A 108,873-nucleotide genomic window follows, 5' to 3' on the forward strand; every position below is an offset into this window, starting at 1 on the left:
TTAGTGATAAGTAACAACAATAATATGGTATGTAGGTCTAGATTCTTGGCTAACATAGCGCAATTATGGAAAACTAGGAAAAATAATTGAAAAGCAGAAAATTAAGGATGTATGAAATCTTAGACTTTTTTTTTTTTCCTACATTTTTTTCCCTAGTAACACCAAAACGCTTCAGGCCGAATAATTTAATACGTGATCTGCAAACGCCTTTGCTGATGCATCCCCAGTCTGGCATTACCTTTTGCGTCTGTCTTTAGGTGCATGCTCCTTCCACAGATGCCAAGGCATAACACGGGGAAGCAGCAGAGACCACAGAGGAGGATTTAAATTCTCTTCGACTGGCATTGTCCTGCTCTCATTCTTTTTGTTTTACAGCTGTACCACATCAGAAATGCTGGTTTCCTACTGATGCCCTAGTGATAATAGGGCAACCATGAAGGTTAAAGGAAATTGAAAACAAGCATAAAAAAGCAGCGTCAAGAGATGGAAAATAGAGGCAGATTTTTTTATGATCAATGCATACACAAACTTGCAATAAGTAATTTCCTTTTTATATTAAAAAAAACTCCTCTTCCCTATTTGCATTTTTCATGTTTGTACCAAGTACATTAAAAATTACCACCACAGTTCACCAGCTCACAGACGGAAGCTCAGCACCTGCCACCAGTGTTTTCTCACCACGCAATCATCGATTTGCTTCTGGCTATAGTCTCTGTGGCTGCTGCGAAAACCCACTTGTAGGAAAGGCAATACCATTTTCTTACTATTCAGGCTTTTTTTTTTGGCACAGTTGGCTACTCTTCCATAATTTTTATTTTCCTGTTTCCTCCAGGAGAAATACTTGAGGAGGAAATGAAGAAGAGAAGATTTGGGCATTCTACCACCGTTAGTGAGCTTTCAACCCAGTACAATAATAGGAAATGGAAATAAGGCAGCAAATAAAAATCACAGAATCTAGACGTCTGATTTCCCCAAATGGCATGTAAACCTACAGCTTCGCCTGCATGAATGAAGCCATACTGATTTATGCCAGCTCTTCACAGCTTCTACATTTTCTTGATGACTCTGCCACTGTTAAATGAGCAGAGAGGAATCAATAACACCGGCAAAAGCTAAACAAAAGAAGGCAAGACAGAAAAAGTGGAGCTGTAGTGAACATAGCATAACATTCTGTTGTTTTTGTTTTTTGTTTTTTTTTTCTTCCTGCTAGATAGCAAAACCCATGTTTAGTAACTTTTAAAAAATTGATGTAATAGCATTTTTCCCCAAAAACTTTTGCTTGCCCAGTTGAGATTACAGGTATTACACCAGAAACCTTTGTCAGAATTTGTTATTCAAAGCGTAGCAATTGTTGTAGATAGGCACCTGGCTTAGAGAAAACAAGTGCCAACATCAGTACAGCAGCACACACAAACTGTAATTTGCATGTCTAGACTTTATTATTACAGTATTTCAGTTGCAACCTACCCTAGACATACAGGTCAACATAATTTTACACTTCATTATGTCTGCTGCTTTTTTTTCCCAAGGAAAATCAGCATTTAAAAAGAACTGCAGCATTTCAGCACTGGCACGTCCTGTCACTTCCAGAGCTTTTTAGCAATCTGTAGAGCAAATCCATTTTTTCCTTCTCCCACCAGTCATTGTACATTCATAGCAGGTTTTACGCTTTTTTTCCAATTCATAAAACACAGACTTACAAGATGCATTTTTAATGTTTTTGAGAAAGATTAATTATTCAAGAGGGAGGCTCTGATCCTGTAGAGATAAACCAGTTACAAAAAGGAACAGTGGAAAAGCAATGCAAAAATTCATCTGGTTTGGTGCATGACCTGGCCCTTGACCTTCTTGCTCTAGATTTCCCATAATATATTTAATCACCCTATTACATTATTTCCCCTCCAGGTCCATGAGGAGAGGCTAGAGCAGGTCAGGAAGGTAGTCCTTACTACGTGCTTCATCCACAGCTTTGAAAATTGCTGACGTTTCTGATACAGCCAGCTCGACACAGGGGAACCTTTTGAAATCACCACATACCGTCCACCTATCTACACTTCCCATCACTGTGACCTTCAAAGTCACAATTGTTTGCGTAAAACTTGTCCCTACTGGTCCAGTCTTCTGAAGACCGTGGCGGATTACCCAGGGCGGCTCACAGACAGCTTCACGGCATGCACAGGCTGTTTTTCCTCTTTGGAGCAGGGTTCCCTCCCCTCAGATAAGACTTCTGCATCATGAAGGACGAAGCATCTTTACACCAGAACCTTTGCAATCACAAGGCCAGTTCAGCTGGGTGGCTGAATAATATAATTGTGCTACTACAGCAGGCCAGGAGAATAAGGGAATGAAAAAAATTAATATGGTGTTTACTAATTCATGTGCAATAGCAAAAAAAAAAAACAACATTTTGGTCCCCTGATGGAAATGCACCTTCTGCTAGGACCTGTTGCAATGTCTGAATGCTTAGAAAGACGTGTAAGATGCAGTCCGGAGAAAACACCATGCCAGTCATTTTCAAACGGGTCCTTCCATAAATTACTTTATTTCTCATTAAATGAGCACAGAGTCATAACCATATTAATAACAGATATGTTTATTATTACATATCCATCAGTGCGGCTTTCAATACCACTTGAAACATGCATATCGTCCTAAGGACGATTCAGTTTTCCAGTGCTTCTTATTTAATACACAACTGCAAAGCCATTATAAATTACTGAGGAGGTATTTGGTTAAGAAATAAAATAAAATAAAACCATACTGCCCATACCATGAATGTATTCCTGCTACAAAGCAAGAAAGTCTGACAGCATTTACTGAAATTCCTGAATTACCTGGAGCTTGTGTTATATGCTTTTTTTTTTCTTTTTGCATTGCCTACACATTTCTTGCCTTACAAACCAGAACCAGTCCCTTTGTAAGAGGAATTCTCGTTCAAAGACTGTATTTAATTTAGAAAATTCATCTAGCGTCTACAATACTTAAACCAATTAAAGTTCAGTAAAAGCCACTGATATACAATAGTTTTGCTTTTTTTTTCCTTTTTTTGAGGTTTCCTTTGTTTACTTTTACATTTCTACATTTACTGACATGGCAATAATACAATTATCTCAAATTAAGGCACTAAAAGGACAACGTAAAACTCAGTAAAAGTGTTCTAAGAATAATTTACATTTCAAACAGTGCATATATGTTTGTTAACTTAATGTATGTTATCACTTAAAAATTGTAAGGCAATACATTACACAGTTATAGAAATGATGTACCCCAAAATATGCTTCCAAACTCGGTTCTCCTTACTGTTAGTTCCTAATGCCTCTAATAGTAAAAGAATTCAGTATGGCTTGGCAAAAATGCATAGATTAAAGGCAATTACTTGTTTTCCCCCCCCCCGCCCCCTTTACAAACCTGCTGAATCGGTATTTTGTAAAGCATAATGCAAAATATTTAACACTTCGATCCATTCCATAGTGGGTGATTAGCATTAAGGCTGTTAAGAACTCTGCAGTGAAGGCACTGAAGTTCAAGTGATAAGGCTTCATTTTTAAGCTAGTTCTGCAGTCTTCAAGAGCACAACTTTGAGTCTTGAAAGCAATTGCAGTCCTTCTCATTGAGAAACCTTCCTCCTCTACTCCGTTTCATATGCTCATCTTGACATAAATATTCCCCTCACAGGGTAAACAGTCTTCTTCTTTCACTGATACGCAGAAAGTTGGCTGTATTTCATCATGATTGACAGGCTTGCTTTTTTTTTTTTAATCCAAAAAGGCAGCACCTTTTTTTTTTTTTTTGTACACCTAGCTAAGCTTTATTTGCTTTAACTTGCATTACATAGTAATAATTAATCTAATCTACCTTTAGGCAAACCCGCAATTAAACACCCTCAGCGTGCTTTTGTGCCAAAGCAAGGAGGAGACAGTAATAGCAATCTTAACCCTGAAGCCTGTGATAGTTATGTTGAAAAGAACAACAGCCTGTCTGCACTGCTCGGTGTGGTTAAAAAAGCCCTGTTTTTCAGACCGCATCCCAGGAGATTCCATTAAGCACTGTACATGTGGTTAGCTGGAACAAAGAAGAAAACAGACAATTAATACTAAATGCAAAAATTAGTTTCATAATATTGGGGCATTATGTTAAGAGCCTCACCATAGAAAATACCTCAGTTAAATTATTTTTCAATTGACATCTGTAACACTAAACACATCTTCCACAACGCGTTCTTAATTTCTGACAACATTACATTTACACAGAGATCAGGCAGACGATAACGTTAATCATTTACCAGTAAAACTGCAGTAAGAGTAAACAATCATGAGTGTATTTATGGCAAGCGTAAGGTGACCCTCTTTCAATTGCAGGACAAGAAAAGGCTTTTGTCGGGCTAAGAGCGCACACATGCAGTTGCCAGAGCTCATCTGATACACAGGAGTTTTGTTTTAAACATGCATTAACTTGATCGGGTGCCCAAGTCCAAATACATTAAAACAAAGCACCTCAACTGTGCTGATACAAAGAGCATAAATTAGCATGCTATAAACTAGGAAGCAATTGCTAGCAAGTTCATTACGAAGGTCTAATTCATATTTATTAGTGGTAAGGCATTAAAATGAGGAGGAAGACTTAAAATGAACTCATATTTGAGGTTCGTTTTAATGGGTCTGATACAAGTCCCATAAAGTCAATAGAGCACTGCCTATCAACTGCAAAGAAAGCCAGATCAGATCTAGATGAAACATAATAAAAAATGTATTAAAGAGTGTGTTAAAGTCTGTATCCGTTCAATAAGATACAGAATGCCTGCTCACAAGGTAGGACTTCATGAGACTGGACTGTGCTATTCTGTCTGACAAGACAACAATTTCCAGATACTTGGTAACAGCTAAGATAAAAGTGCATCCCATAAAAAACACCACTGCTTCTCTTACTCCTTTCCTCTTACTCCTTAAGTACAGAGGTCAGGATGAGAACTGCAGGGTGCAGCGACTTGAGTTCCGGGAGGCCAATCTAACAACTCCCTGATACCTGAAAGGAAAAGGGTTCCTCCTCCACTTATCTTCCCAGTCCCAGCGGAGCAGCCTCCTACCTACCTTTCCTCAGCTTCGGCAGTCACCACACTTCTCAGTGTGCTGATCCCACCCACCAAATAAATGTAGCGTTCTTTTTGACAGGCAGGAAACTGAGTTGTGGACCTTTATGAAAGGGACCAAAACGCTCAGCTCACGTACCTACCCAGGAGCAAGCGACAGAAGAGCAGGGAAGGAAGACAAAACGAGAATCCTCCCCTCAGAGTGGAAATCAGCAGTCAGATCAGCTCAGCTACTGTCCAATCACCAGTGAAGTGCTCAGTGTAAAAGATTTGCTGTAAATTTATTTAATAATCTAAACATCTGGTACATTAGAAGTGACTTCTCCTGCTGGAAGGCTGATGCCCCTTCCCTTCCTGGGCATACAGAACAGAACAGCTTGAAAGAAGTTCCTACCCAATCTTTTTTTTTCCTGATACTTTTAAGCTTGGTGTAACTCCAAATCCTTCCATCATTCACTCACATCGCCTGCAAGTGCCACGCAAGCCCCGTTACGCTGCAGTTAGCCCAGCGTCAGCTGTCTCCCCTCTACACAGCGGGGCTGGAGCGTGCACAAAGCGTGCACAAAGCTGCCCAGTAGCTCCTCGAGCGTCGGTGCCGTGTGCGGGCTCCCCACCTGCCTCCTGCATGCAGCACAACGGGCTGGCAGCACGCACATACCTAGCGCTCTCGCTGGTCAAGAGCTGTGCCTCTCTAAATTGTTTATGCTCAACATGCTTCTTCCTCCACACTCGGTGCCTACAATATGCAGCAGTAAAACAGTTTGCCGTAAATTAATTATGTGTTCTAAGAAACTACGTCAATATTAAACATTGTTAAGAAACAAGATTTCTAAGGTCAAATACTAACTATGTCACCAAGTTCACTAATGGATACAGGCCAACTCTAGGAAGAGCTGGGAGAGAGAGAAGGGATGTAAGGGTTTCTTTCTTGTCGTGCTTCCTCCTGATGTTTTTTCTCGATTGAAAACATTCCTGGATTAATTCTCTGCCAGAAATAGATACGTTTACTGAGGTAATCTGTGAAGCTCATAGAAGATAAAGCAGGAGCGTGCAGCTCTCCTCCTTTTAGTGCTAGTGAGCTATTAGGATTGTTGTATCTCTTGTGTCTTAGCCAATGATCTTTAAAATACTGTTTTCTCATTCAAATGAAAGATCCTGTTCACTACCTCCACGTTTCTATGATTCTGTACCATCCTAACAAGACAAGTGTCCACAGGATTAATTACAGGAATTGTGTAACTGATCTCCCCAAACAGACCCATTCTTTTAAGAGCTACTGTAAAGTTTCACATACACAACTGTTCACCCTGTAAGGAATTAGCTGTAAATTTGGGTCGTGCTGAAGACCACCATGAACAGCATCTCCATTAAGACAGAATGAAAAAGAACTAATGAATTGATTTAAAAAATCAATCACTACTTTTGCTGTTCCTTACTTATCAACTCCCTGTATGACTGTAGTTGGTAATAGGGCAGGTGACAAGAATCCCAGTCTTGCAGCATCACGTTAGCTGCTGGTGGATGGCAAAGGTGACCCTCCGCACCTTACACTTGGGTAACTATCAATTTAAACTATGAAATGTATGCTGTGTTGGGCTTGTATCCTGTCTGTTTTTAAAGACAGACCTTTTAAGGTCTGCTTTTAGTAACCTGTTTCTAGAATCCTCTGATTATTTTTCTATCACATGATATATAAAAATCACTTGGTATTTTTTTTTCCCAGTCACAGACCAAGAGTATTTCAACAGTTCTATTGTAAATAAAGATGTTAAATAACAACTATTAATGATGCATATTTTAAATCAGCAGATGCAACTTAGAGACAAATTTTTTAAAAGATATGGCTAATCTTGGTGGGGAGAGAGGTAACATTTTTTAATAAATCCCTGAAAGTTGAGGACTGAAGGAAAATTAAGTTTGGAAACACTGAAGTATTATGAAGCTTATGGAAGTTGGGAGAAGTGGACATTCTGTAGACAAGAAGATTTAACAAGATTTCACATCTAACTGTCCACCTATTCAGTTATTTGGGGGGAAAGGAACATGCGTACTGTCAGAAAGCAAGTTAAAAATCAGTACGATGTCCTCGCATTAAAAAAGAAATATATTTTAAATCTGGCCCTGGTTAATGCACAGGGTCACAAATAGCTCTACCAAACAACTGATGAGATAAGAGAAGACAGAGAATGAGTGAGCAAGGAGAAGGGATAGAATCATCATTTAACCTGCCTGACACTAACAGAAATAGCATAAACAGCCCGAGAATCCAGAAGTTTCTTGGTGGCTTCTGACACAAACCCATCAATGGGTTGATGAGAAGCTCAGCATGAGTCAGCAATGTACATTTGCAGCCCAGAAAGCCAACCATATCCCAGGCTGCATCAAAAGCAGCATGGCCAGCAGGTCGAGGGGGGGGATTCTCCCTCTCTGCTCTGCTCTTATGAGACCGCACCTGGAGCGCTGCTTTCAGCTCTGGGGCCCCCAGCATAAAGACATGGACCTGTTGCAGTGAGCTCAGAGGAGGGCCACGAGGATGATCAGAGGGCTGGAGCACCTCTCCTATGAGGACAGGCTGAGAGAGCTGGGGTTGTTCAGCCTGGAGACAAGAAGGCTCTGGGAAGGCCTTCTGGGAAAGCTCTTATAGTGGCCTTCCAGTACTTAAACGGGGCCTCCAGGAAAGCTGGGGAGGGACTCTTTGTCAGGGAGTGTAGTGATAGGACACGGGGGAATGGCTTTAAGCTAAAAGAAGGGAGATTTAGATTAGACATTAAAAAGAAATTCTTCACTCATTGGGAAGTGAGATACAGCAACAGGTTGCCCAGAGAAGCTGTGACTGTCCCATCCCTGGAGGTGCTCAAGGCCAAGCTGGATGGGGCTTTGAGCAACCTGGTCTGGTGGGAGGTGTCCCTGTTCATATTTTCCATATGTGAACTGGTAAATATACAAATGGCAGGAAAATTCTGTCTATTCCCCCTTTCAGGATTTAAGCAGAGATTTAGACCACCAATTCAACAGCATTAACAATAGAGTTATTTCACAGTTTCCTGTTAAATAAGACTTAAAGAGCTTTTTGTTTTGTTTGTTTGTTTGTTTTTGAAGTTAAAAAGATCCATAGCTTTTGGAGTTTATTTCTCACCTAGTTTTTCCAGAAGTATTTTTAACAGCTTTTCGGAATGACTGATTTGCTGAGGATCTTGTAGACATAGTTCTAGGAGACGCTCGAACGAAAGTAGATGGCGGGTTCTTGGGGATCTTCTTTACTAAATGAGTCACCCACTTCTTCTGTTCATCTTGACAGGATGCCAGTAGCAACATGTCTCTTGCTGAAGTTACATCGTAACTCACTGTACATAAAAGGTAGAAGATGAATCAGGGAAAATTTGGATTTTTTTATCAGAACAACAAATTATGACGTACCAGTTGCACCACTGGAAAAAAGAACAGCATCTCTATACGTACTTGTATCTGAACATTTTATTTTTAGAAGGCAATAAACAGCAGGAGAAATTATAAATACTGTTGTGTTTTTTTTTTCAATAGTTGTCTCTCTTCATTAAAATTCTTGATTCTAACTCAAGAAATGAGACATTTTACACTCATTTCAGTCTTATGCTGGAAAAGTTGAGTGGGTACCTCATGACTGACTTCCAGAGTACATACTCCAAGTGCTTCATTTCACAGGAGCACAGAAAAGAAACCTTCACTCCAATCCACGAAGTGGCTGACGAACCTTCAAAGGTCTTAGCATGGACTGGTGATGTGGCTACTGTATTGTCACTAACTGGGACTATGCACAAGGACAGAAAGAATGGTCTGGGAACCAAGCAGTTGACCAGTACCTGGGCAAAAACCCCCAGGGACCCTTGTGCTCTCCAGGTCCTCAGCAGAGCCACAACAGTTACACCACAAAAGGCCTCCCTACGCAGGCTTTCCACAGCTGCCTGTCCATAACCAGCATTAACGGTATTAGTGTAACAGTATCTTTCATATCTAAAACATAAAACTAAAGAGTACAACACTTAAAGTGCTTTTATTTTCATCCCTTAGGTCAGGAGCTCTGGCTAAAAATGCAGAGAAGATGGAATGCTACAAAAAGCATGAGTGTACCTTTGCATGGTGCAATTAATTCCTCCTTTCTATCCAAGTGGTCCCTGTGGCACTTCACATGGCATCTTCGACATTCCAGGGCAGCAGGGGGTTTAAAGACGTGCCAAAGAGGTTTGGCACAGGCCTCACAGTTGGCTGGGAAGTGGTATATCGTTGGAATAAATTCATGGCCTTTGTGATTTAGAAAATTTGTCTTCTCTGCCGGCTGTACTGGTTCTACCTCCAAATCCTTCCTGCATTCTCCCTCATTAGCATACAGAATCTAAAAAAAAAAAGGGAATACCAGCATGTTACTGCTGAAGCACCACATATTTTGTATGTTTTTCTAAAGACAACTCTGAACTTTTTGAAGGGAATTAGAAATGACAATTCCCTTCTTTTTTACCTGGAATATTTTAGGAATTTCTTCAGTTTCTGCTCTATATACATCTCCTTGAGTTACAGGTCGGACGTGGAACAGCTTACTAGATTAAAAGAAACATAAATCAGAAAAGGCTAAAAGGTTACTGTCAAATTACTTTGAAGTTCTTATAAATCCTGTTTATGCAAACAAAATTATATACTCCAAGGCTGTAGTATGGTTTCAGGAATTCACTAAAATCATACAGATCTTGTCTATCCAGGTAAAACCAAAAGTTTGGAAAGAGGATGATCTTAAAATGGATTAAAGATCCACCCTGGCAAATTTACCTGTGAAAAAAGCTTTCAAAATCTTCCTTAGAACAGTGGGTCTGATTATTGCTAGAAAAGCATATTTACAGCCCTAGAAGTAACCATATCAAGCACAGCAATATTCTTTTTCACTAAATCATGTGATTAACTGAGAATCAATCAATGCAAGAAGATCACAAAAGGCAATCTGGGGCACTAGGTGCTGAAAATGCTGTTAAAATTGGAACAAACATCATCCTGCACTGGGGTAAAGGCTACAAGTCCATCCAGCCCAATGCTCTCTTTTCAACAGTAGCCATAACAGATGTTTATGAAAAGAGAGTAAGAAAAAGCTCGAAGAGAAAATAATGCTTTTCCTACTTATAAGCAATTGGCAGCTTAAGTGCTTCCTGAGTTTGTGATTACTTCCAGACCACTACATTTGTTATGTTAGTCACTGGCAGACCTATTCATAAATTTTGAAGCCTTTTTCCACTTACTACTCTATGACATCCCATAACGCTGGTCAGCTGTTCAAACATCACCATAATGTAACAGCAATGGGCTTCAGTCGTATTTGACACATTTTTCCTTTATGTATCACCAATGCAGAGGGAACACAACTTATTTTTTCACTTGAAATACATAGAAACCATCTGGAAAATTTAAAAATGCTTTGGGCTTGGTTAATACTGAGCCCTTCTCAGATTGCCAGAAAAAGGTGTGAGGCAAAGGGATGAGGATCTAAAAACAGAGTTTATACCTCGTTTTTGTGTGCCTCACAGCTATCATGACCTGAAAATTCGAAGTTATTTATGGACTGTTGAATCCAAGTGCCTAGGTTTGTTATCAGTGATCTCAGACACCGCTCTTTTGCCTATCTTTATGCAAAGTCAACGATAACTTCACTTACTCTATGTCTAGTACCATGGATGGGTTAGACTGGTCCTTGTCCTTTTCATCGTTATAGAACAGTATCTTTTTACTGCTCACCACGACATACTGGGGAAAGAAAGAATAAAACAAGTTAAAACTGCATTTAAAAAAAAAAAAAACAAAAAAAAAACAACATTTAAAAGCACATAAAAGCCTGAGTAAAGTAAGGTTTTTAAACTAATATCAGCAAATACTTGTATCATTATCCAGCCAGCTATACTACTGACAGCTGTGCAACATTACAGCCACAGTGATTGTGTAGTGTCACTGGAGAACTCTAAAATGCCCACAACAACTCTGTAAGTCTATCTGTATACAAAACTCAAACTTCAGTTGCTACAGGGATGTTACTATGAAAGTTACTCCATCCCTGAGCAGCTCCTGGAATGCAGAGTCTGTCACTTACTGATAAGCTGAAAACACCTCCCTTAGTCTAGAGACCTGCAGGACTCACCGGTACTTTGCACCAAACAAGTGGGAGCCTTTCCTACAATTTCTCTTTAATGGACCAGTGTAATAAAAAGCAAAAGCAAAGCAGCAGTAAGAGCAAACAAGTCACACTCTGGTATATCTTTCAGATGCAGGAATAAACTGAGACAGCAGAGTAAATGTTTGCAGATGAAGAAAAAAAGAAATGGACATTCTTTTGCTGCATGCCACTTTAAAGGTCAAACCACAAAAGTACTTTCCAGAATTGTAAAGATGCTAAGAAACAGAAATATTAAGTAATGTGATTAGTTTATTTTTTTCCTTAGTATTTTAAAGCTCTTGCTAAGAACCTACATATTAACATAACTATCCCATGCTACTGAAAAAATAGAGTACTTGAGAGTGCATGGGATTCTGAGGAATATGGAAGAGCTATTGGGAAGGCACCGAGAGTTTTAGAGCAGGAGTGGGTTTCAGGCTCCAATTCCAAGAAAATACCCAAATGTTGAGTATGCCTGCAGCATCTGCCCTCCTGTCCCCAAAAGAGCAAAGATATAGTCCTCAACCTAAAGCATGCAGACACCTTTCCAGTGCTGCTCATAATCACACAACTATAAATGTTTCACAGAATGCTTTGGGTTGGAAGGGATCTTAAAGACTACCTAGTTCCAACCCCCTGTCATGGGCAGGGACACCTCCCACCAGACCAGGTTGCTCAAAGCCCCATCCAGCCTGGCCTTGAACACCTCCAGGGATGGGACATCCACAGCTTCTCTGGGCAGCCTATGCCAGGGCTTCACTGCCCTCTGAGTGAAGAATTTCTTCCCAATGTCTAATCAAAATCTCCCCTCTTTTAATTTTAAGCCATTACCCATTGTGCTATCGCTATACCCCCTGACAGTGTCCCCTCTCCAGCTTTCTGGTAGGCCCCCTTTAGGTACCGGAAGGAAAAACATGTTCATATGACGTGAGAAACAAAGCAAGCTGTTCAGACAGAAGAAGAGTTTTGTAACCCACAAGCAAGTTTAAAGATTAAACATCTTTAACCTAAGCACTTCCCAGTGAATTCAGACCTTTAGCACTTGCTGCTTGATGCTCTTCAGTAGGACCTACCAGTCCAATGCCTTTGCTACAACTGTCCATAAGCATAAGCTCATTGACAGCTGTGGCAGTTCCCTCCCTGCAGTTTCAAGTGTTTTAGAAACAAGGTTTTAAATAAGTCTGACCTCACAATCCAAGTACACAAGTTACCTCAATAAGTTTACAGAAAAGTGCTTTTAGAACGTGTTGCTCAAGCTGCATGCTACAGCTGTACACAAACTACTGAACTGCATCTAAACCCACAAAAGGCGTTGCAGGGTTGTTTTTTCTTTGCCCCCCCGACAAAAAGGGCTTTCACCTCCTCAGTCAGGATTCTTTAATACAAAGTCCGATCAACTTGAATAAGTACCAAGTAGTAGTGGTGTGAGTCTGTGATTTTCTCCACTGAAGAAAGAGAGTCTGAGCATGTATTCCTTTGATCTGATTCAACAGAGAGCTGATGCCTTCTCTGCCTTTGAAGTACACACCTCTGCCTTTCACAGATAAGAGTAAGGCCTTAAAATGACTACTACTAACAAATGCAAATTCTGACTGCAATTGAACTCAGTTTTCACTCTGCATACAAGTGTTGGTGAAAGAACAATTCAACCTCACAGAAAAGTTAACTAATAAGGCATGCAACAGCTTCAACATCCTGTTATGACCATGCAAAAAAGTATTTTTATCATCTCAACTTGGGATGAAGTTCCAAATAAAAATATGGCTAACCCATTTTAATGATAGCTTGACCTCTAAGCTCAAGTCTTTCTCCTCAAATGAATCTTTTCCACACCCAAAACTTTCTAACTTGAGCCAAATGACTGAGGGCATGGGACAGAAATCAGAGCCACTGACATCTGAGTCAGAAATGTGGCAATTCAATTTCTAACAACTCAGACATCAACCCAATTATTCTGCTAATACGGTTCGCAGTTACAGCTGCTGCTAATACAGTTACAGCTTTCTCTTTAACTTAACCTGGACGTGGCTATATTTGAGGTTCCACACCTCCCACTAACCCCCAAACTGAAAGCTAATTAGAGCAGGAGCACATGAAGAGGTTAAGTACAAGCCAACTTGTTTCAGATGCAGCATAGTTCAGCCAACAGCACACACACCCAAGTTAATGTGGTCCCTCACTACTGGGTCTGTGGTTTGAATCTCAGCTAGCTTAAGGATCTTGTCAGCATGATTCATTTTATGACAGAGGCATCTATTTGTAGCTCAAATTCCTTCCAAGTGCAGGAATTATTATTTAAAATAGCAAAGTATGAAATATCTTGAAGGATCTAAGCATGCCTGAAGAAGCTCAGATAGCCTTTCGGTGGAGAAGCTGCATTTATCACAAGTTTACAAAATTTAATCATCACAGAGTGAATAAATATTCTCCATTTCTAGAAGACAAGTACATAAAGCTGCCAGATGTATTCTGATGGAAAAAGGATGCAATATTTTAGATAATCTAGAGCAGAATAAAGCTACATGATTTGTGGCAGAGGCACTGCCAAAAGTCTGACAGCAAGCTGGATAAATCAATCGTGAAACAACAGAAGTCAAACAGCCTTAGCTATCAAACAATTTTTGATACATGTTGCACATCCATTACATCAATCCTGGAATAAATTTACAAATAGGTGTATTTCCTGAGGCACCTGAAGAACATTCTAACACTATTGTCATTTGACTCAAATATAGCACCAAGAAAATCCTTGATCTCATCCTTTAAATTCCATCCAGTTCTGCTAATACAGAGGCATTGAAAGACACAGCAACTAGAAGCCAACTGAAAAGCACTTAAAGTATCTGTTAACAAACCTAAGGTTCCAAACTGCAGTAATCAAGCAGTTTTAGTATGGTACTTGATTGCACTGACTCTCATCTGAGGGTCTGGGGGAAATACTTTAAGTGGTTGTTAGTTGAAATAATGTAGAGCTTAACCCTCACTCTTCACAAAATATTACTGGTAGTAGTCTGACAGACACACCACCTTCTACAGAGGAAAAAAGATAATACTACTTTCTTTAGAGTGGGAATTCCATCAGAGAGGCCCAGTTTCTGAGATTAAGCCAGTCTCTTCAAGAAACTAACCACTTTAAAATAAGGGAAAAGGAAATGTCATTGAAAATTATCCATGACAATTTATAACGAGAATGAAGACCAAGGCAAAGTAGAATCCAAACAAGAATCATGGTTCTAAGATGCTCATTGTAAAGCATTTCCTCAACCACCTGTTAAAAATCTGTACAACATTATTATCACACTGAACTTGTTTTTCTTTTTTCCTTAATAATGTCTAGGCACTAAATAACTCCAATAATTTTGTTTAAGAAAGATGAGTTGTAAAGCAAATTCCATCATTACTCTATGCCTAAAAAGCTTTTCAAAGGAGTTAGGGAAGAAAAAATCAATTTGTACCTGTTTCTTCCAGCCATACCGCTTTATATTTCCTTTGTTTGGTATTGAAAGCCAACCTTCAAGTCTTGATTCTAGTTCAAAAGAAAAAAAAATAAATAAAATTATATATTTAATGATAATAAAAAACAACACAAAGCAAACTACTACTAGAAAGGAAAATGTACTACATGCAGTAATAGGCAATTACCTATTTAGCAAAGCAGAATAAAAAGCACAGCTGAATAAAATGAAGATAAGCATTTATTTCATGCTCCGTCACAAGCTAACACTATTATATAGTTACTGTAGAATAAAGTGAAACTGTTTTCCTTGATGCCAACATCTGAACATAAATGGTTTGCAAAGGGTCAGGCACAGGGAGACTGCTTTGAAAATGTGTTACAGCTTAAATAGAGGACTATTAAGTGCTTTTCAATGTAAATATCATTTACACTCATAAGGGCTACATGAAAATATTCAGCAGGAAGATGCAGCAAATAAACCAGAACCACATTTTCCAAGGGAAACAAAAAAGGAGAGCGCACAAGAGCAAGCAAAGCTACACAGGTGTTCCATTACTCACAGAAGATAAGCATAGGAGATAAATAAATAAGGAATGCAGGAAGAATCAACTGGATATAAAGAATAAGAAACAGGCATTTTATTCACATTTTCAGTGGACAGTTTTCCAAAGATTAATGTAATAACTTGTTTTGCTATCACAAAACCACTAATTTAACAATTATACAAAGAAGGGTCACAAGAAAAATTAAGTCTGCCTAATGTGAATCGTGGTCTTAAAACTTCCTCCAGCTGATACTGTCAGTTTATTTTTACTTTTTGATAGATATTATTAAAATTAAGTAGTCAGATAACAGAATCAAGAAGCCATGCTGACTATCTTGACTCCACTAATCAAAACTGACAGAGGTCTCAGAGTTTTGTAAATGGAAGAATGAAGTAATGAAAACGAATTTTTTCATTCCAGAACTACAAATTAACCTCTATTTTTAAAAAATCATGTAATATTCTAATGATTATAAAAGTGTAATTCTGTAAAATAAAGCATCAGTACAGAAAAATAGCTGATAATTATAAAAGAACGCATACATTAGTTAACTTGAACAGCAGCACTAAAAACTTAAAGACATCACATTAAAATTTGCTGAAACATTCTCCACAAATATTTGTGTAAGAATGAGCTACTGGTTCCCTTTATAATCCCATGATAATTCCGTGAGGTTCATCTCAGTAAGCCCAGTAATGCAGATATTGTCTATACGCTTTGTTTTGTAAAATTACAAGAAGACTGACAGTCCAGCCTTTTACAAGACATTAAAATTAGGCTTGGGAAAATAAATAAAAATAAAAATAAAAATAAAAATAAAAATAAAAATAAAAATAAATAAAAAATAAAAAAATAAAAAATAAAAAATAAAAAATAAACCTTTCCAACATCAGCCATACAGCACACAATATTTGAAAGTAGAATATACTTTAAAAAATAGAATCACCTCTTAACATTTCTCCACATACTACAGAAAATCCTCAAAATACTTGGGGGGGGGCGGGGGCACTGAACTACCAAAATTACAGCTGGGAGAAAAGCGTGTCAACAGAACTCCTTCCAACATGAAACCTGCCTGGAAAAAAAGAGAAATGTACTTCTTCCCTGCCTCTCAAATTTGTGTAAGAATTGCAGGGGGTTGGGAGGCTGCCTCTCCTCCTCCCAGCTCTTGATACTTGGGGGCTTTGGAGAAGGAAACATATTTCCTTCATGTTCGCAGGCATCACAGCTAGTTCTTACCTTATTTTGAATATTTGTTCCTTATGATCAATTTTACATCAAGAGAAGATTCTTTCATTTTTAGACATTTTAGAAATATCCCAAAGCTCTAGTCCTCTGTTGCAAAACGAAGTGATTTGTTTTGAAGAACATACTACAGACTACTGAGATTCAAAAGGAACACTACACATCTGGGGAAAGAGTGGCACAGGGCAATTTGAAGAGAGATCTACTAACAACACATTTTTAAGATGCACCAGGTACTATGATGCCTATACAGACAGCACGAGGAGGAGTATTTATCTGAGTTCACTTTATTTCAGTATGTTTTGGAAGAAATTTCAAAGGAAGTGGAAAGTGGATGAGCTGTTAAAAGTGAATTGGTTGACATTCCTTTCTGTTCACTACAAGTCTATTTTAGTGATCAAATACTATTTGAATGAGGAATAATTTCTGAGCTGTGAATAATGTCTTGCAGTTGAAAATATTTTCTGAATGTACTCCTTTTCAGCAAAGCCAACATTTGTCTGGAACTAGATGTACTCTTGAAAGGGCAGATGAGCCCTTTCGTTCCAGCCATGCCACAAAGGTTTGTCTTGAGTACTATTTGCAGTGCATTTTGATTTCCCTTGACCAAGTTAGCAAACAACTGCAAATGCTCATCTGGATGTTTCACAAATATCTGATCCAGAAGAAGAATATTTATGAGAGTTCTGATTAAGTAGTTAGGAAAATGTGGGCTACCTAGACTATAAAAAAAGAATCTTCCAGCTTTGTCTTTAAAAGTAGGCTGAAACCTATTGCCTGACAACTTCCCCGTATTTTGGAAAGAATACCAGAACCTAAATGTAGTATTCCCAACCCAGAAAAAACAAGATAGGCCTGAAAAATATGTTATGGCTAGCTGGATTCAAACAGTATATGAAGAAAAAAATATCTGTGAAAGGTACAGTTATTATAATTATCTGCCAGAATATATTAGAACAGGGATTTGCGTTCTAAATATCTTCATGGCTGTTATTCATATTGCCATCACTGTAATTCAGTACATTAAACAGGAGTTCTAACAGTATGCCTTCAATAAAATTACAAAAGACAACCATTACTGTATTGATTTATGAGACTACTTGTTGTTTTGGAGCTGAGGTGCCCTTATAATCAATACACTATGTTCTCTGTTTTCAGGAATCCCTGCTCCTCAGGCTCTTCCCATAATGATAGAAAAAAACAGGGATTACTACCTCACTAACTTCTTCCAGTCCACATTCCAAAAAATCATTCACCTAGATGGTCCACATTCATTATTCTATCCTGCCCACGTAAGACATTACTTAATAACATACACTGTAAACTACTCTGTCTTCCATTTAAAACTGCAGGGCAACTCAATTGTTTAAATTACCTTGCAAATCAGATTAAAAGAACTAATTCACAACAGGTTACGTGCTGTACAAGGATCAGAAAAAAAACCCTTGAAGATCATGATTAAGTTTTGTCTTCACAAAGAACAATTCTGCTAGCAAGTCTTAATACTTAAATGATTGTAAAATCTAGCCAGAAGGAAGAGGCTTTCTAAAGGCATCATAAAAAATGTCGTATTTCAGCTGTTTCAGCAAGAACTCTAATGTGAGATATCAACTGAGACAATAGCTACTGTCCGAATTGATGATAAAAAGTGAGAATTATGGGAATTGCTTAGAAGTGAATGTAAGAAAGACTTTCCTCTGTCTTTCTCATCAGGAGAAGAAAAATCCTAAAACCAGCCTGGATCACCTGAATAACCTGATCCTAATCTTGGGATTAAGTAAATTGTCCTGGAGGTACCATAACTTGAGGGCAGGGGTATTTAGTTCCATGACACACAGACCACCTCCAAGTGAGATGTAGCTGTGAAGAATACATTTTAGTATTACCTTGAGCTTATTCTAAGAATTTATCCAAGGTCTTCTGACACCAAAATTTCACAAGATGCTCTTCCTGTAAATTATGAATTCTCTTCCTGTAGCCTCTCTGGTGACTAGCACCATAAGCTCCCTGAATAGAAAAGAGATCCAATAGCCTGATCCCTCCACCTCTGGCATGCAAGATAGTGGAAAATGCCTACGAATCACGGGCTTCTTTGGAATGCTGCCAACATTACTATTGCACCATTTCATACCAAGCTTTTTTTTTCCCCCTCAATTAAACCAGAAACTGCCCATCATCAGAATTGAAACCATGGAGTCGTTCTATGTTTACATTATTTTGTGTTTTCATTTTTTCCCTGGTGATTTTTTTTTTCTTTTTTTTACTAAGAAAACAGGAAACTGAATAAATCATACTGTATTTATTTAGTAATTCTACTGTTTGCATTAAATATTCTAAGGAATGTCTTTCCCTTAAAAGCAGATGCATCAGCTAGAGAATCTTGTTGACTACCCATCAGATCCACGTCTTAAACACGAAGCTATTTGTGCTCTGAAGAAACGTCTGTGTATGAGTTCCTCACCAAAAACTGACCAAATACTTCAGAAAACATCTGAGAACAAGAATGGAAATGCTACAGAAGTGATGGGAAACTAGCACACAGTTGAAGACAAACAAAGTTCACGCTACTAAATTGTAACAGATGAACTTCTGTGGCATGCCACCTTCTGTTTTGAAGAATAATTATTTGGCTTGCAGAAAAATAACTACGTGCTAGATAATTTGGATGGACAGAAAGGTAACCTGGAAGGAATAGAGACATTGTCTAAGTTAGATTGCAAGTTAGGAAAGCTAAACTACTGATAGAATTCAATCTGGCCAAAGTCATCAAGGACAAGAAGGGCTTCTACAGGTTCCGCAGTGACCAAAGGAAGACTAGGGAAAATGCAGGCCCTGAAGGAAACAGGAGACTTGTCTACCTTGAACAGTGAGAAGCCTGAGGTAGTGAGTACCTTCTTTGCCTCAGTCTTTACCAGCAAGACCGGCCTTCAGAAATCCCAGGTCCCAAAGACCAGACTGAAAGGCTGAAGCAGAGAAGATGTATCCAGCTCTTCTTTGGTGGAAGACGATCAGGTCAGGGAATGCCTGAGCAAACTGGACATGCACAGGTCCATGGACCCAGACATAGTCCTGAGCAACCTGCTTGAGCAGTTGGTTTGGACCATATGACCTCCAGAGGTTCCTTCTGACCATTCTATGATTCTGTCAACATCCTTTTTCTATGGCATGGGATACTTAGACCTTGAAGACTGGCTTTCTCTTCCTGCTTATAATGCTAGTGCACTCCTGTGCTCTCTACTTACCTAACACTGTGTTAAACATGACTATACATGTATTAATGTCATGATTTCTCTCAATTACCTAAATTGCTTCTTATTCAGATTCTAGTTAATTCAATCTTGCTCAAAAAACTTACAGTGTATAGAGACATAATCTAAATTTATTATTAAGTAATTATACATCAGAGGCCATAACATGTATTAGACCTGTAGGACACTAACACCAGCAACAAAACTGCAGTAAAAAACAGAGACATGAAAGAAAAAAGTGCCAAAAATGAGGGAGAGGGGTGAAAGGGTGGTAAAACAGAAATGGAGGGGTGATGAGTATAGAAGACAAAGGGAAAGACTGTAAGAATTTCTGGTAATTATGATATTCTAATTAACAATGAAAAGGCTGCTGACCTGTAAACATTTGGCATACACAGAAATTTCTGCCTCAAAAATCAAAGTGGAGGGTTAGACAGACAGAAGCCTGTAGCATGGTCCAGAAAAGGGCCATGAAGATGATCAGGAGGCTGAAGCGCCTCTGATCTAGTGAGTGTCACTACAAAGAGAAAGGCTGAGAGAGCTGGGGATTTCCAGCCCATAGAAGAAAAGGCTCTGGGGAGACCTCATGGCAGCTTTTCAATACTTAAAAGGGGCTTATAAAAAAGACATCAACTTTTTACTTGGGCAGATAATAACAGGACAAGGAAGAACGGTTTTAAACTAAAAGAGGGGAGATTTAAATTAGAGGTTAGGAGAAATTCTTCACTCAGAGGGTGGTGAGGCACTGGCACAGGCTGCCCAGAGAAGCTGTGGATGCCCCATCCCTGGAGGTGTTCAAGGCCAGGCCAGACAAGGCCCTAGGAAACCTGATCCAGTGGGTGTCATGCCTGCCTGTGGTAAGTGGGTTTAACTAGCTAATCTTTAAGGTCCCTTCCAATCCAAGCCATTCTGTGACTCTATGAAGCCTATGCACATCTCCAAAGGGAAAACTAGATACCTCATGAACACCTCATGAATCACACAAAGAAACAGCATACTCCTACAGACTTTGCATGATCTAAGAGACAACAGCATCACATTGACATGTTATTAATCTTAAGAAGAAAATAAGGAAGCTGCTACCAGATGGAGGCAAGTGGTGTTTTCTTCAGTGCAATACACAAGTGCCAGTTTGATGAAAATGGCTGAGAAGCAAAGTAAGCAAGTTTAATGCTACCCTTTTATGTTAAATAAATCTAGTCCATTTTCTTGTAGAGAAATGTAGGCTTTCTATTTACAGGAATTCAGAAATTCTCAGAAAAAAAAAAAAAAAGAAACTACAGACTTCTTCATTTAGGAAATGCTATCAAGCATAAGAGACATTTCCAAATAGTAATTTGAGGTGGAAAAAAATGTTTTAACAGAAGTTAAACATAAAAACCTCTGATTCCTTTTTGGCCCTAATTAAACAGAAACCACCGAGAATTAGTATCAAACGAGAAGCTCATGAGAAGTGCTCCTGAAAAGGATTGAAAGTTCAGGAATACCTAAGGGGGTAAAAAAGGGAGTTCCTAGCAGGTGACAGACAGCTAAGAAAATTACTTCATCTATCTAATAGCTCTAAGAATCCCCAACATTGAGTTTTAGTGGAAGTTTGGCTACAGAAGACATTTCTAAAACAAATAAAATTATATTTACATTACAATATGGCAATATCCTGAGGGTTTTTACAGATGGAATTGTCAGAATGCAAAAGGCTTCTTGGAAAGAGTGGAAGTTGCAAAGAACAGACCACATGATTATCTGAATAGAAATTCATTCTAAAACACAACGGATTTCAAAATGAACATCTGAAAATATACTAGGGGAAGACAGGATACAAAAATAGACACAGAAAAGAATAACTACATAAAAATATACTGCAAGTTCCACAACCTACCTGAAATTTAAATCATTTTACGACCCTTGGAAAAGTTCTAGAATGTAGCAATCTGTGCAACATGAAGTGCATACACAGGAAAAGAGACACCTAAAATATTTCTATCTACTTTTATCCAATTACTTATCCACTGAGGTCTTAAAACACCTAATATAGTATTTTATTTTCACATTTTTGAATCTGTTTTTCTACAGTGAAATGAGAATGTAAATTTGTAAGACTAGCATTTATAAAGAATTTTTTAAAAAATATGTAACTGTACACAGAAAATAAGCCTCACTCCAAAATATGGAAATTGTAAAGCACTGATTATTGCTAAATATTTTCTCCCATATCTACAAATACAGCAATGTGAATATGCTAACTATACTTTTCAAATATTGGAGGGTGGAAAATCACTAACCAGTGTAACAGTGGGTCTCAAAATACAGTGCCTGTAACAAACTATATGGAAATGGTTAGCTACGATTTGTCCGGTACTATTTGTTCTTCTTTTATTCTGTTGAATCAGAGTACCACACTCTGCTATGTATTATTTAAATTTCAACTGTTATTTTTCCACACAGGCAGTTATTACCACTTTTCATAAAGGTGTTACATTACTGTGACCAACAGACAAGATTAAGGCAATTTTGGGTTCAAGATATAAGATACAATCAAGATGTTATGTAAATTCTGGCCCTTTACTGTATTCATTGTACATTGCACACTACAGTCATTATATTCAAACAGTAATAATTACAGCTGTAAAGATATTCTTCTCACAAAAGTGGATAAAAATTATGGTAATACCATGCCATAAAGTACTAGGAATGATGTGAGAAGTTAAGACTCAAGTATGAGCACTTTAGCCGTAGCTGCTCATACAATACCTTCCTAAACTACACATACGAGCGAAATCAAGTACTTAAATGAGCTTTTCTCTTACCTGAAAGATTTCCATCTGTTTCATCTGTCTGGAGACTAGCAACACTGGTGGAATCCATTCCTTGCTGGAGGTCCAAAATTTTCCTTCGTAGTTGTTCTATATCACTCTCTTTGCTATCCAGCTGCATCTGTAGCTCGTTCCTGTATGTAGATTCTTCTGCTAGTTGCTGTATTTATATACACACACATAGTTACCTTGATACCAAAAATACGGTAGCAAAGTATTTTAAAAACAAAACTCTTTAGACTTTGAAAAAAATGTAGTAAACACTTCTGATAGAATTAATATAAATTATTGTAATAGAAATGTTCCTGAAGTCTAGGAAAAATGTTAAATATCAAAGACATAGATGAAGTAGAAAATTTTAATAGAAATTTTAGTAGAATTTGTTACTTTTTTTTTTGAGAAGACCACTGCCTACCAGAGAAAAACTATGTATAAATTGTATACTATACAATATTCAGTTTTCGTAATGTACCAGCAGTTTCCACGCTTAAGAATTTACGAAGAGGAAATGAATGAGAACAAGGACAGCTACACACTTTCCAAGTTCTCCTCCTCACTAAAGCTCTGTAGGCTAGTACATCTGGAAAAAAAAAATCCTTTTCTCACGTGGACTAGGAGCTTAACATTTTTCCTGTGCAGAGAACTTCATAATGTGACCAAAATTAAGATTATTTTACCGCTTGCATTTCATTGAGCTCCCTTTGGTATTTCACTACCATCTGATTGAATTTCTCTTTTTCTTGATTAAGCTCTAACTGTAGCTTTCGGTTTTCCTTATCTTTCTTCCTCAAATCTTGCGTGCTTGCTTTCTTTCTGTCTATTTTAAAATCTTTCCGATTCATTATCTCAGCCAGCTTATTGACAGCCTGTAAACAAAAACAGAAGATCAGTAAGAAAAATTATATATGCAAGCAAGTTTCATACAAAGCTTCTAAGTTCATCTTGTTAGAGGTTTAGATCGAAGACTTGCATATTTTTGCTAAGAATGGGGGAGTTACACTTGAGTAAATCATTATGATCAATTCCAAAACCAAAAATGTGTCCTCATGGATACGCTAAAATGTGTAACTCAGTTACTGAATTTATCAAACTGATGCCCATTTCAAACAGCAAAAACACAAACAAGGGCTGAAAAACCCCCCTCCTTCTCTTCAAATCCAACTTCTCCAGTCACCTCCATCTGTCTTTATAAAGGTTTCCCAAAATTACAGAAACACAGTCAAGTACAGCAAAATTTTTCTGTTGCCCCCACAAAACACGTCACCAAATTAAATGGTCCTTACTCATGTTAGGAGTAATACTGAGAAGTACTCAGCATCAACTTTCTTTCAACTGTAAATACCAATACATATTATACATCATGATTAATATAAATTTAATCTCAAGCTCTAGGAGTTAGTGGCACGAAAAATGAATGGGAATATATTGGATATGCAATGTCTTATTAATTTATTCAACTATATAGAAAGAAATACCTGGGTCTTCAGAGTTCTCTCAGTGTTGATACTCTTCTCATAATGCATTCGAATATTATTGATTTCCTCCTCCTTTTTTATTTTGTATTCTGTTAAAGTAATAATCAACTTTGAGATTTTAGGACAAGGTAAGAAATCCTAAACTTAATCAATTCTGTAATTGTACCATTCTATTTCTCCGTATTCCTATTATGTTATTTAAAGTGCAAAATACAGTTTGCAATGATAGATATTACTGCCTTACTGCTACTGTAGAAAATTACAAGAAGAACATCTTAGAAAGGCACCAAGATGAACTACTGCAAACAACATGCATGTGTGTGTTTCCTACTAAGTCTGTTGCTCCACTCCCTTGGTGTTTGCTCTGTCAAAAATGTTTCTGCCATACCAAAAACCTTGAGTAAATAGCCACACAGAATAGGACTGATATACCTGGACCCACTGAGAGCACAGATTCTGAAGCAAGGCATAAAGAAAGTATGGAGGAAAAGACTTTTTTTTAAGAAAAGAATGACTTTGTTATGTTTCCTCCTCTCCAACCCATCCACCCACACCAGTTACTCAATTCTATCAGTCTTTGTATCACACCTCCAGTCTCCTGATTTGTTTCCAAAATTTCTGTAAGTACGCATTTCACTGATAAGGATTTCTCCACAAAAACTACAAACTACAAATTATTAAAGAATAATTTTCAAATACTTATTAAGTTAGAAACTTTGTAAACTAAAAAACACCAAGCAACTAAAAACTGCTTTCTCGCCCTATCTCTGGCAAATCCCTGCTATTACCAAAATGCAGAACAAAGGAAAAACATTCTTGTATGCAGTCCTTCCCACATAAATTTGCAACAACACTGGCAATACTACTGATAAGGCCTTTCCTCTCATAGTCAACATACATTAAAATATGCAGTCTGATTATATATTTATAGACTCTTGTTATAAATGGCTCAGTCTTCAAAATAGGATTATAATCAAAGATCAAAGTTTACAATTTATTAAAGGAATAGAGGTAAGCAAACAGCGCTGGGTGCGCCAGGAGTCTCTGCTCCACCAGCGCTGTTTGCTTACCTCTATTCCTTTAATAAATTGTAAACTTTGATCTTTGATTATAATCCTATTTTGAAGACTGAGCCATTTATAACAATCTGGGGGCTCGTCCGGGATAAGCTTCTACCCACTGTGTTAAATGATCTACTATTACCAATAGATATTTTATCCTCTCTACTTTGGGCAATTCAGTGAAATCAACTTATACTTTCTCAAAAGGCCTATAAGCTGTTTTGTTTTGTTTCTCCCTCCCGTGGCTGCTTCGTGAAACTCTTTCTTATTTATCTTCTGATAAGTTATGCAATGTTGTGTAATTTGCTTTGCTATTTCAAAAAAAAAAAAAAAAAAGTGCAACCAAATTGTTTTAGTAAATGATCATTTAACGCCTTTGTACCCCAATGTGTTTGTGCACGCAAACGTCCCAATATTTGCTTCGCATAAGCTTTTGGCAATGTCTCTCTCCGTTCTGCTTTTATAATCAGTCAGCCCCCTTCCCCCCCCACCAGTACTTGGGAAACTGACCACACACCGCAGCAAATACACCAACACTTCTCAACTGTTAGTTACTTAGATAATGCTCCCACCTTTTTCTTTTCACACTCAAAGCATTTAAGAGCAAAAATAGGCTCACAAGATACACTGCCAGGCCCGTATATTGGGCACCACCACTCAAAACTTGGATAAAACAGCACTTCTTTTCAGTCTGTCACGCGCTTCATTCATCTCCACCCACTCCCCTCATGGAGAACACGGCACCGCGGATTGGAACTCCGCGCTTGCTTTGCAGGGACGCTGCGTCTCACTCACACAGCACGATCGCGCAATCACACAGAGAGGCCTCTAACACATCTCATTCATACCACAAGAAAATAATTTAACCAACCAAACAAGTATTGTCTCTGACTGTGTTCTTCATGGTGTGACTCCACTGTGTTTCAAATCCTTACACTTACACAAATACTTTCAACACAAAATACCTGGACATACAATTATTAACACTCCAGTTAGCATCCCTCCAGCAGCTGAAAACATACCGTTTGTCCGCAGCTTCAGGAGATGTTTGCTCCTGCGGTGAGCAGCTGAGAGTGGAGTCCCCTCCGAGCAAAACACTCAGGGTGCACCTAGGGGCATCTGCTCCGCAGCCAATCCCGCAGCCGAGCAGAGTGTCTCCTGCCTGGCTCACCAAAATGACTCACAGAAAGCTGACTCCACAATCAGTAAGATTGTAAAGTAGGTATGTTTACTCAGTTCTGGGCAGCACGGGGCAGGTAGTCCCACCGAAGTCATGCACGCCTAATGTGACAGCTTGTTCTGGTTATATCTAGTAAAAAGTTACATATACATGAAGTTTCCCAACATTCCTATACATATGCATAACCTGTCCCTTTGTGAACAGTCCTCCTTATCTCATACCCCTCAATTAAAGTCCGAACCATGAGGTTGTTTTTGATCTGGTTCTTGGGGTCCGAGAGGCTCCTGTTATCTGGAGGTATAAGTGCAGCACAGGCACATCACAAATGTAGCACATATTCACTCTTAATCAATTGCTCTCTAATTTCTAATTCCAATGTTTCAGCTACAGCATACTTGCTCTCTTCCAGATCCACGGGTATTCTACTATTAACATTAATGTTCAAAGCCTGACAGACCCCGTCCTCCATGGACCCAAATATCAATCAAAATACATGGGGTCTTAAGGGTTCTTTTGGTCATTCTATCATATAATACTGGACCATTTTTAATTTACTCTTTAATTTTCTGGGGCCCCTATTGTTCCAATTTCTAATCATTATTCCTAATGGACTTTCTGGTAATTTGCTCCCTTTCTTCTGGTCCTTGGTCATCAATTCTGTCTGACCCATCTAGGAATTTTACTATAGCAATTCCCCACAGCCCTTGGTTACCTTAGTAAGAGTGTCTTGCAGGGGGTTTAGGACCTATCACCCACCCACAAATCCATGAATCCTATAGGAACCACTCTATAGGAATCACTTCCTTCACCAGCCAAGTCCCTCACAGGAGATTGGAACCACGGTTAGAAGACCTCCACGCTGACTTTGGAAGTCTCAGTTACACTCTTACACACACATACAGGCAACCGGATCCCACCCAGCCGAACAGTATACTCCTTAAACACTTACGACTCCGTCATCTTCGTTTGGATCTTCGCGCACAGAATTACGAGCAAAATACAGTGCTGCAGCCGGCAAGGGAGCTCATAAAAAAATCAAATTCTTTGCCTACCTTTATTCAGGTTCAAGATGGCATTAGTCCCAACCTGACTCAAACAGGAGCCACCAAATGGTGGGGTGCCTCTCCTAGATCAAATCAGAATTCAGGAACCAAAGCCATCCCGGACGAGCCCCCAAATTGCTATAAATGGCTCAGTCTTCAAAATAGGATTATAATCAAAGATCAAAGTTTACAATTTATTAAACGAATAGAGGTAAGCAAACAGCGCTGGGTGCGTCCTGGTGGAGCAGAGACTCCCGGTGCACCCAGCACTGTTTGCTTACCTCTATTCCTTTAATAAATTGTAAACTTTGATCTTTGATTATAATCCTATTTTGAAGACTGAGCCATTTATAACAAGAGTATATAGTCCAAATGCACAAAATTAAAATGCAAATCCACTGATATGAACGAGGTGGTAATTCTGAACTCAAGTGACATCTTAAGGGAGCTGAAATATCAATGCAGCCTTACTGTACATACTGGAGATGGAAACAATGGAAACAAACACTTCATTAAGTACATTTTATGCGATATGAAATGAGTCCTTAACAACTTTCATGCACTCAAGTGCATGGCTGGCAGAAAGGGTTAGACAGACAGCATGCGGAAGAGCTGTACTGAACAGGCATTCCTGCAACACCTGCAGGAACTTATGTGCTAACTTGCTTTAAAAACTGAGGGAAGCAAGCCGTGAAGATCACTTTTTCCTGCCCGCCAAAGCTGTGATTTTAATCATTTGCCAACAGTAAAGGTAGCACATGGGAATAGGATGTAAAAATAGTGGCAATTCACATGGAATTTCAAGATGAAAGCAGTGACTTATTTTTCCACCAAGCTATTTCACCACTATGGAAGACATACAGGACCGTCCTTTCAAATTTCCCACTTGCATTTTGCCACATGCTTCCAGTTCATTTGTGCTCCATAACAAGTGATTTAAAACTCCAAATATGACATACCTTCCTCCTGCTTCCTAATTTTTTCACTGATCTCTGAATTTTCTTTTGTTATTAAATCAACGTCCTTGGTTAATGTGTTATTAGTTTCTTCGAGCTAGATGAAAAACAAGCACATTTTAAAATAAAGAACTTTCCATAAATAAGAAAAATATTTATAATGCTATTATTTTAAATACACTTAATCTGTAACAGTCTTTTACTTGGAATGTCTTCCTCTGAGTACATCCAAAAAAATCTGCTTATCGTTCAAAACTGAATTTAAAAAAAAACTTCTAATCTGTCTTGATTTACCAGAAGGATAAAAATATCACTGTCCCAGAAAACATTTTTAAAATGATCTTTGCAGAACTGACAACACTGTAGTATATAATCATAAATCCAAGCAAAGTTAGATAGATTGCAGTTATTGAATGTGACAGTTCAAGATTTTGTGGCACTTTGCAAAAAATAGTACCAGGGGTTCTTTTAAGGAAATAGTTTATTAATGGGGAAAACCTCAAGACTTCCAAGTACTGGTGGTTTTTTTTGTTTGTTTGTTTGTTTTAAGGACTAAATGTTGCAATAAGATTCTGTAACACTACACAAATTTACAAGACTTGAAAAATAAATTGGGCAATTACAAGAAATGACTGGAAAAGGCTTAATAACTAATTACAGACATTGGCTTGATTTACAGTCTGACTTCACCTCAGATTTTCATCTGAGTCTACACTTGTTTGAGAGTTCAGATGGTGGACACTTAAAAAACAGTTAAATCCCAACTGAGTTCAAACCTAGGATACTGGAATCATCAGTTGTGCCCACAAGACCTTACAAATTAAAAGATACATTATATACATATACATGTATATCCTCCAGCTGGAGGATATATAGAGATATTAATTAGAGCAGAATAATTTACCCTTCTTATGATGCTGTCCTTATCAGTCATTTCTTGCCTATGTCTTGATGCTGCTTTTTTGCTTTCCTGACTCAGTTCAAAATACTGTTCTTCAAGGAGAGCTCGTGCCAACTGTTCCGACTCAGCTTTGGTTTCAGCTAAATCCAGCTGTGTAGTGAGTGTTTCTCTGTAAAAAGAATAAGATTTTGCTTTTCCTATGCAAAATATTCCATATTTTCAAGACAAAGTGAACAAACCCAGATTATATCATCCAGTTAGCTGTTATTATCTTAGTTTCCTAAGAAGAACAAGATTAAGACCACAAGCTGTTTTTGTTATATTTTGATGGACTACACAATCTACAACAGTAAGTTTACTATAATTCAATTCAAATTTATATCATCCATGAAACACCAACCCTTCAGAAACCGAGTGTCAAGTTCTCCTGCCTTTAAGGAATAAAAAAGGCAAACTGGGTAAAGTTTGTGAACATATATAGTGGTTCTATGTCGAATTTGCAACTCTTTCTGCAAAGAGTTGCAAATTCTATCTAGAGCTTGAGAGGCAGTTCAGCACACAAGCCAAATTTTCTTGCTCTTGTTTGGAGTAAAGTCCTATATTCGCTTGCAATGAAACCCACATAAAGCACAGTGGCCAGTCTAGCACCCATGAGTCAAATTCACCCATCAACATGCGACTTGGCTCACAGCATGGGGAAGGAAATAAAGGTGGAGTATTACTGGAGTATGGACATTACTGGAGTATGGGCTCATAAGACCTTCCTGAACTGCAAAACAAAATGTGTTTTATGCCATGAAGTATGTATTGCCATGGAATTGATTGATTTGATACATCTGTAGCATATAAAGGCTCTAGAAAGATACAAAATATTTACCAGGATGGCACAATCAAATCAAAAAAGACGTGTTTGTTTTTTTCAAGCAAAAGGACGACTACCACAGACTGGAATATTTTCAAAATTTTTACAACTTCCACATACGAATCAAGTTCAAGCAAATATGAATAGCCATATTCGTCTCTGTCAGCACAGGTAACATGCTGTGTATTTGCCATTTTATAAGGTGTTACAGAAGAGTTTTGAGGCCTGTTTGAGGTTGAAAGAATTTAACATTTTACATCCGATACAAAATCTTCATGAGTGAGACCACTATATGTAAAACTTATGCCTATTTAACAAACACAATGAGCATACTTTTCATTTTGCAATTCCTGCATTTTTCTTTGAGTTTCTTTATTCTTTTCATCAATCTCCTCTTTCAGTTCCTTAACCTGAGTTTTGTAAAGTGTCTGCAAAAGAAAGCAGAAAAAGAGAGAATCATTACTCAAGTTCCATACAAAAATTTATGGGTTTGGTGCTTGGTTGGTTTTAATCTGTCAAATCAATGTATGCCAGTACTACCTTTAATGGAATTTCCTGCTCCTTGCCTGCCCAATATACTCTTTCCCAGTAGCCTTTGCGTTGGGACCTGATCTGACCAGGTTAGTTTTCAGTTTTCTTGTCTGGCTTTCTACACAATTATACAAACACAGCTACCCACAAAAGGGAAGGAAGGTACCCGGAGAACAAGTGAGTGGGTCTCTTGGAAACAACAGGATCCAACTGCATCATCTTTTAGATTTTGAGATAGGGATGCTAAGTCAAACTAAAGCTTAGTACTGTTCTATGCTTCCATCTGTTGCATTTTTTTTGTATCTATGCATCTTTTCTCTTAGACTGAAAGAATTTCTTGTGTACAGATTAGCTTTGTATTAATAAGTGATTCAACAAAAGTCTTATCAATATGAATAACTTGTGTTCCTATTCACTGTATTAACACCACCACCAATTCTGTACATTCAAATTTGATCTTCTACAATAATGTACTTTTATTGGATTATGAATGCCTCTTGTTTAGACCACATGCTTGTGAAAAAAAACTGAGAATGACACAACACACTGGATATCCTTGTCGGAAGACTTACAGAGAAATGCACAAAAACCTTAAACACACAAAAAAATTATAATTACATGCAGTGTAGTAAATGCATTTTTTTTTCCTCTCTCTTTACCTCCAAGGAAGAACTGAATTTAAAGAGTACTTCCCAAAGTGCAATGTATCTGTGTGTATTCACAAATGTATTTAAAGTTCAGGCCTTATAGAGGATCTCGTGCTATTTTTCTATTCAGAGAAATAGAACACATCACACTAATTCCATAAAATACACATCTTGGCTACACGGGATACAGAATAAGGCTCTTCTGTACTCTTCAGGGACTTGGGTGCAGAAAATCTTTTTAGAAGGATGAGGAGTAAGTGCAGAATGCTACTGGATCTACGGTTCTTAAATAGGTAGATCAATCATATGGAATATATTCCAGTATGTATGGAGATTTTGAACTCTACCAAGTTTGCACTTATGTCAGGAAAAGAACTCTTTTCAAAGGTTAAGGTACCAACTATTCTAATAAATAGATGATTGAGCTATTCATCTTAACATACTGAATTTGGCAATCAAGCAACTAAAAGGCATCATATCAAACAGACTGTCTGTAACATTATATTTATGTTCTCTAATTTATTGTTTGGTTTTTGTCTCAAGCATGATTTTGTGAATTGATGGCTTACGCCAGATTAATTCGACTTACATTTAAAAAACGTAAATATGCAAAACTATTCAACTGTTCAATGACTCCATGTCAAAATGTAACATTCAAGATTCTTAGTGATCCTTACCGAAAAATACTGCTCAGCTTCAAGCTGATCCTGAAGCTCACGCATTTGACCTTCATTTCCTCTGTACTGTCTTTGAAAGAATAAAAAAGTGTAAAAAGTCAGCTACAAACAAACGACAAAAGCTGTTTCTAACCAAAACAGCATCCCACAATGATTTTATATTTGTGCACGCATTATTTCCAAGACCTACAGTTTGCTTTATCCTAAAATTCTGATTTAATTATGTTCTTCATTCTACCCTGATGATTGTTTTAATTATGTAAGCTAGAAGAAAAGTAGTACTTTAAATGGAGAAATGCTGAGTTATATTTTCACCTGAAGGAAGCTATGATAGAAGCATGATTAATGAAAAATGTCATTCAAATTCAGAAGAATAATCAGGTAGTTAACGAGGATAAGGCTGTTGACTCCCACACAGTAAAACCACAAGTCCCAGATGATACCAGTAAGTAGCATCACATTCAATCCACAAGGAAGACAAATTTCAAACAAAGTGGCATCTATGCTGTGATGTAAACAATAAGCCAGGGACTGTTCCAAAGAATAGCTCAAGACTTCTACTTACTTCGCAAGTTGAGCCAACTCAACTTCCAGTAATCTCTTTGCTTCCAGTAACGTATTGATTTCCTGTTTCAGTTGCTTCTCAGAACCCTTCAAGTTATCTGCTTCAAAAGCTTGTGCCTTTAATTCGTTCTGTGCCATTATTCTCTTATTTGTCTCTTGCTCTAGCTGCAATGTCAGATTCTTTACCTAAATGAGAAGTTATTTCAGTGTAGGAGCATTTGCTGAATAGCTAATTGCATTCAGACGAAAGTTTCATTTAGGGATTACTTGTTAAACACTGTTGCCTAGATGCTACATATTGTATAATGTATGAAAATATTCTTAAATCTCCAAACATTTTGGTACAACAAGCTTACAGAAAGCTTCTGTACAGAATGTAATGGTACACCACCACATGATAAATCTTGCCTATACTTTGTTTATTTCAAAGGCCCAAATGTATTTTATTGATCTTATCTGAAAAGCAACAATGGAAGAAACCCAAGTTATCTGCTGAAATGTCCTGTAAACCACCCTGTGGACTTCAGATCTTAAAAATTTCTCACCCTAGGAAACACCGCAGCCTACCAGCTAGCTATATGAAAACTCATTTACATGAGTCATAAAGAAAAGTGTTACCACACCCCTTCACAGTGGTCTGTAAAGAAAAGTAGGGATCAAACTCTTACTAATATTACCTAGTTTTCACGTTCACTGATCTAATTGACCTTCCCTGAACAAATACTTTTCTGGGGAATGCAAACCCAGAACCATCCAAAGCCAGCCAAACTACATAGTCAAAAATCAAAAGAGCAGCCAAGAACAGAAATTACCTACCACCCAACTACAGTCTTCGGTGCTACCAATACACGTAATAGAAAGAAGCTCAGTGTAAGTGAATTTTATTTTCTATTTCTTAATGCAACTATCTTTTCTTATTTATACAGAGATTTCATGGTGAAAATTCTACTTACTTCCTCTTCTAGTCTTTCCTTTTGCTCAAGAAGGTGTTCCAGTTTCTGCTGAGATTGCTTCAGGTCAAAGTCTAGCATGGAACACTGTTTTTCAGCCTGAACTATTCGATTCTCTGCCTTTTCTCTTGCTGCCCTTTCTTCCTTTACTTTTTTTTCCATTTCTAAATGGGATTAAGGGAAGAAAAACAACGAAAAAGAATATGTAGCATGTGCAAGAATCTCTTTATAAACAGTCTTACATTTATATTTATAAACAGTCTTACACCCTAACATTTTTCTGACCTTCTTGTTCAGCTATTTAAGTTCTTCAGCTGTTAGATGAACTGACTACTGAATAAAAGTTTCCTGGCATTGCTGCAAGAAACGTTTTAAAAGAAATATTAATTCCAATTTGCATTCAATGCATTGGAATATTATGACAAATGAAAAATAAACAGTGAAAAAAAATGCAAAATTCAGTTTCTTGAAGCAATCCCTACAAAATGTTATAGACAAAGTTTCATTCCAATGAATGGATAGTGGAGGGAAAGAAAAGACAGGCTATCTTCTCAGCTTTCTGAAAAGTTATGAACTCCACATGCAGATACCAATGACCTTCACAAATAAAACCTGATATATTCAACTGAGCTACCATGACACTTCCTTGATTCATGGATGTTTATCTATAAAAGAAACTTCACCATTTCAGACAACCCTTGGAGAAAGTCAGTATTTTTAATGCCATTACATAGTTGTGAATGTCCCAAGACATCTCTGTCTTGATAACACATTCTTTCAATTCCATTTAGCATTAGCCAGAATTATAGGACTCAATAACATTTTAGAAGCCAATGAAGGTTCTGAATTGCAAAAGCAGTAAGCTATTTTGATTTGAAACGTATTTTCTTTATATTAGGAATCAAACACTTGTGTAAGAGTATCACATCATTAGATCATGGGTTTAAGGTATCATAATTAAAATACTGTTTATTGTGTATTTATCCAAAACTTACTGGAAATACTTACCACACATTGCAACTGATTTTGCCTCTTCTATTGACTGATGTTTGTCAGTTAACCGAGCTTTAGTCACTTTGTGTTCATTTACTTCCTGTTCTAACCGGTCTTGTAATGACTTGAGTTTGTAGTTCAAATCTATCTCTAAATTATTCTTTTCCTAAAGATAAGAAAAAAAAATTACCAGGTTCCTATAATAATTTTGTAATATCTGAAGGAATACTTCCCCCCTTTCCTTATTTAGTGTTAACTTCTTGTTATGAAGAAATTCTAGATGTTATTTTCCACTTTTATAAAGAAGGCTAAGAGGCAAAATCTGTATTCAGTGCCCTGGAGAAAACTTCACTAGCTTTTATTTCTATTTTATAAATTCAGAAGATAATGAAATCTTCTCAATTTGTGTAATTAGTAGTCAGCTAAATTGGAAACATAACTATGCCATTAACAACACTAGAGCACAAAGGAATGTTTATTATCGTCACCTGGATGCAATTACGTTATTTCATTGGTGGTAGCCCCAGCCATTAACAGTAATTCACAAAACTAGCACAACAGATGAGCACTGAGAGACAGGACTTGCCTTTGGATCACCACTTCATATATTTCCAAATGAGAAAAATAACTTCTTGCACCTTCCCTAACCTTCTGGAGGTGATCGTCTCTCTCTGGTTTATTTGGATAGTACACATAACACGGAAAATCTTTACCTGACCTCAAAACACAGAGCTATGCAAGTCCATCTGGAAAAAACAGTGCAGGATTTCCTTTTATTTGTTTTTACCTGAATCTCTATCTTGGGGCAGAGACCATAGATATTAGGGGAACATGCTGCTGCCATTCTTTAGGAAAGTAAAAAATTTAAATGGCTCAGCTCCACAGTTGATAAAAAAAGGTCTGACAGTGACCCAGCCAAATATAAATCAAGCAAAAAACAGAAAGCTTTTGTTTTGTTTTTAATTTCAATTCATAGATTTTTAGGAAGCAAGTTTAGGCAGCAGTGGTCAGACAGGGAGAACAAAAATTACTTGTTACTTGCAAAGGTCTGGAACCTTGACTACATAGTTAATGACAAACATGAATTTTACTCCCAAAGCTACAAGAACCAACTGAGAAGCTACGAGACCTTACCATCCTGATGAGATCATAAATCAGTTAGCACTATATAGTTCATCATTTTAACACAGAACTGATTTGGAACCCAGGACATAAACCTAGCAACGTTTATTATTACCATTTGAAAATGCAGTCAAAACTGCCAACGAACATTAGCCTTATCATTATCTTACCATACCTTTTCTGAATGATTAAGCAGATCCTGTGCTTGTTTTCTTTCTGCTTCCACTCTTTCAAGATTATTTTTAAGGTTTTTTACTTCTTCTTGTAAAGTTGTAATCCGAACTGTCAAAAAATGAAATATCATTCAGTATTTATTACTAGACTTAAATCAATATTTCTTTCCACAACCTTTATTGATTTCTGGGACTGTAAAATATTCTCGCCTTCAGATTTTTCATATATGCAAATGCTACACATTGTAAAGCAAACTGATCTTTTTAGCTACACCATTAGAAATGGTTCAGAGAAAACAAAACATATGCAAAACCTGGAACCTGCCTCCCGTCACTCCCAATATCCAGTATGAAAATTTCTTTCCATTAATGCAAATTCTGCTGTGCTATGCAGCCAACACCTTTTCTAATGTTAACTCCACTAATGTGTAAAATAAAATGCATTACACAGAGGCAATCTCAAATGGATATACAGGTGTTAATGAAATACATATTCACTTAACTGACTTGAGCATTCTTCCCTGAATAGATCAACTAATTAATCTCCCACCACCTACCAAGAGACCCTGTCAGGTATCAGATGTTTATATTAAACACTAAGTAAGGGTATGCATTTCTAGAGTGAAAAGTCTGTACCAAATCCTTTAAAACAAAGAAAAACTTACAAAAATATTTTGATTATATTACACTCAATACCTTAGACACAGTAACTATAGTGTACAAGAATATACCTATCAATTCATTTATGTCTGTCTAAATTACAGAATGCTTCAATTAATTTTTTTAAGTATAAAGAGATACTCTGGCAATACAAAAGAAACTGCAGGACAGGGAAGAAGAAAAAGTCTTCCTGAATCTTAGTCTTTCTGCATTCATTTGAGATGTGCTGTTAAAATCAGCTGTATGAGTGTTTGAAATACATAAAGCTATTCATGTGTATACCAGCAAAGTACCTTACTTCGATGCCTTTCAGAAGAACCTCCCTTTTGGGAGGACTGTTGAGTTGAATGTGGTCAAAAATACACATTTCAAAGTGCACAGAAGTCTTCTCATGCAATTTTGTACCTCCTGCTTGCATTTAACAACAGACTGGACTAAACTACACTCCATGTCAGTGAAACAATACACTGACTAAACTGAAATTATTTTACTATACTTAAAGCATAGTGAACAGGCAACTTGATTCTTGATAGTTCTTACCTTGTGCCATAGAACGTAAAGATGACCTTAAAAAACAAACACACCCAAAAGCCCTCAACACCTCTCTCCAGTCTATACCAATAAGCATAAGATAGTGCCTCATGGGCAGTGATTCTCAGTACTGCTGACAGATGATTTAGAACAGCAAGTTAAGGTGCAGTATCCCTTAGCATAGTCATAAACTAACATATCTAAATAGTTTCTACTGCTAAGAATCATAAGTATAAATGATAACGTTCTCCAAGTATCCAGATCTGTATCCCTTATTGTGCTTTTCATGTTCTAAAATCACTTAGAAGCATCATAGAAAGAAAACAAATGCAATTTAAGAACAAGGTAGCATTCTCCAAAAATACAAGAGGAGACAGAGCAGGGTTACATCAACTTGGCTGCATAAAGGTTGGTAAAACACAGTGTTGGGTGTTCTCTAGCACTACTACCAGCTTCTCATATTATTGTACCATACATTTCAGACTTTCAGATAGGTCAGATTTTGAGATTTTGATACTCCTTCTTCCAAGAGCCATTTGGACACGACTACTTCATGAATTATTTTACTAATTTATACTCATTTTGCAAATTGACTTTTCCTTTCTTCACGTCTTTTATAAATAGGCTTACTTTTTTTTTAAAAAAAAAAAAAAAAAAAAGCAAAGTATAAAAAGAGAAAATTTACCCTGTAGCTCTCCAATCATTTCAGATCCATGACTTCTGTCCCTTCGTTCTGATTCCAGTGCTGCTTGCAGCTGGTAGTAATCTTTCTCCACCTGCAGTTTTGCACCTTCTAGGACTCTGCACCTTTCCTGCAGTTCTCTATTTAGTGATTCTACCTGACTTAATGACTTGCTCATTTCTGTGTTACCCTTTCTCAGTCTTGCTGCTGTATCAGATTCTGTCCTTATCAAGTCATTGGCTTCTTCTAGCTGTTGGGGAAAAAAAAAAAAAAAGATTCTCAAATATAAAAATGATTTATTGGAACCAGTTTTATTATATCTGAATGCACAATACTGCTTCTCAGACCTAAGAAATAATGAAAGCAATGAACAGAAACAACATACTTGTTTTTGTAATTGTGTTATCTTCTCATTTGTAATTTGTGAATGCTGGTTGATTTTTTTCAAGTCTTCCATTTGATCTTTTAGTGTGGACACTGAAAAGAAATTACATCATTAACACAAGAGATTAAAAAAATCTTTAATTTTTACATAAACACATTAAAAGTCTTGGCACATAAGTCCTTTGTTGCCTTTTTTCTTATGTACATTTTTAGATCAAATTCTGTGCCTGCAGAATAACACACTGTAGAGAAGACAGAATAAGACAAAGACGTGTTCTTGTTAAAACTCAAATAAACTCAAAATTTGTGCTCACAATTTGAAAAGATCCCTTTTAAAGTTCAGTAGCACTCAACATGCTAACATAGTAAATTATTCCCAAAAAACACACCATATACCTCATCAGTTACAACATGCCAACATGGCATACCTTCATTTTCTGCATTCCTCCTCCTCTCATTCTCTTGTTCAATTTTTCTTTGGTAGTCATTTATCTTGTGCTGCAGTACCATCTTTTCCTTCTCAATTTGAGACACTGTTGTTTCTAAGTTCTTTCTCTGATTTCCCTAAAATTAAAAGCATCGTCATTTTCTATTTACATTTTAACGAATGATCCCTAAACCAGTATCTCTGCAACTAATTAACTATGGACACTGATGCATCATTTCCAGTGAATGAGTTTGTCTCCCTTTAAAAAACATTCAGAAAAAATGACTTTTTTCTTTATACTTCTACATTACAAATATACCAAATTACCGAAGAAGTTTTTGTTAACATGGTATTTAAATAACCATTAAATAGTATTAGGAGATGACATGAGGAACTCAACAGAAAATCGCCTGTACATTAGATTTCAGAAAAACTCATTTTTTATAAACTCCAGAAAAACATTAATCTTGTTCATTGCAGTTTAACAGAGGGAACAATTTAAATCTGTGAAACATGCAGAAGCAAAAAGGCTTTGAAAATGTGTGAAAATAAATAGATGCATTTCCCAATGCTATGTATTGAAATGTGATCATCTGGTCTCAAATTTATAGTGAGAACAATTTATTTATTTTTTTGTCACAGAAGAAATATCTTGAATTGTGAAAGTACTATCCATATTCTTTACCCAACTAAGGCAGCTTCAATGATGAAAAATAGTTACCTCTTCATCCAGTTCTTTCATTATCTTGTCTAGCTTTATGTTTGAAGATCTAAAAAGAAAAGAAAAACATTTTAAATACAACAAGGATACATGATAAGTGTTTTTCTAGTTAAGTAATATGCAACCACTACCAAAGGCCTCAATTTTAGCTAATTCTATTTTGTAATAAGCATTTAAAAGCATTAGTAATAAGCATTTAAAAGTCAAAGAAAACATTCAAGTTTCATTGGAAATAGTTTTTAAATATATAAAGTATTTATAAACTTTGTTGCAGCTTATATATGCAAAACTTTAGGTGCCACATTTTGTCCCTAAACCTGAAATATAAAAACAATGCATGTACACAACAAGCTAACATTAAAATTAGAATATCCTGATGAACTGCTGAAAACGTCCTCTACTTTTGAGCTTCCCAAATAGCTAAAATGGTTAATACAATAGTAGGCAGCTCACTACTATGTATAAAAATATGGAAGTATTATTCAAAAGGCTCTGTTGAAGCAATGTATTAGAACAGTACTATAGGCAGAGAAAAGTTAAGTGGATAGTAAAACCTCCAGTTAACTGGCAAAACACATTAATACGATTGTTTTTGCAGCTACTTATCCCTCTTCAAAGAGGTAAGAGGGGCCGCAGACAACATTACCTGGCAGGTACAATAAGCAGTTATAGCAATATATCCTACCTAACTACAGTAAACAGCACGATGTATCAGAGGACAGTGTTGTGCTCTGACATCTTCAGCAGTGCTGCAGGAAGTACTGTGGTTACTGAATGTATTTCAAGAAACATACATCCTGCTTGCAGAAAGCAATCAAAGCACGTGAACAGTGAAGTTGTGCATAGGTCAGGGACAGTGTCTCAGTCTAAATTCCCACTGGATCATCTTGGCTACCAGTTCCTGCCTAAACAGCTCACACATTTACACACTAGGGTCCTAATTCTAGCCTTAGTTCTTTCCGTGTCCTATAACTAAGTTTTGTCTATTTTTATTTTTTCAGGCTGTCAGGAAGACTTCAAAATGAGAAGCTAACTCAAAGAATTTAGTTGGCATGTATCTGAGTAAAAAAATCTGATTATCAGAAAAAAATGTCTACCGTTTGTAGCTGCAAGAAACTGGCAAATTCCCACATAGTTACTTTAACATGGCAGAAACAAGCCTTTAGAAAGAAAATCATTGTTTTTATTGATCAGCCACAGGAAGGAAAATAAATGAGGTCCTGTAACAATTACCATATATTTAGAAACCAGAGAGTCAATTTTAATAGTCCAGTATATGCAGTGTATACAGTATTTTACATTTCTCAAAGTTCAACCTTACAAATGCATACCTCGGCCCATTAAAAAAATCTAAATTCAGAGATACCAGGTAAACTTAAATACGCAAGTGTTCAGAAAAAGCATTACATGGATGGTACTGAAAACAAAGGATTTCCTTAATGCTATATTCAAGAAAACCGCTTTAAAACAATATTTGAATGATTTAAACCTCTGCCTGGAGCTCCTTTGGAGAAGTATAGCACAATTCTTAATGTTATTCTGGTAATCCCTAAAGCAGTAATACAGAACTCAAGTGTTAGACTTATTTAAATTATATAAACAATTAAAGTTCAAAGTCTCACCTGCACTTTTGCTCCATTTCATCTTTCAACTGCATTTCATTATGTAGTTGTTCTTCCAACTCATAGATCATTTTCTGCATATTTTCCAGCTTTAAATATATATTCGTACATGAAAGAACACGCATTAAATTGATGAACTTCAAAAAAAAGTATTCCAGAATATTCAGTGCTACTTATGTTGTATCACAGCCTACTTCTATCTAAGCACTGTATTTTTAGCTGAATCGCCTCCCCTAAAAAGCAAGTTAGTTACAAGAAAGAACTTACTATTACACAGTTATATCATTTGCACAGATAAAATGTTAAGGTTGTGCATAGTTCTGTCAAAATTCATGGGGCTAGGCTAGGTTTTTAAGTATTTCCAGAATTAGACAAGAGGTATTACTGCAAATTATAAAGAAGCATTTTATTAGCCTTAATAGTGCTCTTTTTCTAGCTATCAAATACATTTTACAAAGCATCTTCAAGTTCTCAGTTCAGGAAGCAGAATCAGGTGTGTCAGTTATTAGCAGCAGGGGAAAATGCTCTTAACCTCTATTTAGTCAGGGCGAATTCTTACAGCTAGCACTGTACTAAGGTTTGAAAGGAGTAACAGGCTCCAGATGTTAATACAGAATGGTACTATATGGCATTTACTGTTTGCCAGCAAGATAAATTCACAAGTTCATTCTTTCCATGCAGTCTCAAAATATCCACCTTCTACTGGATGCCTGTGCACAGTAGTTTCACTCCAACAACAGCAAAATCCTCAGTAAACAACAAGATAGTATCAACTTTGAGGAAGCTCATTAAGTCAAGCCCGTGCTGATTCACTCTTCTAAAACTTCTCCACTGATCTGGTAAGGACTGCAGCCTTATTTAGCTTTCCCACATTTCCCTCAGCATCCTTAGAAGAGCACAGAGGAGAATTACAGTCCTAACCTAGATTCTCTTCAAAGCAATATATGCAAGTGCTTCTGACACTTTGTTGTCTTGTTCCTTGTTCTAACTTCAAAAACTCTGACAATTGCCTGACTCATTTTGCACAATCATCCCAGGAAAAGGAGCAACAGAACAGTTCCTCCTATGTCCACCTCTTCCTCTTTTTTCCCCCATAAAGTACATTTACAAGACCTAAAAGTGATCACGTAGAGGAGAACTTATGCTCGTCTTCATTCTTTCTCGATAGCAACAGTAAGTGGTCTCAGAAAGGACTATCCTGTGTTCAGTCCTAAACTAGGATTTCAGTCTGGAGACATGTTATAGCATGCTTTATCCATATTAGGTGGGAAACCTTTCAAACTTCCAAACTTTACTCCTTCCAGTTCCAAGCAGCATCGTGGTGCTCCCAAGAACCAGAGATCCTTTCTCATTTCTTCCTTTTCCTTTCTTCCACACTCTTGAGTTGCTCTCATGTTTGCAGAGGAAGAACACAGACATAGCAACTGGGGACTAACAATAAATTTTATATATTTACTATTCCTTACTTTAAGTATTTAACACTACCCCCCAGAATGCCTTGGAAGAACAAGGAAATACTGGAACAAAGACTTCTCAGCACTTGCATTCATTACTGGTGTAACACACAACATAACACCGCTTGGAAGAGACAACGGTTGTAGTCAAAAACCACAGAGAGACTGCTACTAAAGTAAACACCAAGGAAAAGGGAAGGACAGCAAGTACACAACACATTTATCCCATTGGTACAAACCACTGAGAAACGAAGCACGGCTATTTAAAGGCTAGCTCTCACTTGAGCAAAAAGGGATCACATGTGATGCACAAAAATAAGGATCAAGAAGTTTCAACATAATTGCTCTTCCATTTCCTGGTTACTCATTTTACAGCCCCTTCCAGACAGACTGCATAAAGGAATTAAATGGGATGGATGAGGAACAGGTCTAAGAAGACATCTGGCAACTGAAGTGTCCCTGCACTGGATCCTACTGGTTCGGACCTCCATTGCTTCCTCCTGCTTCTTTCTCTCCCTCTCAATATTTTTATAGTGCTGGACCCCTAGGGGCCTACCTCAGCTTGCTGAGCAGTCAAATGACATTGATGCAAGACCACGGGCCTCCAGAGAAGTTTTGCACAATCGGGTATCAATAACCTAAACAATATCTTTGGAAAATCCTGAGTCACAGTTAACACAGAAAAAAAGCATTCCTGCATGTTTGGGTCTAACTGCAGCGTAGAAGCCAAGCAAAATCCCTCTGAAGCTGCCATACTTTTTTTCTTGCTGTTGTTAAACCAAAGCATTTTGCATCTGGTTCTGCACCCTGAACAACGAAAAAACCTGAAGACCCAGTTCAGAAGAATTTGTTCACCTCCTCCTCAACATCTGAACTGCTCAGAGTACTTTAGGGTAGCACTAGTCAAAGAAAATAATATCTACAGAGAGGCCTGATATTCAGTTAAAGGCCATTGAATTCCATTTTTCTCCAACTTCAAGGTCTAGTTCTGTGAAGTTTTACACTCTTGCAAAACCCAATGAATTTCTTTGAAATTTCTGGCACACAGTCCCACCCAAGAGAGCCTCAGTAACATGCCAAAATACAGACAGAGTAGATAACATTGTGTTATATTTCCAGAACTAATTAATTTGCTAACCATGTGTCAACATTACCGTTTTCATTGCAGCATGTAATGAAAGGAAAAACAGCTGAGAAAAACTGGGAGATAAAAATACCCTGTAATAAAGACTTCACATTCATTTAAACCTATTACCCATATCCTTCCACGGTTTCCCCTCCCCATACTGTTAAAAATCACAAGACATTCAAACACCCCTAGCAACACTGACAGGGCTGTAGGGTTCTTTAACCACGTGCAGGTGCCATGCCAGGTATCCCCCTAATTCTGCCAAGTCTATTTAACAGCTATCTTCAAAGTCAACTAAAGGCCAGCAAGTAGCTTTAAATATTTGCAAATATTTCCAAACCTAGCTCTGTTTTTCATTTTGCCATACCAACAGCCATGTACTGATGAAGAAAACAAAATTTATGGAGGACATCAAGTTACATAAATAAATCAAAATAATTCAGTGCTTAATAAATTCAGTTAGCCCAATAAATACCTAAGTAGTTCCCCTGTCCTTTACAAGTTTTCCTTGGGTAATACCATACACCACTAAAACATTTATATTATGAGTTTAAGAGAAAAAGGAACATGCATCAACATCTGCTTCTCTTCGACTCTAAATGGAAAACATAACAGAACAAGATACTAACAAAGTAAATCAATCAAAGCTAAAGACTTCTTTTAGAGTTCATTATTATTTTGACTGTGTTTTCTACTGGAAGGAAAGCCTATTTGAAAAATGTCAAAGCAGTCTAAGGAAATTATCCTAATTTACACCTGCACTTGCACAGAATCCAAGCACACCTTGTTTCTAACATATTGGCTTATCTTCCTGGTAACCAGATTGCCAAGATGCTTAGGAAGCAGTAACTGAAAGAGCTTCTGAACTTTCCTGTGAGTTTTTTAGGTAAATTGTTATACAAATGCAGCTTCTCAGTGCCCTGAATCCCAAAAGGTTATGGGGCACCCTTGGGAAGGAGCAGAATACCTAAGGTTATTTTATTTGGAAAAAATAGAAATTAAACAAAATAATCCCACACTGTCATATTGTCTGCCACCTCCCACTTGGCTCACAGAAAAACTGAGAAATCTTAGCTCCAGCTTCAGCAATGAAACAGTGGGCTGCTGAAAAGCCAAGGCTTCCTTCCTATCACACTCGGGGCTAGAATTGATCATCACCACAATGCCAGCGTACACCTGGGATAGATATGGCACTCTGAAAACATTGCACAAACTCTTAGATATTTATGAAGATAAAAACCATGAATCCTGTTTCACAAGAAGAGTGTGCAGTTTCAGCTATTTTATTCCAATTTGTGAAAACTTATGTTTTAGGAAGAACTGAAATTCAGTCTTTTCAACAACTTTGATAGGCAAGCCACACTAAATAGTTTAATTTTATATACTGATCTCCCATATTTCAAACACTAAGAAAGTTTGAGACATTTAAAATTCAGAGAATTTATACTGGTATATGCAACAGATTCTTTTCTAGGATACAATAAAACTGAAAACCAGTGAGACATACCACACTTTTATCCGCATTGGAGGCTGGTCTGTTGTCATTGGAATTTTCTGCAGAGACAGATAAATACCTGTAACAACATTAAAAGTTATTTTAAGATTTGTTTAAAGGCAAGGTTATGAAAAAAAAAAAAACAAAAAAAAACATAATCATGATAAAAATAACACCCTCAGTTTTTTGCTCCAAAGTATGGATAACCAAATAGCAACAATCAAATTTTTCACTTCTATACTTACATTTCAAGATTGAGCATATTTATTTGAAATAAACACAATTAATTGTAAAAATTGTCTTCAAACATAAAGCGGTATGTTGCAGAAGATGACCTCTTGAAAAAAGGATTTCTGCCAAGTATTAACACAACCACTTTTATTTTTTTTTTTTTAAATAACCATTAAAAAAAAATCTTTGCTTTCCATGGTTACAACACTCTCATTGGCTTGCATCCCATAAATATTTATTCAGGCACTTATGAAACAAGTAGAAATGAAGCAAACTCTGCAGAGATTGTGTGTGTGTATATGTAGCTTCCAAAGTTACCAGGAGTTCCACACACAGTTTGTCCTGAAGCGAGAGTTATTTTACATAACTTCTCTAAAAATACCACAAATTTCTATTTGTCATGATTCTAAAAGTCATGTAAATAAATAAAAGTGACTGCCTGAGAATTCCTTCAGTATTTGGTGTGATGTTCTTGGCCTGATAACTGATCTAGAGAAACATGAAAGGTTCCTAACCCATCAGATTATGTTAGGAAGAAATCTCCAATACACGAGCTGAGGAAGATGGATGCATCCCATCTTTCCTTTCACATGAACAAAAACCTCCCAAAATAAAAGCCAAAGACACCCTGCAAAGCCGAGGTCAAATTAAAAATCTAAACAGCTTACAGACAATCAAGTGACAAAGAGAAAAATGTTACAGTTCCCTACAGAGGAAGGAGTTGGTCTCAAGTACAAGAAGTCACAATATTTTGCACACCAGGGCAACAGAGCAGAGAAAATGTGGTACTGAAGCAGGAAGAGCACCAGAGAAAACAAGAGCAGGAACAAACCTGAATCCTGAAGATTTCTGAACAAATCAGAACCCTGAAGAGAACACAGAAGTCACACAGAGCTGTGAACTGTTCTCAGCTAGTATTCCAAAATCTGTGTTGTAAGTGAAGTGCAATAATAAACCACCATCTTTTCTAGTTTGCAATCAGTGAGATTACAGCTGTAGAAAATATCCTATCCTAAAAGACTGTAAGACTTCCTTTAGTGACGGAAGTCATATCATGTCCCTATATCCCCACTGCTTTAAGCTCTACAGCATACTTGAAGGCTGACAAAAATCAAAGGAGATGGAAGACATTTGAACCTTTTCCTAAATACTCAACTGAACATATTGCAGCATAAAAAGGGAATCAATTAGGACTAGAGATTAAGCAGGTGCAAATGGTCATTTCAGACTTTTTAAGACTGTCACACCAGAGTGTTATGGGATCAAAATCAGTTCTAGAACAGCATTTTCGTTCCAGTAAGTGTATAAAGTAATTATAGTATTTAGTAGACATCTTCCACAACAGCTAAATACAGTCTAAGTTCTCTAAATTCCTGATACTGTCCCCACCCCAAGAATTAAAAGGGGAGAGAAGAATTTCAGTTATTAACAAGCTTCAGTACGCTACTTCACCTTCTTGATAACACATTCCAAAGTCTACCTGAAAGGCAAAAGTTAAGACTTTTTATTATAGACTAAAATCAGAACAATAAGTAAGACTCTTGGACTGAACTCACACGAACTGTCTGCAAAGCTTGCAAGTTCCTTTATTCCTCACTATGCAGAAAGCAACAACAAATCCAACTCTTTGCAGAGATGGAAATAATTTCACCACAGGCTTGGAAAAGCGGTTCCTCTTCTATCCAATGATGGGTAACAGATTTATTTCCTTTAAGGCTTTACTATTTTCTGAAATATTTCTGAATATTTTCTAAAGTATTTCCTGAAATACTATTAAAACTAACAACTACGGGTCTCTATCTCTCTATCTGACATGGTCAGATACAGAAGACTTAGATCATTTTAAGCATGACTGACATAGACAACAATTAAAAGTATCTCTCAAAGAAAAAGTTAAAGATTTTTGAATGTAAATAGAGATATCGACAGCGCCTACAGTAATAATGACTCTTAAAGTATGAATCAATGTAATTTCAACTGATGTCATTTAAAGTTTCCTAAGCAACAGTGGAAACAGTAAAGCATCACAATCTCATTGCAGCTGATGAGTACTTTGAAAAAAAGAAGAATCTATCACAGGTGACAGGCAAGTAGAAAATAGAGTATTTCTAGCAAGCCAGAGAGAAGCAAAGACAAGGTTTAATTTATCACATGCCTACAGTGATGTGAAGTGTGGAATCCTTGTATAAAATTCCCAAACTGTGATTTGCAATGAGATAAAGTGACATTCACATCCCCAGTTTACGACTATATGGATACTTCAGTGCTCTGTAGGCAGCTCTGCCTAGAAACCACAACAGATTTTTCTTCCTATTTCTGCCACACCACTGTGTAACATACTTAATACAGAGCAAAACATTCACAAAATCAGTGCAATATTTTAAGGTACTGATGACTAGTAGTACTGGCTATCAAAGTGTCAAGAAAGCGTAATTTATTAGGATTCTGACTCATAAGTAAGAATCTGTACAGGCTTGTATTTACATAAGAGTCAAACAGGAGTCTTGACAAGAGAATATGCCATCAGTTTGCTTTGTCTGTACATACCGACGGTTGCTGTAGTAAGTAAATCCTACAAATGGAAGCTGGTTGCCCACAAATGCTTTCGGTATGGGAAATGTTTCTTCTTCTCCTTTGTCTTCTTCCAGATCATCAAAATTACTAGTGTCTATGTCACTGCTTAAGTCAGGCACAACTGGTGCTACAGCTAGGAAAAAAAAAAGGAGAATAATTATATGCTAGTAATTATTTTATAACTCAAGTGACACAACTAAGAGTTTTTTGGGTATTTCTCTTTGGTGTCTAAGAGATTTAATTCCATCCTTCAGTATAACTAAAATTTTAAATTTCATTAAAAAGAAATATAGCAGTTCTTTTGCTAACATGATACGTAAAGTAAGGCAGATCACTGTCTCTGATAAAAGCATTATACTTACTGTCTCTGAGAGTTTCCCAAGCCCACTGATCATTTTTGAAGAAAAGGTGCCGTTTAATTTCTTCTACTCCATTGCGTCCTAGTCGCACTTCCCTGTAAAGAATTTTTTGGTTTCAGTATAGTATGTAAGATGACATAAATCATTCCAAAGGAAAGACAAATCATAAGGAGTATCTAACAACAAAGAGGAACAAAAAACTAACTGTCAAACTAAGGCATGAAATAGATACACCTCAAAGCACTCAGATGACAATAACTACAGCAGCACAGCAGGTATATTTCAGAACACAATCTGGTTTTAACACTTGTCTGTAAGAACTCCTGCTGCTACTTTTTCCACCATCATGGACTGGCTAGGCAGCTGTCAAGCAGAAGCTAGATTCTATGCTTACTAGGAGATCATGCTGTTGCTTGAAGCCCATGAAGCTCAGCAAATGCAACAACCCCCCTCCACCTTCGTAGCCTCAGATCTCAAGCAAAGGTTGCAAAAGTTATGTTTAGATTAGTAAGCAGCGTGGGTACAACTAGAGCACACCCCCAAAGTGAAACAAACCTAACACCCACATTTCATACAGGCTTTCTTTGGGTTGACTCTACCCCGATCCTGCGGACTGAATGCCCACTAGGAGCTGGGATTGCATTAGGGGCATTCCCAAACTGCACAGTTCGCTTTAGTTTTATCCCCAAGGAATCCATGCCCCTCACACTCCACAACATATACCAGTGTATCAGCTAGTGTTATAGCTGATACTTAGGAGTAACACTTCACATGCAAACTAAATTTATAAGCACTCATCCTAGCACCATTTCCCTTCCCCCAATCTACTTGATACACCCACAGAGAACAGCAGCAAACACTTGACTCCTCTCCCAAGTTCTGGGACTGGACAAAATTAACCTGGCAATACCACCTGTCCAGTCTGCAGCATCTACTGCTTCGGGTTAAACAAAACACTGATTCAGAGTAGACAATGTGACTTAAAGCCCTAAGCAACTGAAGTTCTGAAGAGTTACTGACTAAATTTAAGACAGCCTTGTCATACTTTAAGCAAGAGGCTAATGCTTTCTCACATTTTTGTAGCTGATAGACAAACAAAATCTAACTCCTATAAAGGAGAACATTCAGCTAACAGAAGTGCATTCAGAGTGCATACACTTACCTACAGCAGCACCTAAACAGGAATGGAGTTATGCTGCATTCATGCCAATACTATCAAAGTTCCACTTCTGTTCAGCAGTTTAGAAACCCCCACAAAATATATATAGATGTAGATATACACGCACACACAGACATGCTCTTTCAACATAATTTTCTTAATGAAGATTCACTTTCATTTTGAATATGGTTGAAATCTCACCTATCAGTTAAAAAGGCACAAATAAGGTTTTTTGCCTCTTTAGAGATATCGTTGTCATCAGGGAAGGTAAGGGAGTTCTTATGGTTCATAATCTTGCTGTATGTTCCAACCAAAGAATCTGCATAAAAAGGTGTATCACCTGAAAAAGCAGCAATGCAAAAAATTTAGAAGTAGATCAGAAGTATTGTAGATTTGATTTATAACATTTGAATTATGCACGCAACAAAATGTAAGCAAATAATTGAACAAGAGGTAAGGACAAACGTTTGAGAACTGTAGTAGAATATTTTTAAGGCGTTTTTCAAATACCACAGTGAGCAAACCAAAAGTTATGTTAAGAAAGTAATAAATTAAAACAGTTACAAACAACACTGATTTTTTTTTTTATAGAGTGCAGTTGAGTACTGCAGTCAATTTTGATGAGCCTACGACTCACCTACGAGCATCTCATACAGGAAGACTCCAACTGACCACCAGTCGCACTCTCTTCCATAGTAACCATCACCACCCTGGGACTTCAATACTTCGGGAGAGATGTAGTCTGGTGTTCCTACAGCTGTATCACATCGTACCATACCTTCCTACAAAGAGAAGGAAAATAGCCAGGCCCAAATATAAGAATCAAAATTGCAACCTGTTTTCAAGAGTTCATAAAGCCTTAGTAACAGCAGCAAATCAACAACTGTCATGAATTGATGGGCGTTGTTTTTTTTGTTTGTTTGTTTGTTTTTTGAATGGTTTCTTAAATATTTTTAATTACTAAACTACTAAAGCCAAAGCAAAGCACTGGATTTGTCAAAGTTAACACAGTGGAAGTTGCTTAAAAACCTCTGTTAATATATAAGAAGTAACCAGAATTGTATCTCAGCCTTGTAATCACAGCTTCTCCTGCTCATGCCAATATAAATGTCTTATATACTGCCAGGATATAGAGTAAACAAGGAAAGCTCCTCTCAAAATAGGCCAGCAAATCAAGGATTTTGCTGACAGGATCAGCTAAACTAAGTTTTTCTCCTCCAACACAATATACTTAATGCCAGGAAGACTGCAATGCAGATAAGGCCCTGAAACTTGAGGCAGATAGACTTCAAAATGTGTGATAGATGAGAAGAACGTTTCATGTTCCTCACACCCCTGAGAAAGAACTAGCAGAAGAGATCAATCACGTTGGGGATGGCATCAAGAATGCCAAAGTGGCAATCACCTGATCCTTTCTAGTGTTCGGGAACTTCTGGAACAATCCTAGAAATGGATTAGTAGAAAACTTGTGCAACATATAACTAAGGAACAAATATAGCTAATGAACAAATCTAGTGTTGCACGTGCAGCAAATCCAGAATGCACCTGTATTAAACTTCTATCTATGATGAGCAGTTTCTTTCCCTCAGAGCCACTTTCCTCTTCCAAAAGGCTAGAGGAACCCAAGACTAGGCTCCTCAATACATAGCTCATTTATTTAGTACAGCACACAACGTAAGGTGTTGTTGACGTGAGTTTACTTCTGTGACACCAATACACAGCAAATTTTCCTAATATTTTTACTTGCTTTTTGGCACTTATAGAAAAATATCCTCGTGCTTAACTGTATTTCAAAAGTCCTAATTTTTAAGAGCAAAATCAAAGATGAATCTGCATTAAGCCAAATTATGTGTCTGCTATTCCACTGTGGACTGGAAGTTGTGACTTAAGGAAACTATTTGAATTTGTACATGTAACTTGCACTTGGTTTTCACTGGTGTCTTTTATTTATGGCAAGGCAGCTGATTTATTCCAAAAGCAATTTATTCAAAGCTCCTGGAACAGGTTGAGAACGTGATGTATATATTACCCAGACTCTGTTAAAGTATCACCCATTTAAGGTTGCTTTCCTGGTATGGAGGTGGAGGCTAGCACAAACCAATCAGAATTTTGTGCAGGGAACAACAATGCTTCACAGTACTTAAAATACAATTTCTTTTTTTTTTTTTTTTAATGACCTCAAGATATATTAAAAAAAAAATCTGTGACAGTCTTTTAACCTGTTTCCTTCAGATTTGGCTTTTATATAGGTCAGGTTATGCTAGTACGTATATAAGGATTCAGCAACTTGGACGTGTTTTCCATCACTGAACTTAACTAAATACCTCACTTTTTTCCATCGACTTTGATAGTCAAAGACGTAAAGAAATAATCTAGAGGAATCTATAAGATAATCAATGGCTTGACTTCAGGAAGCCTTCCTAATAAACAGTATAGAGTTGATGCAATTCCTACTTCAAGAGCCATTTTTGCATTCTACATTGTCATTTAATAGGACGCATAAATAATAGTAATGGCAAGAGTGGAATCTTGGACACTTTTCTCTAGCTAAATTTTTCAGTATTTTATTTTCACTTTTACATATGCCTTCCTTTCACAAAGGGAAAAAAAGAAAATAAAAATTGTCTACCTTGTTCATCTTCATACAAGTACCAAAATCTGCTAGTTTTAAGTGACCAGCTTTATCTAGCAGCATATTATCAGGTTTCACATCTCTGAAAACAGAAAAACATTTGTGTAAGAGTAAATCAGTCAGTTTAACTTAGGAAAACAAAAGTCATCTATTTCTCAAATGTAACATGACAAGGAAAATACAACATAAAAGCACAACTATTTCCTCAATTTTTTTCCTTCTTATAGTATCACGTCCCACATACAGACTGTGGAACTGAACCATTAAAAAACATGATAATGGATGTGGGAACAGTCTCAAGTCACCAAATTTACCAAATCTGGACGTTACCCTCAAACCTCAAGTTTTCATAAAAAACCACGAACTTGCTGAAGTCACTCTCTACGAGGATACAGCTACACAAAAGAAATCCATTCTGGTTGCGAGTTAACCACCTCAAATCCAGCCTTGAAAATATAACTTTTTTTTTGTATCACTTCTAATTTCAGGAAATAAATGCATGCTGCTTTTTGAAGTATATTCATGCGAATAAATAATTTTCTGTGGCCCAAAAGGAGTGTTGCTGTACGGCCTTTTCCACACAAGGGATTCTCTCACAGAAAGTTTTCATGAAGTAACTGTAAAGTTCAGCAGTGTTAATGGTACTAAGTATACTGTAGCAGAACCATAGTTTAAAAAAAAAAAACAACATATATATATTAAAAAAAAAAAATGGTTTCAGGTGAAAGTAATTTCTGGGACCTCAAATGGAAAACTCTGGTCCCTACAATGAAATGAAGTCCTAGCATTACCTCACCTCAGGGTGTGCAGTAGAAATGTATCAGTGTACACACCATGATTTGGTTGGGAATCTTTTATTTATTTTTTTGAAATACTCTTAGTCCAACTGCCTGATCAAAGTGCAGCTAAGGAAATCAGTTCAAACTTCAAAGTTGCATTCGGGTTCCTCAGGGTCAAATTCAGTCAAGTTTTGAATTTTTTCCAAGGATGGGGATTTCATAACCTCTACAACTCTCTTCCATTGTTTGACCACCCTCACAGTGAAAATTTATTTCCTAACAAATAACTGGATATTCACAGAACAAACATCTGCCGGTCATCTGCTCCAACACCCCTGTTTAAGCAGGGATACTTAAAGCAGGTTGTCCAGGCAGCTTTTGACGATTCACAAGGAGGAAGACTCCAATCTTCCTGGGTAACCTGTGCCAGTGCTCAGTTAACCACTGCTGCAATTAGTGTCATCCACTGACTCTCATTCTTTCACTGCAGGCATCTTTCCATTCCAGCTACATTGGAAACCTTGCTGAAGTCAAGGCAAACAACATACACCGCTTTGCCCTCATCACAGAAGGCAATCAGGCTGGGCAGGCACACTTTACCCTTAAGTAAATCCATGCAGGCTGCTCCCAATCATCTTCTTGTCCATGTGCTTGGAAACTGTTTCCTGAGAATTTACTCCATAATCAGCCTGCAGTCCCCCTCTCAGGGCCATTTCTTTCCTTCCAGTCAACAGAAACCTCCTGATTGCTGCAGCCTTTCACTAGTCATAGAGAACAATATCTCCTGATATTGGCTACCTTCCTCACAACAATCCATGTATCCCACCAGCCTTGGACTCGCATATGCCCCGTTTGCATACAGGGGGCTCAGTTTGACCTTTCTCTGCTAAAGTAATGAATGCTTTACCCTCCAAAGCCCTGCCACTAGGCACAGGTACCTGGGAGACCTGAAAGCAGACCTTATAAAGAAAGGCTGAGGCAAAAGCAGCAGCCTCAGGCCTTTCCATGTCCTCTGTCATGAGCCCATATTTGCATCAGCTTCTTTTCAGTCCTCAAATTTGAGTTAACTAGTTAAAAACAAATTCCAAAAAATCTTCTGTCAGAGTAATCTGGAGTTTGAGGAAAAGATTGACAGTGCTGTTGGCATCTTCAAATTTCTGTTTTCTAAAGCTTGCCAATACACCTGTACAAATGGTTCAGCCAGACAATTTATTCCTAAAATGTGGCATAGTAGCTACGTAATTTATGATGCTATAGATTCTACTTGAGCAATGGATTAATAGTGGTTTTGTTTTTTTTTTCGTTTTACTCTTTTTTTTTCTAAAAAAACTTAAGTGTTAAAAGTGATCTTCTGGCCAAACTACAAATTGAGGGTATATACACTAAGTCCTTCTCAAGCTGTTTGTATATTTTCAGTTGAAAAATTTCTTCTCCTGCTTCTAGTAAATATGGTTAAAAGCTAAACATACAGAAGTTCAGATATCAACAGAAGAGAACACTCAGTCTGTCTGACAAGGGACTACAATCCACTTGAGGGCAAGTACGTAATATGAAACAAACCTAAGTCCCTTTGCTCTGTCTCTATTTCCAATCTTGCCCCTTACAAGAAAACAGGTGTCTGGGAGATTTTTTTCACCCTGTTCAGTTCACCCTGATCAGGCCACTGGTGCCAGCTGAGGCTTTAAATGCAGAACTGAGAGTTAATAATTACCAATAGTGTATACTACTGCTATCAAATTCTCCAAACAGTTTTTTCTAGTTAAGAAAAATGAACTATTTTGGGGGCCAACTTGTTCATGCCAAATCAGTTCTACATCTTTTGATAAAGTGGTACAATTTTATTGTTCCCTAAACTGAAGAAGATCATCCTGCTGAAAACCTTTACTTTGACTGTGTCACCTCAGCTTTGCACCTTCTGATAGCAAGAAGTTTTGAAGTTGTAATATGAAATAATTGTGAAATAATAATGAAGTCATATCAGCAATTTTAAAACGGCCTTAACCAAATAAAGTCACTCTGACAGCCCTGGGATTAAAACAACACTGTAACAATACTTTTTTCTTTTTCACCTGTGTATAAAACCCATTGAGTGAATTGCATCTAATGCAAGAACAACTTCAGCAGTATAAAATCTTGCCCATTTCTCAGGAACGTCGTAGTTGCTCATTAAATTCACAAGGTCCCCACCAGGCATGTACTCCATGACCATGTAAAGGTAACGGTCGTCTTGGAATGCATAAAATAACTGTAAAAAGAGCATAAACAAAAGAAAGAACAAGTCACTGAGTGCTACAGTTGTCTAATCTTTTGCTTGTTCAAAGTCCACAATTTCGGTGCAAATTGATTTACAAAGTAAAAGAATTGCTACAACTACTGCAGCAGCTTTGCGTCATCCAGTAGACCTCCTAAAAAGGAATTAATCTCAAGTCAGTTTCTGCCAGATCTTCCATCTCTTTATATTACTACAGAAGCAGCAGAGCTCTGGTTACAGATTTTGGTATTTATTGCACCAAACTGTAATCATTTCAAAGAAAGCTCATTGCATAAGAGGACAAGATGCTTCCTTACTCCCTGGGACACCAATTGACAAATATGTAAACATGGAACTATTGTATTTCAAACATCTGCCTGATTCTATTTGTGTTACCACAAAATATTTATTATTCTACGGTCAATGTATTCATTGTTTAGAAAGTGAACCTATACTTTAAACAATTGAGAAAAGTATTTCCCTTACAGCAGTAAATGCTCTGTTCAACATGACTTGTGCAAGTAGGTTTAAGCATGGTGACTTAAACCTTTCCGAAAATCATAAAACATAATTTTGCACAATCACTCCCAGACAGATAGCAACATATAAACATATTTGACTTAGGTAACTCTTGAATGACTTTAATTCTAACTTAACAGAAGTATTTACATGCTTAAGGGTAAGAACAGTTTAAATGAACAAGTTAAATGTGCACACAAATGTATGATGAAAGCTTCAGGCATTGTCCATATAAACTTCAAAGGCAGAGATGCCTCCCAAAAAATTGTCAGTGATAAAACTGAAATGAGGAAAACATAACCAGAGTTTATGTAATATATAAACTTATAATTTATACATTTATAAATAAATACATAATTTGTAAATATATAATTTATAAATATATAATATATATACATAATATATATTATATATATAATATATATAATATATATGATTTGCAGTCATACATACACACAAATTGGAATATACAGAAGCTACATCTTAAGCACAGATTTCTGATATGTTGGCTACTTCCAGAAGTACTATAAAGCAGACTCACCAGTTTTAACTCATATCTGGCAAACCATTTTAATAACAAACAAAATAGCTTATCCTGTATTTAAGACAAAATACGATTTTGAAGGAAGCACAATATCAGCTGTTTGTTGCAAACAGCAATTCCTACTGTTAATAACGTATTGCTCTGACAGATCCAGATCAATGTAACCAAAATGGGAGTTAGAAAAACTAAGACAAGTAAATATAAAGTCATGCAGTATTGTTATGGAACTATTCTACCATGACAGTATTTTTAAAAAGGAATCTCACTGTACCTGAACAACCCAGGGACTGTTAGCAAAAGCCATAATATCCCTTTCTTCCCAGAAGAAAGCAGAATCTGATCTTTTTATCATCTCAAATTTGCTTAGAAGTTTCATGGCATACACTCTTCTTGATGACTTATGCCTTACCTATGAAGATAACCACGACATAAAACAACACATTAGTTTCTCACCTTGATATATGAAGAACATCACTAGACTTCTTTTTCCTGCTTCACTATTTAATAGGTTTCATAAGACTCCTCACATTTATAAAGAATTACATATTGTGGGTCTACAAAATAATTATATTGTATTTTCTGACAATATATGCATTATTCTTAAAATACTTGCTAGAACTATCCAGAGTCCGTAGGCATAATAGTCACTTCATGACTTGTAGGTGCCTATCTCGAAAAGCACAAATAACGGCACCTATTAAATGCATAACCATTTTCCAGAGATCATTAGCATACACAAATACTTGCTGCCTATTTGTAGTTTTTCCCACCAATTCTCATTTTAATAAAGCAGCATGAACAAGTCCATTAATCTGTCATAAGCATCACACACATCTCCTCTCATCTTGTGAAAGATGTCTACAAGACTGCTGTATTCCTTGAACTAGCAGAATTTCTTCTAGTCTTGAATTGTTCAAGTGTTCAATTGCCACACAGTGGCAGAGGCTAATTTTGTTGACCGTGACTGATATATATTCAACTTTACCAGGAGAAGCATGCCTTACAAAGCAAAATAAATGTGGATTGACAGTATTGAAATGCAAGCTTCTCAGAAACATTTCCATGGGATAAAAAGAAATAAAAATTAATTGAGCTTAAGGCTATAAAACCCTAAGACTTCATCTTCTGAACACTGTATTCAGAAATAGACACAAACAAATACAACATGCATACATCCAAACGTACAGAAACACAACTTACCAACTGAACCTCCCCAAATGCCCCTCTACCAATCACCTTCACCACTTCGTAATCTTCAGCTTTCATGCGCAGATCTCTCATTTTATTTACTGTGTCTTTATCTGTATGAAAGAAAAATCACATTTCAGATATAATCAATTTAATTAAACCCATGAGAAATAAAAATGAGACGAATAATTATTGTAAGATATATTCCTCTTTAAGGGGACTTCATTTTTAACCTACCTCCCTACTGGAAACCATACTGCAAACTGCATGACCTCATTCTCATTACTGCAGTAATCAAAACTTGATATAAAAATAATCCAGTAACTACTGTACAATCAAGTTACCGGAGATCTTAGTTTGGGAAATTTCTTTTAAAATAGTTATCTGGAAAAAAAAAGAGCTAAGCAAAAACTTCATATCCAGCATGATCTTGCTTGCAAGCAAATCTGTTTAAAAAGATTATTTCTGGATAACTGTGTAATACATCTGAGAAAATATCATAAAGTATACATGAGAGATACTTGAAGAAGCTATTTTTTTAAAAATAAGCTTTCCGTGTTCTGCAATTTTATTATTCCTATTGCTCAAAAAAGTAGATTTTAATTTAAAACATGCAGTGGGAATCACTGTAATTATTTATATAAACCTGTCATTCTATAAACTACAATAATTTACAAACTCCCAGTGGGCAGATATTCTAATTCCAAATTTGGTCAAAGATTAAAACAGTCTATTTTAATCCATGTGGGTCAACACTGGCATGAGATTACATGGAAAAGCTTCACATTTCAGTATTTCTAAAAAGAAGGAGCAGCTACTAAAACAGACACACTCCTAATAAAATACATTATACAACAGTATTTTATTTTCAAAAATAATACGCTTTTCTAAAACTTTAGAAAAAAAGTACAGACAGGGGAAGAGAAAGATGGAAAAATGTCATTTTTGTAGTTCATGTTTTAAAAACAGATTTGGCAGACAACAGAAGACTGCCCTTAGGTTTCAATATACAGAGGTCATTATCTAAAAGAAATGCAACATACATACAATTAAGATTCGTTATGATTTTATAATATTAAAGAACTAAATATAGTTTAGTTTGAATAAATATTCTCTTGAATTACTAACGTGAAGCCATCCCTTTACAATGCAGCATGACAAAAGTATCTCAATAAATGATGTTAGATCTGTAAATCCTGACAAATTATTTCACGTAAGGATCAAAATAGTCAGTAATTTGAAAAAATAATGCATTGCCCTATTTGCCCATTGCAAGGTGAAAAGCTGACCTATAGCAGAGGATGGGTAGGACTGCACAGAACTGATATGCAGCAATTCTCATGACAGCTTTCCAATTATTCTCAACTTACTGCCTAATAATCTCCTACCAGCAAGTCTACCAATTCTGAATGAAAAATCTTTACAAAACACAAGCTAGGCACAATATAAATGCATTAGTGTTTTCAGTGACAAACCTCAATTATGGCCAAAACAGAATAAAGGAAAATCCACTAAGAGTAATTTAAGCTAAATATTTTTAAGCATCAGGCTTGTGAGCAGTTGCAAAACTGCAATTTACTGCTTGAGAGACGTACTAATGCCCAATATCTTCAGACAACATGTTACATTAACAACAGCGTTGGAAATTTTATCTTAATATTCAAAAGATCTGTCAAACAAGGTTTATCAGGCTGCAGCATATTTGAATAGGCAGCTCCAGATGTCCTGCTAACAGGGGAAGGCACAACCAGCTTACACTTTATGAGCAGGTGGGGTGGCTCCCATGGCAAAAACCAGCAACTCCAACTTGGCCTGACATTTGATGATAAAGCTTATACGTTGTCCAGAAATAAACCAAGTCCCTATATTAAGCATCTTGAATAGTCAATCTCTTTATTCTTTAAATCATTTATGGTAGAAAATTAATGAGGTTCCGTGTCTGTGCAAATAACCCTCACAACCTTAGGCAACAAATGGCCGATTTTGAAGACAAAATCTCCACAAACATACAACATAAACTCAGATAAATATAGGAGGGGATAAGAACAGGCTCATAGGGCAATCATCAGTCTGTAAAATAAAGTAAGCAAATTCCGATTTGCACTGTGAAAATTCATTTTAAAGTTCTAGAAAAATAGTGCAAACTGTTTGGACAGCTAATACTGCAAAAAGATTTTTAAATGATTTTCTACTGAAACTGAAGTTAACATTAAAATGTTTCTATACATCTTAGGGTATGTACATAAAGCCTTTTTTACTGTTATTTAAATCAGCAGTTTGAGACAAACTAGATTTCGCAGTCACTACTAAGGTCACTACTTATACCCACAGCTTGTTTTTATATTCCAGTAAAAACAGCAAGATTACAGTTCTAAAAGCAGTCTGAAGTGAAATAATGAGGTCTGTTCTCCACCTTCACACTGCTTCAGGTTACATTTTTACACAGGGTATAATTTCCACCTACAATATACTCATTATCAGACTGTAAATAAAAGTTTCCCTTTCCTTCACTCATCCCCAGATGCAAAAGTGAAGAGCTTCTGAAACTGATGACTTCACTATACATAAGAACTGCATTCAAAATATCTGCTGAAATAAGTATTTCCTTTGCCTAATCCAACTTCTCCTTTCTCCAGTTTCACCACACCTTCTCTGCAAATAACTAAGTATACAAAATGTGCGTGTAACAATGTGTACAGTTCCAAACACAGCTTGAACTGTGAAAAGTTAAACATTTGACCTTAGGTATTCCAGCAACCAGCTTACATGCAAGCAAGCCATAAACCAGATCTACTGGACTCGTAAATTACTAGAAATAGGGAATAAAGGAAAATAAAATCCACAAAATCACTATCGTGGCTTACACATGGACTGAGTAAACTATGTAAATATGACTTGGAAAGAGAAGCAAAAATTTCAATGAAGCAAAGAGAAAAATTAGATTATTTTAATAAAATTACTTCATATTTGCCACATTTATTACATTTAATTATAATGTTTAAGCTTGTAAAAATCTAATAAAAGTTAATTTAATTTCAAGAACTGCCATTCAATCCACAAGCAGCAGCAAGTCTGGAACTAGCAAACAAATCTGCCATTATTTCCAGAATTTGACAGTAGTCTGTAAAAAAAACTTTAAAGTGTTTTTCTTTGCTTCATTTTTGTTTTATGAATATGAAAATTATGGAAATATGGCTTCTATTATAAGAATCAACTTTATTCATTACAAATATCCTTAGAGATGAGAATCTGCAGGAAAACTTGTAGTGGAAAAATATGGAGTAAAATGATAAAAATAACATGATTTCCTTCCTAATTTCAAAATTAGTTATGGCTGAAGAGTAAAACTAGCTGTATGTGGTTTTGGAAATTCTTTCACAAAAAAACAGGAATCAGAACTAATAAGAAAGTGAAATAGCACAGTGGTTATCATCCAGCTGCAAAAATCAGATAACAAAAGACCTGCTGACACTATGGTTTACCACGTTAAGTATTCTTTTTGCTGTCTACACAATAAAGCCCAAAAGATGGTTTTGCACCTGTTGATTTATTTATCTTTTTTTTTTTTTTTTTTTTTTTAAGATCATGAAAAATACCATGGTGACTTAACATAACTTTATGTATGTTTAAAAAGGGGGAAAAAAGAATAGTTCTACAAACACATCAGTGGCATGCACAAGTAAATATAAGCAGCTATGCAGTATTCTCATGCGATAATGAAAACAGAACTTTTATACTAAAAATGCCACAAAACACACATTCCAATCTGTCAGTGAACATTTCAAAATGACTTCTTGACACTGCAGATATGTTACAGCATTTTACTGTTAACCGAACCGCTGTGCCACTGAAAGCAACCCCATTTATATTAACTTGGGCACTCAGTTGCTGGGGAGCAGATTTCTGTAAGTAACTGTGTGAGTACTGACTGGGAAATAAATACGACTCTAAAGCAATTTACATCCAAAAACTTAATGCACCCAAACTCTCTAACAGCCTTTCAAAAAGCTAGAACCTCTTTTATTTTAGTTGGTTTTTATAGTCTGTTAGTTAGAAACCAAAACATTAAATACTTACACCTGTTTAAGAAGTTATCAATGTTCTTGTTTTTTCTTAAGGCAGGAAAATCCAAGTCATATACCAAAGCATCTAATCCATCCTGGAAGAGGGGAGAAGGAAGGCAAAATTAAGTGTTTGGAAAAACAATTAATAATTAAGAATTAAAAACAATTAGAAAGAAAGTTTCTACCAGTCAATGAGAAGATAAAAATGTTTGTCCCCATCAATTTTCCAAACAAATGAAATCATTCATATTTAAAGATTCAATTAGGAGTTACATATATCTAAAGGACAGATGAAACAGCTATCACTCTTCTTCCACTGAGCTCTTCAAAACTTAATCTTCATCTCTCTCAGAACAAATACACTTCTATGAATTATAATTAACCTTAGAAGCCCCACATTTACATGTGAAGTAGTATTTTTTCCAAATAGGAAAACCACAAGTAGCAGTTCTAATGAAGGTCATCAATGTTAAGAAGTCTCTACATATCACACAAGAGGCACCTGAATGTTAGGTGGCAACTGGCAAAAAGGACAATTATGTTAATTCCAAGAGTCAACTCCCTTCCCCTCCCCCCCCCTTTTTTTTTTTTAATAATAGCAATTACAATAACAGAGTTATAAACCAAAAACTTAATGCTGCATACACATGTGAATTCACTGATTTTTCACTGAATACAACCCTATGACCAAAAAAAAAAAACCAAAAAACAAACAAACATGTCCATGCTATCTATTACTGACCCGTTGGGAGTGAGGTGTTAGACCAGACATCCCTGATCTGATCAGGTCCGATCTGAGTAGATCTAGGTTTGACTGTTTTATAAAATCGATTTTTATAAAATCATGTAACACGGGCTTGAAAGCTGATCCATCAGTCCTAACTACTACTTCACTTGAGAGACTACGCCTGAAGTCAAATCAAGCTAGAATTTGAAACCAAGAGCAAAAAATTAAAAGTACAACAATAATCACAACTGCTTTAAAGGCTCGATGTTATTCTATTTAACTTCATTAAAACATTCCTCTGTTAAGTCAGCTCTCCATACAGTGCCTTAGCTTGAACCCTTAGAAATGTCACAAGGAAAATGACAAAGGGAAGCATCACAATATTTTCATAGCACTTCAAGTCCGCTTCTGCATCCTGAGCGTATTAAAGGATCATCATTTTGAACTTACACCAATGACAAAAAAAGGAAAGCAAACGACAACGGAAAAAACATAATGGACTAACTACTTAATGCGTCCGCAATATAAACAAGAGTAAGAGGCCAACAACAACTTGGACTCAAGACAGATGTGGAAATAAAGCTATGCCGGGTAAACGCAACTTGGCAAGAAATCCTTTTAACCTCCTAAAGGATGCCTTTTCCAAAGATACACAGTAAACGTCCAGAAAATCCACTAAAGCATCTCCCTTCTTTGGTAACTTCAACGGAGGAACCACGGCTGCAGGACAAAGGCCACCACGCTGAGAGGAGCATGGGACATCCACAGGGCCGCTGGGCCACCTCCTGCCACTTTGGAGCACAAACAAGTGCTGGGGATGGACTGCCCCAATCGGGGGACATTTTGCCTGTAAACCTGCAGATCTGGGGCCTCAATCCATTTGCCTGGGGTCACAGCTGACACAAATCTCTTCCACACAGCAAGCAGAAGCAAAACACGATTCTCACAATCCTGATGTGCTCTGGGGCAGTAGAGCTGCTTGCTTTGCTTCAAGGTTTGTTCCAGAAGCTGACATCTAGTCTTGTTTTTTTTTTCTCCTTCAGGAAAGGGAAAACTTAAAAAACAGAATGCAACAAGCTAGGGCTAATGGGAATATTTACACATCTTTAACATCAATATTAATTTCTATCATAACTTTTCTAAACGTTAAGTCTACAAAAAGAAAAAAATCAGTGCAGCCAGTGCCACAGTTTCATTGTCAGGCTTGTTACTGTTGTGTCTTTTAAAAAAGCCCTACAATAAAGATGCACGCAAATTCACTTGTAACAGGCAAAAGCAACTTTTCAGTACCGTTTAATTTAGAATTAACCATGGAAAGATTCCCCTTTTTGTCTTAGATGTGAACTTTTTCAAGTAAAACACTTAAAAATAAACTTTGAAATACAAATTCCAACTATTTAATGATCTCACACGCATTTCAAATCACACTTCAAGAATCACACAAACACCATCTCGGGGAGCTGCAGGCCAGGAATTTCTTACTCAAAACAGTCTCTTCAACAGCAAGCTCCCCTTTGCTACAATACCCAGAGAAGAAACTGCTCTGGTTCAAATCTTTCTTAAAAAATAAAGGGGGTGGAGGGAGAGCTACAATATTTAGATTTGTAAATCCTTAACTCTCAAACTTCGCTCCCAAACTTGAACTGAAGGAATTCATCTGCTTCTGAAAGGAGGCACAACCATTACTGTTGATGGCTGCAGGAGAACCCATCTCTCAGCTTTCTTCTTCCCATCTCGTTCAATCTTTCAGCTTACCGTCTGACTTCTTTCCTGATACCGACAGGAAGGGCTAGCTTTCCCTCAAGACCTACAGTAGCCATATCCTCCTCCCTTTTAAAGAGAGAAAGAGCTTACAGGACAGTATACCAAGACATACTAACTGGTAGCCATACATCCAATAATTTAACGTGCTTTATTTAAATCATTAACATATTTTTATGACATTGAAAACACGCAAATGGGAAAAAAAATCTGTTTTAATATGTACCTTCTTGAAATACAGAACACCAGCATTTCTTAGAAACACGTCCTGTAGCTTAGAGGTATTTTCAGCTTACTTTAAGCCCTACTTTATTCAGTCATTACAAAGCAATTTTCCTATTTAGCTTTGAGGTTTACAGACGGACGTTTTCTTTTTATGTTAATAGTTAGACTAGAATACATTAGCTTAAAAAAGCAAACACATGATTTCCACTTCCATCCTCTCTGGTAACACTATTTCAGAGGTGATTAAATAAGGGGAAAATGCTTCCTTCCTAACATCCTTCGCTCAGTTTCGTGGCCTAATATACAACCTGTTCTTCATCACATTTGTTTAAGGAAACTATCAATAGCTTCATAATTTAAAATACCTCATTTTATCCTGAAATTAAAATAAATAAATAAATAATAAAGCATACTAGAAAGCCAAATATGATGCGCAGAGAGCTCTTCCATACCAAACCAACATTTCCACATATCCGCATTGGTTTTGTTAATCACTACCCTACAATTTCAAAAGAACAGACACACAGAGTGAAATGAAAGGTCAGCAAGGACTCACGTACTGTCGCCGAAGATGAGGATTAGTACGTCTAGGAAGAAGTATATGAAAAAGTCCCACATATGGCAATACGTCTGATGTATTTGAGAGGACGAAATTGCAGTGCTGTACTTAGCAGCTCCCATGAGAACTTTTTTCAGCCCTTTTTTCTAATCATTTTCTGTACCTGCTTAAGTGTCTCACATTTATATCGTATCTATGTATCTACAGGTTATGTGAAAGCATACCTCATTCTGAGCTTGCCATGCTTCAGTCACCAAAGTAACTATAACTTTGTCTAGATGCTTCATGACACCATTTTACACACCTCCATCACTTTTCCCTTGGCTTTATCTTTTCTAGTTATGCTTGTATAAGAGATATTCCAATTCTCACCTTCACCCAATGCCTTGTTTTGTCTTCAGTTTCCACTTTATGCTTTTTGTAAATTATTACCTGAGCTATTTGGGTAATTTTGATGATCCCTCTACGCTAAAGTGACTCTTTCACAAAACTGGGTACTATAAATCAGAGCTAGTTCAACACTCAACAACACATCCACACAAATATCAGTTTCTCTCCTGTATTGAGTATCACCTACTACTTTCAATCATCCAGGCACCAACAAACGTTATTTTTTTGTTTGATCATTGATTTTCTCATCTCGACGTTCACCACTTTAGGTCACTTATTCCCCGCTTCTTTTTTCTACAGAGAAGGAACAACAAATATGTTATACATTTACCAACTATCCTAGTGTTGTAAGAACAATTTTAAGCAGTAATGTAGATAAACAGTAAGGTTATACACACACAAACACACTACATGCCCTAACGAGACACTGACAGATCAAAAAAAAGGTGGATAAATATCAACCAGTCTCAGCAGCCTTACTATTTGTAAGAATTTATATAAAACCCTTTCCTAGAACACCAGAAGGACTCCACTGTGGGAGCTCCTGTAAGCTTCTTCATGAAGAGGTGAGCAGAACGGTTTCTGCTGTAGCTTTTTTCTTAATTTTCCCTTCTGTTTTTCTATACATCTGGAATGCAATAACATGGAAGTTACCGGTAACGTAATTACACAATTTATTAGCAGTAAATTCCACAGACTGTTATGCTAACCTCTTTTCATGAGATTGCTTTAAAATTTGTGGGTTTTCTTCAATTCCTTAAGCAGTTCCACGTCAACTGGCATTTTTCCCACATTTTCGTCTGCACCTATCCCCAGAGTTTTCATGCATCAAGCTGTCAGTCCTACCATGACTGCATTGGACCGCCTCACTCTGTAAGTACGTTCCTAATGGCAAAACTCATTACAATATATATAGTATCAGTTTTATTCAGATGTAAGAAATTAGCACTAATGCAATTTTATAGTGAAATGTAGTGTTAGGATGTTTCAAAATATACTCTACCAAGCAACTCCAATGTGGCAAAATTTATTATCTTAGGACCTGTAAGTGATATAAAGTCAAGCACATATGACCTACATGATCAGGATACAGTTACAGGCTCTACTTTGTTTTTATTTTTCTTACTTAATAAGCGTTTCATTATGACATACCATCATGTAGTGAAAGCATATGATGAAGAAAAATGTACTAAATCCATCTGAAACTCTGCTAGGGAGACAACTGTTTATTTTACTATTTATCTATCATTCAAAGAACCGAGAAACACTCAATGGGTGTTATCAGCATACAAAAGTTGCATTCCTTGGACTGCCTGGCAGCTTTCCAAGCTTCAAGTCTTTGCTACTTTTCCTTTTTTGGCGAGAGCACAGTAAGTCTTAAGGGCTACAACTCTAAGCATCCCTGGTTTAGTTCCCTGTATTGTAACTATTTTCCTGTTTATTTCTATAGTACTAAAGCTTCCTCCCCCGCTTTAAATCAACAAATCTGACTGAACTTCATTTTCAAGCGTTCATCGCACTCGTCGCAATGCCCCATCACAAATGTATGATCTCTGTGGTAAATTATCAACAGAAGTAGCCTATTTCAGTCGTATAAGATGGTTTTATATCCTACTTTCCAACTCGCATGGGAATTAGTACCTCAACTGCATAAAAAAAATAAAAAATGGAAACTTCTTTGAACTGAATGATCTTTGAATTGTCTGAGGGACCTGGAAAAAATTGGCAAAGAAGAATCTCGTGGACTTCACCACATGTAAATGGCAAGCCCTGCAGCTGGGGAGGAAGAGGCCCTGGCACCAGCACATGCTGGGTGCTGACCAGCTGCACAGCAGGTCTGCCAACAAGGACCTCAGGGGACAATGAAATGGCCACAAGCCAGCCGTGTGCCCTCACAGCACCCTGGGCTGCATGACGCAGGGCAATGCCAGCAGGACAAGAGAGGCAAGACTTCTCTCCTCAGACTGCTGGAGTGCTGGGCCCAGCACTAGGACACCAGTATAAGAGAGCAAATCCAGCCAAAGGCCATGAAGATGATTCAGGGACTGTTACAGCAGGCTGAGGGAGCCTGAGAAGAAAAGGCTCACAGATCTTGTCCACGTGTATGAAACAGAAGGGAATGAAGAAGAGGACATCCTCTTCTCAGTGTTTTCTACCAACAGATCAAGAGACAACGGGCACAAGTTAAAAAACAAGATTCCCTCTGAATACAATAAAACTCTAAAAAGGTGTGAATCGTCAAATACTGGAACAGAATGCCCAGAGAGGATGTAGGCTTTCCCCTCCATGGAAATATTCCCAATCTATCTGAACATGGCCCTGGGTAGTCTGCTCTAGCTGAACCTGTTTGAGCAAATGCATTGAATTGGGCTGGAAGGGACCTCAGAGATCACCCAGTTCCAGCCCCCTGCCATAGGCAGGGACACCTCCCACCAGACCAGGTTGCCCAAAGCCCCATCCAGCCTGGCCTTGAGCACCTCCAGGGACGGGGCACCCACAGCTTCTCTGGGCAGCCTGTGCCAGGGCCTCACCACCCTCTGAGTGAAGAATTTCTTCCTAATGACCAATCTAATCTGCCCTCTTTCAGTGTTAAGCCATTACTCTTTCTCCTGTCATTACAGCTCCTTACAAAGAGTCCCTCCACAGCTTTCCTGTAGGTCCCCTTTAGGTACTGGAAGGCTGCTATAAGGCCTCCCTGGAGCTTTCTCCTCTCCAGGCTGAACATCCCCAGCTCTCTCATCCTTTCTTCATAGGAGTGGTGCTCCATCCCTCTGATCATCCTGGTGGTCCTTCTCTAGACTCATTCTATTATGTCCATGATACAATCAAGAGGTCCCTTCCAACCTAGTGATTCCATTTCTCCAACACCAAAATTTCCTTCCTTCTCAAGGCTACAGCTATGCTTTTGGTTTACATGAAGGTAGTTTCTGGAATTAATCATCTTAAAAATATCCTTAACTCCCTACCACTAATGCAAGTGATAAGTAGGCAGACATTACAAAGCTTAGCTCATGCTGCTTGATGTTTCTTCAGCTCTCATCAGAAAAAACTTTGGGCTCTATTTGATACTGTTTTGGAAAACACCCTACTTCACTGATAAGAAAAAACACACAACTTCCTTCTCATGTCCAACATTATTCCCTCTCTCACCCTTTTTTCTTTTTTTTAGTGAGCAAGTACATGTCTACTTGAGAACAAGTTCTGAATAGAGCCATACAACCCACTAATTTCAGACAAGAACAGCTTGAACCAACTTTCAGGCCGGCAGGACTACATTTCTCTATCCCTAGTCAAGTACGCCAGAGATTGTATAGTTGTAAGTTAACCACGTTCATTTATTTTGCTGCCCAGAGAACACAAAACTGTAATATAGTGCTTCATCTTCAAAGCAGACAAGTGAATGTACACAGAATTAAAACACTTCACTGAAGAATTTTCATTACGTTGTTAGAGCAGGCAGAGTATACAAACTGACAGGAGCCTGAGTACGAGGCACTTGATACATCGCACTGCTGCTGCCAGCTACAGTACCGCAGAGCTGGTTACTGCTTCGTGTCTTGCAATACGCAGAGAGAGCTTTCACACACTGAGGTTAAGGACAGCCTACACATAAAGAAAAGTTAAACTCAGTGAAGAGCTAAGACTTAAAATCTCAGTAAAGACTTAATCTCAGTAATATGATCTTGAAACCTCAAGTCCAAGGGATTGAAAGCAGTAAGGGTTATTTTCACTTCAGCCTTTTAAAGTTTTTCCACATGCATTGCAATCCATATCGCACCTCTGTGTGGTTATATACGAGTCCATGTACTTATATTCTGCTCAAATGTCAGCTATTCCAATATTTTTGCTGACAAGTTTCCATGGTATACACTTACTGCATGAGTCTGTACGCTCAGAAATGTATGAGAAATATATTAGATAAATATATATAGAATATAGTATGGAATACATATAATTATATATTATATACATGCAGATACATAGAGAATATTATATAAATAATATATAAAAATACACACTTGCTAACATCAGACATCTCGGTCTCATTAACACCCTTATTATGGCTGAAGAAAACCACAGGTACGAGTCTACAGAGAGGTCAGCATAGCTGTAATGTTCTTTCAAAGGCACGTAGCATTTAGGGCTCTAGCTGTTTTAACTGAAAGCAAGTGGTAGTTTCTCCAGTCAGAGCCCCTCGTCCATCGACTAGATGCAGATCTTGGATCCATAGTTCTGTTCTCAATCGCACCAGTTCAGACCACTCACTATTTGATGCCTATAATTACAGAACATGCATATTATCTCAAGATACATTTCAGACATAAGGTCGTTGCCCCCTTCAGCTAAAACCTATAACGCTATTACAGCACTCATTTCACTGCACTAGGAAACTGTACTGTGGTTAACAGTCTTTATAACCAAGCTTAACTTTAGTACATTGGTATTTTACAGTTTGAATTGAGCATTATATTTAATTCCATTTAACATTACATCTTTAAGAAGAGCTCTAGGATGAGAAAGCAACACCTTTAGTGAAAATGAATATATGCGCCAAAAATCATCCATAAATTTCAGTAAAATTTATGCAGAAATAGGTACAATAGATGTTTGGAAGCAGTCCAGGGAAAGGAGCAACAGAAGTGAAATGTGATTGCTCTTAAGTCAAGTTAGGTTATTTCATTTTGCAATGAGACATCCCTTGTCTGAAAAACGTTCTTTCTGCTTTTTAAAAAAAATCGTAACTAGTAAAGTTTGCAGTTTCCTCAATGGAAATGTAACTAGTTTTTCTCCAAAGCAACCGTCCCTCATCAGCCATGTCGACCTGTTGTTGTCTGACCTGGATCATACTTGCTGCAAATAGAACTGCATCAACATAAAGATGTATAAAATGATAAAAAGGCAAATTCCATCTTCAGCCTTGACAGCTATCTCTGGAGATTAAACCTGTTCAACAAATATGCTTCTGAAAATACTCTGTAACATGCTGTAGCTAAGAAAAAAATAATCTGTTACTAAAAATAGCATCTAGACCACAAAAATCTAACAAAAAAGAACAGTGACTAGAGATAGGGGCTAGACAATTCTGACTGAGTACTTTTTTTTTTTTTTTTTTTTTTTTTAAAGCAGAGGGCAACCAATTAATGAAATAACTTTCCAAGAAAGATATTATGATTTTTTGAGAAATCTGGAAACACTAAGCAAAATCTCTATTACCCTTTGACCAAAAGGGACATTCTTCCCTAAAACTCCAGAGTACATCAAAACAGCCTTTCAATTAGAAATGAGATGTAGCCATGACAGAATTGCAAAGAAAGAAGGGAACCAAAAAATTACACTAAAAACATTTTGTAGAAACTAGTAATTTGTAAAACTATATTGCTTCCTTAGTTGTTACCAGCAACCCATAGCTTGAAAAAAAAGTGGAAAGCTGTACACAACTCCAGAAGAATATCAACTTGGAGAAGCTTCTCCAGTTGTGCAATCTCCCGTCAGAAATCTCTAGCTCGCTTTCTGCAGCAAACATTCCACCACAAGCAATCACACGTCAAACAGATATTCGAAATATGCAACTAAACAAGAATTTAGCACTACTTAAGAATTCGTGCATCATTATGCAGTTTTATAATGCAAACACTCGCACAGCCCATAGGCTTCTTTTTTGCATATCAATTAAAAGAAAAACTTCAGTTTCAGGAAAATGAAAGATTTATGCGTACAGAAGAACAACGCTCTCTATTCACTATTTTTCCATGATGAATATAGTCACAAGAATGATTTTAAAGTTTTTTTCTCAAAAAAGGTAATAAAAATTCCGTGAGAATTGTTTTAGATAGCAACAAGTTACTTCTACTGCCAAGAAGTACGAGTCTTCAGAATTGACAGGATTTTGTTACTAACAGCAACAAAACAGCAAGTTATTCACATTTTTTCAGGGATTTGCACCACTAACACTGAACAAAGCTCTTCTGATAACAAATAGCTTCTCGATTCAAGAATCCAATACGTTAAATTTATAAAACGGACATACAACTTCTTACCCATTGCCACTAAGCAATTAAAAACAAAGACTCGCTTTTTGAAAATCCACATGAAGAAAAAAGTGGCATCACGGACAGATAGTGCCACTAGTAACTACTTGAAAATACACTTAAGCATCCAGTGTATTTCCAAGTCATTAACAATAACAGCTTCCAAGTGTAGAGCCCTCTGCATTCACTAGCAAACCCCAAAATCCCAGTATTTTATTTATTTTTTTTTTTACGTAGGATCTCACCATTATTTAAGACCAATTTCTTCTAAAAACTTTTTACCCTGACACCACAGCACAATCAGGACTAAGATCCTGAGTGCTCTGGACTGCAAATAATAAAGAAGTGCAACTCCCAACATTAAAAAGCTACATGAAAACACGGTTCCGTATTCAAGTACTGCAATTACAGAACAGCACCAAGGCTGTCCACCAAAGCTTAGGGTGTCTTTTGCAATTTTGAGTTTCCCACATGATAATCAGGAGGGGTTTTATTACATGTAACATAGCAAGTTTACAAGTCAGTTTACCTGAGATTTTCAAGCACAGTTTTTCAAGACTACCAGATGAGGGGAACTATTAGGAATTCACTGGTAGTACCCAACACTTTCGTCTAAATTAGAAACTAAGTCCCTGAGATGACATATTAGGCTTGCAAGTTTGTTGTTTGTACTTATTGTACAAATAACTTTTTCTACATTTTTTTTTCAAGCCTTGAGACTCATGCTTAAGGAAGCTAAAGCCAATGGCGTCATATACCAAAATTTCCAGTACAGTCGCTCAAGCATGAGACACATTTCCAATAGAGCTGCTCAACCATGAGACAGACAGCAAAACATTGTCAAACAGCGGTATCCAACTTGTGCTACACTGGATATTTACCCCAAGTACTGCTATTGTAGGGACAAAATGCTAAGAAACAGATGGAAAAAAGTTATTCCAACATGTTTCTCCAGCTGCACTGATATTAAAGAGTAGAGTACATCAACTCCTCCCCTGTATTGTTCTCCCCACAGAGAGCACTTCAAAACCTGGGAAAAGCACTTCCCCCCTAAGAAGATGCAGTAGATGGATCCATATCCTCCAAAGGCATGATTTCCTTTCAGATTTAGAAAAGGGTAGAAAACAAATCTTAGCCCAAGCGGAAAGAGAGCCAGGGCTGCCTGGAGCACTGCCACTACCATGGAATCCTGTCAAAGTCTCTCCTGCCTGTCCTTACAAGGGAGCACGGCTGAGCTTGGGCTGATTATGTTAATCTCTACAGGAGATGAAGGCAAGCAATACTTCTGTCGCACCATATAAGCCAGTCATGAAATAAATCAGAGCACATGAACATTTCTGTTACATTTTCTGTTCCTCCATCCCACAGACTGCTTTGAGTATGTGCCATTTACTTTCTCGTTAAGCGCAGAGCAAAAGTGACGAAGGCATGTTTTCTACATAACGCATTGGAAGCTAATGAAAGGCTACATTTGACTCGTGTCAAACTACTTAATAATTACTTTCCTAGAAAAGAAAGCATCTTACGAAAGCGTTTTCCCAGCACCCAATCTAGGAGAGACAATGAAAAGCATACTATTCTCTTGGCAACCTACGTGAAAGGGCGCGTTGTAGGTAACTGCTGTGTAAAAGCAGTTCAAAAGCCATGTCCAGTGATGTCTGCCACCGCCAATCCATGTGAACTCTGTGCACTCTCGGAAAACACCTGGCAAAGCAGGTTCCCAAATTCTAAACACTAGAAAGTATCAACAAGTGAGATCCCAGAACATAGTTAACAAGGAGTAGCATCACCTCAACAAGTCAGATTTACGCTTTCCTTCAGGCTTCCTGCACTTCACCTGCCAGAAGTCCCTGCTGGACCACAAAGGCATTTCTGAAGAATTACACAGAATATATACATGTACACAGTTGATCATTTTGGAAACAGCTGCTTGTCACCAGCCACAGCCATTTTATCATTGAACATACTTACCTTGCCTCAGAATCCATTGACTTCAGAGGAAATTAAGAAACAAGTCTTTTGTGGTGCTCAACCAAAATGTACTGGCCTGGAAATTAACTCTGTCATTTCAAGTTCACTATATTCTGAATTACTGGTACACGATTTGGTTTAGAAGAGCAAAAAAGCCACTCAGCTTTAGGAGAGGCCTAGCAGCAGGAAACGTGTGTGGATGCATTCTGTATAAACGCAGAGACACATCCCATGCAGCTAAACCTGAAAGGCAACCAAAAAAACCCCTGACCTATCGCTTTCATTTTGATTCACTTTTTTTTTTTAATTGTTTGCTAAGCATGAGAAATAAGAAGGACCTAAAACTGAGGAAGTGAGAATAAGCCAGTCCTTTGCATTTGAAAAAGTTCAAGTAGTTCATAATGCAGAGCTCTAGGCTTCAAATAATTTACAAAGAAGACAAGCACTGTTACATTTCATCTGACAGTGCCATATAAAAGAACCAAGATACCACATACCAATAGGACTTGCAGCAAATAAAATCAACAGATTCTCTTTTTTGAGTCAGTGTGGATCAGCTTTTAAGATCATATCACATTCAAATGTCTGGAGCTTCCTTCCAGTTTAGATTTAACATACACAAGCATGTGAACTGATCCTTTTTTAATGACTTTCTCCTCTCTGCCTATCAAACTACGACACTACAAACCCAAACTCTTACAGAGAATCTTACCTCATTGAAAAAAATCCTACTCCAGTTACACCTAGAAAGATCATTCTTAGTCCAGTTTATAAAATTCGGCTTTTAAGCAAATCTTAAATGAGAATGCAAGTTTAAAAGATGATTATTTCACCAAAATACAACTACATTTGCACATGTTGCTGTAAGGAAATACGAGAAGACCAGGAGATCAACATCAAGATTCAAACCAAACCCATCCACAAATAGGTACGTTCTTCTGAAAACCTAACGAAAAGTTCATGGCTGTCAGAAGACAAGAGGAAGAAAGTTTAGAAAAAGAGCTGAGTGGAATAGTTTCAAATTCTCACGTGCTGTTTCTCCATAAATGTTAAGATTAACAGCTGAAAACCATCTTCTGAAGATCCCACAATCTGACTAACTCTGCCTCCAGACATCATTCAATATTGTAAGCAAGTCAAAAATACGATTTTAGTTGCTGAAACGCCAAAGACACCAACAAAAACAGCAAAGCCAGAAGATATTGTACTGGCACAGGATATTGCATTTCCTATACCATCCTCAGAATAAATTTCTATAGGAAAAAATCTTTCTGTAGGAAGGAAAATGAACACCTGTGAGTGTCTTAAAAGATAAACAAGGCTTACATCTCCAGTTCTGTGAAGAAGCAACTACCAGCACATTGTGGTCTGACCTGGTCAAAATGCAAAGCTGATGGCAAAAGGCTGACTAAGAGATACCCTGATGTAACCTCTCTTCCCTGCCACACACCACAGTAACATCCTTGAAACTGCTTATCTAGCATAGCAAGCATAGGAGCAGTTGCGTTCTTCAAAAGAGAACGGAGGACACTAACACCCTTCATAACTGCAACTGAGACAAGACCTAAAGCAGTAGCTGGAATTTCAATTGCTCTTCCCAATGCGTTTTCCTGATTCCTTTTTATTTTATCTAGTATCTTTTCCTGCTAATCATGATACTACCCCCTGAGAAATAAACATATAGAAAAGGAAGGTAAACTTTAAAAAGCATCTATCTAAAAACTACAGCCACTGTGTGAAGCACGAGGGCAGTCTTGGTGCTAAGCACTGACTTACAAACAAGACTCAAGAAGCCATTGCAGCAGGACTGTCTTGGCCTTCCTCTACCTGGGGATTGCAGCTGTAAACCTGTAGCACCTTTGGGATTGTAAAAACAAAACTCTAGAATCAATCTCTAGTACCTATAATGTTTATCACTGCATAAAAATCCGTTGAGAAAAATTATATTTGAAGTTAAGAGTCTGGGCTTCCCCCCCATGTTTGTTTGTTTTTTCCCCAATTTTTAGGGCTCTATCAGAAAGATACCAGGTAGTAATACAGGTGAGAGGATGATACCCTATTTACTGAAAACTTTTGCTCTATGCCAACTCTTAATTTGGAGAGTTACACACTAATTAAGCAACTTCTCACCTGTGGTCATCTATCAGATGGAAGAAAGACAAAAATGAGTCAAAACTTACCAAGTGCAGAAGAACTCTAGCTCCTGATCATTTTGGAAATGTCTACAGCTTAGTAGAGAACTTTTCCCAACCCAAATGGAAAATTTGAACTTGTAGGTTTAAATCCTGGGAATGTTTTATTCCTGCTTCCAGAGTCTTCATCTTCATTTGAGAAGTATTAAATGTGACCAAAAAAAATTAACTGCCCAGGAGCTTTCTACTGCATTTATTAATTCAGACAACTGCAATTTGTAGTTTCCAGTCGGGTGCTAATAAATATTTTTCTGAAGTATTTTTCATCTAACAGTTGCAGCAGTTCATTTTTTTTTGTCCATTTAGAAACTAGAATTATGTATTCATTCTGTGGTTCAGTTTCCTTTATCTCTTCATGCCATTAGACTTAAAGGTTTTCTTCACTTTTTTTTCCCCAACCAAACCTGACGTTACAAGATAAATGATATGCACATTGTGCTGATTAGCATGAATATCATATCCTGCATGATGTTGCCTGGGAACAACTCATACATACATGCACACACTAACCACACAGGCTAACTTGCGCTGCTGAAAACACTGTTGCACTGACATTCAAGAACTTCTCTGAGGCTTTGTAACCAAAGCTAGAAAAAGAAATGGAAAACCAAGACATGAAACACTGCACATGTTTACTAATCTTGAGATTCTTTAAAAATAATATATTAGACAGCTCATGACAACTAACCCTAATTCAAATATATCTATATATATATATATATTTCTACATTATATAGATATATATATATAGGAACATGGTACTATCTGAATCATTTGCTATTTTGTGGATCATATCAACAATATATAGAAATATTCTCAACGTAACTCTTCCTAACAAAATCTCAAGTAGGAAATTATAATTTCACAGTACTGAGAACTAAAACTCCTAAGCATTATTCTGAAAAATAAAGTAGTTCAATCAAATTTGGAGGATTTTATTTTTTTATTTAAAAAACACACAGCTTTTATGTCTGAATTTCGTCTTATTTTCAATCACGAATACATGAAGTACCATGAATGTTCCAAACATTTTTTTATTTCTAGCCAACTAGCATTTATTTAAAGATCTCAAACTAAACTTTCCACAGAGAGGCTTTCCTTGAAACCTGTGAAAAAGACTAAGCAGCGAAGCAAAAGTAAAGCAAGAATTGCACGTATATGACCTCGTTAAGGTAGGAAAAACTACTACATACTCAAAACGTAAGGCTAAGAAGTAGCCTTTCAGAGAACTAATGAACTGTATTTATTGCAACCCCCAAGAACTATTTAGGTCAATGAAACATTTCAGTGATCTTTTCCCCTTCCCTCTTTACACTACTGGAAACCATGGCAAACAGGAGCAGCCTCCTAGTATACCACCGAGCATTATCACCTAAGCACTGGATGCTGTGGTTTGTAAATTTAATTGCAGTTTAAGATGCATACATCTTAATATTAACACCTTGACATACACATACAACAGACAGCTCAGTCAAGTGGTACTGAACTGAACTTTCATGAAGCTCTTGCTTGATTTGTCTCCAGTTCTCCCCCCACCCAATACAATAACCCCCTAGGATAATCTATTCAAAGTTTAAGACTTGTCAGCCACATTATGAACATCAAAGTTCCCATGCTTCTAAAACCAAACGGCATCATAAACGTTTACTTCTATTATACTGAAGCAAAGCAGTTTTTAGGCTCATGTGCTAAATCAAGAAGAAACTAGTTTACTTAAAAGCCATATCTGGAAGCCATAGCTACATACAAATAAGTTTGTTTCCCTTATTTATCACTGATAACTAAAGAAAATACAATGCTAACTCTACTTAACAATCTGGAAGCAATGGCTTAGAGTTAGTTAAAACTCTGCTATAAAAATAGTACAGTTTAACACCGCATCTTTGTTGGTATGATATAAACAGTTTCACATCTTCCTTTCGATCTGTTTAAAAAGTCCTCAGGGTTTTTTTTGTCCTTACTATTTGCCACATGGGTACTAGAAGCTTGATGTCTGCTTCCAACTACACAGGGACATGACATTGGTAGTACCATGGTCTCTTAAAAGAGTACAACCAGCAGCTTGCCTCCACACCATCAAACCTACAGCTGGAAAAAAACCAGTACCTCCTTATTTTAGGAGCTGGATGGAGAAATGAAACGCAGTCTCACAGAAAGCTTAAGAAAACTGGACAACCCTAACTTAAGTCACCACAGGCCAACCAAATGACTCAAGTCCCAAAGTCATCTTTAATTATAATCTTCCTAATTTCTGTTTTCCAAAACTTGTGTTCATATTTGTATCTTACAGACACGGCTTCCTTCTAAACAAAAGGTTTTTTTTGTTGTTTTCATCCCCCTACCACCATCCTTGCCCGTGAAAACTGAATAAAACTAAGTGCAGAACACAAAAGCAGCATCAGAGTTTGATATTGCACTGATGCTCTCCATGGGTTGATACTTCATTTACTAAGAAGGAGAAAGAAGAACAATATTGCACACCAACTTGCATTTCAACTTCAGGTTTGATATTTGATTGGTACTTGGAAAAGTAAGAGTATTTAAGTGGAATGATCCACTTTGCACAATCTCAAAGTCAAATGAATAAGCATTTATTCCCCAAAATCAGCAAGAGTGATGTAATTTACGGTAGGCAAATATATTCACCATGAGTATTTAAGAATTACGTTAACTTGAGAGCTTAAGAACAGACAGGATTGGCATTATCGACAAAACGACTTCCGTTGTCACCTCCCCAACTGTTCTCCCATCCTCTTCCCATCAGAAGATCGCTTCTTCTGCAGCAGAAGTGAAACTGCAATTAACTTAGTCAAACAACGAAGAATGAGATCTTGATAACAGACATCCTCCCCCAGTATTAAAGTGCCCTGGAATTCCAAAAGCAGTATTTTGCAGAGCTGAAGAGGCAGGTGTCTCGCCCAACTTCAGCAGAAGCTCTTTTGGCTAACACTTCTTACACTTTCTTCTGGAGAAAGAAGGGAGGCTTACTAATGAAATAGCTCATTTCTGTAGCTCCAGGATGGAAAAGCTGGTTTTCATTGTACCTGAAAAACATTTGTTTATCATGATACCTTCCATGGAAAGTAAGATCAACCTACAGAAGGCTGACCTAAAGCTTAAAACTATGGTTAGACAAAGTTGCAAGTTTTTTGTTTGTTTTTAAAGGTTGTCTTTCTCCATGGCTATGAAAACAGTTGATTGCAACTCCCCAGGGAGAACAGTTAAATGTACTGTGAAAACAGCACTTCTAAAAGTAATTCTCAAAAGCTGCCAGTCATATTTCATTCCCTCCCACACGCGCTTTTCCTAACCCATCGCTTCATGAGACGAATTTTTAAATTAAACATAAACACTGCTAACTCCTTGTACTGGAGAAAGCTTACCCTTCCACCCTGCTTGCTTCAAACACACACTCCTCTCGGATACTGTTATTTTCTCCCACAAAATGTGATTAACCCAACACAACTGGCAGGGAAGTTCTGTTGAGTGATTCAACATCAGCAAGGTCTGACGTCTTACATTTTCTGTTTCGGACAACTAACCAACCTCTCGCAAGACAGCCCAATTTGAAGGCAAGTCTTTAGCTGCCTATTCTGGTCAATTTTTAAATTGAAAAATTAAGTTTATGTTCCCATGGCATCTGAAAATTGGGAAAAAACTTCTTGACCTGCAAATACAAAGTTCTAATTGAATCATTTTATTTATTCCTGATCATTTGTATGAGTTCAAACTGAAGTGAAAAAGGGTATATCAAAAAATTCCCCTGGAATTCATATTTCTCTGACTCTATTTTCCCGTGAACTTACCAAGAACTGTGATCTCTTAGAGACAAAAGTAAGTTTTAGTCCTTTCCAAATTCCAAACCTAGGCATCAAGTGGAACCAACAAAGACCTCTGAGCGTGCAAGTTCCTTGGTACAAGAGCTTCTGCATGTTACAATTCTATTCTTTAGATAGATACCCCCAAATTCTCCTGAATATGGTGAGGGCCTTCACAGCTTTCCTGGAATCGTGGTGTGACCAGACCTGAAGATCCCTCCAGCAGCTGTTTTGGATTTTAAAAGCCAAAACCATCTCCAAACGCTTTAGAGCTATGCTATGTCCAGAAACTGCATGAAGTTTGTTGGGCCTGAGCAAGGCTTAAAATAGGCAAGAGCATTTTTGTCAAAGACGAAAGCTCTTCCAGGATGTGTATCTGTGCTCTACAGAGGAAGCCTCACTTCTTAATGACATCTCCAACTCCAAATTCGGTGTACTTTGATGGGGAGGAGTTAAAAAAAAAAAACAAAAAAAAAAAAAAAAACACACAGACACTTTGCATCAACAGTTCAACTTTCACTCCATCGCCCCTAATGGGCATCTTGTCACTTGCGTTGCTCTCTTTGCTCTGCTGGTGTTAGCAACAACAGCTCCTGTTCCAAAAGCTGTGATAATTGTTGCCAGCAAGGCAAAAGCTTCAAACCCTAACAAGTCTATCACTTGGCTGGCACCATTTTCAGCCTTGTACACATACAGGAGAATAGATAGTATGCAGTTGCGAGTTACACCCTTTACACCAGGTTATTCAGAGCTGTTTGAATGATCCCTGGGCCAAACCAAACCACGTCACCAGTTTGCTGGCAGGTGAATTAGTAGTAACTGGAGTTTAAGGAGGATAACAGCCCAAAGACGTGTTGGCTCACCTCTAAAGTCCATCCAGCTTCCTCTGGATGGCATCCCTGCCCTCCAGTGTGTTGACCACATCACTCAACGTGGTGTCATCAGTAAGCTTGCTGAGGGTGCACTCAATCCCACTGCCCCTTTCAGCAAGGATGTCGAATATAAAACCCAGACACAGTTGCAAGGCACCAGTATTACCTGTTTTCAGCATCAGCTTTACATTCTACCTTGTGTTGTTCTGTGCAACCTGACATCTGTGATGAAAGGCATGGAGGAACTGTAACCAGCATGAACTCTTTCTCCTACCTACAGTCCCTCTCTTCCCTGTGGGATCTTCTACATCCACTTCTACTCTATCATCTCCTGGTCAGAGAAGTTTCCTCCCTCCAAAAGTCCTTTTTGAAAACAGCATCACTCCAGACTTGCAGTCAGATGTGCTCCAGACATCAAGCGTGAAATGAGCATGCTGGACTGACACCCACACGGCGCGAACATGCCACTTGTTGCACTGATACGTGGCACTTGAGCTTCTACCACATTCAGCCTCTCCTCCCCTTCTGCCTACGCCCCAGGGATGGAAGGTTCCTGCCCCATTAGCATCAAAGCCCTTCACGTTCCCCTACCAAGAAGGGGAAAGCCCTACATAACCTCCCTCACCTCTTGTCAGAAGCAGCGTGATGCATACACTCAGATACAGAAGTGCAACAGGTCACAATCACGAACTGAGGTGGCACTGCTGGAGCGTAAATCTGACATCAGAGCAAGGCAACTTTTTCTTTTTTATTATTATTTTTACCCTTTTTCCCTCCAACAGGAAAAAGAATTACATCTGAGCTCTTTCAACTGCAGTCACAAATTAAATGTAACGAGCTTACTAGTTTACAGTAGCTTCCCCCTCAGGTGATCACCCTTATGCACAAAGTCTCCAATTCTACAGTTGCCTCCATGCGGGAAGGTTCTTCTAGTCTTTTTTTGGGAGATACCTTTCAGAAGAAAAAGATTCAGGCTCCAGAGAGATTTTCTGACTGCATTAACAAGGCTCAACCGCTTAGAAAATGAGGCGTCCATTCAAACAAATGCAAGATGAGCACCCGTGACTTTCCTGTTTAGTTTCAGTGAATTTTATTCTCCTCTTCTGGAGCATCAACGAAGTAAAAATGTTGCTGCCAAACAGCAAAACGCAGGCTTCCCAGAGAGATTATGGAGTCTCCATCCCTGGAGAGAGTCCGAAGCCATTTGGTTGCAGCCCTGGGCAAGTGGCCCCAGGCGGCCCTGTGTGAGAAGGGGAGGGACAAGATGACCTCCAGAGGTCCCTTCTGTGCACATATCGAATGTGGTAAACACAGACTTCAAAATCATTTTCCAAATTAACTGATTTGGAAAAAAAAGGAAAAAGGTTTTCACCTCAAGAGCTCCATTTTCTTTAAACACAAACTCAGTATCATCCAACAGTGACCAACACAAAATTGGCCCTGACCATCCATTCTTCCCTCATGCTTTCCTATCTCAAGCAACTACCATGGCAATTACAGAAATCCTAGCAGTCATCTTCTGAAAAACGTATCTTCCCCTAACACTAAAACCAGTGAGAATTTCCTACCTTAAATGTCAAGATGATGAGAGAAGCTTCTGACCTTCCCTTCTTTAGAAAGCACAAGCCAGACGTGAGGGACTTTTGTTTTGCATAGTCAAGGCTTTCTTTTGCCATTATTTGCTAAAGAAGAAACCCAACTTCTGGAGAAACAGTAGCAGTTGGTGACTACATGGGAAAACAGTCTTTTTTTTTTTTTTTTTTTAATTAATGCAGTTTATGTGGGGATATCTAACTTCACTAGACTTTATCAGGAAATAGCAGTTTTCTCTGAATATATTCATGTCTTGGCATTTAACTTATTTGAACACTACGCAGCAATAACTGAATACTTAACAGCTTTTAAGAGGGAAAGAGGACAAGATTACTCGTCAATAGTTGCCCGAGTATTAGAATTCAAGAATTTCTTAATTCCTTGTTTCTGAAGGGAATATTACAATTCGTGAAGATCTGTAGGAAAAGCAAGTAGTTGTCCCACTTGTATTTCTAGATCAATTACGAGTTCTGTAGACCAGATATACACAACCTAGACAGGCATTTAGGTAGTTCCAAACCACAATCCAAAATAAAGCCTTAGTTTGTCTAGTGTTTTCTACAGAGGTTTCCAGGAATCGTGTCTTTGCACCATCTTGAACCACACAACTAAAAAAAACAAAGAAAACATTCACATTTTTCTGTTTCTTTTACATAGGCTGAAGAAATATGACCACATTGGAGAAATTAAGGAGGGAAAGCTGAAATATAGAAGCCAGCAGTCGGATTTAAATTAGAGCCTTCAACAAAGAAGATTTTAAGGACTGTCCCCATGACATAGCATTGTATAAATATTGACAGGGAGTGGCAATCTTTCAGTAAGCAAAAACCCATGCACTACAAGATTTTGAGTATCAGAATAGACTTTGACCTGTGCTTTGACCAGCTGGTGCTGGTCCTGTGGCAGCTTTCCCTTAGCAGAACAGGCAGCTAACCAGTCAGAGCAACTGCTACTTATCCAGATCGCCTCTCCACTTCTGCAACCTCAACATCTTAAAGATGCACCTCAGCATGGTGCTGCACCACAGCTGGTTGGATATCCATCCATACTGAAAAGCTCAAGAAGAAACCCGACTGAAGATTACACTACGAGACAGCAAAGAGTCTCAGCACAGCAAAACACTGCAGTCACCAAGATCTCCAAAGCATTTTTACTTCCCTGAAGATCATGTTTCAGCTCTTGTTCAAGCACTGTTTATCCGAATGTGTATCTCAGCAGACTTCTGAGGAAGATGACAGTACTATTTGCACTTGTTTTTAAAAGTGCTATAATTGGGTGTTGCCTGCATAGCGTTTACAGCTTTATGAGTATTGTCTCATCACCCTTCTGGCTTTATTGCTGCTTCAATGAACAAATGAAGGCAGAGGCAGAACAGTTTTCAAACATTCTCCGTTTCTGTTCTCAAAGACGGAAGTTCAGCTTTCCTGCATGCCCATTTAGAGCTGCAATTTCTTGATGACAAAGGAGTTTTGATAAATTGCATCAACTAAAGGTCAGGAGAAATAGAAGGTTTTAAATACATATTTCAGAACCTCTCAAATTTAAGATAAACATCCCGTATTGAGATAAACATCTCAGTATTCCTTGGTAAGAAACCTAAAAAAAACAACTTTATTTTCATGTAGTGTTAAATTACATTCTAGGGAATTCTGCTAACACCAACTGTGAGGCTACCAATATCACTTGGTCCTAGAGCTCCTAAATATTTATTAAGTTCTCAACAAGTGGCTCCCAAAGCTATCGTCTTCCAAAAAAATAAAATAAAAATCAAAGAACTACATACCCACAGGTTGATTTTCAATTTGTCCAGCAAACAAATTCCAGGTGTTTCCCTCTTCCTTCCTGCCACCCCCAAAAAACAAAAATATTCCACAGTTGCCAGGGAAAGGACATTGTAAATGCTCTTTCCAAGTAAAAATGTTTGTAAGCAAACTATTAAAGGTTTTTATTTTTGTGGTTTTTTTGTTCCTCCAGTGGTCTTGCTGAAACATGTCTTAAGATCAACTTCCTATTATTCCTGATTAAAACTTTTTACAGGAAAAACAGTAATTATATGCCTACAGCCTCTAGTATTACAAGCAGAGGGATCACTCAGTTAACAATTCTTGTGTAAGACCATACACTGTGAATCAAATGCTAACGTGATAGTCCCACCATCTTTACTACTACTCTCTAGGGGCTTGCATAATATTCAAGACTCCTAGAAGGTACAACCTAAGATGCAAATGCAGTTCTTGTGTTTCCAAAGCCACCTTACAGTTGCATTTTACCTTTTATCATTAACTTCACATCAACATAGCTCCTGAAGTAAAGGTACTTTGACTTGCATTCTTTACTGCCCTCCCCATTTATTTACCAAGTCTTTAACCACAAGGTCTCCAAAAATGCTTTCCAACAAGTTTTAAGTGGAGAAGATAAAAAGAGGTTTAGTAACAACAGAGATTTAAACCCCAAATCCTAAAGTGCATGAGATCTTCTCATCTCTTCCAATGCAAGACAGATGAACATGAATTCATCTGTCCAAATATTAATTAGACATAAGAAAACCAGGTGAATCAATGTCTGCACTTGTGCATTTTTGTTAGAACAAAAAACGGAAGACACTAGATAAACCAAGTTTGTCATAAGCAGCACTCACTGTTACCAGCTGATTTGAAGCTAAACTGCTGAGCAAGTGAAACAGGACAGCTTTGAAGGCTGAGACCATCCGAAGTCTTAAAATCAACTACTCAAGTAATTGACAAAGTGTTTGAATAACCAAATTACTCGAGTGTCCACATAAGACATAGAAAGACTCTTTCAGAGTTGTTAGCAGAGCAAAGAGAGCATCAAGAAACTTCTTCATGAGACTTTGCTAGTTACATTTCAATCAATCACATGCATAAGCTGCCTCAGGTCAAGATGTGCCCCTGTACATCCACAGATCATATCCCTTCCTCCCCACTCTCCAAAACCTGGAAGCCTACAAACTCCAAGAATTTAGCAAGGAGCACCGAGAAAAAACAACGTTGTTATCCCAAAATCATAAAAGCATTCTCGGTGACTGTTATTTTCTCCTGCTTAACAGCTTTAATGGAACACTAAGCTGAAAATAAAAGGGACACGGTTTAGTGGGTGACATTAGTAGTAGGGGGATGGCTGGACCAGACGATCTTGAAGGTCTTTTCCAACCTTAATGAGTCTGTGATTACATTGCCCTTATCTGCATTTAGCACTCCAGTGGTATGCACCAGTACCTGACCGTCACACACCCTACAGCGTGACAACTCATCTAGCACAGCCTTCACGATCCTTATTAGGTCTTTCCAAGGCACAGAACGCTAGGACGTGGCGTGTTGCGAGAAGTACTACGTGATGCTGCGGCACATACTTCACCAGGAACACAGGCTCTGGCCTCCCCTTGGCTCATGCAAAGGACAACCTGTCTATCATTTCCCAGCCTCGTGCTAAATCAAGCCCGCAAAAGTCACAAAGATGCAAACAAATTTAGTTAAACAGTTGCAACTTACAGTTTTCTGGCTTTGCTTTTATTACAACCCTGTTTGTTTTCCCTTTCTCTTATGCACTTCTCCCTCCTGTGCCTCAGCTTTATTAATTTCCTTCCTGCGCCATGTAAATTGAAGTCCTCACTAGGTCTCTTCCGTTTGCTCTGTTGTCACAGCTCCTCTCCCACACCTTCCTGAATCTGTAATGCACCTTCCTTTCTAGCAGACCTTCTCCCCACCTGCCCTTCCCCCAGCCGTCTTTCCTTATTGTTCTCACACTACTTCACATATAAATTTAGGATGCTTCTAGCACACAGAAGCTAGCTTATGACATTCACCACAAAATAAAAAATAAAAAAGGGGGTTACAAAACTGGTTTGAAGTTTATTCCATACCTGCCTTCTACTCTACAGGGGCTACAAGCTGATGAGGGATGGAGGAATGTAACAGCAAGAGTGGAAACAAGATAAATAAAGCTAAAGAGTAGAAGTAAAAAGCTGAACTATCTTAGGAGAAACCAAGTGCATTGCTAAGACTGCTCCTCCCAACCAAAAGCATGTTTCTTGAAACTAAAGAAACTCCAGCATTTTAAGCCTGTATGTATAGAATATCAGATGCTGAATTTAAAGCATCTGTTCAATAGATGCTTTCTATCAGCCATATGTTACAACTCCGATGAGTTACCTAACACCATTGCTGAGAAGTGAAAAAGTAAAACCAATTCACGCCTTTACTCAAAGGAAAAGGGGTGTTTAGATTTTAAAGATGTTATAAAATCGGATAAACATTTTTATTGACTCTGATTGTATAAACTTGTTTTTGTTTCCTTTGTATTTGTACTGGGCCAAGAGACTGACAAGTTTTCTTAGCCTGAGGAGGAGGGGTCATCTTAAAAGATACTTCAGGTGCAGATCAATTACATCTATACCTAAGCACTTCTTCCTTTAAAACACACCCAAACAGATTATGATAATTTAATAGATACTTTATATCTTGAGCTAGGAATGACACCGGTAGCGTGAATCTTACCACGCAGTGGTATAAAATACTTAAACTCTTTAGAAGGGGTTTCATACTTCAGTTCTGCAGAAAAGAGCCCTAGAACTGATGAGAGATCAAAGTCCAGCCAGAAAGTGATACAGTGACCAAACACACACAAAAGCAACTTAATAGTTCACGTGCTTTTTTTTTTTTTTTTTAGAATATGCACTTTTGTTGTAAAAGAACTTTACCTGTAACTAGGGCTAACAAAAAAATAATTCTGATGGCTGTAATGTAAGAATCTGCCTTTAAAAGAACACTCAAAGGTATGCCAAAAATCCCAGAAAATTTCTCAAGTCTCCTTTTAAAGGACATTCTTAAGATCTGAGACGCAAATACACGTTCTAAAACTTAACACAAGCATGACAGGAAGCATCCCAATGAGTTCATTCCCAAAATGACTACAGCTTAGCTCCAAATTCTGACTAAAGTAACAGAAAAGGGGCAAATCCTTAAACTGATTAAAAGATCACGGAGTACAGTTAAAAAATACTATCAACTGCATTCCTGATATCTGAAAGCTCATTAGTACTGCTGTAGGAAGGCCCCCCCGAGGTATCGCCAGCATCAACACACAGACTAGGAAACTGAGTCGTGGTTAATGCAAAAACTCTGGCCTCTTAATTCATTTTATACCCTTGACTTCTGCCTATAGAGGCTGGGTGTAATAGAAGATTTGACAGTGCTGTCCTAAGTCATCAGAACTGACAAAGTATACCCTAAGCATCAGATCTGTTCTCATTAGCTGTGGCTCAAAGATGAAAGATATGTAAACTAGATCAAAAGCAGCAAGTTAACTGGAAGATGCAGCGCGCTTTCCTTAGCAGCAACAACATCCGTGAGGCCCTGCTTTTACCCAGGGAGGGAGTTTGAACCTGTCAACACCTCCAAACATCACAAATCAGTAAAAAGCTAGACAGAGTACACACTGTCATGCACTTATGCAGTCTTCCATGAGGTTCTTTTCACCTCTCCACTGCTTTAGGCTTACATGAGCTACCTGGTAAAAGCTGTATAGGGGAAGACTAAAAATGACTATTAGGAAGCATCGCCACCCCTCAGTCCCCCCATAACAGGGGAGTTCATCCTAGGCACCAATTCAATTTACTTGTTCTCTTTGTGACAGCAATAGACGGGGAAGAAGGGGACCCACCTACACACTTCCGAACTTGTATCACTTCCTACAAAGAAAAGAAATTCACTGGTTTGGCATAGAAGTAAGAATTACACTTTACAAGGTACCCATCTGCATCCCAAATAAATCGACTGGATTTGGCAGTCACTTTTGTAATCAGAACTAAAGTACCACTCACTTTTGTGCAAGCAACTGTCAAATGGTATTGGTTTTGTGTCAGGAAGTGTTGTGTTTTGCTTCCTTATGATGCAATTACAACACTGACAGCATTGCAGAGAGCCACTGAACCATCAGGTATGATCACGTAGGGAGCCAATTAGCAGACAATTGTCCACCCAGCACACCAACTCTTTTGATATGCATTTAACCCCTCTGCCGTGACTATCGTGCCACCTGCAAGGGTGTATTAATCTTTCAGCTGTATTTTACGTGGCATTAGTGCTTGCCAACGTCTACGCTAAAAAGGAAGCAGTCAGTGCTGCAGTGCTTAACCACAACATGAGAGGACTTCGCTCTTAAAAGGGGTAAACACTTTCAGACAGGGAATTGGTAGCAAAGCTATTTACAGTCGTTTGCTCGCACAGGGGACTGGCACTGAGGAATTACAGCTTTGCACAAAGCGTCCGCTGGTGTCGGTGAAGCAGAGAAAGGTGCGTGAAGTGAGAGGGATGACAAGCCTGAGGCAGGACCAGGCGAGCTCGTCCTTGGCATGAAATCCACTCTCCCTCGCAGAGAACTTCACGCGCCCATAGCTCAACGCTGAGTAAACAACACACCAGCGCGGAGCAGAGCAGTGACTCAGCCAGCAGCCGGAGATTCAGTCCCACAGGGTAAGAAATTTGGGGCGGACGGCTGCGGGGACCAGCAAGCTGTCCCTACTCACCAGCAAGCAGTCCACGTTCACCTCGGACTTGGGGTCCTTTAGAGTCACGTCGATTTTTTCGAACCGCGCCTCAAAGCTCTCCCCCGTCGACATGTTTCCAGGGATTGGAAAGGTCCCCTTTATCCCAGAGCAAAATAAGGTTAAAAATAAAAAAGAAAAGGGAAAAAAAAAAAAAGAAGAGGAACACGCACAAAAGAGAAGCCACGCAGCCCAGGCCGGGCTGGGGCGCGCTCCCTGCGGGCTCCCTTCAAGCCGTGAGTCCCTGAGGCGAGGGGGGCTGCTCCAGCTCCAGCTCCTGCTCCTGCTCCTGCTCCCGCTCCCGCTCCCCGGGGCGCCTCAGCGCCGTGCAGCCGCAGGTTTCCTCTCCCTGCCTCCTCTGCTCGGGCCCCGCTGCCTCAGCAGCCGCATCCTGCCGGCCGGGGAAGGCGCCCTGAGAGCCAGCGTAGCGGTTCTGGCTGCTGCTGCTGCTGCTCCTTCCTCCTCCTCCTCCTCCTCTTCCTCCTCCTCCTCCTCGTCGTTGTCGTCGTCGTCGCCCCGCAGCAGCAGCAGCCGGCGGCGGGTCGGTGCCAGCGTCCCGAGGGCGGCAGCTCTCCCTCCTCACCACCACCGAGAGAGGGAAGGTGCAGAAAGACACGAGCCTGCAGGGAGTAAAAAAAAAAAATGAGAAAAAAAAAATAATAAAAATACGAATAAAAAAAAAAAAAAAAAGAGGGAGGGAGCGCTGCGCCCCCGCGGGTGCCGGGCGGGGAGGCGGCTCACCTCACGGCGCGGCGGCCGCCAACATGTCCGCCTTCCTGTTTGAACGGGGGGGGCCGGCTCGGCCAGCACGGGCCGGCGGCGCGCATGCGCGGCGCTGCCCCCCCTGAGGGGAAGGGGAGGCGTGAGCGCGCCGCTCAACGGTCGGAGGGGGCGCGCGCGGCATGGGCCGTTAGGGGCGGTTAGGGGCGGTTAGGGGCGGGGCTGCTTTCCTACCCCTCCCCACTCACACACACACGCACAGCGCCTTCAGGTGTTAAAATGGCCAGCGCCTTGCTGTAAAGGTCGCTGGAAGCGGTGTGGGGCGGCAGTTGCCTGCTAGCTGGCTGCGTTCGGAGGAACAAGAAGCAGCATTCTACGTTTTGCCTTTTTTTGTCCACAACTGCCTTCATATATACATACACACACATATATATACACAGAATCACAGAATTTCTAGGTTGGAAGAGACCTCAAGATCACCAAGTCCAACCTCTGACCTAACACTAACAGTCCTCCACTAAACCATATCCCTAAGCTCTACATCTAAACGTCTTTTAAAGACTTCCAGGGATGGTGACTACACACACATATCAGAGACTCATTAAGGTTGGGAAAGATCTCCAAGATCACCTGGTCCAACCACTAGTTTCATTTACCTGAAAGCCTCATTTTCTGCTATGTTACACAAAACCATGTTAATGATTTGTTTGACACAGGTACATTCATTAGGTCCAACAAAGTAATATGCATATATCGCAATGTATATTGTAGAAAACAGCAAATAGAGAATCACAGAATCATTAAGGTTGGACAAGCCCTCCAAGATCATCAGGTCCAACCACCCCCTACCACCACTGTCACCCACTAACCCATGTCCCCAAGCACCACGTCCAACCTTTCATTGAACGCCCCCAGGGACAGTGACTCGACCACCTCCCTGGGCAACCCGTCCCTGTGCCTGGCTGCTCTTTCTGAGGAGAAATGCCTCCTCATATACACATACATATATATTTATAAGAATTACGTACACTTAAAGGGAAAATGCATGCTGTAACCACGTCATGCTCATGTTTGCTTTCCCTTGCCTTGTGCCAGCCATTACCACAGCTCTTTGTTTGGGAGGGTTTGGTCGCGCTTGGAAATGGAGATGCTCCATTTCAGCATCCACGGTCTGCAAAGAACAGCCCATGTGCTCCGCCAGCTACAGCATTAGGTCTTGTGATCACTCCATACATCATACAGCGAGTCGTCCTGGAAATGCAAAGGAAATGCTCCTTACAGACCTGATATCAAACAAGGTGAAAATCGCTGTTAGAGATGCAGAGCCTGATTCGCATCGCTTTTAGGCATCTGGTTTAGCCATTAAACACACACAGGTATGATGCCAGGCCTCAGCAGGGTGATCCCAAGCCTCTAGCTGAAACAATGCAAAATTCATGAGGCCTGTAATAGAGAAAGGAAGAGGAGGCCTGAACCCGCAGCTCGCAACCCTGAGTCATGCTCCAGATGCTGCTTATGAGTTTTGTCCAATGCATACGTGAAAATATATAGGTGGTCTTGGAAACACAAAACTTCTTCCATCCTTTCCAGGCCTCCTTTCCACAAAGCAATATGGATCGTGCCCCCTCTTGCCGAGTGCATCTTGCATCACTTTTTTACAGTGGCCCAGCTTTAACAAAACAGGCAGGGAGAAGCACTGCCCAGTACCTCCTCCAGCGATTTTGGTGAGGGAAGCTGCTGTGCTTGTGCTCAGCTGCATGCAAACAGTGTATTTTGAGCATGGCTATCAGATTGGGCTTTTCTCACAAGTATGGTAAAGTAAAAATGTCTGTCTGTCTGCCTCAAAACGCAGGAGAATTTGCGTGGGAGGTGGCTCAGCCAGCTGTCTAGGAAACTGTGAGCACTGCTTTGAAAATGTCAAGGGGAGCAAAAGGGAAAATAAAGTCTAATTTTAAAAACAGTTAGGGGTTAAAAGTGTCTGGTGAGATAAAATGCTCATGTTGTAACTCCAGAGTGTAATCTAATAGTTACTAATCCGGTGAACACTCATTCACGTTTGCTCTTGAAACAAATTTTCATGAGCTGCAGTCAGACTGTTTGTATCTTTATGATAAGGAACTCGCGTATTTCTAGCTTTGGACACTTAGGAACCATCTGAAGTTCCATCCTAGATAAGCAGTCATAATGCATCGAACACAATGTCTTACTTTGTGTTTGCTTCCGGATAACAAATAAACTAAAAATGGATAATTTCTCCTTCCTGCGTTTGTTGCGTCCCAGATTTTGGAATTTAGCTAGCTTTTGTTGGGTGAAATGGCAATTACTCGACACATGTTTCACCTGATAACGCTGAGCTGATTAAGCTTGCAAGCCTGGAAGATCTTTTTTTCTCTCTTCAAAAGCATGCAGCCTCTGATACGGGAAGGTGTCTCTGCGTTGGCTCCTGTCCATGCTTTGTACACAGGCAAACTGATTTCCTCAATAAAACAGGAATCATAGTCCTCACATGCACGTTATCTGCCTATTTTGTAAGATATTTAAATGTCTCTGTTATTAGTGTGATACAAATATGTGCAAAATTTGACAAACGTGTCAAATATGACAAATACTGAAAATTATGTCAAATTGACACTGACTTAAGAGCTGATTGCTTGACAGAGATCACAATTTCCTATTAAATACAAAAGTCAGTAAAACAATTACCACATTATACAATAAAAAATACATGTAATAGCATTTATCACGTAAATAACATTCTTGTACTCTACAGTAATAGGACTTCAAATCATAGCAGGTTTCAAGGTCACTTTCAGGACATTAGCAAAAAGCAAGAGCAAAACAGCAGTGGAGTACGTGGCAAATATTAGCGGGGCCCTCTCTGAGCAGGCACCGTGACTCCCCACACTGTCACAAAAAGAGCTAGGGACGACTAAGTGAGAGACCCCGTAGTAAGGTTAAAGGCCATCTCGATTTCGATTTCTTAGGTCACCGACTGTGAGTCTTTAAAAAGAGTACACCCACAGAAAGCGAGAGAAGGCGAGGATTCGCTACCTTCTGATGTAAGTACTGACTTCAGGAGAGTTACACAAGGCAGAAATAAGTCCACATCCTGTTCACCATATTAGGCCAAGTTGGTAACGTGGGACCTACCTTCACATTCAACTTCCTATTTAGTCAGCACGAAACCTGCAGCAGTTAAATCATGCTACATGAAGCCTGCCTTTGGTCCACCACCCTTTTTCCTTGTTTGCCATACAATATTGACTCAGGTTTGCCTCAGCTCTAGTCTTCAGGGCACTTAATGGTGTGGGCCAGTATCTCTTGAAGCTGAGTTGAAGGCTGTGGACAGCACACACAGTCCTTAAGCAAATCGTTTTGACAAACTGTGCACCAGAAAGGCCTTTGACAGGCGCTCTCAGTATTCCAAGCAAGGACTGGTGGCACGTCAGTGTATCTGAACTGCCCTTAGGTAATGACAAAGTCACACCAACACTGAGCTCTGTGTACCTGCAAAATCTGAAAAAAGGCTGTGCTAGGCGGCGAATGCTGGTAGCAATAGTAGCTGGAGGCTAACCGAAAGCTCCAGTCACGCTGCTGACCGCAAGTCTTCCCTTGCAGGCTGCATGCTGGAAAAACTGAAGGAATTACAGACTGTAGGTTAGAAGTGCAAGATGCTTGAGGTAGTGAGTACGTTAAAAAGTGGCACCAATGGGAGTGAGAAAACCGAGAAGTGACAGATATTAGTCATACATAACACTTAGTACAGGAGGAAAAGGCATTTTGGTTCTTCCAGGATGAGGAAAAATGTAGGAAGTAGAACAGAACAGAACAGAACAGAACAGAATAGAATAGAAATTGCCTGGACAATAAAAATTGCTAGCAAGAGAAGACAAATTTGGATATAATCAATCAAAAGAGAATTTGGCTTGGATATACTCAACCAAAGTACTATCTTTCAAACCTCTGTAGATGCTGAAACCTTGCAGTATATACCTATATAGACAAGTACGTGTCATTAATGTTAATAAAGATGGAGGGCTCCAGGCACATGACCTGGCATATTCTGATGTGTCCCAGCTCCTGGACAAAGTTTCCTGCTCTTTCCTCTTCCAGCACCGTGCACTTCCAGGCACAGCGGCACTACTGCTTTGAGCTTAGCACTGGAAACCTGGGGAGAAACCGGGGAGAACCTGCTCCTGCAGCCTGCATGTGGTGAGTGATGAATAAGAAATGGGGCACCTGGATCTTTGTTGGCTTCTCTTGAACGAGCTAGAAAAAAAAAAAAAAAATCACCTTTTGGAGATTTTGCAGTGTCCTGGTGTGGGCCACTGAAAACAAAGCGTTGCAAGCCGGGAAGTGAACTGGATGGGATCGTCTGCTCCAGTGCAAACACAGATGCGTCTGCTGCCAGCAGACAAGGGCATGGTTGTATAAACAGCTCCGTGTAGACCCTCCCAAAGCAACTTGTGCTGCATCTGGGAAGGAGGGGAGCTGCGAGCCCGGAGAGAGATAGCAATCCACAGGGTAAATATCTGGTCACCAGATGGCTCAGGCCAATATCAACCGCGAATGCGTATGCAGCGTAGGCTCCCTGTGCTTTTATGCTTTAAAAGCACAGAAAAAATACTGTGACCAATGTATGGCAAAAGCTCACAAAGCGATTTTAAATCAAATCAAAACAAAATTCCACTGGAATGCTGAAAGCTTCATACCTCAATAAGGACTATTTCCGTGGCAAATACTGTTTTCCCACTGAAGCCACTTGGTGGGTACAGAAAACGTTAAGATGCCAGAAATTCTTCTTCTGCCCTGGGAAAAAAAGCTTTTTTATTTTCACTGTCCTGGAGCTTAAAAATGGCCCAAGTACTTTGTGCCTGAAATCTTCAAAAACCCAAACAAACTCAACTCTCAGTCCGAACAAACAAACAAACAAAACCAAAAAACACACATGGAAAGCTTTAGCCTGAAAAAATGGTTTCAGAAAATTAGGATTATATTAAAGCAGGAGCTAAAAAATAATCTCCTCATGGTATCATCTATCAGTGTTTTAAACAACAGGGAATTATTTGTATCTTTTTATTTCCAGTATACGTAGAGTGATTACAGTCATTATAGACCTCTTTGTAGATTAAGCTATCATGAGTCTGACTTTCTGCTATTAATTTGTTAGCTATGAATCATCTACAAGATTAAGAATTGTTCTTCCTACTTCCTCAGTTCTTACTCCTAAGCTCTGTCCCAGAACAATTTTCTCCCACCCCACCTTATTCCTACTTCACCCACATACACATATCACATTTCCTGTGGCTGGATTTGTTCTGCAGTCCTTAACTGAAATTATTCTTCTGAAGGCAATAGTTGAAAAGTAAACCAGGCTGAGTTTAAAAGTAAATTAGCTTTGATTCTCCTGGCTTTAGTTTTATGTATATTGTCCTAAATATCTACACTGCCTGTAAATGCTTTGCTCTTTTGCTGAATACTGTGTCAAATCCATTAAAAAAAAAAAAAGTGTTTTTATCTTGGGCCTGGGAAATATTTAACAGTTTCAGGCTTCAGCAGATAATTAACTTTTAAATGACACATTCTGTAACTTTGCTGGAATAAAAGGTGCTGGCTTTATATGACCCTTCTGTAGACAGAATGATGGAAGTCGCATTTCTTGACACTCATCACCGTCAAAAGTTTTTCAAGACAAGTTATAGACAACCTTTTAATATCATGAAGTTTCATGTGATTGTATATAGTTTACATCTTACTAATGAACGTAAAACTTCAGGCATGCAAATGGCACCACATGTGCAGTTTTTAAAAATCCATGTTTCAAAGTACTGCCTGCGAGATACTTAAAAAAAGATCATTTTAAAAAGTTTTGTCACCAACAAATAGTTTGAATTCATGTCAACTGCAGGAATTATAAATGAGTCAATTTAGCAATTTCTGGGGGCCTTAAATAGTTAAATCACAGCAACTGAATTACTGATTTTGTTCATGCCCAGGACGTTCTTGAGTTCTTCTGCTAATCTCATGCCACTACGGACAGTCACCTAATTGTTATTTTACAACAGCATGACCACTGTAGTTGTGTTTCTGGAGCTCTATACACTTACAGCACATCTGTATGCTTCAAGGGAATCTAGTCTTAAAGGACAGAGAAGATTTTCATTTGATTTTTATTATAATTCGGCTTTCATTTGACCATAACAATCCAAGAGGTGTAAATGGAAGTCTTATAGGTATGATCATACACGGAAAACTGCATGTTTGAAAGTATGGGTGAGTTTTCTCAGGTCTAGAATCAAAGGGTTAACCTTGCTTTTTCTTCTCTCCCTCCCCTCCTCAGAGATAAAAGACACCAAACTTCCTACCTCTTGTTGCAAAACACCCTACATGTCTGTTGGGTAACTCAGCTCTTACTGCTTGGAAGGGGGTAATTTAATATCAGCTTTACCTCGTTATTACTCTGATTGCTTCAAGTCAGCGGTACTGCCTCAAACTGGTTCAAAAGGAAGAAATGGGCTCAACGATTCCTAATCTGATGAGAGCAAAACCAGCCTGACAAAGTGACAACCAAGGGCTAGGACCTGGCCTCTTCCTGAGGTTCATTTCAAAAGTGGAGTAGACCCAAAGTAACACGTCCTTAACTTCAAATTTCTCAGGCAGAGGGAAAAAAGAAACTCAGCCTTCTTTTTCCACAGGGCCCAAGTTAGCCCAGGCCTGGAGAATGGCAAAATCATCCCAAACTGTCCCTGAGCATGTGGGGCACCTGGCGCATGTTAGGAGAGCTTCCAGCTGGGCTAGTGGTGCAGCCACCTCACCCTTGGGCACAGAGCAGGATTTCAGCCCCACAGGGAGGCTGGCCCCACCAGCAAATCCACAGCAAATTACCCAACCCTATGGCAAATTTTGGATTCCCCTGCACATTCAATGCATGGGGTGGGTGAGTGAGCAGATAACAGGCATTATTCTGAGCTTGGTCATAAGGAGAAAGCAAGGAAAAGGGGGAAAAAAAGTGTTTAGAAACAGTCTAAAATACTTGTATGAACTTAGTTTTGTGTGTCCTACGTTTTGGCTTGGAATCTCTTCACCTTTCTGGAGTGCCTATCTCAGTAAGAAATTTTTTGAAAGGGCAGAGGGCTATTTAAAATCCTGTGTCCAAATCTTGTGCTGTAATCTCCTGAAAAGTCATGTTTATCCTTTCCTTCAGAGCAGATGCCTAATGACACAAAATAACATTTCGCAGTCTGACATAAGAATAGATTAGGCTGCCCTGTAAAGCACTGGATTAAAAAAAAGTACAAGCTGATTGACTCATTCATGGCCTGTGGCCATACAAATGCTTGCCAAGTTGCTTCTAGACAAAGTTGTGGCACCTTCACCACAGAAACAAAGGGCTGTGTGGCAAGCAGAGCTTTCCTTCAGGACTCTTGTGAAACAAACACATACCCGTGAAAATGCATATGCAAAAGCAGTGTTTGTAAAGAGCTACGTTATTACACTTCCGTAATCACATATTCCTCTCCGTATGACCAATTTCTATGAAGCTGTAGAGTAATTCAGCACTAAAATAAGTGTTTTTCAACACATTGCTAAAACTACATGTACTATACCCAAACCATCGTGGAGTCTGGGCTTGCTTTTGTGAAAATATCTTGAATTTATCTAATTTTAAGGAGTTCCTAGCACTCCGTTGCTGTGACCATGCCACGACTTCATGCAGGTTATGCTATCCGTGCCATAAAACAGCCACAGTAATCCCTGAACCTGCAAATATGTGTGCTGGAAAGGGAATTGCAGCTCTGCCCCCACAAGCTTACCCAGGCCAGCTTCGAGCTAGGTACCTGAGGTACCGACAGCAGGGAAACCAGCCTCCGGGAAACACCTCGTTGCTTGTTCTGGCCCCAAAGCCCGTCTTGCTGCAGCTTCGTGCAGCTGTGCTTCAGCCCCTGCATTGCACGACCACATCTGCTGGCCGTGTAGGGCACAGATAGGGTAAGGCCGCTACCCTCACGGGAGGGTAAAACGATGGCCCAGGACTTAAACTCAAGACTTTTTCACTAAACCAACCTCTGGCTCTGCAACGGTCTGGTTCCTCGTCCTTTCAGTAGTTTGAACGTAGCGATTGGAAATGTAAATCCAACCAATTCTGAAAATTCGTGCAGTTGTGGCAGTCAGTGCTCACTGATGTTATCTGCACTGTGGGGAAATACGCCGAGAATGTCTTGTGGCTGATATTTTTCCTATTTGATGACCACATGATTATTTTTGGTTAGCTGCTACTATTTCCTTCTTGAGTCATTCCTGCAAGGCACTGAAACGCTGCAGCCAGCAGTGACTGCGACCATCTCTAAATCAGATTTGCAAACCCTCATCGAGAGCATCCTCTGCTGAAAGTGCCTGCATCCTGCGTTTTGGCACTGCGAATGCTCCCCGTGTTTGGCATCTCATTCAGCATCACTGAGGCTGGAAGAGCAGTGGGAGAAAGCCGTCAGGAAGGAAAGGGAAAGGAGGGAAGAAACGCCAGCCTCGTGCACAGGGGGGAGATGATCTGCTCCCGGCCGGGTGGAGCTTGGCGCTCCCACCCATCTGCAGCAGCTGTCAGATCGTTTTATGGGGCCGTCTTCATAGCATCCGCGTGAGTACGGTGGGGCTGCCTGGCTCTTCCGAGCACACTCTCTGCTGCTGACTTGGTCATGTCCTGAGCAGGCTGTTGCAAAACCCCGCAGACTCCCCAAAATGACTCATGTCTGCAGGCATGGATGTCTGCACAGCGGCGCGGAGCTGCGCAGGAAGCCCGGGGGCCTGCCACCCAGCACCACGCAGCAGCTTGCTCACTAAAAGGAGCATCTCAGTGGAGCAGCCAGGGGCTAGGGGCTCTGCTGGCCAGCTTCCACGTGACATTTAATGGTTTCACCGTGATCCCACAGCACCGCAGGGGCTGCCCCTGTGAAATAAGTCCCCATTCACACCTGCAAGTGATTCCCCCCAGGGATGTGTGGTGCTGGAGCGTGGTCTGCCCTGTACCCCCAGCTCCCCACACTTTGTTTGTGGCGTATTCTGAGCTGGCTGCTTTTTCGACCCACAGTGTGCAAGACCTGTCCCGCACACAACATCCTACCCCGGGAGAAGTAGCTCATACATTACTCATACATAATTTCAAAACTGTGGGTAAACTGGATGGTTTCGTGCTCCCGTAGACGTATGACTTCATCCTGTCTGTCTTGCCGACTTGCTACACGAGCGCTGCCAGATCTGCATGACGCTTCTGTGTGCTCCAGCGGCAGCTACGCGCTGCCTTATCGCCAGCTGAGCACGAATTCCTGCCTTATCACCTGCTAAGCTGAAGGATCAGTGCGTGCTGAAGTGGAGGAGCTGTGTGGGATCTCATGTTTGGTGTCTGCCGGTAAACTAACCGCAGCCAGTTCCAATAACCTGGCTTTTCTTAAGATTTTGTTTTGGTTTATTTTACTTACCATTATTTAAACAAACAAACAACAACAACAACAACAAAATGATTGGTATGACTAAATCAAAGCCTTCAAAAGCCCTGCAGACTAATACAGTAACCTTTGCTGTTACTGTCACTAAGGGATATGAAAACCTTAGGCAACCCAGCCCATTTGGAGCCCTACAATTTACACTCTAGCACCAAAACTATGAACAGAAATTGTTGCCTCCTGCTTTGTGTGCTTCCTCACTCTGCTTCCTAGCACCTCTTTCCAAGCCTGTATTGAACGATCGCTTTACTTACAGAAGATAACATCTATAAGACTCGTCTGGATTTTTTTTAATGTTTGTTCTCCTGTCATTGCATCAAAAGAAAATAAAAAAAATAATTACAAAGCAGCTGCTGACAAACTGATATTGAAAAATAATAGATAAATTTAAACATCTTTCACACTCAGTAGCTGTTTCTAGCACTCTGCCTCTATCCTCAGGCTTTAATTAAATCTCTCTCAGAAAACAGAATCTGCTGGTACTTGACCTTTGTTTTCAGCAGGCGCAGCACAAAAGGCATATAGAATCAATGACAATGCACAAAACGCAACACACTCCAGCTGTCACTCAGTGCAGCACAATGCTCAGCCTTCATGTGGAGAGACCCCGGCTTAGGAAAGGATTCAAATAAAGCCACGACTCTCTTCTCTAGGTCAGCTCCTGAAGAATCACGACGGCTACTTCAAGCTGACTACACACGGTGCAGTCCACCAGCACGCAACACAAAATGCTGCTGCAAAGGCAGTCTCTTTTTCTCACTGCAAAAACTTCATCTCCCTGCACTCTTTATTTGCTTCCTTCCTGCCCCTTACCCCACCCCTGCGAGCTCTCCATCCTCTGCCTGAAGACCGTACCTAATCTCCCTGCTCCCATTTCTGCTCCCATTTCCCCTTCCTCCTAGCAGGGCAGCCCCCGGCCAGCTTCTCTCCTCCTCTTTTGTTTCCCAGCTGCTCTCCCTGCATCTTTTTAGCTTCTCTTTGCAGCCACAGGGCTCTTCACAGAGGTACTTCACACTTTTTCTTTCTTTTTTCTCACCGACTCCTTGCCATATTTTTTTTCTTCACTTTTGCATTAATGCTTAGGGACATGGAAGTTAGGGGCAAACAGAATGGTATTAGTGATGAATAGCCACAAAAAAAGCGAGTAAAATTTTAATTCTTGCAAAACTCACTGGAACTGGTCTGAAAATTAATACTTTCAGCTAAAATGCAAACTGATATGAAGATCATTAATGGAAAGGATGGTGCCAAATGGCCTGGAACTGAGCAGAAAAAGGTTGTTGAATGAGAAGATGCAGAGAACAATATTGCTCTCGCTCATTTACCCCTCTGCGAGCCCCAGAGCAGCACGGGCATAGCTTCTGTGGGAAACTCCTCTGCTTCCCTGAGAAAAAGAAAAGTCTCTTTCTCGTGCCTTCTAGGGCAGGGTCTCCGGGCACAGCCCACAGCCCTGGTGTTCACAGTTTGGCTTCTAGCTTAAGAGTAACCTGGGCATTATTTCATTTCAATTTTTAATTCGCTGCAGGTGTGGAAGAAGCAACAAATGCACGCTAATGTATTTGAGGGAAATAACCAAAATGATATTGCAACTGATGTCTTGCCACCAGCAGCCTGCAGAAGGAGCATCACCAGGTTGGCTTTGGCATTTTCAGAGCCTCCATCATACTGCTCATGGTTTACGCAGCCAAGGGACCTCCACATTTAAGCTGCACCCCACAGCCCGGGTGGGACTGGCCCCACTTCCATGCTGTTGTTAACCACGGGCAGGTTACCCGGGGGGCACATACACCAATTCCCATGATCTCTGCACTACGCCTGAGGACCCACCTGGTGCGATCAGGGGGGGAATCGCCTCCTGCCTCTGCTCCGCAGCCACTGGGGAGCTGCCCCTGCATCAAGAATCACAGAATCACAGAATCACAGAATCGTCTAGGTTGGAAGAGACCTCAAAATCACCAAGTCCAACCTCTGACCTAACACTAACAAGTCCTCCACTAAACCATATCCCTAAGCTCTACATCTAAACGTCTTTTAAAGACCTCCAGGGATGGTGACTCCACCACTTCCCTGGGCAGCCCATTCCGATGCCTCACAACCCTTCCAGTAAAGAAGCATTTTGTAATATCCAACCTAATGCTGCCTGCGGCCCCTCCTCAGCTTCTGCACAAGCAGGGGCCTGATCCCGCAGACAGATGAACAGGGAAAAGGCAGATGTTCTCCCGAAGGGAAAAGAAAAGAGCACAAACTCAAGACACATCCTGTGCCACGACTGCACATGTCTACAGAACATGCTCCGTGCTGCTCTGCTGCAGAAGCTGCCTCTCCAGGGCTTCCTTTCCTTTTGATTTCCCCTTTAACAGAATAGAGAATAGCACATCAGGAATCAAAACCTATGCCCTCCCCTGAAGCCCTCTGCATCTGACAGAACCCAGAAAAAGGCTGTTTTTCTCCAGCATTTTTACGGTAATCTATTAAGCTATTTCCAGACCACTCAAACCAAGAATAGCCAGAGAATGTCAAGTCCTTCGAGCGCACGGCTGTACCCTTCGGTTCTCTGCGAGACCTATTTCCCAACGAGCATTCAAGCCCTGACAACCACATCAGATGTCATCATCAATGTTGGATCAAGAAATGTAGCGTCCAAGACGCCGACAATTTCCCCCCTCATCTGGAAGGAGGTGATGTGCTACGCCGAGACCCTCAGCTCCTTCACATCGCATGTGCTCACCACTGTTGTTTTTGTTAGTCTGTCTTCGTCCAGAGCTTTGACCTCTGATTGACTTTGAAGTTTACATACGAGGAAAAACAGTCGGGCAGCTGCTAAAACAAGCGAGGAGAGATCAAACGGTTCCGAAAGAATTAAAAACAAACAGCTTTTATCTGTTTCTTTTGTGTTTACCAATACATGAAGAGATACAGATAGATGGAGCGATACACCAACACGTATACATATATTTAAATGATAACATACAAAAATTACATTGAAGAATATTGTTTAGATTAGCACGGCTGAGCATTGAAGGATAAGGAAATTAGGAAAATTAGGAAATACCAGATTAAGATTGCTATGCTAATTTATTTCTGCCACTGGGTGTGATTATCCTGTGTTGTACAGCATGAGGCATGCATCCTGTGGGAAAGTCTGCAGTACGACTGTGTCATGGAGGAGTTTGTAAGAAAACATACGCGCGTGGGGAGGGACAAAAAAGATTACACCAAGAATCCCAAATTTGCTCTTTTCCAGTGTGTCAGGGTCTGGCTCTGCAGCTTAAATGGCAGTGCTTTAATGACTGGGGCACAAGGAACTGGACGTCCTAGACTGTTTATTAAGGAGAAAAAAGTGAGGTGGGGGGGGGAGGCAGGACCCTACAACACAGAAAAAGAAACGCAGATTCTTGCCACTTACTCAGTAACATAAACTGTGTTTGCAGGCATTTATTCCTTCAGCTTTGGGGTGGAGATATGATGTCAGACATGAGTAGGAGTCATTTAGTCCAGATCCTGGAGCTGGGAGAGTGGTTAGGAGAAATCAGGTTTTGCTCCCTCTGCCTTACTAAACCTTCCTAACCCTCTTCCCAATTAAATATGCTCTGGAAATTTCGCCCTGCTTTTGCAGCGTGGTTTCTCCTAATGCTCCATCGCCCATTACTGCTTCAGTGTCAGTGAGAACCCACAGGTCTTTAAAGCAGTGATGTTGTCCAGTCGTCCTACTGGCAGCCTGCCTTGACCTTTCCTGGAGAAACCAGCAAGAGAAAATGGTTTCCGACAGTGAATGTTTCAGGGAGTCTCACGCAGAAACTCCTAGAACACAGGAAGAAGAATCATCACTGAGATGAATGACTTTGACTTCCAAAGGCCCTATAAAAAAAAAAAAAAAAAGAAAAAGTAAAAATGTTAAACTTCCCCAAAGTTGCTAAAGTATCAAATAAAATAATTCTGCAGATATCATACAAGTTAGAATCACAATCTAAAACAATGTTTTTGTTGCAGGTACAGCTCTAATGCCTCCTTTTGATAAGATCACCCCAGCCTGCACAACTCTGAAGTGCTCTGTGACTTGGGACAGAGGCAAACCCATCAGTGGGCTATCCTGTCACTCGACGCTGCACGTACAGTTCAGGTAATTTCCACAGCCAGAAAATTCAAATCTGCTCTTTGATAAGCTTCAATAGTGCTAACTTATCTTGAAAGGAAAACTCATATTTTTTTCTATTGTAGAAGGATGCAGATCCTACTGAATGACAACTGTCTGCCTGTCATTCTGCCCCTCTGTCATAGATAATCCACAGTCCCTCATATAAACCACAGAGATGGGCTTAATAAATTTCAAAAAGAGCCGTTTTGGGTAAATGGAAATACATTTTCCTATTTTTTTTTTTTTAATGTTAAATTTCACAGATTGTTACAATGGACTTTGTAGAGCAGAGCATCAGTAGAATCATCTTTTAAGTATTAGCCTCCCAGCTGAAGCATTCTGTATACAGCTATCGTCTCTATCTATCCCTTGGGCATAAAGGCAGGGGAAGAATTCCTAAAGAAGGAAAGGAAATTGCATTGGTCAAGATCAAATCGCAAGTATGCATAATTCAATGGACTAATGACTGGCCAACAGATATCGCGCCAGGAGGCTTGCCAACACGTTAATTGTCCAAAGGACTGGAATTTGATATTTAACAAACATCTCCTCAGTTTGGTTGTGGAATGAAAGTCATGACAGTTGCAAAGATTGCGTGTCTTAGTTGAATGTGTAATGGTGAGTAGCACTGAGAGAAATCCTGGTTTCAGATGAAAATCCCCTCTGCTTGCTATTATTGGTAAGGTTGCTGCACGGATAGGAAGTTCAGCTTCATAGCATCAGTATGTGGAACCAGCACAAGGCTCCACGGTTATCTTTGGGGCTTGAAATTAACTCGGTCTCCAGAGAAACATGTAATCTTGTATAACTCTTTCCACTTTTGAAAATGTCAGGTTGCATTATGGAGACAGCCCTACACAGCACAATGAAGCTGATCTTGTGTAGAACAACACATCTGGACGCAGAGCTGTATTTCCCCATCACTGCATATAAACTGCCAGTTTTGCAAGATGCCGTTCATGGCCACTAATCTCAAAACATAAGAACCAACTTCTTTTACTGTTTTCTGAAGCAAAGACATCCATCGACAGTTCACTCAGTGTACTTCTGGTGAGTAAGATATTCCTAAATACAGAAGACTCTTCTAATCTGATGCTTGCTAGGCAGCTTGTTGTTCATCACCCCAGCACTGGGCAGAGTACATACATAACAAGAAAAAAATATCCCTCCATATAGGACAGAAAAAAAAATCTCACTTTAATAACTAGGATTTTATCCCAGATATTAAGAAAACATTGATTACAGTAATTGCTATCTGCACCTGTCTGCTCTTTGAGGGGAGCAAGCACCTCACAGCAGCCAAATAATAGTTTTCTAGGGGGTGAATGATACGGCCTTCCTTTCTCACTGGTATTTCTCCTTTCCAATGGACCGAGAAAAATCCTTCCAAGCATATGCTGAAACATCTGCTTTGTTGTAATTGTTAGTGTGGGAATGATATGAATGAATTTAGCTTCTGCTGTTGGGTGAAGAAGGTTAGCGTGCAAAGGGAATACTTGGAGTTGTCCAACAAATATCACACATACGCTGGATTACTGAAGCATGTAGGTGATCAGCATTTCCCATAGGCATCTAAAAAAAGTGATGTCCTTTTCCTGTGACAATCTTCATTTCCTATCAATATTCGTCTGAAATAAAATTTGGTAGCTCGGTGTTCACCCACAGCCTGTGATTGTTTCCGTTTCCTCTCTGTATAAAACTACACAGAGAAGAAAAAAAAAAAAAAAAAAAAAAAAAAAAGTAATCCAGGCTGAGACGCGTGGATTTCTTTCTTTCCTGAAGATCTTGTTATCTTTTTAATGATATTCCATGCCAGTGTTCTTGGAAATGAGTGTAAGATCAAATAATAATAATAAGCAACAGGAGCTCAGCCTGGAGACCGTAACACCTCCATGGACACCGGGGAACATCTTGTTTCTAACAGGCAGGGAGAAAGATGGTGCTGGTGCCAAGGTTCATTTTGGCTCACTTGTGCTGAAGAACTTGGAGAAGGAGTAAAAAAAACAAAACCACAAAACAATAACAAAAACCAGGTAGGCCACAAGGCTGCTTGCTGCCCTTTATTTTGCCCGCTGCTGCCTTTCTCAGCACTCAGCAGTGATGGATGTAGAGGGGGAAGGGAACAACCACGGCAGCAGAGCCCAGCAACACGCAGCCGAAACTGGAAACAGCGCCCTGCACACTGGGGCACGGCGACCAGTGGCCGCACCCGGGGCTCGGGATGACAGCCAGGGCATCGCAACCCCAGTGGCAGCTGGAGAAGCTGCTCGGGTGCTTCCACGGCAGGGCTCCTCCAAGCTCCGAGTCACTGAGGCACTGAACTTATTTCTCTTTCTTTACAGGGCAGAAACGTCAAGAGGAGGTCTCCTAAAGGCCTGGCACAGACAAAGGAGGGAAATTTGGGTTTGTGAACATATTTCGAATGGGTGGTGATCTTCTAGCCTTAAAAGAGATGAATTTGTCCGCTCTCCTGTTGGCTTTCCCTTACAGATGCTGGCTTGGATCAGTCTCTGTGCGGACCTTGGCCACTAGCTTGAACTTGCCTTTTTTCAGGTGCCTGGCCCCCTCCTGCCTGCCCACACAGGACTCTTTCAGGGGAGGCCGGGAGGAGTGGGCCTGCTCCTCCTTACGCTGGGTGAGATGCTCAGGCTCTGTTTCATCAGGACTGGTTCCTGCCTAACTGCAAGCTTTCATACTCACCGCAGGCACCACCACCCATGGTAAAACCCCAGATCCTCACAGTGGCCTGTGAGGGAAATTACAGCTTGCCACTGGCCAGGCCAGATTCCTCAGTGAGACGTTTTAGACCAGGAGAGCTCAGAAAGGGAAGCCCAGCTACGCAGGGCCCATGCAGGTCTGAGCTGCCAGGCACAACGGATCCCAACTCCCCTCGCTTGTGTTTGTGAGGCCTCCCAGTTTTAATATCTGACAGACACGATTCTCTGCAGCCATCCATAGCAGCTTCGTGGTGCGAGCACCATGGACCCAACCCACATAGCCTCAGACCTTTTTGCGCACTGGTACCTGCTTGCTTTTCAAATTGGGAACCAGATGCTTTTATCCATGGATTTGTGCCTCAACGTGGCATTGCAGCCAATGTGCTTCTACTGAAAGTGGATCCACTTCTTCCCTGAGTTAGTTACTCTTTGAAGGCAGAAGAAATCCATCAGCAGGAGGTGATTCCTCTCCCTGTGCCCACCAGCTCCCGTCACCCCCAAATCAGCAGAAGAGGCTCCTTGTTTCAGTTTTCCTCTGAAATTTTTTCCCAGATCCCAGGATCAAATATTCCCTTGCTGATTTGTCTCTCAGATTCTACCATCTCTTCTGCTTTCTTCCATGTTTTTCCAACATTTACTGCACATTGGCCATAGTAGCTTCTTCTCTCAGGTCTGTTTTTTTTATGGGTATCGATTTGCTCTTGTGTTTGGAACGGAGGTTGCTGCTGTTTGTATGGTCAAGTTGCACAGATATCCCTTTCCATGGAACTGTCTCAAATGAGGGACAGCAATTAGCCAAATACATAGCTATTTAATATATAAAACACCCAAGTTTTTTGGAACAGTCTGCTCCTAACTGTCCTAGGCTGCTCATTTAAAGTTGGGAGAAACTTCATAACTTTTATCCCCGTGGTTTATTTCACAATAGGGATGACAATCCTTCACCTCACTAATTTATTACGCAGAGAAATACACATGGATGGGAATCTCTCAGGTACTGTAGCAGTGAGAAGCATGGAAAACCTGAGGGAGAAGCGAATATGGAGCCTAGGTCAGGGGAAGACCCGATGCTGAAAACCTTGGTTCTACCGCAACCTTTTCTTTCATTTCCAGAAAAAAAAACTTCAGCCCACCTCCCCATGCTGTGGGAGACGAGGGGATGACCAGAATAGGAGTGCTCACCACCTCCACCGATAGCAGAGATCCCCTGCTGTGGGAATCTCCAGTCTGCTGGAGTTCTGCACGCAGAAGCAGAGCAGACTTGGCAGACGGAAGAGTCTGTCCCTTAGGAATATCGACAGATGAATGTAAACTCAATTACCGGCCTTTTTCATTCCAGTCCAGTTACTTGCGCTGTATACTAAGTGCATCAGCATCTGGAGTCACTTTGAACAACAGGAGAAAGCACTTTCCGGTGCCAGAAGTAGAATTTTGTACAGTATTTATAACTTGTGAAATGTCAGGGGCTTGGCTACGCTTTGTTTCCCACCACCCTGAATAATAATAATAATAAAACACAATAAAGCAAAACCTATGCAAAAAGAACCATAATTTTTTTCTCTCTCTCTCTTTTTTTATTTTGTAGCTAAATGGCTGGGAGCCATAGCCTGTAAAGCTCGAAGGTGTACAACCAGCTCCTGAACTTTCCTTACCGTTCTCCCTACCACCGCCATCTTCGCTATCCATTAACCCGGCTCATTACTGAAAGCTGAAAACACAAAAGAAGTAAACATCAGTTAACGAGGTTTGCACCTGGGGGTGGTAAACAAAATTGCTCTGCTCTTGAAGGGAAACTGGCTGCTGGGTGAGAGCAAATCTCAGCCCAGAGAGGACAGGTCTGCCCGGGGTAGGGAGTGCGAGCAGGGAATAGGAAGAATATTTCAGCTTCAGGATTTGAGGCTTAGCTAGGGAATGCTGAGGGGAAACATCTTTTTCTAAATTTGTCCTTCCAATTAGAAATTGCACATTTGTCTACTCCTTGTTTTCATCATAGCTGGAAGTAGAATTTGATACTAATCTGCTTCCTTACTCCTGCAGTTTGGGGCGTTTCAGATCCAAGCTTTTGTCAAACGTTCATCCCGGGTTTTTGCCTCAAGCCGAAAGAATCGAGACTTTGTCTTCAACTGAGTGAATCGAGACTTTGTCTGAAATGCAGCAACATGGCGCACGCTAAACAAAACAAGCCTTTGTGTACCATTGTTATCAAAACATTATAACACCAGGAAACAGCTACACATGGACTTTCCTTTGCTACTTAACTGCTCCTATAGATCTGCTGAGGCTCAACTCATTTTACTTTTCAAGCCTCCCGCAGTAGCCAAATGCTTTGGAAAGGAAAGAAACCGCCCATAAAACCTTTTTTTTTTTTTTTTCTTTACAAACTAGCAGTGCACGTATTAAAGGAGCGTGTTTCGCCTTACCGTTTCCTTCAGTTTCATCCATGGGGCCGTGGATTTGCCTCACTCTTGGGAGCATCATGGGCAGGAGCCCCCCGGTGAAGCGGCCCCTCTGCGGTGCCAGCCCGAGGAGCTGCTTGGTGGAAGAAGCGTGCTGCAAGGTTTGGTTTCTGCCATGGAGCCTGCTCTCTCTCTCGGTGCTTTCCCCGGTGGTCTGAAAGAAAAGCGAGCTCTCTAGGAGCAGACCTCCCCGGGCACGCACCGAGCGCTGGGTTTCCTTCTTCTGCTCTTCTGGCGCTCGGATGGTGTGAGGATGGATGCCACTGAAGCCAGTGGAGCTACACCAACCCCACTCAAAGGAGAATCGGCCCGTAGGTCTACAAAACATCTATCCCCATGACTTCACAGGCTTTTTATTGCTGCAAATACATAAATCTTTGTATCAACCGACTTCAAAGATCATAAAGCCCTAATTGTGTGTGCAGCCTACCAGGAATGGAGTGCTCTGCTGATGCATAAAACACGCATAGATAGTACACAAATACACGCAGCCCGGGCTTAAATTTAGCCTCAACCACACAAAAGATATCTTTATAACTAAGAATGATGGGAAGAAAGATCCCATTCCAGAACAGACGAACAACTCATTTTTTCACTGATCCTGGATTTGGCTGACCTGACTTAAATGTGACCTAAGACATTTCTTAGTGCTTTGGAAATTGCATCAACATGCTCGGGCTGGAGACGCCACAGTCAGGGGAAAAAAAAAAAATGGTGATGCTATTTTTAAAATTCTGCTGTTCCTTTTTAAAATAGCACACTGAAATGTAAGTTTTCCTATAGCTGTAATTTTTCAGGCTAAGCAAACTCCAGTAATTTCAAAGGCAGTGGGAACAAGGGGTCACTTGGGGCCAACCAGTACAAAATTAACTCTTTGTTCTTCCCCAGGAAAACATTTCTTCGTGTTATTATGGTTGAAAAGAGACTGCTTATAAATTAAAACTCAAAATACAAATGTGAAATAAAATGTAAATATAAAATAAATATAAAAAATATTAATTAAAGCAAGTCTTTTCTTGAAATACAGAGGGAAATGAAATAAAATATAGCAGTAGTGGTCTCAGTGGCATGTAAGAAACACCGTGAGGCGTTCAGCTGTGTATTTGCACAGTACCTATCGTTAACGCAGGACCAGATTTTGCCAGGTGACAGATGTCACTGGGTAGCTGGTGTCAACGGGAGGCTGATAGGAGCCACGCATGCCTTTCAGCAGCAGGAGGCTACGAGCCACACCGTGTGCAAGCTTGTTCTGACATTCCCTTCAGTGCTGAGGACTTTGAAGCCTTCTTGTAGAAACGTAAAGATGAAACTCCTCAGTTTTAAAGGGAAAAAAGTCACCTTTCAGCAGCATGACACCCTCAAATGTCTTGCTCGAACAGAATGGATCCTTGTTTCATGCTTGTTTTGTGTTAGACAGCTAACAGATGTTTTATGAGCTAGCGTGTTAGGTGATTTTACCTCATATGCTTTATGCCCATACTTCAAGTAGCCCAAAAACATCAAAACAAAACAAAACAAAACAAAACAAAAAGAAATAAGTAGGCAGGACAGCCTT

General features: G+C 39.1%; 2 protein-coding genes and 2 long non-coding RNA genes across 4 annotated transcripts; all 4 read right to left on the reverse strand.

Annotated features, from left to right (window-relative positions):
- Window positions 1-2,523: 2,523 nt before the first annotated feature.
- ROCK1 (Rho associated coiled-coil containing protein kinase 1) lies at window positions 2,524-88,006 on the reverse strand. The gene is made up of 33 exons (XM_084507433.1): window positions 87,779-88,006; window positions 61,111-61,192; window positions 57,046-57,146; window positions 56,117-56,254; window positions 54,601-54,776; window positions 51,750-51,834; window positions 49,758-49,902; window positions 49,322-49,460; window positions 47,965-48,056; window positions 47,576-47,735; window positions 44,810-44,876; window positions 40,720-40,808; window positions 39,098-39,146; window positions 38,378-38,513; window positions 37,951-38,042; window positions 37,569-37,815; window positions 35,695-35,801; window positions 34,413-34,563; window positions 33,408-33,568; window positions 32,456-32,640; window positions 31,891-31,960; window positions 30,369-30,463; window positions 29,177-29,342; window positions 28,276-28,369; window positions 24,033-24,121; window positions 23,235-23,423; window positions 22,552-22,717; window positions 14,705-14,775; window positions 10,758-10,846; window positions 9,579-9,657; window positions 9,194-9,455; window positions 8,223-8,430; window positions 2,524-4,062 (listed from the first exon to the last, which is right to left on the reverse strand). The coding sequence occupies exons 1-33, from the start codon at window positions 87,869-87,871 to the stop codon at window positions 4,059-4,061; spliced, it is 4,077 nt and encodes a 1,358-aa protein (XP_084363559.1). The 5' UTR covers window positions 87,872-88,006; the 3' UTR covers window positions 2,524-4,058.
- Window positions 76,869-79,182, reverse strand: LOC311432798. The gene is made up of 2 exons (XR_014690338.1): window positions 78,758-79,182; window positions 76,869-77,995 (listed from the first exon to the last, which is right to left on the reverse strand). It is a non-coding gene; the product is annotated as an uncharacterized lncRNA (long non-coding RNA).
- Window positions 87,988-88,628, reverse strand: LOC311430652 (uncharacterized protein). The gene is made up of 2 exons (XM_084507434.1): window positions 88,538-88,628; window positions 87,988-88,416 (listed from the first exon to the last, which is right to left on the reverse strand). The coding sequence occupies exons 1-2, from the start codon at window positions 88,621-88,623 to the stop codon at window positions 88,026-88,028; spliced, it is 477 nt and encodes a 158-aa protein (XP_084363560.1). The 5' UTR covers window positions 88,624-88,628; the 3' UTR covers window positions 87,988-88,025.
- A 12,230-nt stretch (window positions 88,629-100,858) lies between these two features.
- LOC311432891 lies at window positions 100,859-108,421 on the reverse strand. Its single transcript, XR_014690403.1, has 3 exons — window positions 107,283-108,421; window positions 106,515-106,570; window positions 100,859-101,868 (listed from the first exon to the last, which is right to left on the reverse strand). It is a non-coding gene; the product is annotated as an uncharacterized lncRNA (long non-coding RNA).
- Window positions 108,422-108,873: the final 452 nt, after the last annotated feature.

This window comes from Aythya ferina, assembly GCF_964211825.1.
Source record: "Aythya ferina genome assembly, chromosome: 2".
NCBI classification, from domain to species: Eukaryota; Metazoa; Chordata; class Aves; order Anseriformes; family Anatidae; genus Aythya; species Aythya ferina.

What these genes read in the sequence shown, in the direction of transcription:
- LOC311430652 (XM_084507434.1), bottom strand. Translation starts at nt 88,623, where the DNA reads ATGCGCGCCGCCGGCCCGTGCTGGCCGAGCCGGCCCCCCCCGTTCAAA. An exon ending in GGCGGCCGCCGCGCCGTGAG is followed by an intron (nt 88,417 to 88,537) that starts GTGAGCCGCCTC and finishes TACTCCCTGCAG; the next exon opens with GCTCGTGTCTTTCTGCACCT.
- ROCK1 (XM_084507433.1), bottom strand. Translation starts at nt 87,871, where the DNA reads ATGTCGACGGGGGAGAGCTTTGAGGCGCGGTTCGAAAAAATCGACGTG. An exon ending in TGCTTAATCATTCAGAAAAG is followed by an intron (nt 34,564 to 35,694) that starts GTATGGTAAGAT and finishes TCTTATCTTTAG; the next exon opens with GAAAAGAATAATTTAGAGAT. An exon ending in AAATTCCTAAAATATTCCAG is followed by an intron (nt 9,456 to 9,578) that starts GTAAAAAAGAAG and finishes TTTTTTTTTTAG; the next exon opens with ATTCTGTATGCTAATGAGGG.